Here is a 111,431-nt window from a genome sequence, read left to right as displayed (position 1 = left end):
GGCATTCGAAGTGTTAATGCTGCAGGCTTGCACCTCTCTTCTTTGTATATTGGTCCATAACCGTTGGGAGAAGCTAAGTGAAAAGAACAGAGAAGCTAGCTCTCCGTGTCTCCTTATTTTTTATCCTGTTTTCCAGTTTGTACACATGGGTTACATTTTCAAAATCTAGAGATAACATGATTAACTAAACTATGAGTTTTCTGGGCATTTTGATGTATAATTTAATTGTTTTGACTAAGTGAAAAACTAGTGAGATTTTCCCACTTACATGTGTAGCCTAGCTACGTAGCTAACTAGCTCAAATTTGTATGTAAGTCAATGTGAACGTTTCAGATGATTTTTACAATTTTCGTTTGAAATGTTTTGGCTCTTAAAATCCATAAGAGTTAATTGACACGTCAATTAACATAAATACAAAATTCCCAACAACATCTGTCTGTTTACGCTAGAGGTATCTTTTTTTTGTATGGGCTGTGTCTGTCTCAATCAACCGCATCCACTTCTGCATCTGTGGTGAATTTGGCAGAGCTAGAGCACTGTTTGTCAGACCAGGAGACCCCCCTCCCACACACACAACCGCTTAGACTTTTAGGGTTTAAATGAGTGTATTTACACATGCACATGTGAACCACTCTAATGCTATGTATTTAAGAAGGTTACTTTTTATGACGTTTGTATCTAATGGTTGCCTGCTAATTGTTAACTGCTAGCTAGCTTTGTGATAGGGGAGAGCTAGCCTTCCATTTTGTCCTAGCTATTTTTTTGCTTCTGTTATTGTTAGCTGTCCATTGGTTTTTGTTACATTTAGTACACAGGCCCAAAAGGGATATTAATATATTTGAAAATGTGTGAATGTGTTTTCTTTTGTAATGAATGTAAACAGATATTTTTCTACTAAGAGATGATTTTGAAATAGGGCTGTCAGAGTTAATCAGTTAACGTTTGGTCATTTTATTTTATATTAAAACAATTTTTTCGTGATTAATCACATTGTCTGAAAGCGTTCCAAATACACTGAAAACATCCAAAATACATAATATATATAGCTAAGAAAACTATGCAATATCAAAACAAGTTGACATTGAGGTTAAAGAAAGTGTGCTTTATCAATTTACTTGATTTTGCTTACCATTATTTTGGACAAAATCCAGACTTCAATATTCCTGTAAGCTTTTTATGTAAAAATCTTAAATAACAGCTCAATTTGATCAAATTCTTAATTTGTGATTAATTGTTATTAACCACAGCAAATCCTGGGATTCTCTTGATTACATTTTMAAACGTTTGACAGCCCTATTTTGAATTGAACAGTAAATATTTTGAGATTAAGAGAAATGTATAATAAATATACAGGTAACTGCCAAAATAAAGCAAACACCAACATAAAGTGTCTTAATAGGGCGTTGGGCCACCACGAGCCAGAACAGCTTCAATGCACGTTGGCGTAGATTCTACAAGTGTCTGGAACTCTGTTGGAGGAACGCAACACCATTCTTACCAAAGCACAAATGTGAAACTTCGAATATCACATGTGAAATGTTGGGAAAGCACATGTGTCTGAGTCAAGTGAGAAATCCATGTAAAACCTCACACATACAGTATGTCCGAAAACCACGTATCTGACTCGTGAAAAGAAAAATGATTTTTTTTCTTCTTCACATTGGGATTTGTTCATGTGTTCATGTGTGATTTCCACCTTTTTTTTCTGAGGGTAATACCAACCTGACAACCAGCTGGCTTATTGCACAGACACAATCCCCCCAATAACTCTTATCAGGTTCACTGATAAGTGCTGAAAAAAGGGACATGCTGCCATCTATCTGCTTCTCAGCTCTATAGTCAGTTTTTCCTCCCAGGCGCCGGTTCCTCTTGAATCTCCCTTTATAAAAACCCATAAAATTAGCAGTTTCACATGTAAGAAAACTCTTAACTGTGGAAATCTCACTTTCATATGTGGAATTGCAGATTCACATTTGGGGTTGAAATAATGTTATGGTAGCAATGTTTCCACCGGTGGAATTAGGGTGACCACATTCAAAACACCCAAATGCAGGAAATAAATGTGTGAAAAAGTCACATATGGGGAAAAAAAATTCAGGAGGGGAAACCACATGTGAAAAATMTACATGTGAAACTTCACTTGTCTGAACCACGTGTCTGACCAAAAAACAAAGAAAGTGATTTGTTCACACATGTCCGAAAACCATGTTTTTTTTCACATGATTTCTTTGATGCTTTTTTTGTAAGAGCTCACCCACATGGTTCTGAGGTGCCCCAATCCCCTGCTTCAAGTGGCTGAAGCAGTGCAATGAAATGCAGAGCGGGATTCATCTGGGCATAAAGCACGCAAGTACACTCCCCGAAATCATGCTGAAGTGAATGAGCAAGTCATCGTACATCATAGGCTCTGTCTGGAAAGATGTGAGTGAGTAGGGGGCCTCTCTGATATACTTCCATTAAGCCCCCTCCATAGAGGGGTTGTGGTTTGAGAGGAAGCCAATGGTAAAGTAGATCTAGACCAGCTCCTCGGTGTCTGATGATGATAGATTATTCTGCTAAGTAAACTTACCTAAGTTCTTATTGAACAAAACCTTTCAGTTCTGCATGGAGAGACAAGAAATGGAAATAAAAGAGCATAATGTTGATTTCCAATGTATCTCATTTGAAACTGCCATAGCCTTACTACACCAACAGTATAACACCTTACAGATGGTCATACCCCTTTAAATAGCAGCACATGACGTTGTATTTATGATTACAGCCATGGCCTACTTCTGACTGAGTGCACAGAGGTCTCAGGAAGGCCCACTCTCTGAGGAGCAGCAGGTCTTCAGAAATACCACAGGACAACATTAAGTAGAAAAAGAGACATTTAGGGTGGATTTTTTTTTTAAAGAGGGCAATTGTATCATCTCTTCCATTTACTGTATAGGGCTTTTGAGGTAGCCGAGTATCATCCAGCGTAAACCACTGGAGCGGTTTTTAACCACTTGATGAAAGTTACAAAGGGGAAGAATCCATCAAATATTACAATTGGTGGTAGGTTCTTCTGAAATGAAAGTGCTCAGAATGAGAGGAGAGTATCTCTCCTCTCAGTTTTAGTAGGTCTTTCCTGCAGTCAAATGACCTAGTGGCCTCATGGGTGGATGTTATTAATCTTTTTCATAATTTCATAAATAATCAATATTATAAAAAATCAAATAAAAACTGAAAATGTGGTGTGTCTATGTCAAACGGTTTTGTTATATTTCAGTCTTCTGTGATGTATATAAAGTGTAATATTGGGATGCAAGCACAACATTTTATACATTTCACTTCCTTATCTGACATGGTACAGGTTTCTTCTTTTTAAAGCCCATAACCATGTGTGTGAGGTGTATGCTTTTGTTTCAAAGTAGATTTGTTTTAAGACTACTAAGAAACCCTCTGTGTGACCCTGATTTAGCCCACTGCAGTAAAAGMTTCTTGTGGGATATTGGGCAATATGAACACCCATTAACAATGACTGCTGGGATGGCCAACCAAGTCCAAATCCAAAGAGTGAACTTATATCTAATAAAGGAGCAGCAGTATTACCTTTTGTTATGAAATGGATGCCTAGATGCAGTTATCTTGAACATATTGTGGAGTTATACCCAACATGACATGGCTGGGTACTTTGTGCAGTCTTGGCTTATAAAACCAATCGCATTTAGCCCTGTCCGTGAAAAAGTAGGCCTAATTATTTTTGTATCAATAATTGCCTTATTCCCCTCAAACACTTATCTCCAAGATAACTATTTCCACTCTCGTATCAACAAATTTAGAGACATTAAGACAGTCTACAACACGTTGAGTTTCAACAAACAGAATGCTAAAATGTGCACGTGCCGCAAGCTAGAGCTGCATGCAAGGTGCCTGTGAGCTGGTGGAGCTGTCCGTGGTCCTGAAATTATTTTTATTTTAGAGCGTCGAACATAACTGCAAGAGGCGCTGTTGCATAATCAGAATGTTAACAGTGGAGGCAGTAGCTATTTGCCACACCAGACCAGTCAAGTGCAATGCAAATTGATGGGCTACTGTTAAGTATTTATTTCTATCATAATGGTCCACTATGGTTGACAACACCATGGTCCATTTATTTTCGAGCCTGAAATCGCTTCCGTTTTAAATACTCACAAAAACCTATTATGGACTAAGATAATGGATAAATGATTGCACTCGGATTGGGTGTTGGCTGTTGAAACGTAATCTTGTTGGATAATTTTCAGTTTGCACAAGTTTAACCTATAGGTCGACATAAAAAAAGGTGAAAGGTAGCTTTCAATATATGATATATATATATATATTTCAGTATATTCCTTTAAGATGATGTAATTATTTATTACCTATTATGGTTTATCCCTGCACCATTGAGGCAACATCAGCTGAGACGTTGTTTTTTTACGCTGCACCACCTTGCTTGGAGGGGACCGGGAYAATCGTTTCAGCTCCTCCGACAGCTCCAGCTATGCAGCCTTCAGCGCGCCCACAACCATGACACAATTTGTTCCTACGACCGCTAACAGCACAATTTGAGCACTGGGGGACACACTTACAGGACTCATCAGGGCGGAGTGGATGCAACCTCTGTGAAGTTACTCTTCAGACAGCCTTTTTAATCAGCAAGACCAAGTCCTCGTGTTCAAAGGAAGTTAGAGATAAAACGCCGGTGATAACGATATCTTTCCCTTTGGACTTTAGAAGTTGTTGTGATGAGTTTTTCTATTGAATATGTTGTAGATATATTTGTGCATTTATGTAGAGTATTGGGCTATCTATAAGCTATTCATGTTGCTCTAGCAAACAGAAGCAAGGCAGCTCATGTTCCGTTTGACAGCGTTTCTATGTGATTTGGCCGCGAGGGTTCTCATGAACCTCAGTCATTTCCCTCGGCAATGTTCTTCTCCCATGGGCAATGGAGGCAGAGCAACTGATGCACGCTGTTGTGGTACACACCTTTGATGCGTCTGTATATATTTTTGTAGTCTCAAAACACCGTTTTTTTCGTTATCTTTTGAGGTGGGTTTCGTGGACATCCACCACTATGCTATTTTTCTAAGACTGCAGCGACTGGTAGGTGAATGACTGACTTTATAAGATCTAATTCTCATAATTTATGTTCAGTGTGTTTAATTGTACATTTTAAACACAAATATACCTTGTTTTAGTCCAAGTAGAATAGCAACGTTTGGACATCAATCTACCGTTTCCATCTAAAATTCGGTGGAGTTTTTAGTCAATCATGACGGAAACAATGGCATTGAGTGGAAACTGTAGGACTAACCCTACATCCAAAGACCAAGGATCTGTTCAGAATAGTTTCCCAGATGTTGTAGAATTAAATGTCGGGGGACAGGTYTATTACACACGTCATGCAACGTTAGTAAGCACCCCGAATTCCTTGCTGGGAAAAATATTCTCACCCAAGAAAGATGCCACTAACGACTTGGCGCGGGACCCTAAGGGACGCTATTTTATCGACAGAGATGGATTTTTATTTCGATATGTGCTGGACTTCCTCAGAGACAAACAAGTTGTACTGCCCGACCATTTTCCAGAGAAGGGGAGGCTTAGGAAAGAGGCGGAGTACTTCCAGTTGCCAGACATGGTCAAACTATTGACCCCCGAAGATTTAAAACACAGTCCAGACGAATACTTCCACAGTGATTTTGAAGATGGTTCTCATGGCAGCGACCACAAGATGTGTCCGCCGTCATCACTGGTCCCGGCGGACAGAAAAAGTGGGTTCATTACAGTTGGTTACAGGGGCTCTTGCACAGTGGGCAGAGAGAGTCAAACTGACGCCAAATTCAGAAGGGTCCCGCGGATTTTGATTTGTGGGAGGGTCGCGTTAGCCAAGGAAGTTTTTGGGGAGACCTTGAATGAGAGTCGAGACCCAGACAGGACACCGGATCGATATACTTCCAGGTTTTACCTGAAGTTCAAACACCTTGAGAGATCATTTGACATCCTGTCAGAGTGTGGTTTCCAGATGGTTGCCTGTAACTCTTCAGTCACAGCGTCCTCCGTGAATCGACACACAGAGGACAAGATCTGGTCAAGTTACACTGAATACATCTTCTATCGTAAGTTGCTTTCGTTTTTACTTTCGTTTCTACCAGGTACCAGCGTAACTACACACATCCCATGTGAAATAGTCCTCCCAAGTCACCACTAGAAGGCACACTTGCTTTACAAGTTTTCCCCAAGCATCCTGCTTTTGAAGTAGCACTGAGAGTGGTCACACGCACGCACGCGCACGCGCACACACACGCACTCACACACAATATCATGCATGCACAGAGATAGTCACTCAGTCCCTGTCTGTGTATGAGAGTGTGAGTGCCAGTGATCAATGCTTGCCAAACTGTGTATCTTCAGTGGAAATGGTATGTTCCAATCCACTCCATGAAAAACACAACTGAAAATAGCCTACTACAAATTGAGCAACAGAATGTGTCGTTTGAATGCTGGTATGTGTTGAGGACGTGTCTGTCTGCCCACTCGAGAACTAATCTAGTTTGAGTTCACTCCTTTTAATTGCACTCTTACTGCTCTGTTGTATTCCCCCATGGGTCTAAACCCACTTGTTCCCAGAAACTCCTACCTGGGAAGTGCTATTCATCTTCCATACTGAGTGTGCTGCAGCCTCTCTTCATTTCTCTCCAAGCCTTCATTTTGAGGCATGGTAAGATGTAAGATGATGGGTTTTATAATGGCTCTCAAAATATTTTATGGTGCAACAAAACACCACATATACTCAGAGGTGACAGTATATGAGGTGTTCCTTAGCTGCATAGGCCCTGCCAAAAGGTAGAACGCAAAGCAAGCTCATACTGCGACAGCATTCCACTCTGAGCTCATAAAACATATTGAGACCAGATTTTCTCAAGTATATACAGTATACTGTAGATTCTTCTGTGTCATTTCCCCGAAGAATTTGCAAGGAGATGCTATTAGATTACCAATAAGCACTGTATGTTGGGAGCATATTAAGTTCCCTGATTAACAGGTGCAACAATTTAGAGATTATTCCTTCAGAAAAGGAGTAGATACAATTCCACAACAGCTAAACCTGTGTCATGACTCATGCAGTTCAGATGAGTAGCATGCACTTGACACTGTCTGGTCTCTGTACTACACAAACGCACATTCTAGCAATACCATGTATATTTGTCGATGAGAGTATGCTCCAAAGACCTCTCCTTGTTTACAGTGAAATAACATTGCTTTGCGGATCCCGTCAACCAATATTTAGCTGTGAGTCCACACGGGAAGTTTGTAAAGGTTGAAGGCACGCAGTGGAATCAATGAAGTCAGTGACAGCCTCTTGTTTGTCTGCTCACCGTCTCTGCCTCCCTGGCACGCTCCTGCTCCCCCGTCGCCCCTGGCAGAGCGCACCAGTTGCCTTTTATAGGCCTCACTGCTCCGTCTCGGTGTCTGCGTCGCCTGCTATCCACGGCAGTCACATTTATTTACCAATTTGTCGCATGGTTAGAGTGATTGATAATCAATCATTTTCAGTGACAGTCGGAGGACTCACTGCTGGGACCTGCATGCCGAAGACATAGTAAATCATGCAATCATTTTTGGGGGCAAAATAATAATTTCTAAACCGTTTGCCTGGGTCCTTCRTTGTAAATAAATAAATACATCAAATTTTTACATTATAGAAAATTTGGTCATTGCGAATGCCCTTTTATATGGTGATGGTAAGTCATGTGTGACAAAGAACACTATTAGCTTAGAAAACACAAATTAATAATTCTCCTGTAATGTGTTGCGGTAGGTGGGAAGAAGGGTGCATGGCACCATGTGTGACCCGACACATTCAAGGCCTTTGCACCTTTCCAGAGTGGCACCATACAAACACACATGCACCGGTTTCAGCTTGAACAACTGCAAAAAGTAATACATCAAGCATATGAGTGTTTAGCAGTAAAACTTTGGTGTGACATTTTGGGAAGGAGCTCAATGCTGTTTGCCTGTTTAAACCGATTTGCTTAGCTGGAGATGGGGCGTGACAGCTCAAAGGCTGCGCTTCATAGGTGCAGCTGCTTCCCAGTCCAGTCTGTCAGGGGAGCTGCCACTGATCCCAAAGTCTGCATTATTCAGACAGAACCAGGGAGGGAGGGTAGAGGAGAGAGGAAGGATATCTGGGAAAGATGGACTGGATTATCTGGCTGTTCCTTGACCTGCTCTCCAAACTGTTTAATGACTGCAATCTGCAATCCCAGGCCCCAAGGGAGTCCTAGGAACTCTGGAGCTGCTGTGCATTTGACTAAGAAAGACCTGTTGAGGGAGAAATTACATAGTCCAAAAAAAKCTTCTTCCATCTCTTTATCAATCCKTTTTCTGGATTGAAATGGCAGATGCTTCTGCTATTGTGATGGAGTAAGTGCTCTGTGGTGCCGCAGATAATAGCACAAAGAGCTGCTGGAGTGACTCTTCACAAGCACACTGATGCTGCAATGCATAGCATAACACTGGGCACTAGGCTTGGGCAGGGTATGGAAAATAACTTAAGCATTTGTTCAAAACAAGTCTAAATCATCTCAATTACAATTTCTAGGAAATTTGCATATATACAAGTTTGGGGAGATTATGTTTGGCTTATTGCATTATTGAATGTCTGTTGAGGTTGGAGTAGGTGCTAATCCGTAAAGAAAATGATGAAGTCGATAAATCTTATTTAGCAAGAAATGTAATCTTAAACCACGGTAGTACATGTCACCAACCTCTAGCCAGAGGCTACCCATAAGAAGGAAACTTTTGAATGTGGATATATCCATGATGATGAAACTTTCCCTTATAATACCGACTGACCCCCATACCCATCACATTTAAAGCTGCAATATGTAACTTTTTGGGTGACCTGACAAAATTCACATGGAAATATGAGTGATAGATCTGTCATTCTCATTTCATTTTTGCATCTTTCAGTTTAGTACACCAGCTTCAAACAGCTGAAAAGACAATATTTTTGTTTATGGAAAATATATTTCACAGCGGTTTAGATGGTACAATGATTCTCTACACTACATTTGCTTGTTTTGTCACATAAACTGAAATTAGGCGAACTATTAGAATTTTAGCAACCAGGAGATGGTGGAGCGATTTCTGCATAGTGAGGAGTTACTCTCGTTACTCTCGTCATAAATCTAGAGAAAAAAAAGTGCAATGGACCCACCAACGAAAAATGAGCCTCATTCAGAAAGAGATTATGCTCCACGCTCACTTAAACACGTTTACTTAGATATGCAATTTTCTTTGCTCTGGTATGTTGAATAATTTCTGCCTACTAAGCAACAGTGAGAGAGATTCTTGAGATAGAAAAATGTAACACTTGTGGGACCAATATACATTTTCTAAAATGCTGCATATACTGTAGATCTGGCGTCTTATTGTTCAATGGCTGGAGCAGGATAACATTGTTTAATTGTTTATTTTATTTCAATAGAATCTCAATGAAGATACCCCGGTTGTTCTTCCTTCGTGGCATAGCTTCACATCCATGTCTTACGTATATAACAAATGCAAATCATTCACTCTATACTACAGCTTGATGACCTGTGGGAATGTTGACATGGATTTTAGAAGTTGTAGTTCTTAACATGGATCAAGATTCTAGTCAGAATACAGCCCTTAATCCTGAAACCTGAGCTCCATGTGTATCTGTGACCAGAGGCATGTGGTATTATGGCTGTATAGCACATGCTGAAATATATTATTTCTTCTTTACTTTTTATAATCCCATGGATGACAGATATTGTGGTTTGTAGTCTCACTGTGCGTGTTTGTCATAGTTAGCTACTGGTGACAGGTGACAGTTTTGATACTCATCGCTGCATCCTGGATCAAAAGGTTGGCTGGACTTCGCTAAAGACCCATGTATCTCTTCATTATTTCCTTTTTGTTTACAAGGCCCTACTTCATAAACTCCCATCTTATCTAACATTGCTGTTGACATATAGACAGCTGAGTTGCCTAACCTGTTCACAGGATTGGCTAACTCTTGAGGTTCCTAGGGTCTTCACCGAGCTACACTGTAGGTAAATCTGCTTTTAGTTTTAAAGCACCGTGTTGCTGGAACAAAATTCTAAATACATTCCACCTTAATGTTCTGCTGCCGTAAGGCCAGTTTAGAGAATTGATTGTGAACTTATTTGTGGACGAATGTAACAGTTTATCTAGGTGATTTGTGATGTTTTACTTGTGCTTCCCATGACTGTAGTTTTGTGTTTTAATGTGTATATTTTGTGTATAATGTGTATATTTGTGTTGTATCGTGCAGTGCACATTTGAAAAAGAGACCTACGCCTCAAAATGTCTTCCCTTTTAAAATAAAGGTCAACTAAATAATAATAATACATATGTGCCAGCCTTGAAAGTCCCCTWACATGCTTCAAAGAGCTAGATACCTTCAGAGTACTCTGGATTTCTCATCCCTTGTGTTACACTTAACAAACATATGGAATATTTCATGTGTTTGCATCAGGACTCAGGAGGCAATGACGTACTGGCTTTAGAACCTGTTATTTCAATACTATGAGAAGTCAGCAGGGCCATGGTAAATTGTCTCACTGGGTAAATGTGAAGATGCCCAACATGCCTCAGAGGTATGCCACTAATTGTGAGATAGCACGTTCAACTCTGTTGGTGGACCTCCAAGGTGTTGTGTGTGTGTGTGTGGTTGTGTGTGTTGTGTTGTGTGTGTGGTGTGTGTGTGTGTGGGGGGGGGGGGGGGGGGGAAAGAAAGAAAGAAGAAAGAGTGAGAGTGAGTGAGTGAGTGAGTGAGTGAGTGAGTGAGTGAGTGAGTGAGTGAGTGAGTGAGTGAGGGAGTGAGTGAGTGAGTGAGTGAGTGAAGTGAGTGAGTGAGTGAGTGAGTGAGTGAGTGAGTGAGTGAGTGAGTGAGTGAGTGAGTGAGTGAGGAAGCAAAAAGGCAAACAGAGCAGACAATTATCAAAATCCATCACTCACCCCTGAATCTCATGTTAGACAATTAGTGATGTTACAGGCTGACATTTCAGTACAGAGCTACCCTTTATTAACCATTACGCCTCTCGCGTAATAAACCTTGCATACGTACAAAAGTTATCAAGCAAAAGTTGGCACTAAAAAATGTGAACTTGAGAATGTGCTCACCTCCTGCAAACTTTAGACTATGCATATGCTCACCTGCTAGTGGTGGAAATATTGTATTGCAAGCTGGCAAGCTGGCAAGTACAGTAAGTATTTTGTTTAAATGGGAGATATGATGAAAAGATTATTCATAGAAAAATTAAAACAGGAAAAACATATTAACAAGAATGCAACCATTTGCCATTGGTGAGAAGAGCGAAAATCAATGTGTTTTATGTTTAAAATCTTAAATAATTAGACATAGGAATCTTAGAATTAGACATATGAAACTTTTTACTYTTTTATTTTCATAACCATTGCAGAATATATTTCTGTCTTTGATGGGTTCATATTCCCGAAGGAGCCATACAACAAGTTACCATGCACATCTCTCATTTAATTGGACCTAATAAATAGATAGGCTATATGCAGTTCGAGTTTTGCAATATCATAGGCCGAGCGGTTTATAATGACGGTATACATTCAAATTTACATTGGAGTAGGCCTATGTATCAAGTTTCAAGTTTTTATTGTCATATGCACAAGTAGCCTACAGTGAAATGCCTTTCTTGCTTTCTCTTTCCCAACAATGCAGTAATCAATATCAGTAGTACTATAATATTTTTAATAAACAGTCAAGTTGAACAAAAACACACTAGAAATGTAACTAACTACTGTGAGTACTGTACTTGACTTTTTTTTGTAGCCTGCCCTACAATGTTTCAGAATTTGTGGGCAGTCCATCATATTTAGGTTGGGGGAAAAGTCGATATAAACCATTGTTGAATTCAAATGTTCTGCTGACAGGTCCACAACAATTTGCCATTGTTTTCTCATTCAGAAACTGAATGTAGCTTATGTACAATATTTGTCAGTATGAGTAGGCTACAGTATTGCTGTGTGATAAGAGCACGACATCATTGTCTATTTAATCTCAGAGCCTTTACCAAGGCGGGACATTTAAACCCAATAATCTATTGATAAAATAAATATTGAACAACAATTTGTCTTTTGAATGCTGTGGCCTAATGCCAATATTTCCAAATTATACAGCAAATAAATGCTGTTATTGTCACCATAAAAGGGGAATGGAGGCGTTTTCAAGCCTGCATAGTTTTCGACAGGTCTGATTTATAATGGGAAACATGCTATGTATGGCATGGGGCAAGTTTATAAATCTCGCTCCTGATTTTTCAGAAATAGCGCAAGCAGATATTTAGTGTGAAATTTACGCAAAGGTTATAAATGAGGCCCCTGGACCCTCAGCAAATAGCCTGCAATACAGAAATGGATACATAAATATACAAAAGTATGTGGACACCCCTTCAAAGGTTTCAGCCACACCCATTGCTGACGGGTATATATCTCCATAGACAAACATTGGAAGTAGAATGGCCTCACTGAAGACCTCAGTGACTTTCAACATGCCACCTTTTCAACAAGTCAGTTTGTCAAATGTCTGCCCTGCTAGAGCTACCCTGGTCAACTGTAAGTGCTGTTATTGTGAAGTGGAAACATCTAGGAGCAACAATGGCACAACCGCGAAGTGGTAGGCAACACAAGCACTAAGTGCTGAAGTGCGTACAGCGTCAAAATTGACTGTCCTGGGTTGCAACACTCACTACAGAGTTCCAAACTCGGTAGCAACATCATCACAAGAACTGTTCGCCGGGAGCTTTGTGAAATGGGTTTCCATGGCCTGACCTAAGCCTAAGGTCACCATACGCAATGCCAAGCGTTGGTTGGAGTGGTGCAAATCTCTCTGCCATTGGACTCTGGAGCAGTGGAAACTTCTCTGGAGTGATGAATCACGCTTCACCATCTGGCAGTCCGACGGACTAATTTGGGTTTGGCGAATGTCAGGAGAACACTACCTGCCCGAATGCATACATTTACATCATTTACATTTAAGTCATTTAGCAGACGCTCTTATCCAGAGCGACTTACAAATTGGAAAGTTCATACATATTCATCCTGGTCCCCCCGTGGGGAATGAACCCACAACCCTGGCGTTGCAAGCGCCATGCTCTACCAACTGAGCCACACGGGGCATAGTGCCAACTCAAACGTTTGGTGGAGGAGGAATAAGGGTCTGGGGCTGGTTTTCATGGTTCGGGCTAGGTCCCTTAGTTTCCTTGAAGGGAAATAAAACTCTACAGCATACAATGACATTCTAGACAWTCCTGTGCTTCCAACTTTGTGGCAACAGTTTGAGGAAGGCCCTTTCCTGTTTCAACATGACAATGCCCCTGTGCACAAAGCGAGGTCCATACAGAAATGGTTTGTCGAGATCAACGTGGAAGAACTTGACTGGCCTGCACAGAGCCCTGACCTTAACCCCATCGAACACCTTTGGGATGAATTGGAATGCCGACTGCGCGCCAGGCCTAATCGCCCAACATCAGTGCCTGACCTCACTAACGCTCTTGTGGCTGAGAACCCGCAAATTTCCAACATCTACTGGAAAGCCTTCCCAGAAGAGTGGAGGCTGTTATAGCAACAAAGGGGGGACCAACCCAATTTGAATATCCATGGTTTTCGAAAGAGATGTTTGACTAGCCGGTGCCCACATACTTTTAGTCATGTAGTGTACGTGCTAAACCCATATAGTGTAATAATCTGTAGCATTGTCCTGATTTATTCTGCACCAAGGCCAACTTAAGGCCAACTTTATTATTACGTTTTCAGCTTTCCCTCCTGTCTAAAACACAATATTGAATGGCATTTTGTGCTCAGCTCCTCCCCATATCCTCCTCTCATGTCTGGTTTCCCTTGAACCCCTACAGAGGGTGAACAATTTCCTCGTGCTTGCAGAGGCAGACATAATGCTAACAGCCACACAGCCTGCTGCATTAGTAGTTCCAGAATAGGTTTGTCTCATTTCCAGGCAGCATCATTCACTGTCTAACTAGACTAGGACCTACAAAAGAGATGCACTCTGCAATCAAGGGAGTTTAATGTCCACTCTTTTTGCAGCATTCAGATGATGAAAATACTGTGCAGATAGATAGCTCGGCCGAGTGTCCTCTCCAGTGTTGGAGTATGCTGCATTTCCATAGATTTTTTTTTACTTCACCTGAAGCATACAGAGCCAGTGCTGTTCTTTTACTCTCCTCTCAGTGCAATGCTTCATTACCTCATTATTTTCCCCTTAGCAGTTACTGGTGCTCTTCTACTTCACACAGATACTCTTATGACTCTGCCATATTGCTAATGCTGCTCTGTAATGCAAGCTTACCAAATCAATGTATGTCGTGAACCGCACTTTTGCATATTGTTTAAGTTAATGAACACCAAAGACCAATGTTTTCGAATCTTGCTCGCGCTAGTTAATTTCTTTACTGTATCTTGGTTCCTTATAATATGATGTTGGATTGCATGAAGTCACTACTGCAATGGGAAGGGGAAAAGGATCACAGTGTCCTCTGACCCAACTCCTTGTGTGCTGATGATTTGGGTCATGACAGCGCCAGGCAGGCAGAGGGATTCCCTGGTGTGTTAACTCAGGAGACATGCTGCCCTCCCTAGCCCTGACGCTAAAGGTCAACAACCAGATCAGAAAGAAAAACAGACACGTCCGCAGAATGAGAAAAGAGTGAAATATAATCTTGACATGGCTTTCTGTGTGGATGCAGTGGCTAGAAAGGAGTGAGACATAATATTGTCATGGCTTTATAATATTATGTACAGTARCAGTTAAAAGTTTGGACACACCTACTCATTCAAGGGTTTTTCTTTGTTTGAATCAATTTCTACATTGTAGAATAATAGCAAATACATCAAAACTGTGAAATAACACATATTGAATCATGTAGTAACCAAAAAACAGTATTTATATACGTATATATTTTGTATTTTAGATTCTTCAAAGTAGCCACCCTTTGCCTTGATGGCAGCTTTGCATTCTCTCAACCAGCTTCACCTGGAATGCTTTTTCAACAGTCTTGAAGGAGTTCCCACATATGCTGAAGACTTGTTGGCTGCTTTTCCAGCACTCTGTGGTCCAACTCATCCCAAACCATCTCAATTGGGTTGAGGTCGGGTGATTGTGGAGGCCAGGTCATCTGATGCAGCACTCCATCACTCTCCTTCTTGGTAAAATAGCCCTTACACAGCCTGGAGGTGTGTTTTGGGTCATTGTCCAGTWAAAAAAAAAATGATAGTCCCACTAAGTCCCACTAAGCACAAACCAGATGGGATGGCGTATATCTGCAGAATGCTGTGGTAGCCATGTTGGTTAAGTGTGCCTTGAATTCTAAATAAATCACTGACAGTGCCACCAGCAAAGAACCTCCACACCATCACATCTCCTCCTACTTGCTTCATGGTGGGAACCACACATGCAGAGATCATCTGTTCACCTGGTCTGTGTCTCACAAAGACACGGCGATTGGAACCAAAAATATCAAATTTGGACTCATCAGACCAAAGGACAGATTTCCACCGGTCTAATGTCCATTGCTCGTGTTTCTTGGCCCAAGCAAGTCTCTTCTTATTATTGGTGTCCTTTAGTCTGGGTTTCTTTGCAGCAATTCGACCATAAAGGCCTGATTCACGCAGTCTCCTCTGAACCGTTGATGTTGAGATGTGTCTGTTACTTGAACTCTGTGAAGCATTTATTTGGGCTGCAATTTCTGAGGCTGGTAACTCTAATGAACTTATTCTAGGCAGCAGAGGTAACTCTGGGTCTTCCTTTCCTGTGGCGGTCCTCATGAGAGCCAGTTTCATCATTGCGCTTGATGGTTTTTGCGACTGCATACTGACCAGACATGTTCCCCATTGATTATGTTTGAAATGCTCTGGATCGACGTGTACGACAGCTTGTTCCAGTTCCCACCCATGTCCAGCCACTTCGCACAGCCATTGAAAAGGAGTGGGACAACATTCCACAGACCACAATCAACAGCCTAATCAACCATGCGAAGGACATGTGTCACGCTGCATARTATAAGATCTGAATATTTCTAAACATGAACTTATTCACTATGAATCTTCCCTTGTACACAAGCATTAGGTCGATCATAATGGTCACATGGTTTGGAAAAAGTAAGAAATCTCATCTAGCGTTATCAACTCATATTTCCTTTCAGTTCACTCGCTTTTGTGGTARCTTTAGAGTCCAATTGATCATCCGATAGTGGGCCCTCTGACAGGTTGGAAGACTGCTTGGCAAATTGCCTGAGCCTCCCATCCCTCTGGGGGACCTGATACAAGAAAACCAATTTGAAAGAAATTCAGTAAACAGTGAATACCACAGGGGGCAGATACATTCCTTCACGATCCTCCCTTAGCCTCTCCTTTGTCTTATGTTTATTTTCCCTTCTGCTCTAAGGACAAATCATGTATCGATCTGTTTTTAAGTTTATAGTCCTTCAAACACCATGTGAAACCTTCTAGTCATAACGGACTGACTGGCAGGATGGGTGCCAGCCTGCTAGGGAAATTACATTTACAAAAAGGGATGTGGCCACATCTAAACAGTGCTATAGAACGAGAGAGAGAGAGAGAGAGCAAGAGAGAACACCTAAATATGTTTTTACTTCAGTGATGTGGTTATAAGAATAGCCTTCGTCTCAAGGAAATACTTCACTCAGGAGCCCTTGAGAAATATGACCTTGAGGTGTGATGGAGAATGACATCCAGTCTCCGTTAATCTTTGTTAACCCAGAAGTAAAATCTTGGGTAATCTGGTCAGCTGAGTGATTAACTTCTGCATTCATACGTGATAGAAATTGAGAGTTCCGGCAAAGACAGTGTCCACCATCGCAAAAGGAATTCTCAGCCTCCCCCACCCCCCCGATCCGTGTAGGGTCACACGTGAAGCACGAGAGGCAAAGCAGTTAAAGTACCTCTTTCGCCCAATGCCATATGTCCAAATAATAGGTCCAAATAAACGGTGACGAAAACCCCAAAACCAGAACTAACGATGCTCGTTATCTCACACATCCCATCCAGTCCTGGCAGATTCTTCGGTCTACACGCTGAATCTGCCCACAGGAGCGTAAGTCTCCATCAGCATGACTTTGAATTACAGATACACCAAAAGTACGTGGACACCTGCTTATCGAACATCTCATTCCAAAACCATGGGCATTAATATGGAGTTGGTCCCCCCCTTTGCTGCTGTAACAGTCTCCACTCTTCTGGGAAGGCTTCCCGTTAGATGTTGGAACATTGCTGCGGGGACTTGCTTCCGTTCAGCCACGAGCGTTAGTGAGGTCGGGCACACACATTGGGCGATTGGCCTGGCTCACAGTCGGCGTTGCAATTCATCTCAAAGATGTTCGATGGGATTGAAGGGCTCTGTGCAGGCCAGTCAAGTTTCTGTATGGACCTCGCTTTGTGCACAGGGGCATTGTCATGCTGAAACAGGAAACGTCCTTCCCCAAACTGTTGCCACAAAGTTGGAAGCACAGAATCGTCTAGAATGTCATTGTATGTTGTAGCGTTAAGATTTCCCTTCACTGGAACTAAGGGGCCTAGCCCAAACCATGAAAAACAGCCCAAGACCGTTATTCCTCCTCTACCAAACGTTACAGTTGGCACTATGCATTCCGGCAGGTAGCATTCTCCTGGCGTCCGCCAAACACAGATTTGTCTGTTGGACTGCCAGATGGTGAAGCGTGATTCATCATTCCAGAGAATGCGTTTCCACTGCTTGTTTGTAGCTTTCATGAAGCTACAAACAAACAGTTCTTGTGCTGACGTTGCTTCCAGAGGCAATTTGGAACTTGATAGTGACTGTTGCAACCGAGGACAGACAATTTTTACACGCTTCAGCATTCGGCTGTCCCGTTCTGTGAGCTTGTATGGCCTACCACTTTGCGGCTGAGCCATTGCTCCTAGACGTTTTCACTTCACAATAACAGTACTACAGTTGACCGGGGCAGCTCTAGCAGGGCAAAACATTTGACGAACTGACTTGTTGGAAAGGTGGCATCCTATGACGGTGCCACGTTGAAAGTCCCTAAGGTCTTCAGTAAGGCCATTCTACTGCCAATGTTTGTCTATGGAGATTGCATGGCTGCGTGCTCGATTTTATACACCTGTCAGCAACGGGTGTGGCTGAAATAGCCGAATCCACTAATTTGAAGGGGTGTCCACATTTGTATATATAGTGTAGGTTTGGTTTAAAACATAGTATGACATTGTAAATTGTGATATCTCTGCTGATGGCTACACAAAATGTCTGCTCTTTTGTAGAATTATTGTGGTTGAGGTAAAATTAAATTTTGTTGGGATGCAGTGGGAAAGATTTTTGGGTAGCATATTGAGGAGATGTGTTTTTAATTATAATTGTGTCGTGCTCAGCTTGCTATTATGACCCACTTTGAAGTCTACTACAGTGTGAAGACTGGCTGTGATGCCCCTGTTCTCCTACACATCCCAAATGTCATCGTTTTCTATATAGTGCACTTCTTTTGACCAGGGCCCATAGGGCTCTGGCCAAAAGTAGTGCACTATGTAGGGAATAGGGTGCTATTTGGGACGTATCCCTAGCCTGTCGAGGAGCTATCATAAGGAATCGTTCTCCTCTCCCAGTGACGAGGCGTGACAAACACGCTGGCACAGAACATGAAACTGCGGCTAGGCAACGGTAATTTAACAAACCACAATTAAGAGCACTTGCATTAAATATGTCCAGGGCTTTTAATTCAGTTTGGCAATTTAATTAATTTTCMGAAAATGACGCACCGCTCGTTTGAAACTTATCGACAGAGACCGACCCTTGAGAGAGAGCTGCTCTGGTAGTTAGGGCTGGTATGTTTCGGTAGAGCATGTTTCCCTTTGGACTGTTCCTATTCTTCCATCGCACGGTGACTAGGCCATGATTGACATTCAGTTGTCTTTTGTAGGGCCTGTCAATCAGGCTTATATACCTCACTGTGACAAAGCCATAACCGCCGTGTTGATTTGGAGTAAGGCGTTTTCCACGCACTAAATCAATAAATAAAAATAGCCCATTATATGACAAAAAAACACATGCAGCAAGGACAGGCATGCATACCTATGTAACGCTCTCTTTGATGTTATGCAATGATAAAGAGTAAGTATTAAATCACCCCTAGAAGCCTAAGAAGATATCTCACTGTACTGCTGTCACCATCAAAGCGCATTTTCTCACAGATCCTGGCTGCGAAATAGATAAACTTAAAGATACGTTTTTTAATACAGTCTCAGTTGTAGGCCTGAAATACACTATATATACAAAAGTATGTGGACACCCCTTTAAATGAGTGGTTTCGGCTATTTCAGCCACACCCATTGCTGATAGGTGAAATCGAGCACACRGCCATGCAATCTCCATAGACAAACATTGACAGTAGAATGGCCTTACTGAAGTGCTCAATGACTTTCAACGTGGCACCGTCATATGATGCCACCTTTCCAACAAGTKAMTTTGTCAAATGCCAGGAGAATGTTTGACGAGCCGGTGTCCACATATTTMTGGTCATGTAGCGTACACATTTACAGTATATAGTGTTTAATTGGGTTTTCGTTGRGTGAATTTAACAAGTTAATTCATCAAGTTTCTGTCAAATGAAAACAGAACACTTTTCCTATAGAAAGAACAAATATTATTATCGTGAAAGACTACAAATATTTAATGTAATGACTARGTGACTGATGCTCAATCACGCTGGAGGCAATAGAACAAAACATATAATTGCTTAAAAAACTTGTCAATCCAGACAATAGTGTAATCTTAGTGGAAGCAATTTTCCACTCAAACAGTATAAATGAATTAGAAACCTGTAAACATGAAAAAAGAAAAAAAGAAACATTTCCATCTTTCTTTTAAGCAAAATGTCACTGAGTACCCTTGAGGTTTGCTGCGTCTCTTGTGCCACACAGAATATGGGTCTCTGTTATTCCCCCAAAGTTTCCATTAACATCCGTTCTACAAATGTCATCCGTGGGAGGTACAATAACAGTTATGATTAACGTTGGTTGAATATAATCATGTGTGTTTATTCCCTTAAAAATGGTTAGGGGCATTTCCATGTAAAAAGCCCCATGAGCACTAACATGTGAAGTTCAGAGGAGCACATCACATTTGGTGTCAAATGAAAGCTAAGAGACTATATGTTTTTTTTTTTAAATTAAGGTATATGTACATCTTTCAACCATTTTCATCCTAAAAAATTAGGAATAAGCAAAGGCTTTGATTTCTGGACAAACAGATGGAAAAGGGGTCTTAGAAAGCATAGAGCATAAAACGTCTTAAAAGGTATTAGAAATACATCAAAACACAAGAACATTGAAGTAAAGAACTCTAACAACTAATATCAACATGTATATTTAGTTTTGAAGAAATGATTTGCCTTCTGTAAGTTTAAGAAATATTGTCGGAAGAAACAGACCTAGACCTACTGATAGACCTACCAATTAGTGATTAAAAAGTGTAATTCTGTAACCAAATTGGTAACAGAATGACCAGAAAATTGGTAACAGAATGACTGCAACTGAATTGACTACAATGGAAATTCATAGTAGTCACAAACCACAGTTGGGTCACTTTCTACGTCTCTTCCAACGCCTAGAACGTTATTTCAGCCATCAATAACTGTTTTCTTTCTCTTTCTGTCATGTGGTGTGGTCAAAGCAAGAGTGTGAAAACAGTCTGGACATTTCTCCTCGTCTCTCTTCTTCTCTCTCTCTCGTCTCCTCATCTTCTCTCTCTCTCTCTCTCCTCTCTTCTCGCCCTTTTTCCGCTCCGCTTCTTCGTCTCTGACTCCTCTCATCTCTCTCGATTTCAGTTCTCTGCCCATCGAATCAGCACCTCGCCTCTCTTCTCTTCTCGTCTCGTCTCTCTGTCTCATCTCTCATGTTACCGTCCTCTCTGGTCCATCTCCTCTCTTTCTCTCTCTCTCCGATGTCCTCTCTCTCTCTCTCTCTCTCTCTCTTCTCTCTCTCTCTCTCTCTCTCTCTCTCTCTCTCTCTCCTCTCTCTCTCTCTCTCCTCTTCCTCTCCTCTCCTCTCTCTCCTCTTCTCTCTCTCTCTCCTCTCTCTCTCTCTCTCCTCTCTCTCTCTCCTCTCCTCTCTCTCTCTCTCTCTCTCTCTCTCTCTCTCTCTCTCTCTCTCTCTCTTCTCTCTCTCTCCTCTCTCTCTCTCTCTCTCTCTCTCTCTTCTCTCTTCTCTCTCTCTCTCTCTCTCTCTCTCTCTCTCCTTCTCTCTCTCTCTCTCTCTCTCTCTCTCTCTCCTCTCTCTCTTCTCTCTCTCTCTCTCTCTCTTCTTCTCTCATTCAATCAATTTGCTTATTGGCATGACGTAAACTGTACATAATGCCAAAGCTTATTTATCAATATAAAATGAGAATCAAAATTGTCAACGGGACAACAGTAACAACATCAAGTGTCAAATACCATACATTGAACAATAACAATAAACGATACAGTAGAGTACATGTGCAGGTTGATTGGTCTGTCAGACACTGTCCTCAACTTATGGCAGGCAGCAAGTAGTGCGCTGGCAACCACACTTTGCGTCCCCCCAACAACTTATATCTATCAGGTTTTGACTTGAATGGTTTCAAAGAAATGATTATTTTGATTTTTTTCATTTTGTAGATGCAGTGTTAGTGTTCAGGTCTCTGTGTCACCTTCTCAATGGCAGGCCGTGCTCAGAGTGTAGTGTCTACGTACAGAACCAGGTCATTGCAGTGTACTGGTGATTCCAAAGCCCATTGCTTTGTGTTTTGCTTGTGTTCCAAAAAGCAAATAGTTTTGTTTTGACTGTGTGTAATTTGTTATCCTGATGATTGGATGGGTCTGAGCTCGTGTGTTAGTAGAACAGGTTTGTGAACAGCCCAGGACCAGTTGGATGAGGGGACTCTTTTCTTTGCTCAGCTCTTGGCATTGCAGGGCTTGGTAGTGATATGAGAGGGGGTCACTGTATTTTGAATGTTTCCAAACTTAATTGCTCTTTTTTGAGTTTTTTATTATTAGTGGATATTTGCCTAATTCTGCCCTGCATGCATTGTTTGTAGTTTTCCTCTGGACATGTAGGAGAATCTTACAGAACTCTGCATGCAGGTTTCAATGGGATGTTTGTCCATTTGATGAAATCTTGTTTTGCAAGTGGACCCCACACCTCGTTGCCATAAAAGTGCAATTGGTTCAATGACATATTCAATTAGTTTTAGCCAAATTTTAATAGGTATTTCAATTTGAATTTGCTTTTTAATGGCGTAGAATGCCCTGCGTTGCTTTCTCTCTCAGTTCATTCACTGCTCATTAAGGTGTCCAGTTGAGCTTATTTAAAACCTAAGTAATTGTAGTGTGTGCAGTACTCTATAATTTTCTGTACCAATTGAGAACTTTGGTCTAATCCCTGAGATCTGGATCTTCTCTGGAAAATCATTATTTTAGTCTTTTTGGGGTTTACTGCCAGGGCCAGGTCTGGCAGTACTGCTCTAGCAGGTCCAGGCTCTGCTGTAGGCCATGTGCTGTGGGTGACAGCAGGGCATAGTTCATCTTTGCGAAGAGTAGGCATTTAACCTCTGAATTATGGAGACTAACACCAGGGGCTGAGGATTTTTCTAGAATAGTGGCCAATTCGTTGATGTAAATATTGAAGAGTGCAGGGCTCAGATTACAACCCTGATGAAGGCCCCGCCCCTGGTTAAAGAATTCTGTTATTTTCTTGCCAATTTTAATGCTGCACGTATTGCCAGTATACATTGATTTAATTATGTCATATGTTTTACCCCCTACACCACTTTCAATAACTTTGTAGAACAGTCCTGTATGCCAAATAGAATCAAATGTTTTTTGGAAGTCGATAAAGCAAGCGTATATTTTGGTATTATTTTGGTGGACATATTTATCTATCAGGGTGTAAGGGTATCAGGGTGTCAGGGTGTAGGGTGTAAATATGATCAGTTGTGCGATGTTTTGGTATAAATCCAATTTGGCTTTTACTCAATACATTGTGCTTATTAAGGAAGTTTAGAACTCTTACATTTATAATACTACAGAAAACCTTCCCCAGGTTACTGTTCACACAAATGCCTCTGTAACTGTTAGGGTCAAATTTGTCTCCGTTTTTAAAGATTGGGGTTATGAGTCCTTGATTCCAGATGTCAGGGAAATAACCTACACTCAGGATCAAATTAAACAGTTTTAATATAGCCAATTTAAATTTTGCACTAGTGAGTTTAAGCATCTCATTTAGGATGCCATCAGGTCCGCATGCCTTTTTAAATTTGAGAGCCTGAAGTTTCTTATAGAGCTCCTGGTCAGTAATTGGGGAGTCCAGTGGATTTTGATTGTCCTTTTTAGCTTTTTCTAATCCATTCAACTTCTCATGAATTTGGCGTTGTTCTGCGTTTGTGTCAATTTGAACGGTGTTTTAAAATGGGTTGTCCATATGTCACCATTTTGTATCGCTAATTACTCTTGTTTAGATTCTTTTTTTTTTCTTCCAATTTTGCCAGAAGTTGTTTGTGTTTATGGACTCCTCAATTAGCGTCAGCTGCTTTCTGTTGTACTGTGCTTCTTTGGTTCTGTGTACATTTATAGAGTTTTAAAGTCTCACGGTAATGAAGGCGTAATTCACCATTATTTGGGTCTCTGTGCTTTTGGTTGGATAGTGTTCTAATTTTTTTCCTTATAATTTTACAATCTGCATCAAACCAGTTGTCATCTGTGATCTTTTTTGTTTKATTTTTTATCAATTTCCAACCAAATTTGATCTTGTTTGGGTGGCGGAGGTCATTTGAATAATACTCAGTGTGTAGAATAATACCGTGAAATGCAAAGGAGGATATTACATGTTTCTACTTTTGTGTACCTATTCAGGATATATCACCATGAACAGAATTACTTTCATAATTATGCATTTCTGTATAGTATAGATCAGGGACCCACAATGTCAGTTTGTTACCATCATTCTGTTACCTGGTGTTAATCCACTTCACATACTGTAGTTCAATATTCAAAATAGGTTTTCTCAAACTCAAAGTGTCATATCCTAGCTGACACCCCATTCTTTCTGAAGACATGTTTTAATCTTAATTTGGAGTAGATATTTAAGAGTAAAAAAAAAAACACTGTGGGAGATTTTACTGTCATTCTGTTACCAAACTTTGCTTCTGCACTGTTCTTCAAGTAAATGTGTTTTTGTAAAAAATAAAAACGYAAATTGTTCAAAGTAGTCATTGTGCATCGAGTTGTATGGTTTGTTGCTTTTTGCTTGGCATACTTTTAAAGTGAAAAAATCGTAGTCTGTTACTGTGGAATTGCACATGTTGTGGCCTTTTCAAGTGCCTTTTGTGGCCTCTTCCCAGTGCTAATCTAGCATACTATTTCTGTAATGCTAATATGTTAGAATACAGTAAGCTCTAGACTTGTGGAGATATCTGTCATTAGTGCAATGAATATTTGTATTAGCATTCTGTTCGGAAACGTATCTGCTTACTGTTCTCTTTTATGCAAGTGTACATTTGAAGACAAATGTTTGCAAAATCATTGTCTTGGCTAATGAGCATACAATTCCCTCCACTGCATGAGAATGCCTGAGTCCACAATCGCCTGGACTAAACAACGCTCCTAACAATGAGCAGTGGAGTAGCAGCCTGGCTGACGTGACCCACATGGTACACAGCCAGGAAGAGCTGTGACTCACTGGTCTGGGCAGATGCAATATTTGCTCAGAAATTGAGAGGACACATTGATTGGTTCTCTTAAATGTATTTTTCTCTGGGCGGTTTAAACCTCTTGTTGTTTGGATTTGAAAATCTAACAGTTGTATTGGAAAGGAGCGGTGCTCAAGGGGGCTGTGTGTGGCTGTACCTGTGGGTGTTTGAGTGAGAAAGACATGGAGGAGAACCAACCAGTAAAAGCACACCCCACTTCATTATCAACGCATCGTGCAGACAACATCAAAATAGCCTTTCCGGACATTCTTATTGAATGTTAGTCAGGAGGACTTCGAGTTTGGTATCAGCCAGACTAGTGGAATAGTGCTTGCTAAGGACAATGATATACTCTCTGTCTCACTGAGAATCTAAGTTGTTGTTCTGGGCTGTGATGAAAATGTGTATAAGTGGACACGTGAAATAATCTGGGGATGTGGCCTATGGCCTTTATAGGCCTGGGTGGGATTGAAAATCAGTTTCTGCTCAATMAAGATGTCCTATCCAATGCTTCTAGTGTAAACAGTTCCAGAAGAGCTGGTAGGCCCTGAGGACTAGGTTTGAGTGGCAGGGATGTCCATTGTAAAGACCATTCCTCTATGAACTCTGCCTTCCATACACAAGGAGCTGGAGCTAAGGAGGGAGGGGGCAGGAGCACTCATTTGCGGGAAAGATACAGTAGCTTCATTGATTCACTGTACAAGCTGTGTGAAGCCCATTACAATAAGAAGTCAATTGGGTACTTTTGGAATCGCAGTTTTAGGGTTAACAACCATTGATATTGAACAGCCAGCGAACATCGAGATCTGAATGCTTTTATTGGCAACTCGTGAGATCGTTTCAGTATCTCTTRCTTTCCTCCACCCACACACCATTAGGGAAGTTTGCATTCACTCTTCAAACGGATTCCAGCATGTCTTCCAGACATCAAAGCCCACTCAGGTTTCAGAGAGAGATAGAGAGAGAGAGAATTAAAAACACATCAGCAGGACCTTATTCTGTGTTCACATGCACTCAGGCACGGACAGAGGAAATGCACTGCCCCTGTGCACACTTCATAATGCAGCACTCGCACATGGTAACTGAATTAGCTCTGCAGCAAATCTCCCACATCAGCAGCAGCAGTGGAGGGAGAAAGATGATCTCTCCGGGTTCTTTGACTGCATGCGCTTTGAGGAATGGTGGCTCTGAGAGCAAACGGCGCAAGTCGTCACCAATGACTCAAGGCAAACACAAGTTAATCCTCTCTGAGAAAAATCACCTTTTGTAGTCTGATGTGCCGTTCTTTTGCTTTATTTTTCTCTCTGTCAGACTCTCTCTTTATCTCTCAGTCCCTCATGATGCTCAAGTTCGCCTCATTGCAGCAATTGCACTGACAGCAAATCATGTTGAAAATAACTTTGACTGCACCACAGCCAGTAGAATACTGGAACTACTGGAAGACAGATAGGATATGATTGCATGTGTTAGTGTTAAAGGGAAAATTCACAGCTAGAAACTATTTGGGATGTTTTTCAGTCTCCATACATAATTATGATTGCTGAGCAATGTTTCAGACATAGCGGTATAGCGGTATTTAAAAATGTTTGTTCCGGGTGAGTTCCAATGACAACATTGGTTGATTGAGCCTGCTGTCTGATCTTAAAATGAATGGAGTCATGTTCTCAGCACATTTAAAGAGCTTAACAAAAAAACATTATTTTCTTGGTCATTCATTACTTTAACGCAGGGGTTTCAAACTCATTCAATGGAGGGCCTAGTGTCTGCTGGGTTTTGTTTTTCAATTAAGACCTAGACAACAAGGTGAGAGGAGTTCCTTACTAATGAATTACTTTAAGTCATCAATCAAGTGGGAGGAGCGAAAACCTGAAGACACTCGGCCCTCTGTGGAATGTGTTTGACACATGATTTAACAGAGAGTTTCCTAAATGTTCAAATATGGATACTTTTAATTTTGGTAATGTTCTAGGAATGTTCTCCAACTGGTTTGACATTGGGCATGTTCTCAAATAGTTCAGAGAATTTCAGTACTTCAGCKTAACATMTCCTGCAGGTTTCCTCATGGTTCTATTTAAAGTCATGCTCTCCAATTTTTTCAGAGAAAGAAACAACGTTGTTCTGTGGGAATTTCAGTACTTCAGCATAATGTTTCCTACAGGTTTCCTCARGGTTCTATTTAAASTAATGTTCTCAAATTGTTCGGAGAARGTTAAGAKAACTTTCCTTAAAAASCACAAGAAAACTTTAGCAATGTTCAAAGAACGTTCTAAGAATGTTATTTAAAAACATACAGTACATTCCGTTCTGCATTCCGTTCTCTGAAGAAAACTATTAATAAAAAACACAAGAAAACTTGTTTAATGTTCAGAGAACATGCTAAGAACATTATTCCAAAATATATACATTCCATTCTCAACATCAACAAAACTCTCTCTATCCTCTATCTTGTAAAYCGRGATCAGATMTGTTGGCCGCACCACTAATTGGCCACACCTGYTCTTAATGAGTGCCTGTTTCCTTTGAAATTYTGTCTGTTTGAATAGACTAAAATGAACAGCTTTGTATGAGTTAAGAAAACACMGCATGCTAGCTCCATCCTTGAGGTGCAGTAGACTAATTCCATGGATAGAAAACAGAAGATCATAGGTTTGAATGTCACTGACGCCATGCCACAATAAAAAATACATGTGTTTCCATGWTTAATGCCTAAGCACGTGAATGTCCATGTGTCCTATCTGTGCTTGCAGATCAAACAGTTAAGGTAGCTAGCAGTGTTAATAAAAGTCTTATTGAATGTTATGTTCTCAGAACGTTATTTCATTACCTTCAAATAACCTTTAATTCRCGTTCTCAGAARGTTAATAAAACCTCCCAGGAAAACTTTCAYGGACAGGGAACAATAGTAAAATGTTCTCAGCACCTCCCTGCAACCTAAAAATTAAAGTTCCCAGATCAGACAAAATGTTCACTTACGTTCTGTTTACCTGGGTAYGTAATGTGTCTCTGTGAGATCAGTGTCGGACGGTGCTATTTAAGATGAGGGTGGATGATACTTTTTTTTACGTGCATGGCCTTATTTCWATTTCAGCATATCCATTCACCCAGCTCAATGTAACATTGATAGGTTTAGGGTTACTACATGATACTCAAAAGTTCCCTATACCCATCATGAGGGTGCTACAGCCTAGCCTATAAATGAAAGTTTACAACGTAGGTGTAGAGGTTGAGAGGAAAAGCTTTGTAATCAAGGTGACAGACATATTCAATACCGCATTGCATACTCTTGCCRGCTTCTAGCTGATCTAGGGTGTAATCATTATTCCAACAGTTGCAAAKAACAGTTTCAATTGTACAAATTCAGGTATGTTTATACCCGTTTCGTTCCATTTAAGAAACGTTTTCAACAGAATCTGCGGAATGAATACACTTATGATCACACGCAAACACAGGTCACTTTCATAGCAGCCACATACGAACAGCATGATAACTTTGCTCACTGTATTTTCCTTCACGCATCTACATGCTCTACTCCGCTCACCTTTTCCCTTCGCTTGTGGACTTCCCTTTGCTTGTAGACTAGCATGCTAGACAACTACACTCTTAGAAAAAAGGTGCTATCTAGAACCTAAAAGGGMTATTCGGCTGTCCCCATAGYATAACCTTTTGAAGAACCCTTTTTGGATTCTATGCAGAACCCTTTCCACAGAGGGTTCTACATGGAACCCAAAATTGTTCTACCTGGAACCAAAAAGGGTTCTCCTATGGGGACAGCTGAAAAKTTTTGTAACCATTTTTCTAAGAGTGTAGGCTACTAGCTGCTAAAGCCATCCATAGCAAAATGTTTGAGCATTCATATCTAGTGTCATCGGTAATCAGGGAATAGGTGGTGTATTTGGCGCTATAGAGAGAGTGTACTTCTTTATTAATCACAAATTGGGAAATTGTTTCATCACTTAGCATCACCYTAAAAATTACAAAAAGACAAGACCRGTGAAAACACATGACAAAAAACACAAATAAGATCGTTAAATAGCAATAAAAAGATAAGAGACCTGTAGCCCGGACTGTCACTGTGTGCATCCCCAGAAAGGTGTGCCCCAACACCATTTCCTCCTGATCCAGGAACAATCCAAAATAGCAATCCTTCGTTCCCCATTCTCTGCATTTATGACTGGAAACAGGTAGATATTCTGAATGTCATAGAAGTTGGTGCTGCCAAACATATTCAGCTTCATAGTCTGAGCCCAGTCCTGCAGCTCTGTGTAAGTGCCTCCTGAAAACTGCACAGACGCAGCCGTGCCATTTCCCGAATGTCAGGACTGGAGGCCCATGTCCCTGGAGGCCCAGTCCCACTTCACTTTCATCATGGCCCCAACATACAGATCCCTTGACTTTTTCCACATTTTGTTATGTCACAGCCTTATTCTAAAATATATGTTTTGTTTAATCCCTCAATCTACACACAATACCCCATAATGACAAACAAAAACAGGTTTTTATACATAAWWWWWWWTWWTWWWWAAATACTGAAATATCATATTTACATAAGTATWCAGGCCCTTTACTCAGTACTTTGTTGAAACACCTTTGGCAGTGATTACAGCATTGATTCTTCTTGGGTATGACGCTACAAGCTTGGCACACCTGTGTGCTTAGGGTCATTGTCCTATTGGAAGGTGAACCTTCATCTGAGGTCCTGAGCGCTCTGGAGCAGGTTTTCATCAKGGATCTCTGTATAATTTGCTCTGTTCATCTTTGCCTTGATCCTGACTAGTCTCCCAGTCCCTGCAAAAAAATCCACACAGCATGGTGCTGCCACCACCAYTTCTTCACTGTAGGGATGGTGCCAGGTTTCCTCCAGACGTGATGCTTGGCATTCAGGCCAAAGAGTTCAATCTTGGTTTCATCAGACCAGATAATCTTGTTTCTCATGGTCTGAGGGTCCTTTAGGTGCCTTTTGACAAACTCCAAGCGGGCTGTCATGTGCCTTTTACTGAGGAATGTCTTCCGTCTGGCCACACTACCATACAGGCCTGATTGGTGGAGTGATGTAGAGATGGTCATCCTTCTTGAAGGTTCTCCCATCTCCACAGAGGAATCTCCCTGACCAAGGCCCTTCTCCCCCGATTGCTCAGTTTGGRCGGGTGGCCAGCTCTAGGAAGAGTCAAATCAGGCCTTCATGGTCAAATMTTCCACCGGTCTAATGTCCATTGCCCATGTTTCTTGGTCCAAACAAGTCTCTTCTTATTATTGTTGTTCTTTTGTAGTTGTTTCTTTGCAGCAATTTGACCATGAAGGCCTGATTCACGCAGTCGCCTCTGAACAGTTGATGTTGAGATGTGTCTGTTACTTGAACACTGTGAAGCATTTATTTGGGCTGCAATTTCTGAYCTTAATGAACTTATCCTCTACAACAGAGGTAACTCTCTAACAGTCACCCCAGCGTGAGTTGTTTTATGCACACAATGTCAGAATGCAGTCACTGTTCAACAATATGATTATTATGCAACAGGATAGTTAAGCCTGCTAATTATCTATAGGTTGTATTTTCAAGTTGTATTMTCTAACAATAGTTTGAATTGAGSTGTGTTCCYCATCCTCATTAATTCACATAGTAGTAGCCCATTTCAGCGCTGCAGACAATTTATGTTTGAGGCTTTACTGAGCTGGACAAACTTCRCTCTTCAAGGTGAGCCCACACACTTCACTAATATTTGCGCAGATCAAGTATGCAGATATTTGCGCAATCTTGTGCGAAATGGAACATTTTCTGGCTGGCGCTCGCATTGCCTACCTTGTAGGCACATTGCCTACCATGTCACACATGTCCAAATAATAACTTTGGACATGTGTGCGTTCCTATCAAGTTTTCTATATCATGTTGTCGTTTCTACTGTAAGTGCATACAGTATGTATGTACGTAAGTATGTATGGAGCATAATGTATATACAGTTTTATTCACATGTTTTCAAGTACTGGTTACAAATAATGCATTCCGATAATTGCATAGATTGTAATTGACACCTATGATGTGTGTAAAATACTTTTTTGAATGTTGAACTGATTATAATGAGCTAATGCTAAGCTATTTGCCAGCTATGTGTGGTGCCATGTTTGTTGACATACAATGCATTCTGGGTGTCACGTAAACGTCTGTCAGACCAAAGATGTTATAATGAGGTGAAGGAATGGTTCACTCATCTTTCGGGTAAACTGAGCRCACCCTTGATGTGATTAATGATAAATAGTAATTTCTATTAGCTAATTCATATTGTAGTTTCTGTCAGCCGAGAGTTATACAAATATGACCGCTTGGGTTATGTCAATCTTTCCGCAGTTAGCGCTAGGACAAATGTAGCCCACATTTTCCAGTTTGGATGATTTTTTTTTGCTGTTGCTACTTCTGTGAATGTCTGAACATTGCATCCAAAAATAAACTYGTCACATTCTGGACATTAACTTTGTAAGGACTGTGTGAATAAACAGTGTGGCCAGCTCAAAATGTTGATTGTGGCGTCAATCGAAACTGGACTTTCTAATCACACCAGTTTGAGCGTACGCTGCAGGGAACACTGTAGAATGATCACACCCGTTTGTTGGTAAAGTAATGACGGACTGTCGTTTATCTTTGCTTATTTGAGCTGTTCTTGTCATAATATGGACTTGGCCTTTTACCAAATAGGGCTATCTTCTGTATACCACCCCTACCTTGTCACAACACAACTGATTGGCTTAAACACATTAAGGAAATAAATTCCACAAATTTACTTTTAACAAGGCACYCCTGTTAATTGAAACGCATTCCAGGTGACTACCTCATGAAGCTGGTTGAGAGAATGCCAAGAGTGTGCAAATCTGTCATCAYGGCAAAGGGRGGCTACTTTGAAGAATCTTAAATATAAATATACGTTGATTTGTTTAACACTTTTTTGGTTACTACATGATTCCATACGTGTTATTTCATAGTTTTGATGTCTTCACTATTYTTCTACAATGTAGAAAATAGTAAAAATAAAGAAAAACCCTCMAATGAGTAGGCGTGTCCAGACTTTTGACTGGTACTGTACGTACGGTCACTGTGGGGACAAGATTATCAATGTACTTTTTGATGAAGCCGGTGACTGATGTGGTATACTCCTCAATGCCATTGGATGAATCCCCGAACATATTCCACTCTGTGCTAGCAAAACAGTCCTGTATTTTAGCATTCACATCATCTGAACACTTCTGTACTGAGTGAGTCWCTGGTACTTCCTGCCTTAGTATTTTGCTTGTAAGCAGGAATCAGGACGATAGAATTATGATCAACTTTGCTAAATGGAGGGCYAGGGAGAGCTTTGMAKGCGTCTCTGTGTGTGGAGTAAAGGTGGTCTAGAGTTTTTTCCCCCTCCGGTTGCACTGACATACTGATAGACATGAGGTACAATGGATTTAAGTTTTCCTGCACAAAAGTCCCCTGCCACTAGGAGCGCCACTTCTGGATGAACATGTTCTTGTTTGCTTATGTCTTTATACAGCATCGGTATGTGGAGGTAAATAGACAGCCATGAAAAATATAGATGAAAACTCTTGGTAGGTACTCTACCTCAGGCGAGCATAACCTGGAGACTTCCTTAGTATTAGACATTGTGCACCAGCTGTTATTGAGAAATAGGCACAGACCACCACCCCTTGTCTTGCCGGAGGTAGCTGTTCTGTCTTGCCAATGCACGGAAAACCAAGACAACTGTATATTATCCATGTTGTCGTTCAGCCACGACTCAGGAAACATAAGATATTACAGATTTTAATGTTCCTTTGGTAGGATAGTCTTGACCCGAGCTTATCCAGTTTATTCTCCATTGCACGTTGGCCAATAGGACGGATGGTAGAGGRGGGTTGCCCACTCGCCAACAAATTCTCACATGGCACCCTGATCTGCAGCCTCTGTATCTCAGTCTCCTCTTCTTGCAAATACATTTGACTATATTGCTGGGTTAAAACAACCCAGTGTGTTGGGTTGTGACATCAGTTTTGCTTGCATATTTTTGACTTCTCTACCTTCCCACCCCCTCCCACATACACAATCAAGATACAATGTTGAATTTCAAATAATTTATTTCTAGTGCCTGCATTTCAGAACATAATGTACATCACGTCAGAGAATGCACAAGGATATATAACATTTTAATAGCACATTGAAACAAAGCCCTATTGTTTAACATGTATTATTTCACAAGATAAGATTTTATAAGATAGGATTTATTATCAGAATTGATTTGTATTATGTCATGAATCAAACAGTCCTAACATCAGGCTAAAGCCTCAGTTGAAATTGATGTACCAAACAAAGAATGTGTGCATGTGACACTGTTTTAAGTGGTATTATTCACATTCACTGACACACTTCGGCTATCTTAGGTGACAGCACACACGCACACCATGCTGTTTGCCATACAATGGTCTACATTTGGGTCCAGTTAAAACATTGGTACACAGAACAAGTGTAAAATATTATATTTGAAGTTCACTCTAAGGACATGGTATGTGGCACGTGTCCATTACTTAAAAACTGTATTTCATTCATAAAGGACTTTTCACAACCCCCAAAATGTAACATTTGTATTTAAAATAATTTGTTGTGATAGAAGGAAAGTACACCAGAACGTGCTTCAGTAGTTGAACTAAAGGCAAACGAGCCACAATACCCGTACTGTAGGCAAAAAGCAGTCACAAATGCATAGTTCCTTCTTTTTTTTAAACGAATCAATTGAATAGAGCTATAAATAGTGCCTTAAGAGCATATTAGCATTGGAATGAGACATTCATGGCTCATCCATCCATTAATCTATTAATTCACACAAACACATTAGCCGGAGGGCTGTGATTCCTCCTGTCGCTTTTCACACTACATACAAGAACAGATACTTATCCACTATTGTTCAGTGGAAAAAGACATGCTCGCAACAGTCTAACTGCAGGGGATTCTGTTCCTGGCAGCTGATACACCATGGTCTGTAGCAATTCCAATGCTGGGGCACAGTGGGAAAGTTGATATCAAACACATAATAGGACTTGAAGCACACATCCAGTSCCCCAAGCAGTGTCTGGGGTTCATAGGTTAATRTACACAACACTAACCACGTTTCCAGCCAACCATTTTATGCGGATGAATTACCTGACATGAAAAAAAAATCACGACTGGGCTGATGGAAACATGAAATGCTGGTGCAATTTCATAAATGCCTATAGATAATTTATTCGTTCAATATTGTTGGATCTTTTAGTGTTGTGAAAATTAATTAAGCGAGAAATGGTGGTGGAAACTCCTTTATGCGCAAATATTCATATACAGTAATAACCATCATATCGAAGTAAACTTGGAGTCACATGATGGATGATATGTTGTGTGGTCCTCCCACTACAACTCGGGGAAAGCATGCAGTTTTAGGCTACAGATTATATAAATTATGATGAACTTCACAGGGTGGTGAAAGTGCAAATCAAATCAAAGTTTATTTGTCACGAGCGCCGAACACAACAGCTGTAGATCTTACAGTGKAATGCTTACTTACAGGCTAACCAATAGTGCAAAAAAGGTATTAGGTGAACAATAGGTAGGTAAAGAAATAAAACACCAGTGAAAAAGACAGGCTATATACAGTAGCGAGYCTATAAAAGTAGCGAGGCTACATACAGACACCGGTTAGTCAGGCTGATTGGGGTAGTAGGTACATGTAGATATGGTTAAAGTGACTATGCATATATGATGAACAGAGAGTAGCAGTAGCGTAAAAGAGGGGTTGGCAGGTGGTGGGTGGGACACAATGCAGATAGCCCGGTTAGCCAATGTGCGGGAGCACTGGTTGGTCGGCCCAATTGAGGTAGTATGTGCATGAATGTATTGTTAAAGTGACTATGCATATATGATAAACAGAGAGTAGCAGCAGCGTAAAAAGAGGGGTTGGGGGGGCACACAATGCAAATAGTCCGGGTAGCCATTTGATTACCTGTTCAGGAGTCTTATGGCTTGGGGATCCTCCGGTACCGCTTGCCATGCGGTAGTAGAGAGAACAGTATATGACTGGGGTGGCTGGAGTCTTTGACAATTTGGCTTGGGGGTAAGTCTTTGAACATGTACCTGGCAAGACCCGGCTACTGCTCAAGCTTGGGGTGTCGCTTGGTGTCTCCACAGTCCTATGTATTCGTGTGTGTCTCGAGGACCTCTCCTCGTGTATAAAAAAGGTGGTATTTACAGAATACTCACTGCATGTAAGGCTTTTTTATGTTCTTCTTCAACTTCAGGTTACAGTCGAGTCGTCCAAAAGGAAGAGTGTTTCTTGGTTCAGCTCTTCCGCTGCAAAAGTGAGAGTAAAAGGGAGTACCTAATCAGTTGCACAACTGAATGCATTACACCGGAATGTGTTTTTCACATTTAACCCAAACCCTCTGAATCAGAGAGGTGCGTGGGGCTGCCTTTCTCGACATCCACGTTTTTGGCACCCGGGGAGCAGTTAAAATCTAATCAAATTGTATTGGTCACACGTGATTAGCAGATGTTATTGCGGGTGTAGCGCAATGCTTGTGCTTCTAGCTTTGTTGTTGGGGGTTAACTGCCTTGCTCAAGGGCAGAACGGCAGTTTTTTCCACTTTGCTGGCTCGGGATTAGAACCAGCGACCAATCCGTTACTGGCCCAACGCTCTTAACCACTAGGCTTAACCGCTAGGGGGAAGATTTTAAGATATAGTTTCATCCACATTTTCTGAATTTAATACGTGGAGGGAAGGGTTGATAAGCCAGGTCAATTGGTTGAACAAAGGCAAGGGAGTGAGGAAAAATCTAAATGAATAGGGGCGGCAGTAGTTTAGAGATTAGAAAGGACGATATTCAACCCCCCGAGCTGCTTGTGGGGAAACATGCAGGGAGTGATCCATCAGCCAGAAGGTTACCAGCTACAATATCTCTGTATACTACCTATTGCTGTTGTGACCTTGAGAAAGGCACTTTACCCCTAAGTGCACATGAGCTGCTCCCAGCCTGTGATGTGTGTGTTGTGTGTGTATTTCGTCACTGACAGAATATCTGTGCAAATGACCAATAAAGCAAGTACTGTCAACGCCAGACCATCTATGGTAGCTGTAATGTACTGTATCTAGTCCCAAAGTGGCTGCATGGTCCTAAGAGTCTCTGTTGAAGTTGAGTCTTTCAAGTTTCCATTAAGGGTGTACTATTGGTTATCGATGACCATGTGGAAGACGTAGATGCTGTTTTACGCAGGGTCAATGAAAATCTTTGTTCTCCCCCCCCCCCCCCCCCCAAGGATTGTCCCCACTCACAAAGGAATTTCTCAGTTTTACTTACACTTAAACTTTGGTATCAAAGAGGCCAGGTTCCACTCATTCATCATATCTTTACAAAGCTGTCCATTTATTGGCCTTGACCTCTGCATTTATGTACAGAAATAAAGATATGTTGGAAACATACAGTTGAAGTCAGAAGTTTACATACACTTAGGTTGGAGTCATTAAAACTCGTTTTTCAACCACTCCACAAATGTCTTGTTAACAAACTATAGTTTGGCAAGTCGGTTAGCACATCTACTTTGTGCATGACAAGTCATTTTTCCAACAATTGTTTACAGACAGATTATTTCACTGTATCACAATTCCAGTGGTCAGAAGTTTACATACACTAAGTTGATTGTGCCTTTAAACAGCTTGGAAAATTCCAAGACATGATGCCATGGCTTTAGAAGCTTCTGATAGGCTAATTACATAATTTGAGTCAATTGGAGGTGTACCTGTGGATGTAATTCAAGGCCTACCTTCAAACTCAGTGCCTCTTTGCTTGACATCATGGGAAAATCAAAAGAAATCAGCCAATACCTCAGAAAAAGAATTGTAAACCTCCACAAGTCTGGTTCATCCTTGGGAGCAATTTCCTGAAGGTACCACGTTCATCTGTACAAACAATAGATGCAAGTATGAACACCATGGGACCACATAGCCGTCATACCGCTCAGGAAGGAGACGCGTCTGTCTCCTAGAGATGAACGTACTTGTGTGTGAAAAGTGCAAATCAATCCCAACAACAGCAAAGGACCTTGTGAAGATACTGGAGGAAACAGGTACAAAGTACCTATATCCAGAGTAAAACGAGTCCTATATCAACATAACCTGAAAGCCGCTCAGCAAGGAAGAAGCCACTGCTCCAAAACCGCCATAAAAAAGCCAGACTACGGTTTGCAACTGCACATGGGGACAAAATCGTACTTTTTGGAGAAATGTCCTCTTGTGCTGATGAAACAAAAACAAAAATTATGTTTGGCCATAATGACCATTATTATGTTGAGGAAAAAGGGGAGGCTTGCAAGCTGAAGAACACCATCCCAACCGTGAAGCACGGGGGTGGCAGCATCATGTTGTGGGGGTGCTTTGCTGCAGGAGGGACTGGTGCACTTCACAAAATAGATTGCATCATGAGGCAGGAAAATTGTGTGGATATATTGAAGCAACATCTCAAGACATCAGTCAGGAAGTTAAAGCTTGGTCGCAAATGGGTCTTCCAAATGAACAATGACCCCAAGCATACTTCCAAAGTTGTAGCAAAATGGCTTAAGGACAACAAAGTTAAGGTATTGGATTGGCCATCACAAAGCCCTGACCTCAATCCTATAGAAATGTTGTGGGCAGAACTGAAAAAGCGTGTGTGAGGAAGGAGGCCTACAAACGTAACTCAGTTACACCATATCTGTCAGGAGGAATGGGCCAACATTCACCCAACTTATTGTGGGAAGCTTGTGGAAGGCTACCCGACCCATTTGACCCAAGTTAAACAGTTTAAAGGCAATGCTACCAAATACTAATTGAGTGTATGTAAACTTCTGACTCACTGGGAATGTGATGAAAGAAATAAAAGCGGAAATAAATGATTCTCTCTACTATTATTCTGASATTTCACATTCTTAAAATAAAGTGGTGATCCTAACAGACCTAAAACAGGGAATGTTTACTTGGATTAAATGTCAGGATTTGTGAAAACTGAGATTATATGTATTTGGCTAAAATGTATGTATACTTCTGACTTCAACTGTAGCTAACTAACTAGCTAAACTAACTTGGCTACATCAAATTTAAGGTAAACTCTAACGTTTGCATCTATCCTCAATCACCATACAAGCATGAAATAAGGTTGCCAAATAACGTAAACTCGTACATCGCCTTGGTCCGTACAATTGCCCTTATTTTTGCGCCCCAAAACGTAATACTTCCAGATCAACGGTAATGTCAATACCATTGTAAAGCACAATTTCTCCCCTTTCCAACAGAATAAATTACATGACCTAAACACTGCCCGTTTCTGCATAATTCAAGCAGGCAATGAGCCCCGTCGGGTCTTTTTAAAAATGGCGGGTGGGGAAGCGAAACTAATGAGTGAGAGTGAGAAGGAGAGATATTGTGTGGGAAAATGGCTTTAGTAAAGTAAAATCTAGCTATGGTAACGTAGCTAGCCAGCTAACTTAGCTAATGTAGCTAACGAGTGAAACAATGTCCGAGACAGTCCAGAAGAGGTGTCAGACTCCGCAAGCTAAGGTAGCTAGCTAGCTAACTTTAGTTAAGTCATAGTTAACTAGCTAGACAAACGTAGACAAAACATTTAGTTATATTCCGTAACATTATTTCAGTAAGCTAGCGTCGGGAGCATTGTCGCAAGGCTAACGTTAGCTAGCTACCTTATTGTGATAAGACAACCAACCTGAATTAGTCACTGTGACAGACCATCAAATTCATCATTCGAAACGTTTGTTACTTCCCGTTTTCATGGTTCAGTCAGCCAGTCACTTAGTTTTCTACTGCCAGTCACTTAGTTGCACTAGCTAGAACTAGAATATTTGGAAGTACTGTATTCTGGTGGACTTCACTAGCTGGTGGCGGGAGAATTAACCCACTGGCTGGGTCAAATATCCATAGCCCAACCTTAATAACCCAACACCAACAACCCAACCTTGCTGTATTTACAGAAAACAACCCAAATATTGACCCAATGCCTGCAACCCAGCATTTGAGTCATCCAAACAACCCAACATTTTATAGAGTGTAACTTATATCTGAAAGCCATGCATGCAAGAAGCCTTGACCTGTCTGGTGCACACATTTCTCTGTCCTCAGTTTGATTGAAGGCCTCAATCTGTATTTTTGCCTTGTAACTGAMTGCTTCTAAAAAGAGATGAGGAACAACATGATCAAGATGAGCTAGCTACTAGTTTAAAGTAATGAAAGATCTAATTGTTATAAAGAATGAATATATGGGCTACATTTATGAGAATAATACAGTACATGCATTTACTTACCTTAAAGGAGTGTATTGTTTTCAAGGTTATCACTCAAAAAAAGTCAAACATGTTTCCAGGGTGTTGATGTATCCTCCTCCCAGTACAGCCTCTTTAATACAGCCTCTTCCAACACCACGGGTAGTGGAGGGTATCCATCTCCCATAAAACATGACATTGCTACCTAGGCATCATTTAGCTAATAAAATGTTAAAGTTTATTAGGAAGTTGAAGGAATATATTAGACAACTTTYGTAGGTAGATAGCTAGATATCTTGGTTTCCATTTTCCAACAGTTAGAGGTTTGCCACAGATTCAAATTGAATCCTGAAAGAATTGTCTGCCAGAAAATATCTCTAGCAAACTGTTTGCCACTAGTGGCAATAAATATTATTGTTGCCAAAGGGGGTTGCCGCAGATTCACCACTAGTGGCAAACGTTTGCTTTTGACAACATTTTGTGGCACACTATTTAGTTTACAAAACATTTGCCCAAAACYTGCAGGAAGTTTGCAACAACAAATTCATTTCTGTAAGGGTATGAGCACATGTAACAAAATTATAGCTTGATATAAACTATTAATAGCATAGGTGGAGATAACAGTGGGTTCCTTACAGGAGCCAACAGAGCTATCAATGGAAATTACATTAACAGGCACAGAATTACAATTTACAATACCCCTATCAACATGGGAAACTGTGGCGGAATGATATTGCTGCGGTTTAATAAGAGTAAATACCTTTGACAAGCTTGTTTTGATCAGTCATTGCCTCAGCACTGCCTTGTAGTATTTGGACAGGATCCAGGCATCCAAATGATTAGGTCGGATACCAACCTCCTTATAGAGCGTTCTCTGCTTCCAAAAGGTGTCAACGTTGTCTACAAAAGTTACACTCAAGGAGCTGCAGTATTCACATAGCCAGTTGTGATTTGCTAGTAGTCTGCTAATACTGTGAGGATCAATGCTGGAGACAGGAAGCAGGTACAGGGAGAACATTTATTAAACTACTGACATGAAACAGGACAGGAACAGCGTCTGGACAGGGGACAAGGTAACGACATCAATGCAGACACAGGGAACAAACAAAGGAAACAGACAGATAAAGGGGAGGCAATCAAATAATGATAGAGTTCAGGTGGGTCCAATGAGGCGCAGGTGCGCGTAACGAAGGGGACAGGTGTCCGTAATGATAAGCAGTCTGGCACCCTCGAGCGCCAGAGAGGGAGAGCGGGAGCAGGTGTGACAAAAACGTGCACTACCACAGTGCCAGAAATGCCGTTCAGCTATTTCAGATGTTCTGAGCTACCATTCTTAATATCATTGAATCCCACATGGACTACAACAGCATCAATCTCTGTATGCTGACGTAAAACGGTGGGGAGTAGCCTAGTAATATCCTGTACTCGAGCCCCGGGGTAGCACAGGGTTTTTGCTCCAGAAAACGAGAGGTTTCTTACCATAGAGCTGCCTAAGACAACAGCCGGCGAAATGGAAGAGGAAATCCTCCCATTCCCATGCCTTGCCTTATTTGGGAGACCCGTCGAGGACCTGCAAAAGGCGAACTCTCGCAAGCCCGCAACTCTTGGCACCCGGTTCTAGCCTCCCATAACCAATGAAGCCTCATTCACCATGTGGACACCCCTTCAAATAGTGGATTTGGGTATTTCAGCCATACCCATTGTTTACAGGTGTATAACATTGAGAACACAGCCATGCAATCTCCATAGACAAACATTGGCAGTAGAATAACCTTACTGAAGAGCTCAGTGACTTTTAACATGGTACCGTCATAGGATGCCACCCCGATCAACTGTAAATGCTGTTATTGAGATGTGGAAACATCTAGGAGCAACAACATGATAAGGCACACAAGCTCACAGAACGGGACCGCCGACTGCTGAAGCATGTAGCACGTACATATCTGTCCTCGGTTAAAACACTCATTYCCGAGTTCCAAACTGCCCCTGGAAGCAATATCAGCACAGGAACTGTTTGTCCGGAGCTTCATGAAATGGGTTTCCATGGCCGAGCAGCCGCACACAAATCTAAGATCACCATGCACAATGTCAAGCGTCAGCTGGAATGGTGTAAAACCTCGCCGCTATTGGACTCTGGAACAGTGGAAATGCGTTTTCTGAAGTGATGAATCACTCTTCACCATCTGCCAGTCCGACGGAAAAATTTGGGTTTGGCGGATGCCAAGAGACGCTACTTGCCAGAATGCATAGTGCCAACTGTAAAGTTTGGTGGAGGAGGAATAATGGTCTGGGGCTGTTTTCATGGTTTGTTCTAGGCCCCTTAGTTCCATGCTACAGCATGCAATTACATTCACGATTCTGTGCTTCCAACTTTGTGGCAACAGTTTGGGGAAGGCCCTTTCCTGTTTCAGCATGACAATTCTAGTGAGGGCAAAAATCTAATCTAGTAGAAAGCCTTCCCAGAAGAGTGGAGGCAGTTATAGCAGCAAAGGGGGACGAACTTCATATTAATCTGCATGATTTTGGACTGAGATGTTGGACGAGCAGGTCCCCACATTCTTTTGGTGATGTAGTGTACCTCAGGTTCCGATCTCGAAGCAGAAGCCCCCAGYGATGATGTCGCCAGAACCTCTGGATCCAGGGCGGCAAAGCTGTTTGATGTCTGTATCTAGTCTGGGCTTACCACCGCCAAGGATACCCCAATTGCAAAAGGTCACTGCTTCTGACTTCCACGGCAAGTGACGTGCCTCCATGGCTGGTTGCAGGGTCAAGAATAGGAACATCCACTAAGTCATCCAGAATCATCTTACTACTCCTTTGGGGAGGGCTCCCTGCAGAGCACCGGCCTGTCGGTTATGGAGAGACGACACGATGGCGACACTCCCATCAGGTCAGAGTGGTGTGCAGCTACTGGAGTAGAAGGCGGACATGGATTCCCCAGTAGCTTAAGTAAGTTCGCTACTTGTTTGCTAAGAGTAGCCACTTCGTCTCTGTAGTCCTCTGCGAGCAAAAAGTTGCTACATTGAAAGTCCGGACGGTCCACATTGTCCTGGAATAGAGCAAAAATAGCTACAGCTCCTGGAGCATTGAAACCCCTTCATTAGCGACCTCCATTTGAAACTACAGGGTAGCTACGCTAACTGGGCTTCCGTGTCTCTCTTTTTGACAGGAATTTACACACGGTTTGCTATAAGCTACAGTAGGTTCGCAAATACAGCCCGCACCCCGTCTCCTGAAACAAGTACAGCCCGTGATATGGAAAACACACAAGCAACACACACCTGAGTCACACACCAGTACAGCAAACAGAGAGAAAGGGGAGGACTTGCTCACTGAATGGATCCTGGCTGCACATACACTATAAGACCGGGAGATGACCAACTTGCAAGTTTGTGCTGTAGAAGCAAGCAGTGAATTGCATGGCAGTGAGCCAAAACACCAGTCATCAAGTTAAGGAGAGACAGGAAGCAGGAGCAGAAGCTTACCAATGAGCACAGTGGCGTGAACGAGCAACGTGAACGTGTGAACACCACTGCAGAAGCTTCGCTATTCGCCATCTTCCAAGTAGTCTTTTTTGTTTACTTGAAGGGGTCTAACTATCAAAACTCGCAGCCCCCCTCTTCCAATGCATTGTGGCTGTGAAATTCCCAAAAAGAGTGCATTCTACTAGATGAAAAGCTAAAAATGAGTATAACATCCTGGCATTTAAAACATATGCAATTTTTTTTAAATCACATTCTATAAAATGTATTATATTCATATACTGAGAATGCGTAATGCGCAAATGCGTTGCTTCCTGCTATTGGTTCATCTAATTGAGAGCTGATTATCAGCTTTTGTCAAAGTCAAAATTAGTATGTCATCTGGGCATTTAAAGTATACTTAATTTTCTAAATGTCACATACTATAAAACATCATTTTTTCGCATACTCAAACGACCTACTATTTAGGACGCAAGTATGGATATTCGTACATGGCCACTCATACCATCCCCTCCTTACTAAAACCTCTGCTTTTCTCCAATTTAGACTTTGCATAAACAGTCAACTAAAGCCATATTCTCGTGGGACTAGTATTACTATAGAACGTCAGTTATGTAATTATAACCCCAGCATGTCCGTTTTTCCAGTGGACGATTTGGGCGGGATTAGTTTAATCAAACTGCCTCTGTAATTCATTTTTTCCCTCATTCAACATTTACCGTTATGACGGAAGCCTGGAGGCTCTTCTAGGCATGAAGATATTTCAAATGTCTAGGGATAGCCTAACATTGGACAAATGGCCTTCAGTTCGGATAAAGTCAAAATAATAATGAATATTAAAATTTAACCATGAACTGTAACSTATGCAGAAATGTAGTTAACTGACGTATTTGGRAATTTATCAATTCATTGGGACGATATCGTCCACTTTCTTTTAAAAGAGACGTATGGGACTAGAAAAGTTGATATGTGACAAAACAGATAATTGTTCTTACCCAAACTGGGTTCAGCACCTGTTAAACAGAATGACGATTCGCAAGGGATAAGTATTATCACCTGGGAGTTTGCTGAAAAACTGTAGGTTTTTAGGGCTGAGATAATAACCTTCCTGCCAAGTAAAAATTACTGATGGCAAATTCGGACAGGACTAGAGTTATGCATGTGGTGATTTGCGCTTGTGTTCATAATTACATTACCTGAGCTCCCCCATTAAAACGTATCCTGTCCGAATAGGGCTTAAGCCTCCATAATACAGAGAAAACTACAGTACAACATTAACAATGTCTACGCTATATATTTCTGATCAATTTGATGTTATTGTAATAGACAAATTTMKTTTTCTTTCAAAAACAAGGACATTTCTAAGTGACCCCAAACTTTTGAACAGTAGTGTATGTAAAAGAAAACTGAAATTTCACATTAACATAAGTATTCAGACGCTTTACTCAGTACTATGTTGAAGCACCTTTGGCAGAAATTCAGCCTTGAGTTTTGTCATAGGGTATTGTGTAGATTCATGAGGGGAAAAAAAATATTTAATACATTTTAGAAGCTGTAACGTAACACAATGTGGAAAAAGTCAAGGGGTCTGAATGTTTATTCATGTACCACAACTCTTCCTTTATTGACAGTATGTAGCTGACTATATATACTAACCACCAATGACTCTGTGGTTTGTAGTTAGTTTATCATTATATTCATGAGGCTATTCCTATAGGCTATTCCCATCCTACCATCTAATTCCACAATGCATTCACAACTATGCTGTCGCTCTTCTCATACAAGCTTTACAATACATTATACATTATGTTTGACGTGACTGTGTTAGCCAAAGTTGGCTAGCTAGCAAACAAGGGATAAGAACCTTGCTAGCCATCATGGCAACGGAACATTTGGAACAAACGACTGAGCAAAAATACTTAACGACTGGGTCGCATCTCTGGCAACCGAACCGATAGAACGAACGACCAGCTGGCTTGGGCAGTAACGCTATATATTTGTTGGGACTATATATCTATATATGAAATAGTATGAATAAATAAGTCTGGGTCTGCTCATTATGGTGCACACCTGTCACCATCGTTACGCGCACCATCACTCCATCACTTCCCTGATTATCTTCCTTATATAAACTCAGCAAAAAATAACGTCCTCTTACTGTCATTTGCGTTTATTTTCAGCAAACTTAACATGTGTAAATATTTGTATGAACATAACAAGATTCAACAACTGAGACATAAACTGAACAAGTTCCACAGACATGTGACGAACAAAAATTGATTAATGTGCCCCTGAACAAAGGGGGGGTCAAAATCAAAAGTAACAGTCAGTATCTGGTGTGGCCACCAGCTGCATTAAGTACTGAAGTGCATCTCCTCCTCATMGACTGCACCAGATTTGCCAGTTCTTGCTGTGAGATGTTACCCCACTCTTCCACCAAGGCACCTGCAAGTTCCCGGACATTTCTGGGGGGAATGGCTCACTGGGATTGAGATCCGGGTTCTTCGCTGGCCATGGCAGAACACTGACATTCCTGTCTCGCAAGAAATCATGCACAGCAGTATGGCAGTATGGCAGGTGGCATTGTCATGCTGGAGGGTCATGTCAGGATGAGCCTGCAGGAAGGGTACCACATGAGGGAGGAGGATGTCTTCCCTGTAACGCACAGCCTTGAGATTGCCTGCAATGACAACAAGCTCAGTCCGATGGTGCTGTGATACACCACCCCAGACCATGACGGACCCTCCTCCAAATCGATCCCGCTCCAGAGTACAGGCCTCGGTGTAACGCTCATTCCTTCAACGATAAAAGCGAATCCGACCATCACCCCTGGTGAGACAAAACCGCGACTCGTCAGTGATGAGCACTTTTTGCCAGTCCTGTCTGGTCCAGCGATGGTGGGTTTGTGCCCACAGGTGACGTTGTTGCCGGTGATGTCTGGTGAGGACCTGCCTTACAACAGGCCTACAAGCCCTCAGTCCAGCCTCTCTCAGCCTATTGCGGACAGTCTGAGCAATGATGGAGGGATTGTGCGTTCCTGGTGTAACTCCGGCACTTGTTGTTGCCATCCTGTTCCTGTCCCYCAGGTGTGATGTTRGGATGTACCGATCCTGTGCAGGTGTTGTTACACGTGATCTGCCACTACGAGGACGATCAGCTGTCCGTCCTGTCTCCCTGTAGTGCTGTCTTAGGTGTCTCACAGTACAGACATTGCAATTTATTGCCCTGGCCACATCTGCAGTCCACATGCAGATGTGGCATGTTCACGCAGATGAGCAGGAACCCTAGGTATCTTTCTTTTTGTGTTTTTCAGAGTCAGTAGAAAGTTTTCATAACTGTGACCTTAATTGCCTACCGTCTGTAAGCTGTTAGTGTCTTAACGACCGTTCCACAGGTGCATGTTCATTAATTGTTTATGGTTCATTGAACAAGCATGGGAAACATATTTTAAACCCTTTACAATATAGATCTGTGAAGTTATTTGGATTTTTACGAATTATCTTTGAAAGACAGGGTCCTGAAAAAGGGACGTTTCTTTTCTTGCTGAGTTTATGTCACTCCCTTTGGTTCCTTCCCCAGGCGTCATTGTTTCTATTTCTTTTTCATGTCTGTGTGCTGTTCGAGTTTCTTGTTTTGTATTATGTTCCGTTTATTTATTAAAACACTCACTCCCTGAACTTGCTTCCCGACTCTCAGCGCACGTCGTTATACATTATTTGAATATGTTGATAACCCGTTGTATAAAATTGATAATGTCCTCGAAGCCAGAGTTTGGAGGATATCTAGGGCCAAACAACACCCATGCAAATATATCCTCCAACCACTGGCTTCGAGGGCATTATCACTTAAGTAACTGAATTGGAATATCAGTTAACCTCTTAACATTATGATAAATAATGGAATAATCTCATCAGCATTTAATGCACTGGTTGCTTGAGCTCATAACCAACATTGTCAGGATCTTAAATTAGATCCAAAGAGTTTGAGTGGAAGTTTCAGTGCAGGTCTGCTTTGTGTTGTGTTGGCTTTGGGGTGTTTTGGCTACCTTCTAATTCCTACACATTCAATATGAATGTGATTATATCTTCTCTGCAGTATGTCTCTCAGACAGCTGCTGCTCTGTTCTCTCTCTCTGCCTTCAGAGGTTTTGAGAGAGAGAGAGAGAGAGAGAGAGAGAGAGAGAGAGAGAGAGAGAGAGAGAGAGAGAGAGAGGCATCAGCCGTCTGGGTTTCTAGCACTTAGCTGTTATATTAGCTAAAAGCTGCTGGACCTACATTAGGCCAGTCACTGGGGACAGGCTATATATTGCCCCGTGATCCGGGATCCATATTGGGTTGGCATATACTTGAAGCAGGCCTCTATGCCCGGTTAGCAGTGTGAACACTTAAATGAGTCAGCATTCGGTTGTTTTGAATTATACGGCAAGCTGTTTGTAATATTGGATGACTGGAAGTTGGAAGTATTTTATTGTAAGGTAGGTCATACTCAAGATCCAATGATGAAGTCTGCTTAACATTGAAATATACTCAATATCTTGCTGATTGTTTTGATATATGTTTACTTTCTGGATGGTTTTCTGGATGGATTATTGCATTTAATCACTACTTGGTTAGATCCATATGCTAATTCTCATCAAGGAGCCTTGGTTTTGATGTAGTGCTCTAAACCTCACAGACCCTTAAAAGATACAGTCATAATATGTCATAGCCAGTGTGCTCTAATGTTCAGAAGGCCAGCCCTGGTAGAAGAGATATGGACATGCCTGGTGCCCAAATTGATTACGTTTGTTGCGCAGCGAGAGTCGAGTGGAGATGAACAGATTCGGTTCAGTCAGTCGTCCTGATGAACCCTTCCCAACTAGCTAGTTTATGCTTGTGGCTAGAAACTTCCCTGAGAATTTGAAACTTGTCTGCCAAAGTTGGGACTACYGAGTGTTCAGAATCCACATGCGCCGAATATAACAAGTGTAGACTTTACTGTGAAATGCCTACTTACAAGCCCATTTCCAACAATGCAGAGTTAAAAAGTAAGACAAATATTTACTAAATAAAAAAGGAAATAGTAACACAATAAAATAACAATAACAAGGCTATATATAAGGAGTACCAATACAGAGTCCATGTACAAGGGTACGAGGTAGTTGAGAGATAGTGGCCAAATCCAGATGGTGACCAATACTACAAGTTATTTTTCCCCTCGCCCATCAAAATAAACATCACTTTATTCTAGAAGTTTCAACTAGCCATGCTGCTGTTGTTGAATCTAGCCAGGATAAACTAGCTGGGTCTGGGAAGGTGCTAATCAGGATGACTGCCTGAACGAATCGTCTCCACACTCGACTCTCAGCTGCGCGACATACATCATCAATTTGGGAACCAGGTGTGTCCGTATAGCCTATTCCCCCAGTCCTAGCCTGCAGCTCAGCAAAATGATGGATTTGTTTTCCTCTGACCCATGAACCCACTCAGCCAGCCCTGAGCCAGCTCTCAGCCCTCACTGTCAGCCTCCAATGCCCTCCCTGCCCCCCTGCACTTCAGACCAGATACTATGCTGATACAAACAAAGGAGTGTTCCAGCTCTGATAGAAATAATAAGCAGGGTTTTCATTTGTTGCTGATAGTCTCTGGCAGTTGTAAAAGGACAGGCATCTTGATAGACTCGTGAGACCTCCGAGGTCATATGGGGGCAGAGGAGGAAGGAATAGGAGCTGCTTGCAGCTGTCACAGTAGTAGGACAGGATATGCTGCTGGAAATGGTAAACCTCAACAGCTTAGACCCTCAGCCATCACAGGATTGACTGACTGGCTGGCACACCATGCAGTGGCTCTTTGGCACATTGAGGTTGAGTCTCACCCATGGGCTCCAAGGCTGCGTGCCTCTGCATGACAAGCCCCAGCATCAGCTCCAGCCTCCTAGTTTTATCTGAACAGTCACTCTGAATAGCACAAACAAAAGAGAAAAAAGGGGAACTGCAGGCTGTCTCTGTCTCCCTCCGGTCCCTCTGCATACAAAATACACGAGTCAAAATGTCAGACACATACTCATGCAAGTTCCGCTGTTTCAGTGGGTCCCCGTGCATCTGGCTTGGTCAGTGGAACCTTGTCCAGGCTGTTTCTAATGAGGGAAGACTTGGCATTGATGCTATCTCCTGGTATTTCTCCAGGGAGCGCGATGTGCCCATTTTGACAGCAGGTAGAGGAGAAATGGTTTACATGCTAATGCATCTTGAAGGATTCAGCATCTTTCTGTTCAGGGGGGAGAATCAGTAGGGGACACAGGGGGAGCAGTATGCGTGACATGGGGTTAGAGCTGAAGGTATTGTGTTTCTTCTGTACGCTGTCCAAATCAGAATTTTGTCCTGTTTTCACTATTGGAAAACTGTTAGTTGCTGAAATGCAATTTGATTATAAGAAAACACTACTTTTAATTAAATAGATGCAAATTTGTAGGTCTGTGTTTTCTCTAGTCCGGTAGCCATTTGAATGGACCAGCAGACAGAAATAATTTAAGCAGGTCAAGTGCTTTGAAAGTAATCCTCTCCCCATTTTTTTTATTTTACCTTTATTTAACTAGGCAAGACAGCTAAGAACAAATACTTATTTTCAACGACGGCCTAGGAACAGTGAGTTAACTGCTTTGTTCAGGGGCAGAACGACAGATTTTTACCTTGTCAGCTTGGGGATTCGATCTTGCAACCTAACCACTAGGCTACCTGCCGCCCCATTAACCCTATCTCCCCTGAATCTCCATGACAAGGAACCCAACTGAGGGTACACTTTTCCTAAATCAACAGAGCAGGAAAGACTGCATCATTTACTGCCCTCATACTAGCAGGTGTGTGATATCCACCACCACACACACCCAGCGACCCTAGCCCAGCCCAGTGATACCTCCCACAGGGCTTTCCATCAGGATCTGGTAGGATCATTACCCGTTTAAGAGGCTGCCCTCACTTTTTGACTGCCTGTTGCTTTTTGACTGTAACACCAGTGTTACACTAGTATATACACCCTTATGTTATACTAGAGACATTTTATTTCCATAGCCAGGGCTGACAGTGAGGACTTGTGAAGAGCAGAAGTGATAACCATAATTAAAACAGTTGCTTTATGAGAAGGTATTAAAGTCCACAGTTAGCCATTGTTATGTAAATGTCAGCTGAAAAGTACCAGTGGCCATCTTGGCCCCAAGTGAGAGCAGGTCCACCGGAGCCATGGCCCAGTAAGACACGTGCCAGCTCGCGTAGACAGAAACAGAAAAGTCTGAGCCTTTTGGGTAAAAAACTGGGGTAAATCCTGCATGGAAATGCACCAAGATGGGTCCTAGTCCATGGTATTCCATGGCTGTAGTAGCTAGCAGAGCACTTGTTGAAAGGTAAGCAAGAGGATGACTCTGGGGGAAGGGATCACAGTGTCAGGTTTTCTAAGGCTTAGGCAGTCGATAACTTCATCCCGAGTGCCCTCCCTCCCTCTCCTCCACCTCGGAAAATGGCACCATTACTAGTGGTAGTTATTTCACACCAAACCATTTTAGAGAGGGATTGTTCATTACCTTTCATAAAATGTCGAGCACATTGATCGCAGCCCGAATGAGTCACTGATGAATGGCTCTGACTTTCTATAAGCCCTGTGCAACTAAAAGGGTCGGTGGCACCGTTTGTTGTGTTTTTATCCACTTTATTGGAATGCAAATAAGGAGTATTACATAGGTTTACATTCAATCGGTAAGTAATGAATCATTACAGTACTCGTCTTTCTATTGGCTGATCATTTCAATTCCGTACACTCATCACAGATGCCTGATGTGGAGCCCTTTGTTCATTAGAATATGAACATTAACTCAATGTGACCCTGGTGATTATCCGCAATTACCCTTTGTGAGGAACATAATTGCATGATTGATGTTGTTTTTTATTGCACATTCATGGCTCCAAGGAATGTAAAGGTAGATAAACAATGTTAGCATTTCCATTTCTCCATGAGATCAAAGTAAAAAAACTAAAAAAAACTTTGTGTACTCCCCATTGCCTCCTTCCCAACCTGGGACATAATCATATCCATCCATTGCCTTTCAGGCAACTCCTGAGTGTAAATGAACCATATTTCACAGTGGCGTGTTAAGGCCTTCCTGTKTATAGTACTCACTATCGGTGGCTCTCAGACCGATGTGAATAGAAAAAACTATCAACTAGCTGCAGGGCTCGTCTCTGCCGACGCTATTTGCATTCCTAATGAAAGTGTTTTGAAAGGCACTCTGCGGTAATTGCGGAGGCGGAGGCAAAGCACATAAACAAAAACGGGAATGGCCCACTCTTATTGGAGTTAATATGGGCCTGTCAAGATGGCCCCCGTCCCTTCAGCTGACACGGTGCTCAGAAAGATAGAGGGGAACGACCAACGAGAGAATGTGCTCTGGAGGGAAAAAATCTGTGTTGAGAAGACGAGAAGAATGGGGGTGTGGTAGTGTTTCATCTATTTCCATCACAATGTATAATTTAAAATTCAAAGCTATTTTGGGCCATTTCTAGCTGGTAGAGTGAAAGCTGGTTCATTTGAATACAAGAGTAATGATGGTAATGGGGGTAATTATACATATAGCCGTGCCCTCGTTTGGCACCACCGACTTGCTGCTCTCTCCAATCTTTCTGTGTTTTTATTTTCTGCTCTGAAACTCTGCCATTGTCTTTCTCTGGCGCTCTCTCTCTCCCCTTCTGTTTCTCCATCTGTAACCCGTTGGGCAGACAGGCGAAGAGTGGCTGTAATTTATCAGCTACCTATCCATTTCCCTGCTGTTGGTGTGGGCGGTGGTGGACGAGCTGATGTTACAGTAGAGATGTAGTGGGAGAAATCCCCAGGTCTGTGACAGCCTTCAGATGGGAGCACGCTCGGGTCAGAAACCGTCTCCTATGACGTCTCCACCATACAACRTCAGCTCAGTGTCTCAGGTGATACAAGTTCACCACCGTGGTATTAGCTTGTAATAATTTTTACTGAWCCTACTCCAATAATCTGCTTATAGCAAGTAAAAATTTGGCCATTTACACACGCCAATATAACAATGTGGTTGTGAGTAAACTGTTCTATGTTTAACTAGAATGTTGGGTTAGCAACTTTCGCATCGTCATTCAGGTTTGTCAGAGGTTAAAACGAAATCAATACTGGACTTAATTGTCAGTACGGRGGAAAATGAAAGCGAGGCCATATTTCAACAGCCATCACAACCCTGTATGATATGATTCATAGTTTCTTCTGAATGGGTGATCTTCCTCGGCAGAGTCGTGAATACGRGAGGAGAGGGAGAGGGAGAAGGAGGAGGAGCGGCTGCAATGGGGTGAGACAGAGGGGCTGGAGGGGGAGATGGTTGGGAAGAGAGGGGGGGGTGCGGTGCGGTACAAGGGGCGGAGGGGGAGGCAGTGCTAGGGAGATAGGGAGGGTGCAGTACAATACGGGGGTCCTATGCCTCATTAACTTCAGCAGGACAGAGGACTGATGGTCTCCATGGTGAATGAATGGGGCTGCTCCAGTGCCTGCCACCATAAATATGAGAACACACTTCACACAGACAGAGCCACAGAGGAAGAACACGTCTCACTTCAGAGCGGTGGTGGTTGACTCACGTCTCTTCTGTGGCTGGAGTGTTGGGCTTGGTCAAATAAATGAAAAGCCGAGAGGCATGTTGCTCGGTGCCCCCGTTTTGCATGGGAAGGTGTTAACCTTTCATCGTTTTTACAGTGGATGGGAGACAGGGAATAATAACACAATGAATATCACAATTTGGAGGCTGTGGAAATTCCTCTGAAGCACACAGCTTGGATAAGGATGTGCTCATCTACTCTTTGATGTCAAAGCCAAGCTCTCATCCTGTCACCCCAATGCACATTAAAGAGACACAGCCTCCTTGGCTCTCCATGCCTAGCTGGCAGTCGAATCTGCCAGACAATCCAAGCCATCAATTCAGATTGAAAGAGCCCCTGCAGAAAGGCGTGTGAGAGCCTGATTACAATGATTGTAGACACGATCAATTTGTCCAGGGAGAATAAAATGATCATGCCATTCTGATTCTTACATTGAAGAGAACTGGCAAATTGCATCTTTGATAAGCCAAGTACATCAGTCAACTTTAAGCAGTCATTTAATTCCTGTTCATTCATCTTAAAAGATGTACTCCAGTGATTTWWWAAAAACTTTTGCTGTTGAAAAGCGATATCCCAAGTATTAATGCAGTAAAATAGTGTGTTTTTTTTTTAGACACAATGACACAGGGAGTAGGGGATTCAAGGAGTTGGTCTGATGGTGATTTGTGATGTCATCAGCCTCCCCACTTGCTTGAGGAACAATAGAGAACAGAAGAGGAAAGTCCCCCTACTTACCTGGACCACCTATTGACATGTGCCTTTTGTTAAAGGTCCAATATAATTTCTGTGTAACAATTAGGTACCTTAGTGTGATAGTTTTCAATATAAAAAATGTCATAAAGAAACAAAAATAGCTTTTTAGCTTCTTTTTTTTAAGACTGTCTGGGAGTGGTCTGAGTTGGGAGGGGAAAACTGAAAATGATCTGTTACGTTGTCACGATCGTCTTGCGGTGAGAGATTGGACCAAGGCGCAGCGTGTGAAAAATACATCTTCTTTTATTAGAAGAGAGAAAACCACGAAACGAACACTATACACAAACTAACAAAATAACAAACAGACGACCGTGAAGCTATATAGAAAAATAGTGCTGACACAAACACTACACATAGACAATTACCCACAAATGCATGATGCCTATGGCTGCCTTAAATATGGCTCCCAATCAGAGACAAATGAAAGACATCTGTCTCTGATTGAGAACCACTCAGGCAACCATAGACATACGTAGAAACATTCACTCAACCATAGACATACCTAGAAACATTCACTCAACACAAACTCATACACTAAACCCAACACCCCCTTTACCATATAACCACCCAAAACGACAAAACACAAACATTCCCCATGTCACACCCTAACTAAAATAATAAAGAAAACAAAGAATACTAAGGCCAGGGCGTGACATACGTTTGGAACTCTCTTTCTTATTGGTCTATTAACTAAATTACCTCATGGTGATATCACCATGGAAGGCCAAAACTCCATCCCACCAAAACAGGCAAAAATGTATGGCGTTCTTTTCAAACCGTTCTTACGCTAAAAGGGCATTTTCACAATAATATTCCAACCTCATAGTGTGGAAATATATATATAAAACACATGAAAATCACGTTTTTGACTGCATTGGGCCTTTAAATAAATCAGGTGGTAAATTAGCTGACATTTTTACTTTAAATGATTAGCTCCATACTAATTAGTTGTGTCTTATATTGTGCAAAGAATTGTAAGGAATGTCTGTGAGGAAATGTTACATCATGGCATGCACAAAAATAGTACAGTGCTTTTAGCAGGGCTGCAGTTAGGGCAGGCAAGTACAACATGCATAAAGTTAATAATAATAATAATAATAATGCTGTACATGCAGTCTATGTTCAACAGGGTACTACTAATACTGTCAAACAACCTTGGTCTAACCAGCCATCTTGATAAGTGAATTCAAGTAAATTCAGTACCCAATGGTATAACTGACCTGTGACTCTCACATTACTTGTTTGGTACGCTTGAGGATGAAGGCAGGAGTTGCACTGCAGCATAGCTGCGTTGAGAAACAAAGACAAATGGAAAGAATGCACTGAAGCATTTTATTAACATCTTCCCAAGCTACCCACACAATCTGACCCCAAACAAAACCCGAACTAAATGAACAGCCAGGGAAGAATATGCTTTCATCATGCCCTCCAGGAGACAAGAGTGCTCACATCCATTTCATCTCTCCTTCAGATGCACAAAGGACTTCAGAGAGTCCCTGTGATAGTCTATTTTCCTTCTTTGTTTCAGCCCACGTCCCTCTCCCCAGACAGCCGACTGCATGGAGCCTTGAGGACTGCAGCAGCGTTACTTTCCACTTTTCAAGCTAATTTCTATTCCATGCTGTCTGGTTAGGGAAGAAGATTCTCATTTACAGAACCAGGTCACACTCTGAATCAGGTCACCACAACAACACAGCAAAATCCACAACAACAGCAGTGAAAGGAGAAACATCTTTGACTACCAAAAAATGAATAGGTGAATGTGTAAAAAGGGTAGGACATTTAAAATGACTATTCTTCTTTTCCATTGTACTACTAGAGACTAGTTTTAAAGTACACTAATTTGATCTTTATGTGTGTACTGGCCTTTCAGTGTCTCCTTCAGACTGAGCTGAGGTGTTTGATAGGAGGAGGAGAAAGAAAGATGGACAGGAGAAAGATGATATGAAATCTGTTGTTGGTTGTGGTGGTGTGTGTGTGTGTGGTGTGTGTGGTGTGTGTGTGTGTGTGTGTGTGTGTGTGTGTGTGTGGTGTGTGTGTGTGTGTGTGTGTGTGTGTGTGTGTGTGTGTGTGTGTGTGTTGTGTGTGTGTGTGTTGTGTGTGTCGGTGTGGGTGTCTGGAGAGAAGAGAGAGAGAGAGAGAGAGAGATTAGGAGGCAATATCTACCTGTCCATCAATGTCATCATAGTGCCTGCTTGACTGTCCTGCCGTAAGCTATTCCATCTATCTGTCTGGAAGGACCGGCAAGCAACCGATGCCCGCCAACTGCTCCTAGACTGACTTAAACCCTGTTGATTCACAACCACTCTTCTTTCAGGTCAGCTCTCAATTCCATTTGTGTTATTCTAACATTGGCATCGTGAAGAACATGAAGAGAATCATTTAAAAGTGTTAAGTTTATAATTATGTTTGGGTTGATCCAAGTGTGAATAACAAGGTCCTGTACTGTAGGTAAGCCCTTTAGTCAGACACTCTAATGCCAAATAATTGGCTCTGTGCTTCACATGCTAATGAATTCTGCTGTGAGAAGTTTGGTGGAAAGTCGAGCACTATACTACCTATGAGGGCCTTGGAGGCCACCCCACTGACTAGACACTAATTGGTGGATTAGGATACACTATTTTTAGGACTATTCACAGTTTAGTTGAGCTGAAGATAAAGACCACCAAATTCAGGGTGTCTGCTCGCTAACTTGGAGATGTTCTTTCGTGAATAGGATGCTCTCGTTTTTCATTCTGTACTTTTAGTTTATTATTACTGTTTAGTTAATGCTGTTTGTACGCGTGTGCTTGGATTCATTCAACATTTTACTGTTATTGAAATGGTTTGTGCAGACTTACACATTTGAGGTATTATATTCTTACAGGCGAATAGGCACTAATGTCAATCCATGAATATGTATTTTTTTCTCTCCATGCGGCCTGTTTGTCAACGTATGTGACAGAAGTGTTATGAAGGGCTTAGCAGTGTCACTTTCATTGCCTGATAGTGTCTGGCTCAATATCTTGTTTTGTAAATAAGGTTGGGGAAAAAACGATATTTTCATTTCACAGGGAAACCTCTTGTCCCTCAATTTATTTTCACGTCATTTCTGACATTTAGTGGATCCTGCACTTTTGGGCTTTTAATGGAAAAAGGTTGTAAATGTCAGAAGGCAAAACCACAACATAACGTCAGCCTCACAGATCTATGTTGAGGTTTACAGTGAAGAACTAGACAACATCCATCATCTTCATCAGAGCTATATTGGCTTCGTAGCTTGTTGTCCCAAAAATGACTGGTGTAGAGTGATGATCTTGGCAATGTGTACTGGGCCGATGACATTTACTCATGGTCAAACAATTTACTCAGGACATTAAAACAGATCTATAATGACCTTCTGTCAAGTGATGTTTTAATGACAGTATATTCATTATGTGTGGGCTGTTTCTAATACACTGAATGAACAAAACATTAGGAACACCAGCACTTTCCGTGACATTGACTGACCAGTTGAATCCAGGTGAACGCTATGATCCCTTGTTGCTGTCACTTGTTAAATCCACTTAATTCAGTGTAGATGAAGGGTAGGAGCCCGATTAAATAAGGATTTTTAAGCCTTGAGACTTGAATGGACAAGACAAAATATTTAAGTACCTTTGAACGGGGTATGGTAGTAGGTGCCAGCCGCACCGGTTTGAGTGTGTCAAGAACTGCACCAATAATGGGTTTTTCACGCTCAACAGTTTCCCCTGTGTATCACGAATGGTCCACCACCCAAAGGACATCCAGCCAACTTGACACAACTGTTGCAAGCATTGGAGTCAACATGGGCCAGCAGCCCCGTGGAATGCTTTCAACACCGTGTAGAGTTCATGGCATGACGAATTGAGGCTGTTCTGWGGGCAAAAGTGGGTGCATCTCGATATTATGAAGGTGTTCCTAATGTTTTGTACATTCAGTGTATATACCATCTAAGSATTTACAAGACACAATGATCCAAGAAGATGTGCGTTCCGAGTCAACTGCTATTTCAACTGAGTAATACCATTCACATTATGGCGATCATATGCAATTGTGCATCTATCAAAAGTGATTTTGATAAATGTTAGATCGATTTTTCTCAGAGGAACTATAGGCATTCTCAGAGTGGATTGTCAGCAATTTTTTCATGAACTTCTCAAATTCTCATTAGTGAACCACAATGATGAAGACTTACTGTATTCATTCCTGAACCCAGTCATATTTGGGAAAGGATGCRTCTGCACTGTACGTTAGGGAGGCCTTGAAATATAAATAAAATGTCTGTGGTTGTTAAATTATTAACGTTGCCTTTTTCATTTTGCTAAATGGGCACCGTCTGTCTTTTCTCTCAACATGATTTTCCCTCCATTTACATCAATATCCATTAAAACCTGCAATGAAACAGTTATGTCATTGAATGAAAGGAAAATTGATCATTTGAAAATGATATTGATGGAAGGCTGTTYGATTGATCATTGCTGTGTTGGTAGATTATGGAAGGAATTGGAAATATCCAAGTCCACGTCCAAGTCTATGTATTCAATGTATTAACGACGACAAATGAAACAATGCTGTATTTGATTGCTCCCCTTAAAAAGGATGACTCCTTTCATTGTTTTCCTAGTGGCAGAACGGAGCATTACACACCATTTAGCATTTGCCTGCCTCTTTTGATTCCCTCGCCCATCATTCAGGTAATGCKATTGACTATTTGCCAATTAGGAGATTAAAGATTTGCCCCTCCAGGCCGGATACACAGGGGACCTGCCTGGACAGAGAGAGAGAGAGCGCGAGAGAGAGAGAGAGTGAGCGAGGGTGAGAGAGAGAGCAGAGTGATGGCTGACCAAGGCCCAGAATGCTGAATAGAAGTCAACATCTGGCTGAATAAAGAGCGGGGCTCCACTCCYGTCCCTGTAAAGACCCATTGTGTTTAAACACCACTAAAGGGAAGAGGCATCTGCTCTTAGCCATTCGTCTCTGGCTGCCAGTCATACCGTGCATTTATGACAGAGGTGCGTCTGCCTTGAAAATCATAAACTGAACCGGAGGGCTAGTCAATCATGCACCAATACATTCACTATGGAGGTAGTCAACAAAACATTTTTTACCGAAGGTTTTTATCAAGCTTTCTGCCAGCTGTGCGTGCAATTTCAACACGAGCCTTCGCAGAAACACAAAGCAGCAATTAGGTTAATGACTGTCTTGTTTTGCACCTGGCACATGTGAGCTGCCATAAACTCGCAATTTACATGTTTTCTTTCGTGGTAGAGGGAATTTGGCATTGCCAGTCCTACTGGGCCAGGATGGTATAGTGTTTCTATGGTTTTGAGGCCTGCCTGAGGAAAGCTGGCAGATGCATCTAAGCACATTGCAGGAGCCACTAAACTCTCTACTGTGTTTGCTCCAGCTGTAGGGGGCAGATAGGTACACTACCCTAAATATTTATTTGGACAGTGAAGGTAAATTGTTTTTTTGGCCTCTATACTCCAGCATTTTGAATTTGAGATACATTTTTTTTTATATGAGGCGACAGTACAAAATGTCATCTTTTATCCGAGGGTTTCATACATATCTGTTTTACTGTTTAGAAATGAAAGCACTTTATGTATATAGTCACCCCCATTTGAAGTAGGCATAAGAATTTGGACAAATTCACTTATAGTGTTTCAAAGTTGTCAAAGTTTAGTATTTGGTCACATATTTCAACCCTGGTATTACATGTGGATTCAATGGTAGTAGCACCGATTTTGGTTCAAGTTATTAACATGGTAATTCACAGGTGAGCTTTAAATGTGTAATTACAAAATAGTTACACAGTGGAACAAGAAAATGTGTAATAACATCAGTAATTACATGTGGAGTTAAGTGGATATGTAATTACACATACCTTGTTCCAATTGTGTAATAACTGTTAGCGCTACAACCTTATTACCGTGTAATTAACCAGGAGCACCTAAGCAACTACTATGTTGTTACTACAGTTATTATTGTGTAGTTACATAGTGGATTATGATGTCGATTCCTTATAATCCACATTTCCTGTTGCTGCAGGATTTTTTGTCCTGCTGTAGCCTACTGGCTCAAATTAAGATCCTACATATGTACATCAAGCTTGTGACTCTACAAACTCTTTGGATGCATTTGCAGTTTGTTTTGGTTGTGTTTTGCCCAATAGCAACTGAATGGTGAATGATGACTGGTGTAATTTATTTCTAAATGAGTAGATTATATGTTTTTGAACACTTCTAAATCAATCGTGTTAATACCATGATTAAGAAAATCATGAATGAATCATGAATAATGATGAGTGAGATGCCGTTCAGAGGCTACAACAAAACATGCCAACCTCTCACCATTAACAATAGCAGGGGAGGTTAACATGTGTTGGGGGGTATGATCTATAGTCATGATTTTGGGGGTTATTATTATTAATGATTCATTCACAAGTATCCGTAATCATGGTAGCATCCACATTAAAGTAGAAAAAGTGTTCAAAAAACATATTATATTCTCATTTACAATAAATTAGACTCCAAAATGACACAATACATAATTCACCATTTAGTTGCTATTGAGCAAAACATAATCTGAAACACAACCAAAACTGCAAATGCAGACCAACAAAATTGTAGAGCCAAAAGCTTGATGTAGTCATTGTGTGCTATGAATATGGTACCAAATACTAAACTTTTGACTACTTTAATACACCATAAGCGAATTTGTCCAAATATTTATATGACTTCTTGAAATTGTATTTTTATTTAACCCTTATTTTATGGGGGGACTGCATGCTTTCATTTCCAAACGGTAAAACAGATATGTATGAAAATACCCTCAAATAAAAGATGGCATTGTGTGTCGCCTCATGAAACATTCGATCTCATATCCAAAATGCTGGAGTTCAGAGACAAATTTGAAATGTTAGCTTCTCTGTCCAAATACATATGGAGGGGAGTGTATATGCTTTGCCGTAACCATGACTACATAGTTATGTTGGTGTTTGTGTCTGTCATGGAGGCTGACCTTTGAACCCCTCAGAATCCCTACAAAAATGTAACAGTGTTTTTCATTAAGGGTCTATTTTATCAAGATATTTATCTGTTATTAGGCATAAAGCTTCCAGATCAAGAAGCTTCCCTGATGTTGTGAGAAACATGTTCCTTCCCTTATATGTAGTATTTCTTGGCTTTGATATGACTAATATGTGTAGGAGGAGGCCTCATGTAGTGTGCTGAATGGAGCTAAATGCAGTGTGTGAGAGCCACAGCTCCACTCCTAGAGCCCTGACACGCAGCAAATGTGTGAAAAGTCTGGGGAGTCAGAAAGTCACAACGAGCCAAAGCTGTCGTACATTATGACCCACCACACGCAGGGCTCAGAGCTGTAAGCCAAGCTGACTCACAAATCAAACGTAATGCCATTTAGTTCGCCAAGAACACATGGCTGTGTAAAAAGTGAGAATTAAATTAGCTACTGTAGCGTACCACCTCTGAATGAAATCACATTGATGTCGCCGAGCTCATTGAAGCTCTCGCTCTCCTTAAGTTGTGGTGAGCTAGCATATGCACAAACGTCTCTTAGTCACATTTGATAAGCTGGCAAACGCATGGCTTAATTGCAACTCGAATTAGCATAGTTCTGGCATATTTGGAAGCCTGCTCCGGCGTTTGTGTCCCATATCCTCAAAGCCATTTCCTTTCCCCAGCCTTCACAGTAGCAGTCATAATGAAACCCCTGGGAACGTCTCCATTGATTGTGTCCAGTGTTTCTACCTGCCTTTGAATTTCAAGGCCTGCGTTTGGCCTGCGTGGTGAGAATAGACTGGCATCACAGCATTATATTAAGACATGTTATCATATTTATCCACAGGCAGGCTTTATATGCAGTGAGGTCCAAAAGTATTGGGACAGTGACACATTTATTTTAGTTTTTGCTCCGTACTCCAGAACTTTGGATTTGAAATTATACAATGACTATGAGGTTAAAGTGCAGACTGTCAGCTTTATTTTGATTCTATTTTTTGTATGTACTCCCTTCATTTTAGGGAACCAAAAGCATTTGGACAAATTCACTTGTGTGTATTAAAGTAATAAAAAGTTTAGTATTTGGTCGCATATTCCTAGCACGCAATGACTACATCAAGCTTGTGACTCTACAGATTTGTTGGAGGCATTTGCAGTTTACTTTGATTGTGTTTTAGATTATTTTGTGCCCAATAGAAATGAAGGACACGTAATTMATTGTGTTATTTTGGAGTCACTTTTATTGTCAATAAGAATTTAATATGTTTCTAAACACTCCCACATTAATGTGGATGCTACCATGATTACGGATAATCATGAATATATTGTGAATAATGATGAATGAGAAAGTTACAGAGGCATAAATATCAACAAGCTTGATGTAATCATTGCGTGCTAGGAATATATGACCAAATACTAAACTTTTGGCTAATTTAATACACATATAAGTGAATTTGTCCAAATACTTTTGGTTCCCTACAATGGAGGGACTATGTACAAAAATCTCTGTCATTTCTAAACGGTTCATATGAGTGAAAATACCTTCAAATTAAAGCTGCCAGTCTGCACTTTAACTCCATGGTCATTGTATTGTCAAAAGTACTGGAGTACAGAGCCAAATCATWAAAAAAATTGTCACTGTCTAAATACTTTTGGACCTCACTGTATGTCACCTTGTTTATGCACTGGAATCATACTTGGCTGCGTATTGTCAGGATGTGACATTTTAGTCTCAGCGAGCTGGCATGACCAGATGCAAAATCCATACTTAATTTATTTTATAAGCAACTGCTGGGAAGAAACAGCAGCATTGGTATAAACAAAGGTGATGAATCCATAGATGCAGTCACAGAAAAATGGAACCCATTTTATAAGTGCCAGGAAGTGTGCAACAAAAACTTCTAGCCTACAGCACTGTAGTAATGCAATATGTAGGTTACTGCTCTACTGAAAACTGCCAAATATGAGGCTGTTTACAACCCAGAGCCTGGTCAGACTATCTACAGAAGACAGAAGGTTGATTGAGAGACACATAAGTAGAGCGAAATAGGGACTACTTGCTCCCCTAGTTCACCGTGTTTAGAGATATTTATGCACACACACACACACACACACACACACACACACACACACACACACACACACACACACACACACACACACACACACACACACACACACACACACACACACAGCCACCTGTCAATGGGAATAAACAGTTTGTTTAAAGAGTGTAGTGCCAAGTCTAAGAATCCACTAGGCCTCTCAGAGCTTAGAGCCAGTGTTGGGAACAGATCCATCAGCAGCCAGAGAGAGATGCCTCCCCTCCCTGAAGGGGTGTGAGTGATGCTGCTGGACACACATTTCCCCTGTTCCCTCCTTCACATACCCTTTAAGATAAGCATCTCCAAGCATAGATCTGAGCGGCAGGCAGGGCCGCCGAGCCAGCGGTGACAGGATAAAGGGATTTACGTCTGATACAGCATATTAATCTCCCATCAATCTGCTATCCCTTTAAAAAAGGACCTGAGCCTTTCTTACTTTTATATCAACTGTCGTTGGTTTCTGTTTGGGAAATGTTGGCCATGCGTTAGGCAGCCATTTGTTTGCTGAGGGAGAGAGGAAGGAGTGCTAATTTTGCTCATTATTTGTGTCCTGGAGCTCAGCAGCCCCACCTGTCACATCCTTTATCTGGCTTCTACATCTATCAGCCGCCTGGGCTACTTTGCCTTGAATGCAGCATCAACACTTTGCTCCTGCAGCAAGACAGATAATGAAGTCAGCATGGCCATGCCAATATGTTTGCTCTCTGTAAGCATCTCTGGTGGACAGCGGGAGAGGGACACAAATGAGGGTGAGGTGGAGGGAAAGGGAAATGGAGAGAGAGAGAGTGTCCAGAAAGGACTCAGATGGGGCATGATAATGGTAATGCTGTTAGCAGAATATGGGATGTTTGCATAGAGATCATCGGTTAATAAATAATCTGAGTTCAGTGTGTTGGAGCGTGTTTGTCTGCAAACCATAACAGTATTTGGTCTACAGCTGCCGTAGAAACAGTATGTGAGACTGACAATCATCATATAACAGCCAATAAAACAACTAGAAGATTTGGAATTGACATGTAAAACACCCATTGGATACTGTAGTTTAGGTATTTCCGGATTCATGCTAGTAGTGGTCATTGAAGTATTGATTCAATTTGTAGTACGCTGTGAAAACATGATGTGACAATTAACCCACAAATCCTGCCTGGTCTTTTAATATAAAATGTTTTGATTTCACAGGACGGTAACACTTTATTTGGACAGTCCATCTGTAGATGTTCTACAGACTATCTACAGACTATTAGTAACATTTCAACTGACTATCTACTAACCCTAGCCCTAACCTTAACCCTTATCCTAACCCTAAACTTATTGCAACCCTTACCCTAACTAACCATTATTCTAAACCTAACCCTAATTGTAACCTTAGCAAACAGTTGCTTATCAACAGATAGTACGACCATCMGTAGAGCATCTACAGATGGAAAATTAGGACTATCCAAATAAAGTGTGACCCACAGGACTGCCATTGATTTAGGTGTCACTTCAAAGACTAACGCAGACTGTCTTCAGTGGCCGAGAGCTGTATTTAGCTCAGACCCACAACTGAACAAGAAAAAGATCAGAATTATTATGACACATTCTCATACTTTAAAAAAATATATAAATATATTATTTCACCTTTATTTAACCAGGTAGGCCAGTTGAGAACAAGTTCTCATTTACAACTGCGACATGGCCAAGATAAAGCAAAGCAGTGCGACAAAAACAACACAGAGGTACACATAAACAACACAATAGAAAAATCAATGTACAGTGTTTGCAAATTTAGAAGAGTAGGGAGGTAAGGCAATAAATAAGCCATGAGGTGAAATAATTGCAATTTAGCATTAACACTGGAGTGATAGATGTGCAGATGATGATGTGCAAGTAGAGATACTGGGGTGCAAAAGATCAAGAGGATAAATAGCAATATGGGGATGAGGTAGTTGGGTGTGCTATTTACAGATTGGCTGTGTACATGTACAGTGATCGGTAAGCTGTTCTGACAGCTGATGCTTAAAGTTAGAGAGGGAGATATAAGAATCCAGCTTCAGTTATTTTTGCAATTCGTTCCAGTCATTGGCAGCAGAGAACTGGAAGGAAAGGCGGCCCAATGAAGTGTTGGCTTTGGGGATGACCAGTGAAATATACCTGCTGGAGCGCATGCTACGGGTGGGTGTTGCTATGGTGACCAGTGAGCTGAGATAAGGTGGGGCTTTAACTAGCAAAGACTTGTAGATGACCTGGAGCCAGTGGGTTTGGCGACGAATATGTAGTGAGGGCCAGCCAACGAAAGCATACAGGTCGCAGTGGTGGGTAGTATATGGGGCTTTGGTGACAAAATGGATGGCACTGTGATAGACTGCATCCAGTTTGTTGAGTAGAGTGTTGGAAGCAGTTTTGTAAATGACATCGCCGAAGTCAAGAATCGGTAGAATAGTCAGTTTTACGAGGGTATGTTCGGCAGCATGAGTGAAGGAGGCTTTGTTGCGAAATAGGAAGCCGATTCTAGATTTAATTTTGGATTGGAGATGCTTAATGTGAGTCTGGAAGGAGAGTTTACAGTCTAACCAGACACCTAGGTATTTGTAGTTGTCCACATATTCTAAGTCAGAACCGTCCAGAGTAGTGGTGCTAGTCGGGCAGACGGTTGCGGGCAGGCGGTCACTGCATTTGTGGGGGGTGGAAGAAAAGGGCTATCTAAGGCATGTTGGGCAGGGCTAGGGGCTCTACAGTGAAATAAGACAATACTCACTAACCAAAACAGCAATAGACAAGGCATATTAACATTAGGGAGAGGCATCTGTAGCCGAGTGATCATAAGATCCAATGAGTAGCACTAGATGAGTCAAGGAGCCAATTCCGTAGTCGCTGCTACACTAGGCGAGCTGGAGACACGGCGATTCAGGCAGCTAGCGGGCCAGGGCTAGCAGATGGGCATCCGGCGACGTCGCAACGGAAGAGCCTGTTGAAACCACCTCGGACGGTTACGTCGGCAGACCAGTCGTGATGGATCAGCGGGGCTCCGTGTCGGCAGTAAAGGGTCCAGGCCAACTGAAAAAAGAGGTATTGTAGCCCAAGAATTGGCTGGTGGACTTCTTTGGCTAGCCGGGAGATGGGCCTAGCTCCAGGCTAGCTCCAGGCTAACTGGTGCTTGCTTCGGGACAGAGACGTTAGCCAGGAGTAGCCACTCGGATAGCAGCTAGCTAGCTGCGATGATCTGGTGTAAAGGTTCAGAGCTTGCGGTAGGAATCCGGAGATGTGGTAGAGAAAAAGCAGTCTGATATTCTCTGGGTTGATATCGCTCTGTGCAGACTGGCAGTAATTGACTGGGTTGAGGCTGGCTGATGTCCGAGTTAACGGTGAGGACGGATAGCAGTGGCTAACTGACTACTAGCTAGTAGCTAGTTAGCTGGCTAGCTTATGAAGGGGGATCTAAAGTATAAAAATAGCAGATCCGTACCACATTGGGTGAGGTGGGTTACAGGAGAGTATATTCAGTCCATAGTTGGAAAGTGAGATTAAAATATATATGAAAACGATATATACACGGAACAGGATGGGACAAGACAAAAACACACGTCCGACTGCTACGCCATCTTGGATCTACTGAAGTAGTGTGATGTCTGCAGAGCCTTATAGTGGGACATTTCCGTTCTACTTACTCTTAAATAGCATTGCAAAATAGTGTTGCACGGTATACTGGTACCATGGTAATATCACGGTACCAAATCAAATTCAAATAACATTTTATTTGTCACATGCGCCGAATACAACAGGTGTAGACCTTAACGTGAAATGCTTACTTACAAGCCCATAACCAACAAGGCAGTTCAAGAAATAGAGTTAAGAAAATATTTACTTAATAAACTGCTGACATTTTAAAAATAAAAAGTAAGACAATAAAATAACAATAATGAGGATATATACAGGGGGCACCGGTACCGAGTCAATGTGCGGGGGTACAGGTTAGTCAAGGTAATTTGTACATTTAGGTAGGGGTGAAGTGCCAATGCATAGATAATAAACAGCGAGTAGCAGCAGTGTAGAAAACAAATGGGGGGGGTCAATGTAAATAGTCCGGGTGGGTATTTCATTAATACGTCATGATAGTTATGATATCAACATTTTAGATTACCGTAGTACTGTTTCACGTGATACTACCACATTTTTCAGCCCTTGATCTAAAGAATCTGCTGGCGCCTTTTATAAAAATGTTTATAAATTCAGTTGAATTTAAGGAACAGCCACTGGTCTCTTGAATGCACAGGTCCAATAATATCCACTTCACTTTCATGCTCATATCACGTGTGGCAGCTGTAATCAACCAGATGCATCCTACAATGCTCTCACTCACCTGCCTCTCCCAGTATCCCTTACCAGCCCTCACTCACCTGCTTCTCTCAGCATCCCCTACCAAGGCTCACTCACCTGCTTCTCTCAGCATCCCCTACCAGGGCTCACTCACTGCCTCTCCCAGCATCCCCTACCAAGGCTCACTCACCTGCTTCTCTCAGCATCCCCTACCAGGGCTCACTCACCTGCTTCTCTCAGAATCCCTACCAGCGCTCACTGACCTGCTTCTCTCCGCTTCCCCTACCAGCGCTCATCACCTGCTTCTCTCCGCCTCCCCTACCAGCGCTCACTCACCTGCTTCTCTCCGCATCCCCTACTAGCCCTCACTCACCTGCTTCTCTCAGCATTCCCTACCAGCGCTCACTGACCTGCTTCTCTCCGCCTCCCCTCAGCGCTCACTCACCTGCTTCTCTCCGCCTCCCCTACCAGCCTCACTGACCTGCTTCTCTCCGCCTCCCCTACTAGCCCTCACCTCACCTGCTTCTCTCAGCATTCCCTACCAGTGCTCACTGACCTGCTTCTCTCCTGCCTCCCCTACCAGTGCTCACTCACCTGCTTCTCTCCGCCTCCCTACCAGCGCTCACCTCACCTGCTTCTCTCCGCCTCCCTACTAGCCCTCACTCACCTGCTTCTCTCCGCATCCCCTACTAGCCCTCACTCACCTGCTTCTCTCAGCATTCCCTACCAGCCTTCACTCACCTGCTTCTCTCAGTCTGCGCATCTATTCCTCCATCAGTTTTTTAATATAATTTATCCATGATGTTGAGCGGGGATGCAGACCCTGATGAGTCTACTGTTGTTAGATTTGTACATGTGTTACATTGGAGCAGAGCGAACAATGTTGATACATTGTATAATTTCATCGCCTGTTATAACCAAGAGCAGAGGCCAGTCTGAGTAGACTTTGCAAGGCCACTGTCATGCAGCCGCTGAGTGTCAGAGAGGGAAAATGGAGCAGGAGCACGACAGGCATGCTTGCAGCTTTACAGCAAAGAAAAAGGCTTCTCTCTAGCCTAAAAGGTAAAAGAAATATGACACATATCGGAGATGAAGCCACAAACTGGCCAAACTCGTGTTTCTAAAAGTGAATTCAAGGGCACTATAGCCTAATAATTTTTTTGTTTCATTTAAAAAAAATCTAAATAAGTCACAGCCTGCATGCCCAATTTATAGACTATAATGATTTAATACAACGGAATTTTGTTTAACTGCTGAGAACTTAATGTTCCCGCCCGCCTAGTGTGTCGCATTCGCAAATGCTTCACAATGTATTTCTTTGTAGGCTATAGCCTTGAAATGATAGGCTAATAATATAGCCTAAATAATTCATTTTCGTTCCTTCTGCTGACCTATTTAGTGTGTATATGCCTTTTAATACGACATGTAGTCTATTTGAAATGATGAGCGCTTCTTAAGTCACCTATTCATGTTGTTTATTAAAATACTTTAATTCAAATCATATGGTTTGGTTTCAATCCTTCAAAACCAAATGGTAGGTCCAGGTAGACACAAAAATAGATGGGTGTTGGTTAAATGGTGATTTTAATGAATGGAGCTCATTTGGAGCAGCAGTTCATTTTCCTGTGAGTGGGGAGCTGTTTTCAGTGTAGCCATTGGAAAGGACCTGAAGTGCCACGAGCGGGATTTCCAACCTCCCGACTCCTCTCACTTAATATATTTTCTTTTTTATTTCTATCAGGATTCAGGCGCATTTTATAACATTTCACAAAACATGTTGCGGGCCGTTTTAAAACAAATCCTGGTTCGATTTGGTTTGATAACAAACAAAGTTGTTCAGTCATGCTACCTAGCTAGCTAACAAACTGGTAACTTGACAGTACAGTAGGTGTAGGCAAATTTGATTGGCACAGGAAGAAAGGAAAAGGGTCTGCTACTAATTAGATGTGCTTCAAAGATGGGATTCATATAGGCCCAATGCAAGCCTAAACTATATCAAACATCTATTTATTTCTGGAGCTCCTTAAATTCTGTTTGGTGCCTAAKGTTTTAAAACTTGGGAGCAGTGTGTGTACATGCGCGTTTGTGGGAGAGAGAGAGTGGTGTGTGTGCTTATGAGAGAGAGGGAGTCAGAGGTTGTGTTAGGAAGGGAGGGGAAGTGTGTGTCTGGGTTAACTGAAGATTAAAGAAGGTTTTATGCAGTGTTTTCCTCTTACTGCCACATTGACATGCAGATCATTACGCATGTATATTCCTTCCTCCCATTCCTCCAGTCAAATCACTGGCAGGCCTTTGCAAATATGAGCAAATAAGCCATGCTACGCAGTGTTCTATTATACACTGAACAGTGTGAAGTTAAATTCAATGTGTTGTATTGAATAGAAGTGTGAATTTCAGTGACAGGTTTTTGCGTAGCACATGCACAGAACGTTTAGAAAACGAGAACAAGTGTCTGGGGAACGCGGCGAACAGGACGCTAGGTCACTGATTCTCCCCCCTTTCTTGTGATACTTGGCCGGGTATCGTATCATTAGTAAAACGTTGACAACCAGAGCACGTGAGCYGAGTTGAGCGGTTGGAAATCCCGCTCATCGCTTGCACACCACTCCAGTGCTCCTTATCCTTTCCAACTGCTCTGCTAAAAATTCATCTCTAAGGAATAACAACTGCAGCTCCAGGTTCGCTCCATTCATTAAAATCACAATTTGACCAACACCCATCTAGTTTTGTGCCTACCTGGACCTACCAATTGGTTTGTAAGTATTGAAACAAAACCATATGAATTTGGATGAAAATTATTTGAATAGACATAAAAAGGTGAAGTGGTGAAGTGAACATCCTTTCAAATAGGCTACATGTCATATTAAACAGCATATAAAACACTCTAAATAGGTCAGGAGCCAGAGCCACTGGGGATGCTAAACACCCTTTTCGGCTACTTTTGCCAGTCTGGGCAGAGATTCAGAGTTGTTTCTTTTTTTTATATATATATATATATATATATATGTGCAGTACCAGTCAAAGGTTTGGACACACCTTCTCATTCGAGGGTTTTTCTTTATTTTTACTATTTTCCACATTGTCGAATAATAGTGAAGACATCAAAACTATGAAATAACACATAACTACACAATCATGTAGTAACCAAAAAAGTGTTAAACAAATCAAAATATATTTGATTTGAGATTCTTCAAAGTAGCCACCCTTTGCCTTGACAGCTTTGAATACTCTTGGCATTCTCTCAACCAGCTTCATGAGATAGTCACCTGGAATACATTTCAATTAACAGGTGTGCGTGCCTTGTTAAAAGTTAATTTGTGGAATTTCTTTCCTTCTTAATGCGTTTGAGCCAATCAGTTGTGTTGTGACAAGGTAGGAGTGGTATACAGAAGATAGCCCTATTTGGTAAAAGACAGATTCCATATTATGGCAAGAACAGCTAAACTAAGCAAAGAGAAACGACAGTCCATCATTACTTTAAGACATATGAAGGTCAGCCAATTAGGAACATTTCAAGAACTTTTAACGTTTCTTCAAGTGCAGTCGCAAAAACCATCAAGCGCTATGATGAAACTTGCTCTCATGAGGACCACTCAGAGCATGCGCAGACCAGCTGGCTGGTGTGTTTACGGACATATTCAATCAATCCTTATCCCAGTCTGCCATTCCCACATGCTTCAAGAGGGCCACTATTGTTCCTGTTCTCAAGAAAGCGAAGGTAACTGAGCTAAATGACTATCGCCCCATGCTTTGAGAGACTAGTCAAGGACCATATCACCTCCACCCTACCTGACACCCTAGACCCACTCCAATTTGCTTACCGCCCCAATAGGTCCACAGACGACGCAATCGCAATCACACTGCACACTGCCCTAACCCATCTGGACAAGAGGAATACCTATGTAAGAATGCTGTTCATCGACTACAGCTCAGCATTTAACACCATAGTACCCTCCAAACTCGTCATTAAGCTCGAGACCCTGACTAGTCTCCCAGTCCCAGCCGCTGAAAAACATCCACACTGCATGATGCTGCCACCACCTTGCTTCCCTGTAGGGATGGAGCCAGGTTTCCTCCAGATGTGACGCTTGGCATTCAGGCCAAAGAGTTCAATCTTGATTTCATCAGACCAGAGAATCTTGTTTCTCATGGTCTGAGAGTCTTTAGGTGCCTTTTGGCAAACTCCAAGTGGGCTGTCATGTTCCTTTTACTGAGGAGTGGATTCCGTCTGTCCATTCTACCATAAAGGCCTGATTGGTGTAGTGTTGCAGAGATGGTTGTCCTTCTGGAAGGTTCTCCCATCTCCACAGAGGAACTCTGGAGCTCAGGTCACCTCCCTGACCAAGGCCCTTCTCCCCCCGAATGCTCAGTTTGGCCGGGAGGCCAGCTCTAGGAAGAGTCTTGCTGGTTCCAAACTTCTTCCATTTAAGAATAATGGAGCCCCCTGTGTTCTTGGGGACCTTCAATGCTGTAGAAATGTTTTGGTATCCTGCCCCAGATCTGTGCATTGACACAATCCTGTCTCGGAGCCCTACGGACAACTCTTTCGACCTCATGGCTTGGTTTTTGCTCTGACGTGCGCTGTCAACTGTGGGACCTTATATGGACAGGTGTGTGCCTTTCCAACTCATGTCCAATCAATTTAATTGATCACAGCTGGACTCCAAGCAAGTTGTAGAAACATCTCAAGGATGATCAATGGAAATAGGATGCACCTGAGCTCAATTTCGAGTCTCATAGCAAAGGATCTGAATACTTATTTAATACATTTGCAAAAAAAATCTTAAAACACGTTTTCGCTTTGTCATTATGGGATATTGTGCATAAATTAGTGAGTAAAAACATATTGAATCAATTTTAGAATAAGGCTGTAACTGAACCAAATGTTGAAAAAGTCAAGGGGTCTGAATACCTTCTGAATGCACTGTATATCCCTTTTGAAGCCTGCACCCGAAGACTTGATTACAAACTATAGAGTTGAGCATGCCAGTACTTAAAGTGACTAAAGATGCTCCATATGGGAGGAAATGATAAATATACTGAGACTATCTGATTCTGCTCCCAGGAGTTTGACCTGATCGCCCAAGAACACATAAAGCTGTGTTTAAAAGACTTCGTAGCTTAGTAGTATGTCAGACACTAATTAGTTCTGTTCATTTATCTAGACTTGGTCACTGGAAACGAGGTTAGGAGCCTGAAAGCTACATTTTAAAATGCCTTTTTCAATGGCCTGGAAATACTAGATGTACCTAATAAAGAGCTTAGTGACGAGGAGAGCACAGCAGGCAGAGGTCCTGCATATGGGGCTGCTACACACACTGCTGCAGACTGCTGCTGCACAAATGGGATGTGAAAAGTGTCTTGCTGAGACCTGTCACCAAGTAGTGTCACTTTGAGCCAAGATACTGTATAACGCCCTGCTAAATGAAAAGAAAGAAAACATTTTCACAAGGAAGTACAGGGACACAAACACACACACTCTCGTGTGCACCCACACACGCTCGCACAAACAGTTATAAAAGACAGAGGAACAGGGAGAGATGTAAAAGGATTGCAGTCGAAGACGTACATTTAAACTGTTCCACAGTGAAGAAGTAATGGTGCTGCATTGGATAGCAGCTGTTTTACGGGTTCCTGACCAATTCTGCGATTTTGTGTTTGTTTTTTTGCGCTGATCTTAACTTTTTTTGGTGCATAATGTTTCCGCCATTGTTTCCTATGCCTGAAAGAACAGCGATCACTAACCTTTATGGAGGTGCAGGACATACATACCCCGGGCCAGGCCCTAATCCCAGAGACACGGAAAAGATAAAGCGGCGTAAGAGAGGCCAACGTGTGAACACCTACGTCGGTGAGTACATGCCTCTACCCTCCGTTCTATTGGCAAACATAAAATCACTGGAGAATAAACTGAACAAGCTCCGTTCGAGACTATCCTATCAATGGGACCTGAGAGCTGTAATATCCTGAACAAGGACATGGATAATATACACTACCGTTCAAAAGTTTGGGGTCACTTAGACATTTCCTTGTTTTTGAAAGAAAAACAAAATAATTTGTCCATTAAAATAACTTCAAATTGATCAGAAATACAAGGTAGACATTGTTAATGTTGTAAATGACTATTGTAGCTGGAAACGGCAGATTATTTTATGGAAAATCTATATAGGCGTACAGAGGCCCATTATCAGCAACCATTACTCCTGTGTTCCAATGGCACATTGTGTTAGCTAATCCAAGTTTATAATTTTAAAAGACGAATTCATCATTAGAAAACCCTTTTGCAATTATGTTAGCACAGCTGAAAGCTGATGTTRTGATTAAAGAAGCAATAAAACTGGCCTCCTTTAAACTAGTTGAGTATCTGGAGCATCAGCATTTGTGGGTTCGATTACAGGCTCAAAATGGCCAGAAACCAAGACCTTTCTTCTGAAACTCGTCAGTCTATTGTTCTGAGAAATGAAGGCTCTTCCATGTGAGAAATTGCCAAGAAACTYAAGATCTCGTACAACGRTGTGTACTACTCCCTTCACAGAACAGCGCAAACTGTCTCTAACCAGAATATAAAGAGGAGTGGGAGGCCCCGGTGCACAACAGAGCAAGAACATTAGAGTGTCTAGTTTGAGAAACAGATGCCTCACAAGTCCTCAACTGGCAGCTTCATTATATAGTACCCACAAAACACGAGTCTCAACGTCAACAGTGAAGAGGCGACTCCGGGATGCTGGCCTTCTAGGCAGAGTTGCAAAGAAAAAGCCATGTTTCAGACTGGCCAATAAAAATAAAATATTAAGATGGGCAAAATAACACAGACACTGGACAGAGGAACTCTTCTTTAATCAGCACAACAGTTTTCAGCTGTGCAAGTCTCTTTACTGACATTTTCAACCTCTCCCTGACCCAGTCTGTAATACCTACATGTTTCAACCAAACCACCATAGTCCCTGTGCCCAAGAACGCCAAAGTAACCTGTATAAATTATAATAGCCCCGTAGCACTCACATCTGTAGCCATGAAATGCTTTGAAAGGCTGGTCATGGCTCAGATCAACACCATCATCCCAAACACCCTGGACCCACTCCAATTCGCGTACTGCCCCAACAGATCCACAAATGATGCAACCTCTATTGCACTCCACACTGCCCTTTCCCACCTGGACAAGTGGAGTACCTATGTCAAAATGTTGTTCATTGACTACAGCTCAGCGTTTAACACCATGGTGCCCTCCAAACTCATCACTAAGCTAAGGACCCTGGGACTGAACACCTCCCTCTGCAACTGTATCCTGGACTTCCTGACGGGCTGCCCCCAAGGGGTAAGGGTAGTCAACAACAAATCTGCCACACTGACCCTCAACACGAGGGCCCCTCAGGGGTGTGTGCCTAGTCCCCTCCTGTACTGCCTGCTCAAACACGACTGCATGGCACGACTAATTAAGTTTGCTGACGACACAGCGGTGGTAGGCTTGACCACAGAACATGATGAGACAGCATATAGGGAGGAGGTCAGAGACCAGGCAGTGTGGTGCTAGAACAGCAACCTCTCCCTCAACGTCAGCAAGACAAAGGATCTGATCATTGGCCGAGCATGCCCCATTCACATCTATGGTGCTGTAGTGGAGCGGGATGAGACCTTCAAGTTTATCAGTGTCCACATCACTAAGGATCTATCATGGTCCACAAACACCAAGACAGTATTGATGAGGGCACGACAATGCCTCTTCACCCTCAGGAAGCTGAAAAGATTTGTCATGAGCCCTCAGATCCTCAAAAAGTTATACAGCTGCACCATTGAGAGCATCTTGACTCTGCATTGTTGGGAAGGGCCTGTAAGTAAATGTTTCACTGTTACACGGAACCCAAACCCTGCGCGAGTGCGCCAACGTGCGCCATCTTGCATAAATGCATTTAGTCCCCCCACACCAAACGCGATCACAACACGCAGGTTAACATATCAAAACAAACTCTGAACCAATTATATTAATTTGGGGACAGGTCGAAAAGCATTAAACATTTATGGCAATGTAGCTAGCTAGCTAATTTGTCCTATTTAGCTAGCTTGCTGTTGCTAGCTAATTTGTCCTGGGATATAAACATTGAGTTGATATTTTACCTGAAATACACACAAGGTCCTCTACTCCACCAATTAATCCACACATAAAACGGTTAACCAAATCGTTACTAGTTATCTTTTCTCCTTCCAGGCTTTTTCTTCTCTTGACTTTATATTTTATTTTTTAATTTCACCTTTATTTAACCAGGTAGGCTAGTTGAGAACAAGTTCTCATTTACAACTGCGACCTGGACAAGATAAAGCAAAGCAGTTCGACACATACAACAACACAGAGTTACACATGGAATAAACAAACATACAGTCAATAATACAGTAGAAAAAGTCTATATACAGTGTGTGGAAATGAGGTAGGATAAGGGAGGTAAGGCAATAAATAGGCCATAGTGGCGAAGTAATAGCAATATAGCAATTAAACACTGGAGTGATAGATGTGCAGAAGATGAATGTGAAAGTAGAGATACTGGAGTGCAAAGGAGCAAAATAAATAAATACAATATCGGGATGAGGTAGTTGGGTGGGCTATTTACAGATGGGCTATATACAGGTGCAGTGATCTGTGAGCTGCTCTGACAGCTGGTGCTTAAAGTTAGTGAGGGAGTTGGGAATCTCCAGCTTCAGTGATTTTTGCAATTCGTTCCAGTCATTGGCAGCAGAGAACTGTAAGGAAAGACGGCCAAAGGAGGAATTGGCTTTGGGGGTGACCAGTGAAATATACCTGCTGGAGCGCGTGCTACGGGTGGGTGCTGCTATGGTGACCAGTGAGCTGAGATAAGGCGGGGATTTACCTATTGTAAATGACATCGCCGAAGTCGAGGATTGGTACGATAGTCAGTTTTATGAGGGTATGTTTGGCAGCATGAGTGAAGGATGCTTTGTTGTGAAATAGGAAGCCGATTCTAGATTACATTTTTCGATTGTAGATGCTTAATGTGGAGAGTTTACAACTGTAAACTCTGAAAGGAGAGTTTACAGTTTAACCAGACACCTAGGTATTTGTAGTTGTCCACATATTCTAAGTCAGAACCGTCCAGAGTAGTGATGCTAGTCCGGTGGGCAGGTGCGGGCAGCGATCGGTTGAAGAGCATGCATTTAGTTTTACTTCCATTTAAGAGCAGTTGGAGGCCACGGAAGGAGAGTTTGGCATTGAAGCTCGTCTGGAGGTTAGTTAACACAGTGTCCAAGAAGGGCCAGAAGTATACAGGATGGTGTCGTCTGCGTAGAGGTGGATCAGAGAATCACCAGCAGCAAGAGCAACATCATTGATGTATGCAGAGAAGAGAGTCGGCCCGAGAATTTAACCCTGTGGCACCCCCATAGAGACTGCCAGAGGTCCGGACAACAGGCCTCCGATTTGACACACTGAACTCTATCAGAGAAGTAGTTTGTGAACCATGCGAGGCAGTCATTTGAGAAACCAAGGCTGTTGAGTCTGCCGATGAGAATGTGGTGATTGACAGAGTCGAAAGCCTTGGCCAGGTTGATGAATATAGCTGCACAGTATTGTCTCTTATCGATGGCGGGTATGATATCGTTTAAGACCTTGAGCGTGGCTGAGGTGCACCCATGACCAGCTCGGAAACCAGATTGCATAGCGGAGAAGGTATGGTGGGATTCGAAATGGTCGGTAATCTSTTTGTTAACTTGGCTTTCGAAGACCTTAGAAAGGCAGGGTAGGATAGATATAGGTCTGTAGCAGTTTGGGTCTAGAGTGTCTCGGGGATGACCGCTGCAGCTTTCCAATCTTTGGGAATCCAAGACGATACAAAAGAGAGGTTGAATAGGCTAGTAATAGGGGTTGCAACAATTTTGGCAGATAATATTAGAAAGAGAGAGTCCAGATTGTCTAGCCCGTCTGATTTGTAGGGGTCCAGATTTTGCAGCTCTTTCAGAACATCAGCTATCTGGATTTGGGTGAAGGAGAAATGGGGAGGCTTGGGCGAATTGCGGTGGGGGGTGCAGGGCTGTTGACCGGGGTAGGGGTAGCCAGGTGGAAAGCATGGCCAGCCATAGAAAAATAATTATTGAAATTCTCAATTATCGTGGATTTATTGGTGGTGACAGTGTTACCTAGCCTCAGTGCAGTGGGCAGCTGGGAGGAGGTGCTCTTATTCTCCATACAGTGTCCCAGAACCTTTTAGAGTTTGCACTACAGGATTCAAATTTCTGTTTGAAAAAGCTAGCCTTAGCTTTCCTAACTGCCTGTGTATATTGGTTCCTAACTTCCCTGAAAAGTTGCGTATCACAGGGGCTATTTTATGCTAATGCAGTACGCCACAGGATGTTTTTGTGCTGGTCAAGGGCAGTCAGGTCTGGAGTGAACCAAGAGCTAAATCTGTTCCTGGTTCAACATTTTTTGAATGGGGCATGCTTATTTAAGGTGGTGAGGAAGGCTCTTTTAAAGAATAACCAGGCATCCTCTACTGACGGGATGAGGTCAATATCGTTCCAGGATACCCGGGCCAAGTCGATTAGAAAGGCCTGCTCGCTGAAGTGTTTTAGGGAGCGTTTGTCAGTGATGAGGGGTGGTCGTTTGACCGCAGACCCATTACGGATGCAGGCAATGAGGCAGTGATTGCTGAGATCTTGGTTGAAGACAGCAGAGGTGTATTTGGAGGGCAAATTGGTTAGGTGTTTACGGATTTGGGGTTGTACCTGGTAGGTTCATTGATAATTTGTTTGAGATTGAGGGTATCAAGCTTAGATTGTAGGATGGCCGGGGTGTTAAGCATGTCCCAGTTTAGGTCACCTAGCAGCACGAGCTCTGAAGATAGATGGGGGGCAATCATGTCACATATGGTGTCCAGGGCACAGCTGGGGGCAGAGGGTGGTCTATATCAAGCGGCAACGGGGAGAGACTTGTTTCTGGAAAGGTGGATTTTTAAAAGTACAAGCTCGAGTTGTTTGGGTACAGACCTGGATAGTAAGACAGAACTCTGCAGGCTATCTCTGCAGTAGATTGCAACTCCGCCCCCCTTAGCAGTTCTATCTTGTCGGAAAATGTTATAGTTAGGGATGGAAATGTCAGTGTTTTTGGTGGTCTTCCTTAGCCAGGTTTCAGACACGGCTAGGACATCCGGGTTGGCAGAGTGTGCTAAAGCAGTGAATAAAACAAACMTAGGGAGGAGGCTTCTGATGTTAACATGCATGAAACCAAGGCTTTTACGGTTACAGAAGTCAACAAATGAGAGAACCTGGGGAATAGGAGTGGATCTAGGCACTGCAGGGCCTGAATTAACCTCTACAACACAAGAGGAACAGAGGAGAAGTAAGATAAGGGTACGGCTAAAGGCTGTAAGAACTGGTCGTCTAGTACATTTGGAACAGAGAGTAAAAGGAGCAGGTTTCTGGAAGCGATAGAAAAGATTCAAGGCATAATGTACAGACAAATGTATGGTAGTATGTGAATACAGTGGAGGTAAACCTAGGCATCGAGGGATGATGAGAGAGATGTTGTTTCTAGAAACATAATTTAAACCAGGTGATGTCACCGCATGTGTAGGCGGTGGAACTAACGTGTTAGCTAAGGCATATTGAGCAGGGCTAAAGGCTCTACAGTGAAATAAGACAATAATCACTAACCAGAACAGCAATGGACAAGGCATATTGACATTAGTGAGAGGCATGTGCAGCCGAGTGATCATAGAGGTCTAGTGAGTAGTTAGTTTGGCTGTAGACACAGCGATTCAGACAGCTAGTGGGCCGGGGCTAGCAGAAAGGCCTTAGAGGGACGTCGCGARGGAAGAAGTCTATTGTAGCCTCCTTGTGCGGAGCCTCCTCGTACGGTTACGTTGGCAGACCAGTAGTGATGGATTAGTAGGGTTCCGTGTAGTAAAGGGGTCCAGGCCAATTGGCAAAATAGGTAAGAAATTGGCCGATGGACCTATTCAGCTAACTGTCCGATATGCTCTAGACAGCTAGCGGGCCACGGCTAGAAGGCTAGGGGATGGGCATGTAGGGGACGTCGCGACGTAGGAGCCAGTTGAAGAAACCCCTCGGGCAGATTACGTCAGTAGTCTAGTCGTGAAGGATCGGCGGTGCTCCGTACCCGCAGTAAAAGTGGTCCAGGCCAATTGGAAAAATAGGTATTGTAGCCCAAGGAGTGGCTGATGGACCTCTTCAGCTAGCCGGGAGATGGGCCTAGCATGGGCTAGCTCCAGGCTAATTGYTGCTTGCTTCAGGACAGAGACGTTAGCTAGGAGTAGKRACTCGGATTGCAGCTAGCTAGCTGCGATGATCCAGGTGAAAAGGTTCAGAGCTTGCGGTAGGAATCCGGGGATATGGAGAGAAAATAAATCCGGTATGCTCTGGTTTGAATCGCGTTGTGCAAACTGGCGAGAGTTTTCCGAGCTAAAGGTTAGCTGATGACCGCTAGCAGCTACTACCTAGTGGCTAGTTAGCTGGCTAGCTTCTGTTGGGGTTCCGGTTCAAAAGTAAAGAAAAATACTTTAGAAAAAATCAGGTCCAAGCACATTGGGTGAGGCAGGTTGCAGGCGAGTATTTTGAAGTTGAGGTTTAGAAAAATATATAAAAGATATGCGAAGAAAAATATATGAAGAGATATATACACGGGACACGACGAGGACAAAGACGTCTGACTGCTACGCCATCTTGGAATTAAATTGCGATTGGCAACTTTCATAAATTAGGTGCATTACTGCCACTGACCTCGTTCTTCTTTCAGTCACCCACGTGGGTGTAACCAATGAGGAGATGGCACGTCGGTACCTGCTTCTATAAACCAATGAGGAGATGGGAGAGGCAGGACTTGCAGCGCGATCTGCGTCAGAAAACGAACTGACTTCTATTTTAAGCCCTTGGCAACGGAGACGCTCTTTAGCGCGCGCGTGCAGTGTGGGTGCAATAATTCAAATCAAATTTATTTATATAGCCCTTCTTACATCAGCTGATATCTCAAAGTACTGTACAGAAACCCAGCCTAAAACCCCAAACAGCAAGCAATGCAGGTGTAGAAGCACGGTGGCTAGGAAAAACTCCCTAGAAAGGCCAAAACCTAGGAAGAAACCTAGAGAGGAACCAGGCTATGAGGGGTGGCCAGTCCTCTTCTGGCTGTGCCGGGTGGAGATTATAACAGAACATGGCCAAGATGTTCAAATGTTCATAAATTACCAGCATGGTCAAATAATAATAATCACAGTAGTTGTCGAGGGTGCAGCAAGTCAGCACCTCAGGAGTAAATGTCAGTTGGCTTTTCATAGCCGATCATTTAGAGTATCTCTACCGCTCCTGCTCTCTAGAGAGTTGAAAACAGCAGGTCTGGGACAGGTAGCACGTCCAGTGAACAGGTCAGGGTTCCATAGCCGCAGGCAGAACAGTTGAAACTGGAGCAGCAGCACGGCCAGGTGGACTGGGGACAGCAAGGAGTCATCATGCCAGGTAGTCCTGAGGCATGGTCCTAGGGCTCAGGTCCTCCGAAAGAAAGAAAGAAAGAAAGAAAGAAAGAAAGAAAGAAAGAATTAGAGAGAACATACTTAAATTCACACAGGACACCGGATAAGACAGGAGAAGTATTCCAGATATAACAGACTGACCCTAGCCCCCGACACATAAACTACTGCAGCATAAATACTGGAGGCTGAGACAGGAGGGGTCAGGAGACACTGTGGCCCCATCCGATGATACCCCTAGACAGGGCCAAACAGGCAGGATATAACCCCTCCCACTTTGCCAAAGCACAGCCCCCACACCACTAGAGGGATACCTTCAACCACCAACTTACCATCCTGAGACAAAGCCGAGTATAGCCCACAAAGATCTCCGCCACGGCACAATTGAATAACATGTATGTCTAAATTTATTTTGCAACGCTCGCGCACGCGACGCGAGCAGTGTAGTCTACCCCTGTTGTTTACGAAGCATGTGATTAATACTTTTTTATTTTTTATTATTGATTAGGTTGCAGACAGAAAGGAATATAATATAGGATGCCTCATCCTCCATTTCAGTTATGCCAATTATGCAATTGTCCCTCACACCCCCAATATTTTCTTGAAAATATACCATTTGAATATTAATTTGTCAGCAGAAATGTTCATTCTAACATCTGTCTCAAATTGCAGATGAGTATTGCGTACTGGTACTGTTGAAACGTTTAAAGGTATTTGTCTTGTGTTCTACAATATATAACCCATTGTTCTCAATGATTAAAGTACACACCTTGAGGCTTAGTAGCTTGTACAGCCTGTACTTGGCAAATCCAGACTCACCCACTGTTTCCAGCATTAAATTCATTGTCATAGCCTATTAACAATATGCATGTCAGTTGCTTTGATGTGCCAAACCTTAACAAAAGACAAAAAGAGTGGTTATTTGCTTCCCTGAATACCCTCTACACGTCACAGAGCTTTATGACAGAAATCAATCAGGGGGCAATCGTTCACACACCTCCACCGAATCGCTGATGTGTTGATACGGTTGGAAAGCGGCCTGAAGATGGATGGGTGGATGGGGAGACAGAGAGGAGACAGATGTGTGGCGTGCAGAGCAGCACGGGTAGGCGAGGTGGTGGTGGATTGGATTGATCGAGACGCTTAGTGCCAAGCAAGGAGGAGAGCTGTGTGACGGTGGGGGAAGAGGAGGGTGGCTGTCTGAAGAGGGGAGGCAGCTCCTTTTGTGGGTTCTGATAACTGAGGCTGTGGAGGTCCCCTCTGAGATTAATGGCTCCGGGCTTAGGGAGTCTAGCGGGGAGGAGAGGAAGGGAACGTGTGGACTGGGGAAGGACAAACACAGCCTCAGAGCAAGTGCCAGTGACAACATAGGAGATCACATAAACCAGCTCCTACCACAGCCTCCATCCCCACAGTCCCACAGCCCTGAACCCAGCATGGGTCTGAACATAGAATTATGCAGGGGGGGGGGGGGGTATTGACACAGAGAGAGACTCTGGCCCACAAGCCTTCCTCCCACCCCCAGGTCATACAGTATAGGCTAGGCACAGCCAATCTATAGGTCCTCTCCTGCTATGTATTTGTGCAGATTGAAGTCCCGGTTCATGAGTGATGTGTCCACTGTGGATCTGACTACAGCACAGTATCACGTGTTGCCTACTAAATCAAGTTGGTAAGTTTATACAGTACATCAGTGTGTCGAGGACACCCCTGTTGACTGTAGAGATATTAAACAGTGACAGATTAACAGGGAGAGTGGGAAATAATGCTATGTACAGAAATGGATGTCAAGTTCAAATTATTTCCCCCACAATTAGCTGTGGATAATGGATTGCAGGTTGTGTTGTCAGATATAATAATAACTCCACACTACATCCTATTGTAGCCCTCAGGGGAAGCTATAACAAAGAATTAAAGGATCAGTTCCAGTGGTTTCTGAATTGAATAGAGCAGGCAGAGTCCGAGTCACTAATATGCTTTCTACTAAACTTCTGGGACTGGAAGTGAATGGTGTAACGAGCGGAAACATCTGGGAATGTTACAATTCTGTCTTTACCTTTTAAGTGTAGATGAAGTATAGATCATTATCACACAAAAGACGGTAATATTTCTCAGGTCGTCACTCATTACCATTGTAATCACTCATCATAGACATGCATGTGATAATTACAGATGTGAATGTGGAGTGTGTAGAACCATGCGATGTGTCTTAAATATAAGGTGTAGAAGGTATCTGTCAACATCAGGGTATGTACCTGACAGATAGGAGGGAAATAATAGCAGTACAGATCCAAACTACTGTCCCCACAACCAAGTCTAATACGCACCATCAGCACTGCTTTGGAGTATCCTGTTAATTTTATTTGGACCCAAAAAAATTGCCTAGTGACAGATTTAGCCGTTCTGTAGAGTCAGGGCCCAATTTTCAGAACCAATTATGTATTGAGGCACCAGCTCATCAATCAAAGATCCCTTTTCATGCTGAGTGACACAAATGAATTCTGTTTCCTTCCCTGGTACATAAACACAAAAGATGGACCCCGTCCCCCATGTCAGTTGTCGGCCCAGTATTCACAGTCCTTGACTGAGTAGGGAAAGTTGTATTGGGATGGTAGTGGTAATTAGAGGTGGCGTCCCAAATGACACCGTATTCCCTTTAGAGTGCACAATTGGGAGGCAGCCATAGATTGCCTGGGTAGCTGGTGGAGTGGCTGTGACTGAGTTTGCTCCATTTATGTCACAATCTTTGATGGCAGGCTGATTTCACAGCGGTAGTACTTGACTGTGTGCCGCACTGTGTGCAGCATAGACGACACTGATAGATGACACTGAGTGTTGGAAAACGACATCGGAGGGACATCATAGGGAGGATAAATAGATTTTTGCAATGCTAATAAGTAAATCAATTTAGCCCACTGTAGAGTTATAGATTAAAACAAACYATCTAAATTGGATATTTGTAAGTACATGCTATTTATTGATGTAAAATGTTGTGCTTTACATAAAAGGAAACTGTAGRATTGAACTTCATGAAAAGAAAATGTGTGCAAAGCAAACGTGTTTCAAGAGGCAATGCCTTCTTGCTAAATGTGAAATAAATTCATAGGCAATAGATCCCTCTTTATTAAATTATTTAACAAGTAACCAAGGAAAAAAAATAAGCCTAGGTTTACAGCTCTATGAGATGTGATTTCTCAATGCATTCTTGTCCTTGGCCCTAAACGCTACAGCTGAGAATGTTGTTCTACTGCAACCAGCCTATGCATAGCAATTTGTTACGTAACATAATTTTCCTTGAGAGAAAGAAACATTTTACAGTTTAAGCACACACAAAGTTGCATGTTAACAATAGCCAAATGTCAAAGGAAGTTTACAAAGCACTGTCCAGTCTGGGGCTGGTGAATGCGCTGCCTGGTTCAAACACACCAGAGGATTCAAGCAACACAGTTCATAGACCATCCAATTCATCTATTGTACTGCAACTTCACTCTATTGTGTCAYAGAGTACTTTACTTGTTTTGTGGTGTGTATTTGTTTAAACATGGAGAAATGCCATCTTTTAGGTGACTCCATTTAGTTTTTAAAAGAATAATTCATATTTTCATTGCCAAACTGACCGTGTTATTGTGTTGTTAGACCCCATCTGATCGTCTATTCCCTCTGTGTTCCAGGTGGCACCTCTCGGTGGTCTTCCCCGCCCTGCGACTGCTGCTGCAAGACCCACAAGGGAGAGGGCGAGAGCGGCACCTCCTTCAACGAGCTCTCCACCTCAAGCTCCGAAAGCCAGTCAGAGGCCAGCTCACCCCACGGCACCGTTATCTGTGGGCCGGTCAGCCAGCAGTCCCACGTCCATGTCCAGACCCTGGACCGGCCGCAGAAGAAGGGCCCGGTGCAGATGCTGCAGCAGTCGGAGCAGCGCAGGAAGAGTGATCTCCTCCGAACACTCACTGCCAGCTCCCGAGATACCAGCACCTGCAAGAAGAGGCCGGCCAAGGAGAAGATGACCATTGAGGAGGAGCTGGAGAAGTGCATCCAGGACTTCCGCAAGATCAAGATCCCCGAGCGCTTCCCGGAGAGGAAGTACATGTGGCAGGCAGATCTACTGAGGAAGTACCGTGTCTGAGAGGGATCCAGTTAAAACACTTAGGCATCACAGAGACAGCAAAAAAACACAAGCATAAAACCATGACTGTTTAGCTAARTGTATGTATGTATTGGCACCCTTGCAATTTACTTGATTTACTTAATAATTCCCTATTTCTTCTCAAATAAACTTTTGGTTTCTCCACACCTTGTTATTGGGTTTTCAACATTGCAGAACTTAAGTTACTTAASTTACAATTTAAATGTACATTTATTGGCACCCTTGAGCTACTACTTCGTTGCACACTCTTTGGCCAAGATAGCTGCCAACAAATGCTTCTTGTAGCCATAAATGGGCTTGCTGCAACTTTCTACTTGCAACGTTTTTTGACACTGGGTRGAACGTTGTACTCCAAAACACCTTGATAATCTGCTGATTTCATAATGTCTTGCACACATTCACGGTCCCCAGAGGCAGCAAAGTAACCCACAGCATTATCGAACCTGCCCCATGTTTGATTGTAAGGTGGGTGTTATTTTCTTTAAATGCTTCATTTAGTCATTGGTAAACATAGGAAGACCCCACTGCTGAAGGAGACACAAAAAAAGCCTGTTGAACTTCTCAAAATAACTACCTAAACAAGCCTAAATCCTGGGGGAAATGTTCTGTGGACCAATGAAACAAAATTTGAGCTCTTTAGCAAAACAGATGAGCGCTGTATTTACTGATGACAAAATGAAGAATTCAATGAAAGACCCTCCCCTACAATCAAATATGGGGGAAGTTTGATAATGCTGTGGGGTTCCTTTGCTGCCTCTAATACTGGAGTCCTTGTTATGCGCAAGGCATCAATAAATCTTCAGATGATCAGGTGATTTGGAGTCCAAACTGGGTCCCCAATGAAGGTTGTGGATCTTCCAGCAGGACAACGACCCCAAACACACATCAAAAATCACCCAGGAATGGTTCAAGAAGAGATGCTGGACTGTTCTGGAGTAGCCAGCGAAGAGTCCAAATCTAAGTCACATTGAAAACCTATGGTGAGATCTGAAAACAGCAATTGGTGGAGGCCACCCCTCAAAAATGTAAGAACTACAGCAGTTTGCTTCTGAAAAGTGGGCAAAATTGCCAGGAGAAAGTTGCAGCAAGCTCAATGACGGCTACAAAAAGTGTTTGTCTGCAGCTTTCTTGATCAAAGGCTTTGCAACCAAGTACTAGCTCCAGGATGCCAATCATTTTGTCCATYCCATTTGTCTTTATTTTCTCATTTAAAATTGTAAACTTAAGTTTACAAAAATAAAATTGGTTCTGTAGTGTTGAAAATCCAACAACTTATTTTAGAATTATTTAAGAAAGGTCCACGGGTGCCAATATATTTGGCCGCAACTGTATGTACGTTTGTATGTATGTATGTATGTATGTATGTATTGATGCTCATCGCCACTGCCTCAGTGTCTACTGTATGTCTTATGCTTTAGGTTCTGGATGACTGTTCTCAATGGAATAATGGCAATGGACAAAAGTCAAAAGACATCTCTTTCTTCACCAACTGCTTCCTGTACGCTCAAAGGGTGTATCTGACTGCACAGTTTTATCCACAATCTTTTGAAAGCACTAAAGAGCACAATTGGTGTGTGAGAGATTGTTCTACACACACTGCTGATTTTTGCATGCAGATGGCACAGAAATCGAAGATACATGTGTATCAGAATGATAAATGATTCATGCTGTCCCGATAATGCACTTTCTAAAAATACCTGCTGCCAGAGCGGAGGGGATGAATAGCTTCTTTGATTTCAACACTTTCAGGAACGCAGGCAACTCCAGAGGAAGTATGGGCTTTTTTTTCAGTTGGGGAATTTGAAAAACACCGAAAGATACTGTATATCAAAACAGCTTTCAGATGGAAATGGGAAGGGATACAGATGAAGGTGTTCCTTAAGGGGTGATGAAGGATGGGTTTGTTTTAATGAGATTGAAGTCAAACACAAAGAAACACCAATGACAAAAGAGGGACGTAGTCCTGTGCAAGTGCTTTTCCCAAAGGGTTAACTACAGTTACAGCAGGTGTTCACACACACACACACASAGATAGATCAGGGGCTTATTTCAACAATGAATGTGTGACATGAGTGCACAGGAGAACAGACAGGATAGCATTGTTCAACATTCCATGACAGATTGATGTTTTCTATCGTATTTGTTGCCATTGTGGTCAATAGATATTGATGATTAGGTGCTGGGGTACATGGACAAGACAAATAGACATGGTTGGTGACATCCCTGCAGATATTGATGAGACTTGTAGGTTATTGAAGAATACACGCTGCTCTTGGTTTCACTGAATACCACATCTAAATATTGTTTGTTTTCTGTATCCTTACATGCCTTGGTGAGGATCAAAGTACATGGGGGGCGGGGGAGTGTTGTTATCAAGTTCATTATGTAACAAAGCAGTAAGCACAGACATGCGCTAATAATTTCCAGAATAATGTAATTATTTTGGGAATATTACATTTAAGATTATGACTGATGACACAGGATGACAGTGAGTCCAAGTCCTCCTGTTACATAACTAACACACTTTGCAAATTACGTTAGCACTGAATGAGTCAGTCAGTTGCTATCAACACCCAGCTTACAGCTTCATTAAAGTAAACCAAAGTTTTGGAAATACATAATGCCATCTAACCATATCAAAGAATGTTAGGTATATGCAGTTATCTTAGCTAGCAAGATATCCAGCCAGCTAACGTTAGCTATTTAGCCAATAACGTTAGCTATTAGCCTAGCCAGCCTACCTAACCAGCACAGGTATGGTCAGTAAGCTAGAGCTCAACTACCGGAGACCAGTTAGAACACAACTAACACAACGCAACTAAAACCGCAGATCAAAAGAGCAGAGACTAACTGATTGATGGCTAGGGCCCATCCGATGATAAGAGTCAGGAAAAATCCAATAACTATAGCAAGGAAAATAAAAAAATAGATTGATTCCAGATGTCAGTCAGTTACGCACGTTAGCACTAGGCCAAGGTGAAAAAAGTTACAAAACTCCCGTTGCCTACTTCACAGAGAACATGCCGAAAAAGAAAGGAAAATAGATGAGGTACTATAGTTACACAATTAGAGCAAGCAGGTATAATTTTCAATTTTTTTGTCTGATATATATTTTGGAAACAACAAAATAATAAGAGTAGGCTACACCATCAACACCATCATTACCATCAACACCATCAACACCATCACCATCATTATTTTTCCATTCATACAGCATGTCGGGTAAATCTCCACAGTAGATTTGCCGTGGTTAACAAGGAAATACTTTATTTCAGTTGTATGAAATGACTGTCAAATAGATACATCGGCCTTAGTCTGCTCATAAAATATAACTAKATTTTTCCAATGATAATACCAACCAAAGGCGAACATTTTGGCTGCAATCAAGATAAAAAAATAAACGTTAGGGAGCGGTAAATCGCTGGCCAATGTTGGTTGCAATTGAGATCAGCTGTGCGGGTGATTTTAGCACATATTGATGTTTTAACGAGAGATCAGCTGGCGATAATCTGGCAGTTTTTGATGGTTGCAATTGGCCCATGATGTGCATCAGCAAGCTATACAAGATGATTTGAGCTAATGAGCACTTGCTGTATATCAGATGTGGTACACTCACTTCAGCACCCTTAGTGAATGACAACTCTATTAGATATTCTTCCACTCTAGCCCTGGCTTCAAAGGTCAAAGCTCTGGTGATGATGCTCTTGTTTCTTAAACCTGAATAAAATATATATATTTAAACAGCATGTCAACAGTTGAGCATACATTAATGTCCACTAGTTATAATGTCCTCACTTTTTTCTTGACTTAGTCTGTTTGTATAAAGCACTATGATGTGAAAGGAATTGGATCTATCAAATCAAATGTTATTGGTCACATAGACATATTTAGCAGATGTTATTGCGGGTGTAGCGAAATGCTTGTTTTCCTAGCTCCAAAAGTTCAGTAGGATCTCACAATTCCCAACAGTACACACAAATCTAAAAGTAAAAGAATGGAATTAAGAAATATATAAATATTAGGATGTTTTGGATATCCTGAAAATGTTTCAATACATCTGCTCATAGAACATTCAATGACATAGGTCTTGGATACAATCACATTTTCAAAGCACCATTGTAAAGAAAATAATACCCATGTATACGACTATTTATTAAGATRGTTTTAGTTGTCCCGGCACTGCCCATTGTATGTATGTTACAGAATCACTATGTAGGGATCGATAAATTATAATGAAAAACTCAGCACAAATCTAAAATATAGTTGTTGATTTCCTATACAAGAGATTATTGTTTTCTTAAATAATGCCCATGTACAAGTCATGCATTTGGACTACTATTAAGTTATTCAGTGGTACTGTTTAGTGCGATATACAAACAGAGGCTTGGTAGATAAAACTCTCACAAAATGGTTGTCCCCATTTATTTATTCAGTCATTCATATATGATTTTTTTTACATACATACTGTATTTCATAATATTTATTTTTCATTCCAAAGTATTTTATCTTGTCAATTACATCTGTATAAAAGGATAGCTACATATAACTTATCACACAAAGATATTAAATTCTAAGTAACCCAAAAATGTATTATATTTTATGCAGGTGTGCATTTATTGTCAAGAATCTTGCCCTGGAGGCAGCTCTGCAGAGTGGTCACTAGCTGACACAGCCACAAAGTCATGAAATCTGATTTTAAACCTAACCATAACCCTAAATTAAACCACACTACTAACTGTACTGCCTAATCCTAACCTTAAATTAWGACCAAAAAGCTCATGTTTGTTTTCATGAATTTTTATGATATAGCCAATTTTGACTTTGCAGCAGGCCCTTCTTGCGGAAATCGTCCAGTTCTGCCTCCAGGGCAAGATTCATGACAATAAACGTCAACCTGCATATTGCATATGTAAATAATGACATCCATCAACAAGGTGTAAATGCATTCTCATCCCTGTGAGAACTGATTGATAGTCTAAGCAGTACAGTAGACTAATGTTAATGTTGTTATTTTCATTATACCTATAGAATCATAGTGGGAGGTGTCTCAAATTGGCCTGTGCATAGCTAAATATAACCGATGATGCAGTGAACAAAAAACCTCACAGTAAAGCAGTGAACAAAGCCAGCATGTATGAAACATGAACACACACGATTGGCTCACATCAGTAGCCCTGTTAAAGGAAAGCCTGCAGGGTGGTTTTGTATTACATCTACAACAGCTGAGCCCATAAAGAGGATTACTCAGCATGTTAAACACTGAACAAAGATGGTTGTATGATGGAGATGCAATAGCAAATACTGCCCATTTTTCAGATGTGTAAATATGGGATAATTTCCATTGTGTGTTCATAATACTGAATACTGTACATATTGGTTACAACTGGAGTCACTGAACTGATAGTGTGGATCTGAGTGCAGTTTTTGTTCAATTTTTTTTTTAAACACCATTATCCTTTGAATTGATCTCATATTGTTTACTATCACCTTACTAACACCTAGTACAAAAAAAGTCAGTCTTAGTAAATACTCTAGTTTACAAGTTCTGAAAAAGAGCATAGTAGAATAAAAGACACACGGTGGCCTTCAAATGTAGATTGGAGCTTTTTTGCACAATGTTGGGTGAATTATATTGTACATAACAAGAAAATATTTGTAAAAGATAAAGCTGTACATATTCACTAAACYCACAGACACTATATAGCCACATAGATAAATCATAGATCATACATCAAAGATCATTTTATTTGAATATAGTTGAATAATTCATTAATGATCAGATACAGACCCTTGTCAGTCCCCCCCCCAAAAAAAATAAAAATTATATTCAGAACTTGACAACTGTATAACTTCTATGCTACAGTCTGATGAATCAATGTTGATATGAATGCAAATGAGTATGGCTCTGTTTTACATTTAAAAAAAATATGTATTCCGAGAAAGAGGAGATTAAAGTGTGTGATTTACTATTTCAGTTAGAGCATTCTGTCTGACTCCTTTGTTTGCTAGATAGTTATACCCAGTTACAGAGCCCTTGTAAGTGAATGCAAGTCCTGTAATTTTGTTCTTATTACAAGCCCTTTTGAATGTGTGATCCATGAAGAAAACCACAATAGAAGGAAGCAGCCACGATAGACCAGTACATACAGTTGAAGTCTGAAGTTTACATACATTTAGGTTGGAGTCATTAAAACTCATTTTTCAACCACTCCACAAATTTCTTGTTAACAAACTATAGTTTTGGCAAGTTGGTTAGGACATCTACTTTGTGCATGACACAAGTCATTTTTCCAACAATTGTTTACAGACAGATTAATTCACTTATAATTCACTGTATCACAATTCCAGTGGGTCAGACGTTTACTTACACTAAGTTGACTGTGCTTTTAAACAGCTTGGAAAATTCCAGAAAATCAGTCATGGCTTTAGAAGCTTCTGATAGGCTAATTGACATCATTTAAGTCAATTGGAGGTGTACCTGTGGGTGTATTTCAAGGCCTACCTTCAAACTCAGTGCCTCTTTGCTTGACATCATTGGAAAATGAAAATAAATCAGCCAAGACCTCAAAAAAACAATTGTAAACCTCCACAAGTCTGGTTCATCCTTGGGAGAAATTTCCAAACGCCTGAAGGTACCACGTTCATCTGTACAAACAATAGTACGCAAGTATAAACACCATGGGACCACGCAGCCGTCATACTGCTCAGGAAGGAGACACATACTGTCTCCTAGAGATGAACGTACTATGGTGCGAAAAGTGCAAATCAATCCCAGGACAACAGCAAAGGACCTTGTGAAGATGCTGGAGGAAACAGGTACAAAAGTATCTATATCCACAGTAAAACAAGTCCTGTATCGACATAACCTGAATGGCCGCTCAGCAAGGAAGCCACTTCTCCAAAACAGCAATAAAAATCTATGCTTTGCAACTGCACATGGGGACAAAGATCGTACTTTTTGTAGAAATGTCTGATGAAACAAAAATAGAACTGCTTGGCCATAATGACCATCGTTATGTTTGGAGGAAAAAGGGGGATGCTTGCAAGCCGAAGAACACCATCCCAACAGTGAAGCATGGGGCTGGCAGCATCATGTTATGGGGCTGCTTTGCTGCAGGAGGGTCTGGTGCACTTCACAAAATAGATGGCATCATGAGGCAGGAAAATTATGTGGATATATTGAAGCAACATCTCAAGACATCAGACAGGAAGTTAAAGCTTGGTTGCAAATGGGTCTTCCAAATGGACAATGACCCCAAGCATACTTCCAAAGTTGTGGCAAAATGGCTTAAGGACAACAAAGTCAATGTATTGGAGTGGCCATCACAAAGCCCTGACCTCAATCCTATAGAAAATTTGTGGGCTGGAACTGAAAAAGCGTATGCGAGCAAGGAGGCCTACAAACCTGACTCAGTTACACAAGCTCTGTCAGGAGGAAGTGGCCAAAATTCACGCAACTTATTGTGGAAGCCTACCCGAAACGTTTGACCCAAATTAAACAATTTAAAGGCAATGCTACCAAATACTAATTCAGTGTATTTAAACTTCTGATCCACTGGGAATGCGATTAAAGAAATAAAAGCTGAAATAAATCATTCTCTGCTACTTTCTGACATTTCACATTCATAAAATAAAGTGGTGATCCTAACTGACCTAAAACAGAGATTTTTTTTATTAGGATTAAATATCAGGAATTGTGAAAACTGAGTTTAAATGTATTTGGCTAAGGTGTATGTAAACTTCTGACTTCAACTGTATAAACAAAGATTGTTGTTTTGATTAAAAAAGGTCCAGAACGTGTGCATGTTGCTATATGAATTATTGCAGATAATTTAATCTGTTATTGTGAAACTGTCAAAACTGAAATAATTACCCCAAAAAGATTTGCAAAAAAAGATAAGCACAAAAGCGTGGATTGTGTTTGCTGATATTTCTCCACAAGTGTATGATTTTATGAATAAACGTCATTTAAAACGTCTTTGGATACAAGAAACGGAATTTTGGAAATGTACAATTACATCGAATAAAAAAATGCATTCTGTACAATGACCTGTTGGTTGGATTTCTTCTTGAGTTGTGAGGAGATTTTTATCAAATATTCAGAGTGAGAGTAACTAAATTGAAGACTTTTCACAACATGATCCAGATGCAGAAACGGGATGCAGATAGTTTGTTTCTTTGTTTAACGAAGCAAGTCAGTTAAGAACAAATTCTTATTTACAATGACGGCCTAGGAACAGTGGGTTAACTGCTTTGTTCAGGGGCACAATGACAGATTTTTACCTTGTCAGCTCGATCTAGCAACCTTTCGGTTACTGGCCCAACGCTCTAACCACTAGGCTACCTGCCGCCCCTATAGTACAGTTCTCGGATAATTTATTATTAAAACAGGGCAGGCAAAGGACAGGACGAGGACAGGCAGAGGTTTGTYATCAAATCAGAGTCAGGCAGGTACAGGACGGCAGGCAGGCTCGGGGTCAGGGCAGGCAGAATGGTCAGAATCGGGAAAAACTAGGAAACAGAACTTGAGAAACAGGAAGATTGGAAAGCACGCTGGTAAGACCTGACAACGTATGTGGCAGGGTCTACAGGAAATCACAGACTACAAATAAAAACCCAGCCACGTCACAGACACCGACATCTCGCTTCCAAACAAACTAAACACCTTCTTTGCCCACTTTGAGGATAATACAGTGCCACCGTTGCTGCCCGCTAACAAGGCCTGTGCCCCCCCCCCCTCCTTCTCCGTGGCCGACGTGAGTAAGACATTTAAACATGTTAACCTTCGCAATGATGCTGGCCCAGAAGGCATCCCTAGCCGCATCCTCAGAGCATGCGCAGACCAGCTGGCTGGTGTGTTTACAGACATAATCAATTGCTCCCTATCCCAGTCTGCTGTCCCCACATGCTTCAAGATGGCCACCATTGTTCCTGTACCCAAGAAGGCAAAGATAATTGAACGAAATGACTACCGCCCCATAGCACTAACTTCTGTCATCATGAAGTGCTTTGAGAGACCAGTCAATGATCTTATTACCTCCACCTTACCTGCCACCCTAGACCCACTTCAGTTTGCATACCGCCCCAACAGACGATGCAATCGCCATCACACTGCACACTGCCCTATCCCATCTGGACAAGAAGAATACCTATGTAAGAATGCTGTTCATTGACTACAGCTCAGCATTCAACACCAAAGTACCCTCCAAGCTCATCATTAAGCTGGAGGCCCTGGGTCTTAACCCTGCCCTGCGCAATTGGGTCCTGGACTTTCTGACGGGCCGCCCCAGGTGGTGAAGGCAGGAAACAACATCTCCACTTCGCTGACCCTCAAAACTGGCGCCCAACAAGGGTGAGTGCTCAGCCCCCTCCTGTAATCCCTGTTCACCCATGACTGCGTGGCCACGCACGCCTCCAACTCAATCATCAAGTTTGCAGACAACACAGCAGTAGTGGGCTTGATTACCAACAATGACGAGACAGCTTACAGGGAAGAAGTGAGGGCACTTGGAGTGTGGTAACAGGAAAACAATGGGGCAGATGGGTGACACCTGGAGGGGGTGGAGACAAGCACAAAGACAGGTGTAACAGATCAGGGTGTGACAGACTATTGAGTGGGTTTAGTATTCAGTGAAGTGTGTTGGTGTTGAATGTTGGAGGAGTTTTTTAAAAATAGGATTGCAGTAGTTTGGCGTATGAGGGGATGGGGGAACACTGTGTTCCAAATTGGAACACCATGTTCCAAATTTCAGTTTGGTCAAAATATGTACAGTATTTTGCTCCTTAGGGCCACCCCATACAGCAGGGGTCGGCAACAGGCGATTGTGATTTCTTTTCATTTAGTAAATACAGTATGTTCCCAAGTATTCCCACGAATAGAAAGGGAGACATATGTGATTGTGTCTCCATGTAATCAAGGTATGAAATGATTATGTTATTTTCAAATACGATCTCTTTTTGGGCTTACTAGTGGTCAATTTGCAGTGTACAAATTATTATGATTATTTTCCGGTCCCCCGACCATCCGTTCTGACAAAAACCAAACCGTGGCAAAATACAGGTACCTGTCACGGCTGTTGAAAGATGAGAACCAAGGTGCAGCGTGGTAGCGTACATGTTCCTTTATTAAACAAGACGCCGAACAAAAACAATAAACACTACAAAACCAAACCGTGAAGCTCAAAGGCTATGTGCCCTAAACAAAGTCAACTTCCCACAAAGACAGGTGGGGAAAAGGATACCTAAGTATGGTTCCCAATCAGAGACAACGATAGATAACTGTCCCTGATTGAGAACCATACCCGGCCAAAACATAGAAATAGAAAATCATAGAAACACAAAACATAGAATGCCCACCCCAACTCACGCCCTGACCAAACCAAAATAGAGACATAAAAAAGATCTCTAAGGTCAGGGCGTGACAGTACCTACCATACAGTTAAAGTAAATAGTATTGATCTCAACCCAAGTCGATCACAAAAACTCAACATTACATTTCAGTGTGTAAAGAGAATATGATTGATAAAAGACAAGAGTTCTCAGGTGTGTGGGATGGTAGGTGAGCTTTAAATATTTTCATCTTGTGAAGAGGAGCTCTCCCTGTAACACTCCACATCACACCACAACCTCGCCAAAACACAATTAAAACAAGTCTTTGTTTTCTGGCAGCATATGAACAGGAATCTGCTATTTTTGTGAGATGTTGATCCCCTCGATCTGCAGATAATTAACTGATTTCAAAAGCGAATAGCCGGTGAGCGACTGTGAAACGTCTTTTCATGTCCCTCTCAACTGTTGTGTTGAACATAACAATTCTTCATTGCAGTGGAATGTGCTTTGTGTGTTGCTTGTGTCTCAAAGGGATGGGCCCGGAGACCGTGGGACTGTCAGCACCATCTCCCAAATAAGGATGCAACATTATCTATTTTTCAGCAGAATGGAAGAAAGCAGTCATTCTTGTGTAGCAATCAGATGATCGGTTTTGATCATTCTATTGTCAGCCGCAGAAGAAGCAATCCTTCCCTCAACACTGTTGAATGGCTGTCACTGCCAACCATTCTCAACATACTACAACCTTTACTATCCACTAAGATGACCAGGACAAATATTTAGGAAGTACTTTCCTCAGGCACACTGTGCTTCTGTCACTCCATTCTTAAAAAGCCACACGTACAGTAACTATAGCATGCTTGGTATTGTGTAAGTATCCCAAAAACGAAATTAACAGTCAAGATTCTGAATGATTGGCATGTTTTAGAGCACAACGTCTGAATGGAACCAGAAATAGGCTACAGTCCTGTGTTAGTGCCTGCTGAATATGTGTCTCCTGGTTATTGTCTAGGAGGGTAGGGAAGCATATGTATGCCATCTGCACATGGCTGAGGAGAGAAGGGGTAAGCGAGCGAGACCTTTCTTTATTGTTATACACAGACCGAGCAGAGGGGAACTTGATAAAGCTTTGCATTCTGGGCGAATAAATTATTCAGAGCATTGTAGTGTGTTCTCTGAAGTCTTGGTAGCCAATTTCTACTTACCAAGGCATCACATACAAAACCAGTTGTGGCATCTGCAAAAGCAGCGATTTTCGCAACGTTCTTGAAATGCATGGGTTTTGGAGCCTCAGGGTTATATAGTGTTATTCAGCTTTTTCACATGTTCCATCCAGCCATCCTTTGTTCTCAATATACTGCCAATGAAAAAGCAATATTTAGAAAAGCTTAGTAAATCAAAGCAAAAAAGCTACTGATTTGCATAAATGATGTGTGTACTTCATTTGCATAAAGTATGTGTGTACAGTTGTAGTTGGAAGCTGATTTGTTTTCAGTTGTACTTTGTCTTTGCAGCTCTGCATTTGGAGGCTCAAGTCAATGTTCCCTTTTGTAGCGTTAACAAAACAGCTCAATCCCCAGGTAGACATGACTTCTAGCTCCTGAGAGACGTTCAATAAATATACTGAAGGCAATTGAAAATAATTCCACATTGTATCATGCTCTCACTTTATTCCAAACCCAGACATTGGCCATTTCACTTTCATGGACAGGATACCATAATGGACTTCTACTCTATAATGACTTCCTAGCAGCTCCATGTATTAGCCTGGGTCAGTAAGTAGCAAACTCAATATCTTCCACAGGTTCCCACAATTCTGTCTAAACCACCCAAATAGCAGAGGAAATGTAGACATAGTGTGTCTCTCCAGAGCCATATGGCAATGTAATAGCAATTGATTCATGCCTTGAGCATCCTGTTAGACCAAGGAAGAAAAGCTGAATGGATTCCTGGGAGAAGTCCTATAAAGAACAACAAGTGACAATATTAGTGAATCATGGTTGAATATTTACAGTGTTAAATACCCCCCCCACCCCCCTGAGAATGGAACGTCAAATGCCTCAGTAGCCTCGTGCAAAATCCCCTCTTAAATTTAAACGGTGTGAACAAATTTTCCATAAGAAAGCGATAAGAACATAGAACTGACACCATGCACGGCTGCTGTGTAAACGCATGAGAAATGTGCCTGTTGCTTAACGTGTTTGTGCTGAATGTACATTCTGACCAGTCCATCTAAGTGGGGTTGTTAGGGTGTGATATGTTTGGGCAACACTTTATGTAGTATATAGTCCATCTGTAGATGCTCTACAGACTATCAGTAACATTTCAACTATCTATCTACTAACCCTAACTTTAACCCTTAACCTAACCTTAGCCCTGGCCCTAACTCCAACCTCAACCCTTACCCTAACTCTTATTCTAAAACTTACCCTAACCGTAACCTCAGCATCTACAGATGGACTATCCAAATACTGTGTGACCAATGTTGGTATAACATTCCATCTGGTTAATGGTGGATTCTCATTAACATGACACCTGAGGAAATGGATATGCAAAGGATTTCTGTCGTTATTTAGTGTTCAAAATGTATGTGCCATGCAATGAGAGCACATTTAGAATACATTTTAGATTTTTAAGAAGAAAAAAATGTGAGGAGAAAAAAAGGACAGTTTCATAGTAGCTGGCACACGCACTCCAAATCATTGGAGTATCAGAATAAAAAATGAAGAAGATCATCTAAAAGTTGAGTAGTGAGTTCTGGATGTAAGAAACAGAGAAAAGAGTAAAGCCCKTGCACAAAAACAACCCTTGGGGCCATCAAACCTCATAGAACATTCCTTAACGGTCCACAGCATACTAGACATATATACCTGGCGTGCCCAAAGGAGTAGAGAATAGAAGGATGAAAAAAAGACAGTCTTTAAATGCACTACTCTGGGGAAGGAGGAAGAATAGACAGCAATTTGTCTCCACGTTGGCAGGACAAAAAAAGAGAGCCAGCATTGCAGCCTAACACTGATTACAGAGAGGAGCGTGGAAGCACTTACAGAGCGCCACTGCTCAGAGCAGAGGTGTTCGCCAGGTGAGAGAGGTTAGAGCAGGAAAGATTAAATGAACATCCATTCTTCAAGCTGCAGACCAGGGTCACTGGCCAAGGGCACTCTCTTATTAGGAAAATACATCATTTACTTTTCAACGGTCTACCTCGTTATCGAACCAAATCACCAAGGGTCTAGTTCCATGATTGGCACAAAAATGAACCTACCCGAATGGTTTTAAGATGCATGTCTAGGAATCTGTTATAGACTGAGAAAATATGCTTGTAATCTAAAACTCATTTTATGGTCCAAGCGTTTTTTATTTTCAATAAATAATTGCTTTTTTATTCACTGTATTAGTTTTCATGTCACAAGGGCTATGTTAACAGAGGCAGCCCAATTCTGATGTGAAAAGATCTGATGTAATTGGTCAAAACACTAATTAATAAAAAAAATCTGAATTGAGGTGCCTGTGTAAACGCAGACAAGATGTTGCACATATATCATTGCCCCGTAATAAAATACCTTGAATTGATTCTAACCTCTTTAAAAGGTGTGGGATTTATCTGTGTTTATTCAGATGTAAGTGCTTCCACCTAGACAAGGACATTTAAGAGACAGTTTGGAACCGAAACTGATAATGTGAAGCAACGAGATCCATCTTTAGGTCTTTGAAAACAAATCACATATGAGAATAGAAAAAGAGGAGGCCATCTTCCTTTATGGAATCATTCTTTTTTTTTATCACAATAATTTTATCTTTTTACATTCTCATATGTGATTTGTTTTCAAAGACCAAAAGATGGATCTCGTTGCTTCACATTATCAAAACTCCCACACTGCTACAGTCTCTAAAAATAGCTAAATTGAACCTCTCCAAGAATTCAAGAATCTCTTTTAAAGCTTTATCCAGCAATTTAATTATGGTTTGGATAATATAATGTATTTGTGGAGTTTCTCCCATTCTTCTCTGTAGAGCCTCTCAAGCTCTGTCAAGTTCGACGGGGAGCATCGCTGCAAAGCTATTTTCAGGTCTCTCCAGAGATGCTCAATCGGGTTCAAGTCCGGTCTCTGACTGGGCCACTCAAGGGCATTCAYAGACTTGTCCCAAAGTCACTCCTGCATTGTCTTGGTTGTGTGCTTAGGGTTGTTGTCCTTTTGGAAGGTGAACCTTTGCCCCAGTCTGAGGTCCTGAGCACTCTGGAGCAGGTTTTCATCAAGGATCTCTCTGTACTTTGCTCCGTTCATCTTTCCCTCGATCCTGACTAGTCTCCCAGTCCCTGCCGCTGAAAAACATCCCCGCAGCATGATGCTGCCACCACCATGCTTCACCGTGCCAGGTTTCCTCCAAATGTGACACTTGGCATTCAGGCATTCAGTTCAATCGTGGTTTCATCAGACCAGAAAATATTTTTTCTCATGGTCTGACGTCTTCTTCTTTTGGCAAACTCCAAGCCGTTTGGCAAACTTCATGTTGCTTTTACTGAGGAGTGGCTTCCGTCTGGCCACTCTACCATAAAGGCCTGATTAGTTGAGTGCTGCAGAGATGGTTGTTCTTTTGGAAGGTTCACCCATCTCCATAGAGGAACTCTAGAGCTCTGTCAGAGTGACCATCGGGTTCTTGGTCACCTCTCTGACTAAGGCCCTTCTCCCCGATTGCTCAGTTTTGCCGGGCAGCCAGCTCTAGGAAGAGTCTTGGTGGTTCCAAACTTCTTCCATTGAAGAATGATGGAGTCCACTGTATTCTTGGTGATCTTCAATGCTGCAGAAATATTTTGGTATCCTTCCCCAGATCTGTTTCTTGACACAATCCTGTCTCGGAGCTCTACGGACAATTCCTTCAACCTCATGTCTTGGTTTTTGCTCTGGCATGCACTGTCAACGGTGAGACCTTATATAGACAGGTGTGTGCCTTTCCAAATCATGTCCAATCAATTTAATTTACCACAGGTGAATTCCAATCAAGTTGTAGAAACATCTCAATGATGATCAATGGAAACAAGATGCAAGGGGTCTGAATACAATACATTACATTGTGTATGTTTATTCATACAGTATACCCCAAATCCAGAGGTTGTGAGTTCTAATCCCAGGTGGGATCATATTTAAAAGTCTGTACTAATTGATCATGTCAAATGTAATCATATTGTCATTGATTKAATATTTTTACAGTATTTTAGCTGAACAGAGTACCACTTARCTTAAAACCCTGATATCATTATGTTACTTTACTTATAATGGTTTGGGACAACTGGGACAATCAGGGGAGCTTCAGGAGACCATGACACAACATCCTAAAAACTTCCTTGTGGATGTCCCCTGGGCAAACTGGGAACTACACAATACCTCCAAGGGACCATGACACAACGTCCCAAAAACATCCTAAAAACYTCTTTGGGGACAAACCGGGAACTAGAAAAACGTTCCCCAAAGAACGTTCCATTGGGACCATCATGCGACGTCCTTCAAGTAAATGTGTTTTTCTGAAATGTTCTGTGTAAATTGTTCAACGTAGTCCTTGTGTTGTATGATTTGTTAGACTTTGAAATCAGTGGTTTTTGTTTGGCATACATTTTAAAGCGAAAAATCGGAGTCAATGTGTAAATCCGTCACCGTGGAACTGCCCAGTCTCTAGTTTTATCTTATCTTGATTATTGCAGGTGGTCAGGTGCTGCAAAGAAGGACCTAGTAAGAAGGACCTGCAGCTGACCCAGAACAGAGTGGCACCTGTTGCTCTTCACTTTAATCAGAGGGTGAATATCAAAACTATGCATGACAGTCTCTCTTGGCTAAAAATAGAGTAGAGATTGACTGCATCACTTAATGTTTTTATAAGAAACATTAATGTGTTGCAAACTCCAAATTGTTTACATAGTCAACTTACACACAGTACTGACACACGCACTTACCCTACCAGACATGTCACCAGGGGCCTTTTCACAGTCCCCACATCCAGAATGTATTCAAGGAAATGTACAGTAGTATACAACGGGTGGGTCTAATCCTGAATGCTGATTGGTTAAAAGCGCATTCCAGCCACTGTCTATTCCTCAAATTACCACCGACTCTGTTCCATCTGATATAAACCATGCTGTCTGTCTCTCTGACATTTGCAACATTGTTTCAAAATTCAAATTTGATTTCCAACATMGTTTCAAAATTCAAATTTGATCTCCAGCTGTCTTATAGTAATGAACGTGTAAGGGTCGGGAGTCGGAATGAGAGAGAGAGAGGCAGCTGACATCATTTTTATGGATATATACAAAGAAATAAATGAAAATGAAACAAAAAATGAATGAAACAAAGTGCAGCTCGTTTGCAGTCTTTCCAGCTTCAGTTTGAAGTTTCGTTTGACCTTTTTCCAATTGACATTTCTTTGTGTTGTTGGCTAGCTCCTCTGAACAACAATGTCCTAACGAGAGTCCACATTTTCTCTGCCAGACGAAATCGTGCCTCATTAGCTCATTGTATGGATGTATCCAAATAAATGTCACTAGAAAACAGCTTAAACAAAGGCAGCTACTGTCGTTATTCTTCTTGTACTGTTTGACGTGACTGTAAATGACCCGTAGTTGGCTACGGGATAAGGACGTTGCCAGCCAGTACGGCAATGGAACATTTAGGATGAATGACTGGATCGCGTCCATAGATACAGAACAAAAAGACTGAACGACTCGGTCGCATCTCTGGCAAACGAACCAATAGAACGACCGACCAGCCGGCTTGGGTAGCAACCCTAGATTTGTTTCTGGACTATATCTTGTGGAAGATAAAGCAACACCTCACATCACAATGCCGCTCAGCTATTTGACCTACATATTTGGTGTGTAGGTATTGATATGTACTGATACTGTATATGTAACTGATAGCCTAGATGCTGCTGAATGTAAATGTAATATATATGAAAACGTAAATGATACAAGTAGGCCTAGAATAATAGGTCTCTCTGTGTTTTTTTTCTTAGCATTGAATAAGTACAGAACCTTTTAATTACATTTTTCTTGTTTTAAATGTACAGTTGAAGTCGGAGGTTTACATACACTTAGGTTTACATTCAGATTATTTCATTTATAATTCACTGTATCACAATTCCAGTGGGTCAGAGGTTTACATACACTAAGTTGACTGTGCCTTTAAACAGGAAAATTCCAGAAAATGATGTCATGGCTTTAGAAGCTTCTGATAGGCTAATTAAATATTTTGAGTCAATTGGAGGTGTACCTGTGGATGTAATTCAAGGCCTACCTTCAAACTCAGTGCCTCTTTGCTTGACATCATGGGAAAATGAAAATAAATCAGCCAAAACTTCAGAAAATAATTGTAGACCTCCACAAGTCTGGTTCATCCTTGGGAGAAATTTCCAAATGCCTGAAGGTACCACGTTCATCTGTACAGACAATAGTACGCAAGTATAAACACCATGGGACCACYCAGCCGTCATACCGCTCAGGAAGGTGACATGACCTGTCTCCTAGAGATMAATGTACTTTGGTGTGAAAAGTGCAAATCAATCCCAGAACAACAGCAAAGGACCTTGTGAAGATGCTGGAGGAAACAGATACAAAAGTATCTATATCCACAGTAAAATGAGTCTTATATTGACATAACCTGAACGGCCGCTCAGCAAGGAAAAAGCCACTGCTCCAAAACCGCCATAAAAAAAGGCAGACTATGGTTTGCAACTGCACATGGGGACAAAGATCGTATTTTTTGGAGAAATGGCCTCTGGTCTGATGAAACAAAAATAGAACTGTCCGGCCATAATGACCATCGTTATGTTTGGAGGAAAAAGGGGGAGGCTTGCAAGCCGAAAAACACCATCCCAACTGTGAAGGACGGGGGTGGCAGCATCATGTTGTGGGGGTGCTTTGCTGCAGGAGGGACTGGTGCACTTCACAAAATAGATGGCATCATGAGGAAGAAAAATTATCTGGATATATTGAAGCAACAGCTCAAGATATAAGTCAGGAAGTTGAAGCTTGGTCGCAAATTGGTCTTCCAAATGGACAATGACCCCAAGCATACTTCCAAAGTTGTGGCAAAATGGCTTAAGGACAACAAAGTCAAGGTATGGGAGTGGCCATCACAAAGCCCTGACCTCAATCCTATAGATAATGTGTGGGCAGAACTGAAAACGCATGTGCCAGCAAGGAGGCCTACAAATCTGAKTCAGTTACACCAGCTCTGTCAGGAAGAATGGGTCAAAATTCACCCAACTTATTGTGGGAACCTTGTGGAAGGCTACCCTAAACATTTTACTCAAGTGAAACAATTTAAAGGCAATGCTACCAAATACTAATTGAGTGTATGTAAACTTCTGACCCACTGGGAATGTGATGAAAGAAATTAAAGCTGGTATAAATCATTCTCTACTATTATTCTGACATTTCACATTCATAAAATAAAGTGGTGATCCTAACTGACATAAGACTGGGAATTTTTATTAGGATTAAATGTCAGGACTTGTGAAAACTGAGTTTAAATGTATTTGGCAAAGGTGTATGTAATCTTCCGACTTCAACTGTATGTAGTCATGTCCTTGAGCTGTTCTTCTCTATTAATGTGTTATGTCATGTTTCTCACCAACACCCAGTCAGTCAACTACCTGTGTTCTCTTTCTTTCTACCAAAGTTCCAGCAATCTGATTCTATAAATTCCATACCAAATACCATTACCATATGTATAGAATGTACAGTGATGTACCATTTGATCTATTCCACAACTTCAGTGTGACCTCATGCCTAGTTTATACATGATGGCCAGTAGTTTGCAATCATGTCTACCATATGGCATTTTAGCAGGACAATCACAAAGTAGTACAATCGTAATGATGATTACAAGTATGACCTAAAGATAAAATTAGCAACAACACGTTTTGATCCAATATCTATATAAAGTTTATACACGTTAATGCAACTCATTTACCATTTCGGGTTTTGTATATTTTAAATAGTATTTATTCTTTATTTAACCAGTGAAGTCACATTGAGATTTACATCTCTTTTTCAAGTGAGCCCTGGCCAAGAGAGCAGCATACATATAGTTACACATACATGAGCCTCAACACATCACAACATATAAGATAACAATTAATGGAAGTTTAAAGCAGTGCAAAGAGCATAGAAACATGTTTCATAGCGGCGAATAGCTAAAGGCGCATTTTACTCAAAAACCATCTTCAATTGGCACCCTACCCATCAGTCCACAGCCGGTACATCCTCAAAACACAGCACGCGCCAGCAACCCAGCCCCAAGACGATGCATTCATCATGACACCAATTGCTCTCTGAGAGCACCACTCCCTGAAAACCAGTTCACAGACATGGACAACCCTCCTGTCACGCCCTGATCTGTTTCACCTGTTCCTGTGATTTTCTCCACCCCCTCCAGGTGTCGCTTATTTTTCCCAGTGTATTTATCCCCGTGTTTCCTGTCTCTCTGTGCCAGTTCGTCTTGTATGTTAGTCAAGTCAACCAGTATGTTTTTCCCGTACTCCTTTTGCTATTCTCTTTTTGCTATTCTTCCCGGTTTTGACCCCTGCCTAACTCTGGACTTCTTTCCCGCCCGCCTGATCATCCTGCCTGCCCTGACCTTGATTCTGCCTGCCCTTCGGAACCTTTTGGACTCTAAACTGGTTTTGACCCTTTTGCCTGTCCACGACCATTATCTTGCCCTCCCCTATTGGATTAATAAATATTGTAACACTCCAACCATCTGCCTCCTGTGTCTGCATCTGGGTCTCGCCTTGTGTCATGATACCTCCAGGGCCACACCAATGAAGAAAATACCCAAAGACAATGTCCAAGCAAAATGCTCATTAAAAACATGTGCAATCTGTGGTCAACATCTATCCAATCTGTGATATAAAATGATCAAATCAGAATAAAATGATCAACTTTCAAGTCCTTTTGCAAAATGTTTCAAGTGAGAGTATTAGTAGAACCCCATTCTGTGTCACACCTGGCAAGACAGATGGAGGTACAATAATGGAGTGCTTTTGTCCTCGCTGATGATTTCACCACAGAGATAAATCCCATTTTAACAGATGATTAACCCAGTTTGCCAGACATTTATTTGTGCCTCTATCCCATATAGGGAGAGCTGTAAAAAAATAAAACACACAGACATGTGAGCCTTTTCTCTGACTCCCTGTGACTGTTCATAAGAGCTCAAAATAGCTCCACTTCTGCCACCGCCGAACAATGTTTAATTTGAAAATACCTCCAGCTACGGAATAAAATGGGAGGACGAGTGTAATTTCCTTTCATAGATATGTTCATATTTGGAGGTTATTTCTGCAAAGTCCCACTGTGGTTTTATGATGCAATCCTATTTTCATCCACCTTAGGCAGTACAATTGTAAATGTTTTCCTTTTTTGCTACATATCAGATATTCGTTTTTTCTCCCAGTATATTTTGAAATGTCCTTTGATACTGTAGCATGGGTTTTTATGCGAATGGATTTTTTCATGACTCATCATATATGTTTAATATAAATGTTTCAGCCATCCACATTATCTTACTAGTACCCTTCACCTTTAAACTTCCTATACAGTACAAACAGTCTTTGAGAACCGTTTTTAAAGGCATCGCATACCGTGTCCTTGGGTTGCTCAAACTACAGTTTGCAAGTTTGTTCTCTGTTTTGAAGTCAGAGCAGAGCTCTGGAACAAGGAACTGTGGGAGTGGTGTGCAAGTATCTATTTTTGTCGCCGGCCTTGGATAGAGGTATCAGCACAGACAAAGTCTAATGATACAGTGAACCATCTGGCCCTCTATGGAAAAGTATATTTTTGCTACAACAAAGACACAGCCACGTACAGTATTTATCGCTCATGAATGAATACTGGTAAGGTAGCTTATTTTAGAACATATTGTCACGCGGGACTAGGCGGGTGAGGAAGGATTCAGGCGCAGAGAGTTCKACAGGGAAAAAGTGCACTTTAATATGGCACACAAAAAACCACAAGCCCAAACACAGGGCGCGGTTAAATAAATTGGACCACCCAAAACACAGGGTGCAGGTCCAGAACATAAACACCTCTACCTTAACAACACACGTAACACAAAACAATCCCGCACAAAACAAGGGCGGGGACACATACTATAAATAAGGACGCTCATCAAACACATACAACAGGACACAGGTGAAACTAATAAGACACAACCAACAGACAACGAAATAGGGATCGGTGGCGGCTAGTAGGCCGGTGACGACGACCGCCGAGCACCGCCCGAACAGGCAGGGGAGCCAACTTCGGCGGAAGTCGTGACACATATGGCATTCTTATGGATAGTTTAAAGCCGTATAATTTAAAGCACAGTCAACTCCAGCTGCAATAAAGAACCCTACTACATAACTCCCTGACTAATTAATTGAGGGTAAAACCATATGAATTCAATCACTTTTTGACAGCCTCTCTTTTGATTTAAACAAAACTTTACATACATGTTCGCCCATGGAATAAGTGGTCAGAAATGACTTTTTGGACCTGAATGCCAAAACATTCAGGACATAAGAGGTGATCAAAGTTGACCTATTTTGCATACCCCACCATACCATGAGARGTCCGTGTCATCAAAAGATAAACYGTTGAGTMTGATATTGTTTAAAAGCTTACAGGGTTGTCAAACTATTTTATAATTGACAGAAAAATATATATTGAATAAAATTCATAATTTTTTTTACGATTAACATCATAAAAAAATATATATTTCTCCATAGTCGCATATGTTGTAGCTTAGACCCTACTTTACATGATCTGAGGTTTTTGTGTTGTTCRCGCCATTGGTTGAGACACAACATGCTCTTGAATACAGGGTGGGCGTCTTTTCAATAATATAAATATAAATAGTAGAATGGACCCATAGAATAGAATAACACTTTTATTGTCCATCCAGGATGGACATTTTCCTTTGGCATCACCTTACATTAAAAGGATCACATACACACARWRTCWCARKWCACACARWTWMASKKSWSWSWSRKRKWRARWSRYRARWSKKTAKAKWKAWAYKYMASAMMYKTYRKRRKACTSKKKWSMYWWSYRWYMRKCAWKTYCASWMYKWAMMTAWGTWKKWWTWKYSATWKKAWRWYRYRWASYWWRWYKWTMATGTTTGAACACATTCTTCTTGGCCATGAGCAACGACAGCCATTGCCTTATTTTCAGTTGCCTTGTCGAACAGACTGCTCAAATGTGCCTACCAATTACTTTGCTGGCTGTGTTTACTATTCTAGTCAGTTTGCTTTTGCTCCTCACGCTCAGATTACCATACCAGACTGTCATATTTGAACGTGAGGATGCTCTCCATCAACCTGCTGTACACCCTCTCCAGAACATCCTGGCTGACCCCAAAACCCCTTCAATTTCCTGATTAAAAACAGGCGCTGGCTTGCTTTTTAAGAAATATACGTCTGCATTCTCTATAAAACTCAGCTTGTTATTTGTGTCCCTAGGTATTTGGAACACTCAACCACCTCCACTGGTTGGTCATTCAGATAGAGTGGTTGGGACACTGGCACAGTTGTTGCCATTGATGATCAGCGCCTTTGTCTTTTCCGCATTGATGTGGAGGGCACTTGAGCGGCACCATTCCGGAAGGTTGTTGATCTGTTTAAAATAGCTGTCCCTATCTGACATAGCATCTTTAAAAAAAAGAGTCCCACCAGAGCCATGTCATCCGCGTACTTGAAAAGGCTCACATTGTTTCCTTGGGACTTCATCTCATTAGTGTAGATAGAGAACAACAACGGTGAAAGGACACACCCCTGGGACAACCCTGTGTTCAGGGTCAGTTCATCAGAGAGGGCCCCATTTATGAGGACCCTCTGTGGGCGGTCAGTTAAAAAGTCCTCTATCCAACCTGCGATGCCTCCATTGACATTCAGGTCCAGTAGTCAGTTCAGCAATGGGTGTATTTGCATTGTATTTGAAGCTGAACTAAAATCAATAAAGAAAATGTGTGCATATGATTTTGCATGTTGAAGGTGACTAGCCACCATGTTCACCAAGGTCAGGGTAGCATCCTCAGTCCAGTTGATCTGCTATATACAGGGTAAGGTGCTTACTGACAACCCTTTCCATGCATTTGGCCAGAGGGGGCGTGAGTGCCACAGGTCGAAAGTTATTTTGTGATTTGGCCCCTGACTTCTTAGGCACTGGTACAATGGTTGACACGTTCCAGGAGTTTGGCACTGTACGGGTGCTCAGCAGGAGCTGAAACAGTCATGTGAAGACTCCCTTGAGCTGGTCGGCGCAGACCTTCAGTACTTTGCCACGTAGTCCGTCTGGGCCCGGTGCTTTGTGTGGCTTAATATGTGACAAGCATGAGGCCACGTCTTTCTCTGTTATCTGGACAGGAGAGGATTTGGGGATGCTCTCATATTTGTTTAAATTCGTCTTTAAAATTGAGAGTGTCAAATCTTCCATAAAAACAGTTAAGGTCATTTACAAAGGATGAACAGTCTGCAATTTTATTGTTTTCTCTTTTCCTTTCTCTTCCCATCATTGCATTAAGCCATTCCCATACTTGGCAATCCACTTTATCCTTGAAGTCCTTTAGCGTTCCACATTTTTGACCTGAATTCATTTTCTTTCCCCTTTACAGCATCAGTTTCTCCTTTCAGGAAGGCAAACTTCCTTTCATTGAGGCACATTTTTAAGTCCTTAGACACCCAGGGCTTGTTGTTGGGAAATACTCTTACAGTTTGTTTGTTAATGACAGTATACTCACAGAACTGGATGTATGATGTGATGCTGTCTGTCAACTCGTGGGGATCCCTGCACGAGTCAAAGTACACCTCCCAGTCTGTGACGTCAAAGCAGTCCTTAAGCTCCTCCCTGCTCTCCTCTGTCCATACTTGAATGGATTTCTCTACGGGTTTGTCACGTTTCACCTGCTGCCTGTATCTCGGTAGGAGATGGATAACGTTATGGTCTGATTTCCCGATGGGTGCTCTGCACACTGCCTTGTATGCGTCATCWACGTTGCCATAACARTGGTCCAGGATGCAAGTTGAGCGAGTTGGACAGGTGACATACTGCTGCAGAGTGGAGAGGTGCGCAGAGACGGAGAGCATTTTAAAATCCCCAGGCACAAATACTGTCTGGTCAGCTGATCATGAAAGCGTAGCATTGAAACAGTCTGTAATCCTGTCAGCAGCTTCCTTATTGTTAGATCCAGGCACATTGACCAGAATAATGGTAATCTGTCCAAACTCACGTGGTAGACAGACCGGCCTGAATGACACAACGAGAATCTCATTGTCTTTGGTGCACACTTATTCAGTCACATTACACTGCGTGGCCCAAGTATTATCTACAAAGACACATAGCCCCCCCGCCTATTCATTTATGTGATGTTGTTTTGTCTCGATCTGCTCTAATAACAGTGTATCCATCCATTTTCACATCAATATTGTCCTGCTTGAGCCATGTTTCTGTAAAGCATATTAAATGACTTCTCCTAAATTCCTCTTGAAATGTAGCCCTTGCCGTTAACTCATCCTGTTTATTTTTTAGTGACCGCACATTTGACAGGGTGATCACCAGGAGCAGGTGACGGCTTCCCCGCCTCCGTAGTCTGTTCCTAACATCACCTCTTGAGCCTCTTTCTTCTTACTTTCGCTTTTTGACTTTATAGAACATCCATCAGGCAAGGCAATTTAGACTACTGCAACTTAGCTGGTGCACCATTGACATTTAAATTGAATTGCCATTTTTACTTCTAATTACTGCCACAAAGTTGGCCGCCAGTCCACCCATCGTCAAATGTCAACTTAAAATGGTCATGTCTATTCTATTATCTATGTTTCTCGGGCTCCCGAGTGGCGCAGCGGTTTAAGACACTGCATCTCAGTGCCAGAGGCGTCACTACAGACCCTGGTTTGATTCCAGGCTGTATCACAACCGGCCGTGATTGGGAGTCCCATAGGGCGGTGTACAATTGGCCCAGTGTCGTCCGGGTTAGGGTTTGGCCGGGGTAGGCCTTCATTGTAAATAAGAATTTGTTCTTATCTGACTTGCCTAGTTAAATAAAGGTTAATAAATAAATACATTACAATAGGTTTCCTATGGAAGACTGACAGTATAATTTAAAACAACAGCTATTCCAATTCAAGGTAACATTCACTGATGTGTGGATCTCTAACCATCTCTGTGGTACCATTTAAAAGTCAAAATTTCAATTTTATTTCCATTTTAGTCCATTTATCAGCCAAATCATGACACCCACCCTGCATTTAAGAGCAGCGTGGGTGTCAGATCATGTAAAATAGGGTCTAAGCTATAACATATGTGAATATATATATWTTTTTAATGTGAATTTCCAAATCTTTTGATAATTCACGTTTAAGGTTTAAACAAATTAGTATTTTAATTGAATTTTTGGGGGGGAAGAAATTGTAAAACAGTTTGACAACCCTGTTTGTACGCTATTAAATTATATAAATCTCAACCTTTTGTTTCTTTCCAGTGATGAAGACATGAATGTCTCATGGTATGGGGGTATGTAAAATAGGTAAACTTTGAGCACCTTTATCTCTTGAATGTTTTGGCATTCTGGTCCAAAAAGTCACTTTCTGAGCACTTCTACAATGGCCAAATATGTATGGAAGGTTTCGATCAAATCATTCAAGAAGTGATTCAATTCAAATGGYTTTACCCTTGAACTGTTAAGGCGTCCGCATGCTTCCCGCTGAAACAGTTCGGAAGAGTTGGTCCATATATTATGACAATATTTTGTGACGGTTTTGTTTGGACCCCAAACCGGCTGCGCGCGTGTGCCATCGTGCGGCATCGTGCATAAATGTATTTTGTCCCCCCACACCAAACGCGATCACGACACGCAGGTTAAAATATCAAAACAAACTCTGAACCAATTACATTAATTTGGGGACAGGTCGAAAAGCATTGAACATTTATGGAAATTTAGCTAGCTAGCTTGCACTTGCTAGCTAATTTGTCCTTGGATATAAACATTGAGTTGTTATTTTACCTCAAACTCCGTAGAGGACCTATTTCTAGTCATCGTTTCTAGTCATCTCTCCTCCTTCTAGGCTTTTRCTTCTCTTGACTTTATATTGCGATTGGCAACTTTCATAAATTAGGTGCATTACCGCCACTGACCTCGTTCGTCTTTCAGTCACCCACGTGGGTATAACCAATGAGGAGATGGCACATGGGTACCTGCTTCTATAAACCAATGAGGAGATGGGAGAGGCAGGACTTGCAGCGCGATCTGCGTCACAAATAGAACTGACATTTAGCCCTTGGCAACGCAGACGCTCATCACGTGCGCGAGCGTTGCAAAATAAATGCGCGAGCAGTGTGGGTGCAGTAATTTAATAATATAGATTTCGAATTATTTTGCAACGCTCGCGCACGTGACTCGAGCGGTGTAGTCAGCCTGTTAGACTTCAGTGAGGGCTTTTTCAGCTGTTCGGGCACACAACATTTTGTCTGGAGGCAAGTCAAAGTCGGTAGACAAAGTCCACACCCCTTCGGTGATTTCGCCAGTAGTGATTCTTCAATAAAGTCTTTGTTGTCATTCAACGAGAGATGGCTCAATTTCATGGACATTTTTTAATTGAGAAATACTGCACCAAACATCTTAGTTAGATGTGAAATTGCACGACTAAGATCTCCTCTGCGAAAAGGTAAAATTTTATTATAGATTTGTTGAGTTATCTTAGATMAATTCAAACTTTTTTGAGGAAGTGTATACTGGCTATGGTGTCTCAAAATGAACAAACAGTACTATTGCCGTGTTTTTCTCATTTTTCAAGCGAAGGTCTTAAGCGAGTATGCCAGCACACTCGTTTGGTTCGCCAAGCTGACTTCGGCTAGCCGCCAGCCAAACTGAAGCATGCTGATGCCTTGAAGCTGTAATAGACTTCTATTACATTGGTAATATTACATTGGTAATATATTTTTTGGGGAAAGCAATATCCAACCCATTTATTATGTCTAATTAGCTCTCCATTTCGACATTTCAAATCAAATCAAAGTTTATTTGTCACGTGCGCTGAATACAACAGGTATAGATAGACTTTACAATGAAATGCTTACTTACAGGCT

General features: G+C 41.8%; 1 protein-coding gene across 1 annotated transcript; it reads left to right on the top strand.

Moving 5' to 3' along the window:
• Positions 1-5,094: 5,094 nt before the first annotated feature.
• Positions 5,095-91,983, top strand: LOC111979951 (BTB/POZ domain-containing protein KCTD16-like). The gene is made up of 2 exons (XM_024147708.2): positions 5,095-6,107; positions 83,514-91,983. The coding sequence occupies exons 1-2, from the start codon at positions 5,264-5,266 to the stop codon at positions 83,963-83,965; spliced, it is 1,296 nt and encodes a 431-aa protein (XP_024003476.1). The 5' UTR covers positions 5,095-5,263; the 3' UTR covers positions 83,966-91,983.
• The last annotated feature ends 19,448 nt before the right edge of the window (positions 91,984-111,431 follow it).

The sequence above is a fragment of the Salvelinus sp. IW2-2015 genome, linkage group LG20 (genome assembly GCF_002910315.2).
Source record: "Salvelinus sp. IW2-2015 linkage group LG20, ASM291031v2, whole genome shotgun sequence".
Taxonomy (NCBI): Eukaryota; Metazoa; Chordata; class Actinopteri; order Salmoniformes; family Salmonidae; genus Salvelinus; species Salvelinus sp. IW2-2015.
The sequence above is the reverse complement of the archived record's forward strand: the minus strand, read 5'-3'. Positions and strand labels throughout refer to the sequence as shown.